The sequence below is a fragment of the Orcinus orca genome, chromosome 16 (genome assembly GCF_937001465.1).
Source record: "Orcinus orca chromosome 16, mOrcOrc1.1, whole genome shotgun sequence".
NCBI classification, from domain to species: Eukaryota; Metazoa; Chordata; class Mammalia; order Artiodactyla; family Delphinidae; genus Orcinus; species Orcinus orca.
The window spans coordinates 67148360-67266912 of NC_064574.1; the positions used below are offsets into that span (position 1 = coordinate 67148360).

A 118553-nucleotide genomic window follows, 5' to 3' on the forward strand; every position below is an offset into this window, starting at 1 on the left:
ATTATTTATTTATTTATTTTTGGCTGCGTTGCGTCTTCATTGCTGTGCACAGGCTTTCTCTAGTTGCGGTGAGTGGGGGCTACTCTTCGTTGCAATGCGCGGGCTTCTCATTGCGGTGGCTTCTCTTGTTGTGGAGCACAGGCTCTAGGCACCCGGGCTTCAGTAGTTGTGGCATGTGGTCTCAGTAGTTGCGGCTTGCAGGCTCAATAGTTGTGGCACATAGGCTTAGTTGCTCCACGGCATGTGGGATCTTCCCAGACCAGGGATTGAACCTGTTTCCCATACATTGGCAGGCAGATTCTCAACCACTGTGCCACCAGGGAAGTCCCAGATTTCACTGTTCTTATTTGCAATAACAGCTTTATTGAGATATAATTTACATATCATATAATTCACCTATTTAAAGTGTACAATTCAATAGATTTTGTCAATAGTATGTTCACAGAATTGGCAACCATCACCACAGTCTATTTTAGAATATTTTCAGCACCCTAACAAGAAACACTGTACCCACTGGAAGTGCTCCCTATTTCACCCCAACATGCCCCACTCCTCTCACTCCTCCTTCACTCCTCCTTCACTCCACTCTCATCCCCAGCCCTAGGCAATTACTAATCTATTTTCTGTCTCTATGGATTTGATTGTTCTGGACATTTCATATAAATGGAATGACACATTATGTGGTCTTTTATGACTAGCTTCTTCCACTTACCATGTTTTCACAGTTCATTCATATTGTAGCATGTATCCTGAATCTTATTTCATTGTATGCATATACCATGTTTTTATTCATTCATTGGTAGATGGACATTTGAATTGTTTCCTTTCTTTTTGCTATTATGAATAATGTTGCGATGAATATTCCTATACAAGTTTTGGTTTGAAGACCTGTTTTGGATTATTCTGGATGTATACCTGGGAGTGGAATTGCCGAGTTGTACGTTCATTCAATGTTTAACTTTCTGAGAAACTTCCAAGCTGTTCCCCAAAGTGGCTGCACTGTTTTGCATTCCTACCAACAGTGTATGAGGGTTCCAATTTCTCCACATTCTCTCCAACCCTGTTATTACCTGTCTTTTTTATTTTAGCCCTTGTAGGGAGTATAAAGTAAAATCTCATTGAGGGCTTGATTTGCATTTCTTTGGCAGCTAATGATATTGACTTCTTTTCATATATTTATTGGTCACATGTGTATCTTCTTTGGGGAACTATTTAAATTCTTTGCCCAGGACTTCCCTGGTGGTCCAGTAGTTAAGACTCCGTGCTTCCACTGCAGGGAGGATGGGTTCGATCCCTGGTCGGGGAACTAAGATCCCGCATGCCACGTTGTGTGGTCAATAAATAAATAAATAAAATAATTAATTAATTAATTATCTGCCCACTTTTAAATTGGGTTGTCTTTGTATTGTTGAGTTTTAAGAGTTCTTTATATATATTAGTACAAATTTCTTATCAGAAATACGATTTGCAAAAATTATCTCCCATTCTATAGGCTGTCTTTTCATTTTTTGATAGTGTCCTTCAAAGCACAAAAGTTCTTAATTCTGGTGATGTCAATTATCTATTTTTTTCCCTTCTGTTTGTGCTTTTGGTGTCAAGGTCACAAAGATTTACATCAACATTTTCTTCAAGAATTTAATAGTTTTAGCATTTAATTTTAGTCTTTGATCCATTTTGAATCAATTTTTATATATGGTGTGAGATAGAAGTTCAACTCCATTTTTTTTCATGTAATATCCAGCTGTCCCATCACTATTTGTTGAGAAGACTATTCTTTCTCTCATTGGGTTATCTTGACACACTTGTTAAAAATCAATTGACTGTAAATATGAGGGTCTATTTCTGGATTTTCAATCCTATTCTGTTGACCTATATGTCTATCCTTATTGCAGTACCACACTCTCTTGACTACTACATCTTTCTAATAGTAAGTTTTGAAATCAGGAAGTAAGACTCTTCCAACTTTTTCTTTTTCAAGATTTATTTTTGGCTATTCCAGGTCCCTTAAATTTCCATATGAATTTTAGCATCAGCTTGTCAATTTCTTCAACAAAGCCAGCTGTGGTTTTGATAGGGATTTCATTGAATCTGTAGGTCAATTTGGGAAGCATTGCCATCTTGACAATATTGTCTTCCAATCCATGAGTATGGGATGTCTTTCTATTTATTTAAATCTTCTTTAATTTCTTTCAATAATGTTTTGTAGTTTTAGTGTACAAGCCTTGCATCTCCTTTGTTAAGTTTATTCCTGAGTATTTTATTTTTTGATGCTATTGTAAATGCAATTGTTTTCTTAATTTCACTTCCAGATTGCTCATTACTAGTGTATAGAACAAGAATTAATTTCTGTGGATTGATCTCGCATCCTGCACACTTACTCAACTTATTAGTTCTAATTGTTTTTTAGTGGATTCCTTTAGAATTTTCTACATACAAGACCGTGTCATCTGCAAATAGAGATAATCTGAGTTCTTCCTTTCCAATCTGGATGCCTTTATTGCATTTTCTAGCCTAACTGCCCTGACTAGAACCTCCAGTATGATGTTGAATAGGAGTGATGAGAACAGACATCCTTCTTGTTCCTGATCTTAGGGAGAAATACTCAGTCTTTTACCACGAAGTATGATGTTAGCTGTGGGTTTTTCATAGATGCTCTTTATCAGGTTGAGGAAGTTTGCTTCCATTCCTAGGTTGTTATTTTTTTTATAATGAAAGGGTGTTGAATAGTGTCAAATGCCTTTCTTCAGCTATTGGGATGATCATGTGGCTTTTGTCCTTTATTCTATTCATATTGTGTATTAAATTAATTGACTTTGGGATGTTAAACCAACCTTGCATTGCTGGGATAAATCCCATTTGGTCATTGTGTGTAATCCTTTTTATATATTGCTAGACTTGGCCTAGTTTTTGTTGAGGATTTTTGCATTCATATTCATGAGATATTGGTCTGTACTTTCCTTTTCTTGTGAAGTCCTTATCTTGTTTGGGTATCAGGGTAATACTAGTCTCATAGAATGAGTTGAAAAGTGTTCCCTTTTCTTCAGTTTTTTGGAAGAGTTTAGTATCAATTCTTCTTTAACTATTTGGTAGAATTCACCAATGAAAATTTCTGGGCCTAGGCTTTTCTTGGTGGGTAATTTTGTTTCGTTTTACTAACTCAATCTCTTTACTTGTTAAAAGTCTATTCAGATGTTCTAGTACTTCCTGAGTCCGTTTTGGTGGTTTACATCTTCCTAAGAATTTGTCCATTTTGTCTAAGTCATCTAATTTGTTGGCTACAGTGTTCGTAGTATTCTCTTATAATCCTTTTTATTTCTGTAAGGTCAATAGTTATGTTGTAAGGAGAAAAAAAAACTGCTTCTTCTCTCAGATCTCTACTACTATTCTCAGTATTTCATGGCTGACACCCAAATGTGAGAGGGTTTTCTCCACACCAAGCAATTCCCCAAATTTCTGCAGACACCAACTAGATGCCCCACAGTTCAATAGCTCTGACACTGTCTACTGGGGTTAGCACAGACCCCACAGGCAAAGAACTCAGTCCAACAAGATTGTACACACACCCCCACTTCAGACACCAACTGCAAGTCCAGGTTGTTACTTGTGCTTCTGGCTGACTGGCTATAAGTCATAGGTTCCCATGACCTCCTCTCCTGGTCTGATAATTTGCTAGAATGGCTCACAGAACTCAGGAAACAGTTTATTTACTAAATTACCAGTTCATTATTAAAGGATACAACTCAGGACAGCCATATGGAAGAGATGCATAGGGCAAGCTATGTGGGAATGGGCAAGGAGCTACCATGTCCACTCCAAGCAAGCCAACCTCCCCGAACCTCTGTGTTCACCAACTGGAAAGCTCTCCAAACTCTGTACTTTAAGGATTTTTATGCAGGCATGATTGATTAAATCATTGGCCATTGGTGATTAACTCAACCTCCAGCCTGTCCCCCCTCCTCCCTGGAAGTTGGGGGTGGGACTGAAAGTTTCAACCCTCTAATCAGTTGGTTGGTTCCCCTGGCAACCAATTCCCCCCTCCCCCAACCCTTAAGAGCTTTCCCAAAGTCACCTCATCAACATAAACTCAGGTGTGATTGAAAGGGGAGTGTTAGGACTAAGAAAAGACATTGCTTTCATCTTTATCACTGTTATCACTTAGGAAATTCCAAAGGTTCCAGGAACTCTGTGCCAGGAACCTGATGATGACCAAATACATATTTCTTATTATAAATCACAAATGTCCTCTTTTTCATTCTTGATTTTAGTAATGTGAGTCTCCTTTTTTCTTGATCTTTTCGTAACTAAAGATTTGCCAATTTTATTGACCTATTCAAAGCACCAACTTTTTGTTTTGTTGATTTTTCCCTATTTTTCTATGCTCTATTTTATTAATTTCTACTCTAAACTTTATTGTTTCCTTCTGCTTGCTTTGGGTTTAGTTTGTTCTTTTTCCCATTTCGTTTTTTGTTGCTGTTGTTTTTTGGCTGCGCAGCATGTGGGATTTTAGCTCCCTGACCAGGGATCAAACTCACGCCCCCTCCATTGGAAGGGCGAAGCCTTAACCACAGGACCGCCAGGGAAGTTCCATCTTTTTCCCATTTCTTAGCGTGCAAGGGCATGTTATTGATTTGGGATATTTCTCTCTCTCTTTTTTTTTAATGTATGTGTTTACAGCTATATATTTTTCACTGTTTTAGCTGCTTCCCATAAGTTTTGGTATGTTGTATCTCCCTTTTAATTCACTTCAAAGTATTTTCTAACTCTCTGTGATTTTTTCTTTTACCCATTGGCTGTTTAGGAGTGTGTTGTTTAATTTCCACAGATTTGTGAATTCTCCAAATTTCTTTCTGTTGTTTTTACTCCATTGTAGTCAGAGAACATTCTTTGTATGATTTCAATACTATTAAATTTATTGTGGCTTGTTCTGTGGCATATCATAAGACCTATCTTGGAGAATGTCCCATGTGTGAACTTGAGAAGAATGAGTATTCTGCTGTTGCTGGGTAGAGTGTTCTATAGGTGTTTGTTAAGTCTAATTCATTTATAGTGTTGAAGTCTCCTTGTTGATCTTCTGCTTAGTTCTACTATCCATCATTGAAAATGGGCTATTAAAGTCTCCAACTATTACTGTTGAATTATCTATTTTTCCCTCAGTTTTATCCATTTCTCTTTTATGTATTTGGGGGCACTATTGTTAGGTGAATATATATAATTGTCATATCTTCTTTTTTTTTTTTTTTTTTTTTTTGCGGTACGCGGACCTCTCACTGTTGTGGCCTCTCCCATTGCAGAGCACAGGCTCCAGACGCGCAGGCTCAGCGGCTATGGCTCATGGGCCCAGCCGCTCCGCGGCACGTGGGATCTTCCCGGACCCGGGCACGAACCTGCGTCCCCTGCATTGGCAGGCGGACTCTCAACCACTGCGCCACCAGGGAAGCCCCCTGTCATATCTTCTTGATGTATCAATCCTTTTATCATTATAAAATGCCCCTCTCTTACCTGTTTTTTGTTTGAAAGTCTATTTTGTCTGGTATTAGTATAACCATTCAGCTTTCTTATGGTTGTTAGTTGCATGCTATTTCTTTTACATCTTTTTACTTCCAAACTACTTCTATCTTTGAGTCTAAAGGGTATCTTCTGTAAATAGCAAATAGTTAGATCTTGTTTTTAAATCCAGTCTGACAATCTTTGCCTTTTGATTAGATTGTTTAATTCATTCACATTTAATGTTATTATGTATATAGTTGGAACCAATGTTTTTTGAATACCAAGTCTTCCTTTTGTTCAGTTCCTTATTTTGAATTTTTCCATTTTGCTGGAGAGCTGCTTCCAGTAAATTTCTTATGGCTATATGTGGATGGTATCTTTTCTGAGATTTTGAACACCTAAAAATATTTGTCTTTTATTCTTATGCAAAAACAATAGTTTGAAAAGGTATAGAATTATGGGGTCACAATCACTTTTTCTCAGAACTCTGTAAATTTTGCCATTGCCTTCTAATACTCACTGTTGCAGGGGAACAATCTGATGCATCTTTTTTTTTTCCTGTCCTTTTTTAAAATTTATTGTATTTTGGGCTGTGTTAGGTCCTCATTGCTGTGTGCGGGCTTTCTTTTATAGTTGCAGTGAGCAGAGGCCACTCCTCTCTGTGGCGTGCGGGCCCCTCACTGCAGTGGCTTCTCTTTGTTGTGGAGCATGGGCTCTAGAGTGCAGGCTTCAGCAGTTGCGGCCCATGGGCTTAGTTGCTCTGTGGCATGTGGGATCCTCCCAGACCAGGGCTCTATCCCGTGTCCCCTGCACTGGCAGGTGGATTCTTAACCACTGTGCCACCAGGGAAGCCCTCCTGTCCTTTTTAATCATCACATTTTAACCTACCTAACTGACCTTAATATTTTTTTATACCTAGAATTTATAAAAATCCACAAAATATATCCATGTGTAGGCTCTTTTTTCCAGTTAATCCTGAGGATAAATCAGGAAACCCTTTTGACATAAAGATTTAAATATTCAGGTCAAGTAAATTTTCTTCTTTTCTTCAATTATTTCTTCTCTTCCATCTACTTCACTTTGTATTTCTGGCATTTCTTTTACATAAATATCGAGTCATTTGATCTAGTTTGACATTGTATTTTGTCGTTCAAGATTTTTGTTTCTTTGTCTTTTTTAACCAAATTCTAGAGGAGTTTCTTAATAAAGCCTTTTAATTAATTTATTTGATTGTGCTATTCCATTTTTTTCCATCATGCTTTGTAGCTCCAAAAATTCCTTTTGCTTCTCTAATACCTTTTCATAGTATCCTGCTTTTACTTATATCATTGCCATATCCTCCCAAGTCTCACTGCAGTAATATGGCTTCGCAACATGTCACTTGTTTTGAGTCCTCAGAGACTCACTCTGATGAATTTCTTCATGTGTTTAGAGAGTTTTCTCGGAAATGAGGTGAAGATAGTTCAATGTCAGTAGCTGAGGGAGCTTCATTAATAATTCCTCACGTTGATGAATTGTGAGACCAAAGGAGAAGGAAATTCTACATTAGAATGTCTGTTTATCTAATTGACCTCATTTGCAGAAAGTTGAGATAAACATACCCCTCTGTTTATGGCATATGACCATCTTCAGGCTGTGAAAATCCTTCTTCCCTTATTTTATTTATGCATTTATATAGTTATTCCCCTCATCCTAGAATTCTGAGTGTGCCAAAGTTAGTGCCAAAGGAAGCATATATTAGTTAGGGTACAGGCTATGCTGTTGAAACACAGACCTAACAATGCGAAACCTTAAATAAAATAATAGGCTTTTATTTTCTCTCACACAATAGTCCAGAGCTGCTGGATTGCACTGCCCTCCTGACACGTGGCTTCCATTTCTGCTCCAGGTGTTATCATTTTCAGCCAGAAAGAAGGGGGAAAGACAGGAAGTGCAGGGAAACCTGCTTCCTTTTAAAAGATGTGATCTGGACATTGTACATACCACTTCCTCTTACACTCTCCCAGCCAGAAGTTAGTCACATGGCCATACCTACCCTTAGGAGGCTGGGAAATGCAGCCTCTGGCAGCATAGAGAAGATGCGATAATGCAGGACAGTTATCAGTGTCTACTGCAGAGAACAAGACCATCAACGCAGAGAAATAAACTCACTTCTCAACGCCTCTTAGCACTTGCTTAAGTGTCAACAGAAGTTCATGGGCCAGAGCAGGAAACCGGATGGCCTCCCCAGCCCCAAACCATAGTGAATGATCTACCCCAGAGTATTTCTGAACGCTAGTCATTTTAGAGCCAACTTCACAATTTTTGCCATATTTATCATCTGTGTCCCATGCAAAATCATGTCGTAGCCTTTATACCCGAGGTGCACGCAGCTTCCCGATCTGTCATCATCACTCCTGCAGATGCTCCAGACTCCTTCATCATGTCCTCCCCTGGTTCACAAGGGATTTACTGCATCTGGGAACCACAAAAATACCCTGTCATCCAGGCTTCACCTTAGACCCATCAGATCAGAATCTTAGGTGAGGGTTCTAGACTTCAGACAAATTTTAAAACTCCCCGGGGGATTCTTATGTGCAATGAGGGAAGAGATCCACTGCCTTAACATTTAGGAATAATCCTAAATTTCCACAAAGAGCAGGAAAGCTTTCTTCCTTTTTATTTCTTAAGAAGAGAGAGGCTTCATATATACAATGGAATATTACTCAGCCATAAAAAGAAATGAAATTGAGTTATTTGTAGTGAGGTGGATGGACCTAGAGTCTGTCATAGAGAGTGAAGTAAGTCAGAAAGAGAAAAACAAATACCATATGCTAACACATATATATGGAATCTAAAAAAAGAAATTTTTTTTAAAGGTTCTGATGAACCTAGGGGCAGGACAGGAATAAAGATGCAGACATAGAGAATGGACTTGAGGGCACGGGGAGGGGGAAGGGTAAGCTGGGACAAAGTGAGAGAGTGGCATGGACATATAGACACTACCAAATGTAAAATAGCTAGTGGGAAGCAGCCGCATAGCACAGGGAGATCAGCTGAGTGCTTTGTGACCACCTAGAGGGGTGGGATAGGGAGGGTGGGAGGGAGACACAAGAGGGAGGGGATATGGGAATATATGTATACATATAGCTGATTCATTTTGTTATAGAGTAGAAACTAACACAACATTGTAAAGCAATTATATTCCAATAGAGATGTTTAAAAAAAATTAAAATTATGGTATACCCTCCCCACTACCAAAAAAAGAGAGTGCCTTGCTCAGCCCTGGCTTGGATGAGGGTAATTCATCTTATAAACCTAACATCACATTTAGGTTCATCCTAGGGGGATAAGGGAGGCAAGGGGGATTTTTTTTTTTTCAGTGGCTCAGGCAGACAGAAGAGGATGTATATTTTCCCACGGCCATTCAGCAGGTCAACAAGCTCCTAACTCCCTCCCCAAAGCTCCAGCCACGCGACCTTTCAACATGGCCTAAGCCTAGGTCACTGAGCTCTAGGGCCTTTCCTCATCCACCCCCCTGGATGAAGATCAGCGAAACCGATCGTTAACCTAATTAACACCAAGCACCAGACATTTTTCTAAGTACTTTACATATGTGACATTGAGGCATAAAAATGTTAAACAATTTGCCTAAGGCCAGAAAGTTAGGAAGTCAAAAGCTGATATGTGAACGCAGGTGGTCTGGCTCCAGAATCCATGATATTAAACTGCTACATTAGACCAACCCTGCTGCAGGAAGGAGGTGGCTACTCCCACCCCTGTGACCACAGGTCAGAAAGAAGCCAACTTGAGATTCAGAGTGAACAAACCTTTGCTGAGTATTTAAATGTGCGGGGAAACTTCCACTCCACTGCTTGTGGAGGTTCTGCAGCAGCAGAACCTTAAGTCTTCCCCTCTTCCTCTCCTTGCCCCCTCGCCCGCCTGTTCCCCAGTTTCTCCCACACTAGAGCATCTCTGGAGCGTCTCTGTCCCAGCCTGCTCTCTGACGACCCTCTGGGGGGGCTGCCTTCTCGTTCTCTAAGCCCAGGATGGTACAACCAAGACTGGTCAACTCGTCACCCAGCTCTGACCACAGCCCCTTCTGCTGCTCCCACTGGGGTGGGGAGGAGGGTCAGCACACTCCAGACACACGGCCTGAGCTACTGCACAGAGGCAGGCTCTCTGCCCTCAGGCTGAAGGGAGGGTCTGGCTGCTGAAGCCCCATGAGTCCAGACACGCAGGCTTGAGAGACGGCAGTCAGGGAACACAAGAGTGGTTGTTCAGTAGAAAGCACCACGCGTGTCGCCCCTGTTATTCCCTTTCTGCACTGTCACTCTGACAAGCTCTGACACAGGGGCATTAATTTTTCATGCCACCCTGCCGCAGACACACAGATTTGTTTGGAGCGACGACATACGAAATCCAAATGTGGCTGGAAGCCCAGGGCTCAGATGCTGAGACCACAGGTCACACATCCTGCTCCCGCCTCATCCACCTGTCCTGCGACACCTGCAGCCGCCGCTTTACATCTGCCACATCCCGTGGCGCCGAGGAACCAAAGGTGACTGGCGAGGAGAGGGAATACAATATTCTCAGTGGGTAGCAGGAAAGTTGATTAAGAAAAATTCACTCCCTCAGTGCGATTTCTGATCTCATGTTTATCTTCATTTGAACCATCCTGGGTAGATGTGTTTTAATTGCAAGCCACTTCCATTCTTTTTCCAGAAGCAGGCAGGGCATAAACTATAAAATAAATAAATGATTAAGGAACATCTAATTATTGTTATTAGTTTCTTACTTGAAGGTACTTCTAAGCTGCTTCTTATTAAAGTCATTCATCAAGGAGCCACTGTGCCCTTTCTGGAGGCGTTGCTCCCAGGACTGACACAAGGCTCGCTGTCTCACAAAACCCGCGCTGCTTAATAAACAAGAGAATATTGATGGCTGTGAATTCTTCCCTCAGCCTAAACTCCAGCTTGATGGATTGATGCTTCCTAAACATGGAGAATATTTCTCCGGCCATTCATCAGCCCCACCACAAATACAGGTGTCAGCACGAACAGACGTCAGCCTCTAACTGTCTCCCGCAGAGCAGACGTGGAGAAAAAGCCTGCATTCCCACAAAGGGATCTCATCAATTTTTCACGTGCTGCAGTCCCTTGAGTTATTAAATATTTATAACAATGTCACTATTTACCAAACAAGCTACCAGGCTGTGTCCGAGGCCCCCAGAGCCAGACTCCTTTGTGTACAGAGCAGGGACCACCCTCTGGCTCCCTTCTTCCTTTGGAGAACCTTCTTAGTAGAGGCCGTTGGGTTTGGCAGACAGATTTCTCTGCCTTCCTGCACCTCTGTAGGTTCTCCCTAGGCTTTGGTAGAGGTAATTGCGGGGCCGGAGGAGCATCACCCTGCTGGAGACCAAAGCATGAAGAAGCTAAGGTGTCGTGAGTGGGGACTCCCACAGGGGGCCCCCTTGCCATTTCGCCATCCTTGCCACGCTGACCTCACCTTTCCCCTGATCTGCTCCCCATGGCACTCTCTCTATCTGAGGCCACAGTCCAGAGCTCTAATGCTTCCAGGTAATAATGGCAGATTATGTCTCCAGGCAAGAGACAAAGAATTCATTGGCTCCACAGAGATTAACTGAGCACCTGCAGGTGTAGGGCGCTGCCTTGGGAGCTGGGGATGATGCAATGCGGCAGACATGGGGCTAGCTCCCCAGTACTCATCCCCCACAAGTTTCTTCTCCGCCAGAGCCCATCCTTCCAACCCCCAACACTGGCTGGAAATGCCAGTTACTCACTTCCTTTGCTTTCCTTGCAACTTGGTCACAGGCAGGTAACCAAGATCCTGGTCGATGGGATCTGAGGGGAGGTTTTCAGAGAGCAGGGGGTCGATCTGAGAAACATTCCCCACCTGGGCAGAGAAAGGCCCTGTCTTTTTCAACTGGATGTCGTCACTGAAGGCCAAATCCGAGGACACAGGCTAACCTGCTGAGAACGGCAGAGGGAAGAGCCTTGGTCCTGGCTGACTCTGTTGAGGCACTGAAAACCCTGCACCTGTCCTGTTTCTGGACTTCCTGTTAAGTGAGATTTTTAAGATGTCTTTCTTTCACCACTAGAATACCCCAGTAATAAAAAAATTGTTGCAGGCCAGATCCACTACTGGATGCTAAAATTAGTTGGCCAAAGGAGGAGAGACAATATTTGCATGATCTAACATTACCTCCCCAAGACATTTATTAAGTTCATAGGGAAAAATAGTAACTTTACAGTGGAGAAATCCAGAAGACACCACCTTAACCAAATGGCCAAGGTTTTAACATCACCAGTAATAAGACCTATCAATGTCACATTCTCCCTCTGATGCACTGCTTTTGGGATGTTCTTGCCGAAAAATGCAAAACCTCAATCTAACCATGACAAAGCATGAACTAAATCCAAACTGAGACACATTCTATATAATAACTGGTTCATACTCTTCAACACTGTCAAGTTCATAAAAGAGGGAGGGGCTGTCAATTTGGAGGACCTAAGGAGACATGTCACTTAAATGTAACGTGGGATCTGGGGTTGGTTTCTGGAACAGAAAAAAAGACATTAGTGGACAAACTGGTAAAATCCAGATAAACTCTGTAGTTTATAGTATTATACCAATGTTGAGTTTTAATCAGTATTATGGTCCTGCAGTATGCTGACATTAGGGGCAGCTGAGCAGAGTACATGGTAATCCTCTGAACTAGTTTTGCAACTTTTCTATAAGTATAAAATTATTTTTTTTAAGTTTCAAAAAATTAAGCCAAGGACACTCTCCTAAATTCTGTTTCCAAAAAGTAGCAATTTCCTTAATTCCTGAATTTGCTGTAGTAAAAAATTACTCAGAGATTACACACAAAACAGGACTTTATACAGTGTAGAAGGATTCCCCTTCTAGTAACTGCATTACTAAATGCAGTTGAATATGTTAATTATTAAATTCCCTTATTTAATATAGTGTAGGGTATTGGAGTAATAATGTAAAAAAAACACAGGTTTTGAAGTAGCAGGCCTAGGTTCATATCCAAGATGTACCACTAATGACTGGTGTGATTTTTAGGTAAGTTATTTTCTCTCTCTGCACCTCAGTATACATATGTATAACACTGAAATAGTGGAGCCTACTTTGTTTGGACATTTTGTTCCTTAGAGCTGAGAACACCCAAAATGACTTAAGTAACAGAGCAAAGACAGACAAAGACTCTGATCTCATGGTAACTATGTTTTGATGGGGCAGACTCATGATAAACTAGTGCTAGTGAATAAATAGAGTTTCATAGGTTTGTTTTATATATCTGTGACTATTTCTGTTTTGCGAATAAGTTCATTTGTACTATTTTTTTAGATTCCACATATAAGCAATATCCTATGATATTTATCTTTCTCTGACTTACTTCACTCAGTATGACAATATCTAGGTGCATCCCTGATTGCTGCAAGTGACATTATTTCATTCTTTTTAGGGGGTAAGGAGGGGGAGGGATAAATTGGGAGATGGGGATTGACACATACACACTACTATATATAAAATAGATAACTAATAAGGACCTACTATATAGCACAGGGAATTCCACTCAACACTCTGTAATGGCCTATATGGGAAAAGAATCTAAAAAAGAGTGGATATATGTACATGTATAACTGAATCACTTTGCTGTACACCTGAAACTAACACAACATTGTAAGTCAACTATACTCCAATAAAAATTTTTAAAAGAAAAGAATTTCAGAGACTGAGGAGTGTTATGAAAATACAACAGGGAAATGAAATAAATAATGACTGCAGAGCTCTATTTACAATAGCCAGGACAGGGAAGCAACCTAAGTGTCCATCAACAGATGAACAGATAAAGAAGACGTGGCACATATATACAATGGAATATTACTCAGCCATAAAAAGAAATGAAATTGAGTTATTTGTAGTGAGGTGGATGGACCTAAAGACTGTCATACAGAGTGAAGTAAGTCAGAAAGAGAAAAACAAATACCGTGTGTTAACACATATATATGGAATCTAAAAAAAAAAAAATGGTTCTGAAGAACCTAGGGGCAGGACAGGAATAAAGATGCAGACGTAGAGGGCTTCCCTGGTGGTGCAGTGGTTTAAGAGTCCGCCTGCCAGTGCAGGGGACACGGGTTCGAGCCCGGGTCCAGGAAGATCCCACATGTCGCAGAGCAACTAAGCCCATGTGCCACAACTACTGGGCCTGTGCTCTACAGCCCGCGAGCCACAACTACTGAAGCCTGCGTGCCACAACTACTGAAGCCCGCGTGCCTAGAGCCCGTGCTCTGCAACGGGGGAGGCCACTGCAATGAGAAGCCCACGCACCGCAATAAGGAGTAGCCCCCAATCACTGCAACTGCAGAAAGCCCGCCCACAGCAACGAGGACCCAACGCAGCCAAAAAAAAAAAAAAAATCTTTGGAAAAAAAAAGATGCAGACGTAGAGAATGGACCTGAGGACACGGGGAGGGGGAAGGGTAAGCCAGGACAAAGTGAGAGAGTGGCATGGACATATATACACTACCAAATGTAAAATAGATAGCTAGTGGGAAGCAGCCGCATGGCACAGGGAGATCAGCTCAGTGCTTTGTGACCACCTAGAGGGGTGGGATAGGGAGGGTGGGAGGGAGACGCAAGAGGGAGGGGATATGGGGATATATGTATACATATAGCTGATTCACTTTGTTATACAGCAGAAACTAACACAACATGGTAAAGCAATTATACTCCAATAAAGATGTATACTCCAATAAACAACAACAACAAAAAGTGACTGCAGAGCTGGGCAACGACTCTGGATACGGGGGTCCAGAGAGGACGTCCTGGGGTTCCATTTGAGATGAGAAAGGACTTGCCACATGAACATGCAGGGGAAGAGCATTCCGGGCAGAGGAAACAGCAAGTGCAAGGCCCTGTGGTCAAGACACTCAGGAGGCTTCTGTGCCTGCAGTGAAGGAGAGCGACATAAGATGGGGTTGGAGAAGTGGGCAGATTTATTTAAGAGGCTGATGCAGAAGCCCAGTCAAGATACTACAGAGCCTTGGACTTGACTCAGGTGTCATCAGTGGAAAGAAAGAAAAGTGGGCAGGACATAATTGGGGAAGTAGGCTTGGACAGGGCTTGCAAATGGATTAGATGTAAGGATGGGGGCTGAGAGGAAAAGCAGCGTCAAGGATGGATCCCTGGCTTCTGGACTGAGCGACTAGAGTGGATGGTGATGCCACTTACTGAGCCCTAGAAGGGGATGGAAAAATGGATCAGAAGCAATATTTAAAGAGTTAATGGCTGAAAACTTTCCCAAGACTGATTCATGAAGTGCAGGATAGAAACAAACAAAACAATAACCCCACACTAGGCCCATCATAATGAAACTGATGAAAAACAAAGAGAGGCATCTTCAAAGCATTTAGAAAAAATAAAACACCTTCAAAGGAACTGACTTATCAACAGAAATAATAAAAAGCAAAAGACCATGGAATGAAAATGAAAGAAAATAACTTGCAACCTAGAATTCTATTCCCAGTGAAAATACCCTTCAAAGGCAAAATAAAGACATTTCCAATCACCTAAAAACTAAGAGAATGCATCATTAGCACGGGCTTGAAAAAGAAACACTAAAGGGAATTCTTCAGGAAGAAGGATAATGATCACAGAAGAAATACTGAAATGCAGGAAGGAATGCAGAGCAATGGAAAGTAAATATCTTGTAAAAAAGTAAAAAACTCCATATGAATATTGACTTCTAACATTAATAATAATAATTTAGTTATGACATCTAACATTAATAATAATAATGTTAGTTACATGAGTTATATATACAGTCATCCCTCAGTATCATGGGAGACTGGTTCCAGGACCTCCCACACCCCGTGAAGACCCAAATCCAAGGATGCTCGAGTCCAAGGATGGCGTAGTACAGCTGGCCTCCATATCCACGGATTCTGCATACGTGGATTCAACCAACTGGGATATGGAACCTGCAGATAGGGAGGGCTGACTGTATATGTGTGTTAAATACACATAGAATTCGAATACACAACAAACAGCAAATGGCAGAAAGGGTAAAATGGAATTAAAGTGTTCTAAGACTCTGAAGGGGTAAAAATTACTAGTTTTTCTTAGACTCCTATAAATCAAGAATGCATGTTGAGATCACAAGGATAACCACTGAAAGAGGAGGAAAAGAATGAATAACAAACAGAGGTGAAAAACTGGAATTTAAAAAAACGACTGATCTAAAAGAAAGAGGAGAAAAGGAAATATAAAACAGGTGGGATAAATATTAAAGAAACAGTGAGATAGTATTATAGATGAAACTAAATACATTAGTGATTATATAAAATGTAAATAAACCAAGCACCCCAATTAAGCCTCCCAACGATCATATAGATACCATTAGACACACGGAACAGGTGAAGAATTTGAGGCACAGGGAAGTTAAGTAACCTGTCCAAGGTTGCCCGGCTAGGAAGTCATGGTACCAGGATTCGAACTTAGCAGCCTGCCCTCAGGGCCTCTGTCCACCTAACACTGCTTTAGGTCAGCCCTTCCACCGGGCTCTACCCAGATTCCTGCAACAAGTTCCTAACAGGGCTCACTGGTGCCACATCGTTGCCATGGTGACCATGCTACGTCACAAGCTGGATCTCATCTCTCTCCCAAATTAAAATCTCTTCCTGGATTCTCATTTACCTCAGGACAAATGTGTAAGGTCAAAAAAGGTCCTTCCAGATGAAGCCTCTGCCAACCTCCCTCTCCCTTCATCCACCAAGTCCTGCCTTCCTGCCCTACGTTCCAGGAAGATTGGACTCCTGAGGTTTCCAGAAAGTACAAGCAGTTTCCCCAGCCTGGAATGTATGAGTCATGCTCCAATGCCCCCTCCTCTGTAGAGCTCCCAGGAAGGTCAGGGTCAGCCCCCCCCCCCATCCCCTAAGCCCTTTCTCTGTGCCACACACTGTGCTGAATGCTTTACAGGAATCATTCCCATTTAACCCTCACAACTCCAAGATACAAGTACCATCATTCTTTATCTTCTAGATAGGAAGGCAGAAAGGCTAAGTGGATTACCCAAGCAAATCCATTAATCCAGTTAGTAAACATTTACTTAGTAACTACCGTGGGCCTGGCACTCTCCTAGGTGGTGGGAAGAGAGCAGCACGCTGAACAGACAGCCCTGCCCTCCTGTGAGCATATACACCATAGGTGTGTGGTATACATTGCATATATATTGTATAGATGCTGTGGCTGTTGGTACTAAGTGATATGAAGAAAATGAAGTAGGGAGGAGGGAGAGAATGTGAAGCTGGCTGCAGTGTTTTTTTAAAAGGTGGCCAGGGGAGGCCTGAGACGCTGACATCCGAGCAAAGGTACAGGAGAGAGAAGGGAATGAGCCATGGGGCATCTCAGAGACAAGGTTTCTGAGTAGAACAGCTGGAAGTGGCTGCCGGTGGGGTGGGAGATGCCTCGAGGGAGGAGCAGTGAGTGAAAGGCATGGGCAGCACACACTGAAATCCTCATTATCTACCAACCAACCTGACCCCTGACTAGACAGCGAGCCCCGCGGAGCATGGTCCTATCTCCAGACAGGAGGCATTGCTAAACGAAGAAACTTGGACTTTAATTCTTTAATAAGACAGTTAAAGGGGCACCTTCCCCAACACAACCTTCTATGGATTTGGAACCCTGAGGCCGGCGCTGACCATCCTTGGGCCACACTGCACCATTCTCCACCCTGCGCCTTCCCTTCCCCGCTCTCCGAAGGAATGTGACGCTGCGTCCCTATGTCTTGGGGACAGGATCTGTACACTCTGGGCCTCCATGAAATCTTCCTAAACAAAGGAAAGGTACAGAAGGAGAGCCTGCCAGCGTCAGGGAGGCCCGATTCTAACACTGGTTTCGCTCACATTGTCTTCCCACTTTCTGGAAGAAAAACTGAGTTGTTATAAATCCAAAGAGCAAATCAAATTAATGTCACACCCCTGCACGCTCTAAGAAACAGGGTGCAAGGCTGATGGGTTATGCGGCATCATGCAAAAACCTATCCCTCTGGGAGAGGAGAGCCCTGGTCCTCTGTGTGGCAAATGTTGGCAGGGGGTGAGAAACATGGCTAAGGCCAGGCCAAGTCAAGACTGAATTCCAGAGGGTTCTACAAGAGGAAGAGAGAGGGGACCTCTACCGGATGACCCCTGTGCAGACGCCTGAGACACAGAACAGAGCCACAAAATGAAACACCGCAACATCCACCTGGGAGAATCCAGGAGCCACCTGGGAAAGACAAAGAGGATCCTGGGCAAGACAGAGAGGATCCCGGGAAAGACAGAGAGGATCCTGGGGGTTGGGGGGCAAAGGGGCGGCAACAGGCTTCAAGTCACACCCTGTGGAGTGACAGTGGCCTGGAATCACTCGCAGGACCCAGGGCAAGGGGCTTTTTCAGGCCTTTGCTTCTTCCAGGAAGACCGACAGAGGGAAACGTGTGCAGGGAGATACTGCTCGTTCAAGTATTTGAAAATAATCTTCCAAACTCTAAGGAGACAGAGTGATCCTTCAATACCTGCCTAAAAATTAAATCTATGTATTTTACGGCACGTGAACACTTTCAGACATAAATGACGCCTCTCGAATGATCAGTGTACTACACGGTTACATTCTTGAACACAATATGAAGCACAGTTTTACTACTTAAAACTAGAGAGGTATATACTGCTGTACCTCGGGTTTTATGCATATGGTTCCCACTCATCCTTGGTTCAGAACAGCCTCCCTGCCCCAACCCTAAACCGTAACACTGTGCTGCAGGAAAATAAGATCTGTCCTGTGATCTGTATTCAATTTTTAGGAAAAATGATGGCTGGTGGTACTTATCAAAACTGAAACCCAGGCTCACTTTTAATGCTCCTCAACTCGTATTTAATAAGCACTTCCACAGAGGCTAAGAACTTGGAGGCTGGACTTCTTCTAAAATACCTTTGATAATGGTGATCTCTAGTGCCCCCAAGTGGTCATAAGTGATGTGACATCCTCAATAGGGATTCCCGTCCTGAGAGGTGGTAAATTTTTGCCACCTGGAAATTTTTATCAGAACAGGATGGTTGAAAACGAAGATATCAGGGGCAACAGAGGGCCCAGAAAAGAATGGTTCCTTTTATACTATTTCCTCCCATCATAAAAGTTTGGTAGAAGAGGGGAATAATACAAAGCCCATTGGAATTGAGTTAGAATGTGAGTTCTTGTCCAGTTCCATGGCCCAGGACAAATTGCATCTTGGAGAAAATGGCTATATTAATCCTTGGTTGTGAAAATTAAATAAGCACGGATGTGATTTTTTTGCTTTAAAATTTTACTTACAGAGTATCTGTATGTATCCTTCTGTAACTTGTTTTCACTTAACACTACAATTTTAAAGCATTTTGTATTCATCAGTGTAGTACAAGTATCTGCTTAATTTCCAAGGTTAATCAACACCAAAAATACAGAGGTTGGCAAGGGGGAGAAAGAGGAATATGGCTTGAAGAGGGCATCATGTAATAAATTTATTATATTTTGTTACATTTTCCACTTTTCTCTTAATTCCAACTGTATACTATATAATCAACTGCTGTTCCAGAAATAAAACGTTTTAAACATAAAAATATAAATTCTGCTTCTTAAAAGTGCATACACTTTGAATAATAAAACATACAAATAAATAACAGAAGTCAGTGACACATCCATGCACTTGTTCTAAAATAATTTAAAATGTATGATACATTTCGTTTCCAGCCTCAAGGAAAGACATCTTGCCTTCCATATTACTGTACAACTAAAGAAAATTATACACAAATCACTATGAATGGTGCATGAACACCACCAAAGCATTTTGTATACAGTGATATGACATGCAGCTTTTAAGACAACTATAGAAATTCCAGTGTAAAAACTTAAGAGTTCAATCAAGAAACTATTTTTGTAATGGGGCTTGAATTCAATTTTAACCAGTGGTGAGAGGCACAGTTGGTGAGCAAAACTATAGGGAACATAAATGCATATTTAAAAGGCCTACAAAGAGAACTTCAGCTTCAGAAACACTGCCTTCCCCATTTGGTATAATAACACCTCACCGTTTAGAATAGCACCTAGGAAATTTCATATTGCGTTTTCACCATTACAACAGGTATCACTGCTCCAGGCGGCCCTTCTAAAGGAGCATTTCCAACTAGATTTTTATTTATATATTATTCCTTGAAATGTTGAAAACACCAGGTAAATTCTTTTTTTTGTAGGCAGCAACATGCTCAACAGGAAGGAACCACCTGAGAAGCACAGCAGCTTATTTTGAAGATGTTGTAGTGCATTCAGCTCACCACAGATTAAAATTAAATTTCATTTGCCTCCACAGGTAACATGTACTGCCAAATTTTTGGATATTATTTGATTTTTTTAATTACATGAAAAAATACCGAGGGTTACCTGAAAAAAGACCCCAAATAAAATGCTTCACATTCATTTTTAAACTAAAAAAAAAAAATTCCTGAAACTACATTCTGGATAGTAGAGAGTGAGCTAAATAGGAAATTGGGCAGCAGCCTAGGGTTTGCTACTATAATTACTACAAGGTGACAATCGGTCTATCAAAATCAGGGACAGGTTTTTCAAAGCCATTGAAGGCTTTACTTCAGCATTTTCTAACTCAGAGTGACCGCCCTGCTCCCCCAAGGGTCTGGCCCTGCTGTGGCATCCGGGGGAAGGGCTCTGGGGAGGAGGCAAACCCATGGGGCACTCTGCCTGCTTCAGCAAACTAAGGACCACCGGTTCCCACCAGACGGCCAGTGCTGAGGCACACACAAAGCTCCAAGCTCCTCACATCAGAAAGGCCCCCCTGATTTCAAACAGGAGGTTGATCAGTAGCTCTCAATCCCTTTTTTTTTCTTTTCTCTCCAAAGCAACAGAGAAGTCTGAGTCACTCCTGAGTACTTCATACGGCAGTGATTCTCGCCATAGTTCTCAGCAAAGGAAGGGTGTATCACAGTGGTTCTCAATTCTGACTGCAAATTAGAAATATCTCGGAGCTTTCAATATAAATATGGTAATTCCTGGGACCTGCCCCTACACTAAGTATATCAAAAGCTTGGGAGTGGGACCCAGGCATTTTTAAAAGTTCCCTAGAAGAGTCTAGTGAACACTGGCTATCAGAATCTCAGACGAGTCATTCCGAAGAGGCTTGACAGAATCCTGGGGAGAGTACGCGTGAGAGATTTGAAAAAGCCTCCCCAGTCTGCTACGGATCTCCCTTCTCCCCCAAACTGGGAAACACGGGTCTTAGACGAATGTGAGATGGCTCTAGAACCTACCCCACTGTCAATGCTACTGTAAACTCCACAGCTTAGTCTCATTGTGACCAGCAGCTGGGAAGCTCCAAAGCTTTCCAGAACAGCTCAAGTCTCTACAAAAGTGTTTTAAAATTGTTAGCAGTTTTAGAAGCCACATTCTTCCCTTGTGACCACAATGGAACCCTAGAAGATATAAAAAATTAAGATCTATAGAAAATGGCAGGTTATTTTTAGAACAAAATACTTCAGGAAAGTCTTCAGGCTAAATACGGTATATAAACCAGTGAGTGTTCAACATACCCATTTCCACTCCTGCTTGCACAATACTTATTTTACATACAATTTTGCCAATGATCAAAAAAAAAAAGGAAAACCGGCAAAGAGAAACACGTGCAAAGCAAGATATCACATTCATGTTCTTTGATACTGATTAAGCCACATTTTAAAAATTACAAATTCAAAAATAGAGCTCCATAATCTAAGAATTGTGTGGTGTGGGTTTTTTTTTTCAAACTTATGTTGAGTGTTAAATAGTCTGTATTTTTTTTATTAGTTGCTTGCATAGGCAGTAAGAGCATGCTTTCTGGGTTAGATGGAGGCCATGCAAAATTATTTTCATTATTTGGGGGAAAAATGATTGGTCATGCTTAAAATGCAGCTGCAAAAAACACTTTGGGAGTTGATCAAAAGGCAGTATGAGACTGAGTGTTCATTTAAATAAAAGCATGGGATTCCCCCCCAAAATATGTAGTCAGGTTTAGCAACAACATACCCTTTGTGAAATTGCAGACAGACAGCCTGTACAGTAACAGCTATTTTCTGTGTTTATGTTTATGATATAGGCACTGGTTTGTCAGCAAGTTTTGCTCTTCTCAATTCCAAATAATACAAAGTTCAACACACCTCACAGAATACGTTTTATTGAAACTGTGCTTATGGTTTGCATACTATCTCAAAAATCCAACCCGGAGACACTAATTATCTTTGCATCCAATAATTATTATAACCTACACAGGAAACAGTATCTTCAGCTGTTCGGTAATTTGTCAGAATGAAATTTAACGTCGGATGTCAATCTACTTTTTAAAGCATGTTTATTTGAAAAAAAATGAGCTTTGTTCACAGCTCTTCTCTGTTCCTTTTTTCCTAAAGGCTGCCACCTGTTTCCTTCACGTTCTGCTCCTGTTTTTTCAGGACAGGTACTTTAGAGGGATGACAATTTCTCTCCCCACCCACCCCCCAAAATCCCCACATCCATCTCATACAAATGCGGACGACCGAATTCTAATGAAAACTGACTCTGTCATGGGTTTCCACATCCCTAAGTAGTAGAGACAGCACAGTCTGAAAAAGAGGACGTGACAATAAAATGTCTCCAAAGATGAAGAAGGCCACTTTTGGTTTCCAGAACAGAACAGACTTGCTCACGAGGCCCACAGGCTCAGCTGATCACCAGGATCCACTTGATCTTTCTGTCGGGAGGACTGTCGCTCCATCTAGGACATCACTGGCATCCCCTGGTTCATCAGCTGTGCTCCCAGGGCTCCTCAGCTACAGCAAACTCTCGAAGCTCTCAGCTTGCCTTTACAAGCAAAGCAGGCCCTCAACGAATGTTTGCAGAATGAATAAATGAATGAATGAATGACAAAAGAATGATTACAGAAGAGGTCAGAGCAGCCTCACAGACGTTAACAATATTTTACCATGTCACAAATACTCCCACATTTCTATTGGTCCAGAGGAGCATTACTTACTTTCAGTTAGGCTGCTTTTAGGATAAGAAAATACAAAAAAGGTGGGAGACGGTCTTGAGATGATATGAGCTTAACAGTTTCTTTGTGCTTCCACATTAGATAAGGGATTACAAAGGCAAGGTGTAGGGCTGTCCTACGGAATGATACAGACTCAGTGCACTCGATGTTTATAGGAAAAGAAATCAAGAATAAAGTTTTTTAAAAGCAAACAAACATTACAGATGCAACGCTACTGTTGGTGATTATTTTGTGCCTACCAGGAAATGACTACTCTAATCAGGCCCACCTGGTTGTCAACCAGGAACCCAGGTCTACCATCCTCAGCAGGTGATTTTTAACCCCAAAACACATACAAGCTCATTGTACCAAACATCACTGGGAAAAGAAAAAACAAAACACCAAGTCACTAACTCTACCAAAGAACTGAACTGAACCAAGTCATAATTTTCCCATAGGGTACTTCACACCACAAAGAGCACCTCCAAACTTTGGGGCAAAATATCCTTTTCTGTGGCTTAAAGGTTGTAACCTAATAATTAAGAATGAAGTTTTCATTGTTTACCAAGCACAGAAATATAATAGCCTAAAGATGCCTAAACAGTGTCATAATACTTCCTGATTTTTTTTCCATTTAAATCTGAAACAAGAACTAAACTCCATAGACATAAGTTTATAGATACGGAAAATTTATTTCTAGATCCCATGGAAATTTAATGGAGTTTGTAGAGTTGTGTTTTTTCTCTTAAAGACACTAGACATAACAGAAAATCCATTCCTGGAGGACTCAAAGAGTAAAAATACTTACCACTGTGAAAATTAAACTAGATTCTAATTAATGCTTAACTGTTTACAGCCCCCCAAAAAGTGTTAGTGTAGTCAAACTATGATTCTAAGACTGTTTCAGAGCTTCAGATAGGAGATTTCAAACGAGATTTACCTATTAAAGAAAGATGAGAGAGTCAGACAAACACTCAATTCCGGATATTGACAACCCCACATTTGGTGCATCTTTTTAGGAAATAAAAGTGATACAGGAAAACCCAAAGTGGCTATACATGGATCAGGCTGTCAATGTGCCGTTGGACGCAACAACAAGATCGAAGGCAGTCACAGCCCAGCAGGGGAGAGTAAGGCTGCTTTGGGAAACCAGACGTCTGTACGGTGAAATGAGGACACCAAGCAAAGTGGTGAGTCAGGATCGAGTGCAATGGGCGACAGGCTCACAGTAAGTGAATTTCATGGAGCACTAGTGTAACTCTCACAAGGCTGAACGTTTAGGTCTTAAAACACTGCAAGGGTCTAAAATTCCAGCGACCCTCAACATAAATGGCCTCCAGACCTGCAAGTTACCTGCTAATGCTCAAATTAGCAGCAAAATAAAGTTAAGTAACTTACTGGAAACATTTCCCAAGAGGTATTCATAGAAAAGAAAGAAAGAAAGAAAAAGACAGGGCAGTGCAGAATTCATAGCTATGCATGTAATATGTGTTATAGTCACTTCACACAGAGCAATACTGAAAAGGGAGATTATAAATGGATCTGTGCACAGAGTTCAGGAAGAACCTGAAGAGTCCATGACTTAAAAAAAAGTTAATATGTAAAAGCATATAAACTTAGCATGCTATATTTCATGGCAAAGTGACAAATGCTATTCAAAGAGAATTGGAACTATGACTCTCTTGACATTTAAAAAAAGTGAAAAAGAAAAAAAAAAGCACAAAATTCCAGAATACCTCCTAAAAGCCTGAAATTTTATATATATATATATATATATATATATATATATATATAATTTTGCTTATCTTTGGATTTCTGTGAGGTTCCCTTTTTTTGCTAAACAAGAAATGCAACTTGCACTGACAATGCCAGATGGAACATGCTCCATCCTGCTTGTGAGTTTCTGGGTAAGAGATTAAATCTTCAGCACAAAAAAGAAATAAATGAGTTCCTGAAAAACAGTCACAACTAAGACTGACAGGCAGGACCAGAAGTGTGCATATAACACTTTGTCACACATCGTTCTAACATACCATCACTAACCGCTGGCATTAGGCAACTTCTTTCCTCTTCAAATTACAAGATGAGGAAACAAAGGCATGCACACATGGTGCAGCGTGGAGCTTTCAACTTCTAACATGGAAAAAAGCAACACCAGAGAAGGAAAATGGCAGATTTATGCATTCAGTTTAGAATCCATTTTTTTTCTCCAGGACTCTTTCAAAGGTATTAACTGCTCTACTACACTTCAAAATCCCAATGACCTTAGCTCGCAAATTGACAAGGAAAAAAAAGAATTTAACTACTAGCGACTGGCTTTCCAGCTATCCAGTTTGCCACCTCTTAGGACATACCCCAAGGGTCAAGACAGCTTATGGTACAGACATCTTTGCAGATATGAAGGTGGTGAAGGACTTCATTTCTACCTCTAAAAACGTCTATCTGTGGCAGTAGGAGAAATGACAGCCACCCACAGGCCACCTTCTTCTTCGATCCTTTCACTGATGTGCGCACCCATCCTAGACTAGCTGAGTATATACCTGAGAAACATTAGTGTTAAAATATTGCCCTTTACAAAGACTGGTAGATGGGGCCAAAGTGCAGAAAGCGACAGTCTTCCCTCGGTTTGTTTCACTGTTAGTGTCACAGTTTTTAGAGCTTCCGGTGCCACACGACAATCCGCACGCAGTGAGGACAAATTCCGCTCAGATGAAACCCAAGTCAAATAATTCATCCTTCTACAGAGCACGCTAACGACAGCTTAACTGGGTCACAGGTTTCAATTCCCTAGTGTCCAACGAAAGTCATTAGAGTTCTCTAGAAAGAAATATGTACAGTTGCTAAAGGGACCGTCCAGGGTATCGTCTGCAATTATTCCAGTTAACTGGGTATCAATGCTTTGCCTATGGCTGTTATTTGGTTCAATGGCAGAATAAGGCGATGCTTTTAACAATTTGCAATTGAATTCTACACACACACACACACACACACACATACACACACACACACACACACACACACACACACGTACGTCAGGCACGTGACCCAAAAAATACAAAACAAAAGCATAGAGGGCTTTGGTGGGAGGGAAGGGGTTCTAAATAAATTAACATCTTTACAGATAAAACACTTGGATTGCAGAAATATCACTGAGGTTTTTGAGAAGCCCGTGCATTGGTTTGCATGCTAGAAGGTAACTTTTTTGAGGATTTCTCAGCAGACTGCCTGCAACCAGGAGACGAGGGCACTCCAGAATCTAGCTGGGAAGACTTGGATTTGCGAGCGGACAGCAGGGAATGTTTAGCAGAAGCAGGGTCCTTGGAGGCAAGCTGCTCTTTTCCAACTGCATTCACATTTGGCTGCTGGGAGCCTAGCGCCTGGGAGCCTTTCTCTGCCTTGTCATCCACTGCACTCTTAGAGACGGACTTGACTGAGCTCCCGCCCACCTTCTTGGACAACAAGGTTGTCTTGCCAAGATCCGTCGACCGCCGGGTTTCCTTCTGTCTCAAGGCTGACTTGAAGAAGGACAGCCCCTTGTCCTCCGACTTGCTGTCCCTCTTCAGACCGGCCTTCATGTTCATGCTGGGGGAGCGCAGGCTGGCCATGGAGGAGCTGCGGACGTGCTTTCCGTCCCCCCTGCCGTCCCCGGCTCTGGCCTGGCTCACGCGAGGCGAACTGGGTTTGGGGCTGGAGGTGACGCTGGCTCTGTCGGAAACCAGGCTCTGTCTGGAGCCCTCTCTGCTTAAGCTCCTGTCTGAAGTCCTGCTCTTCCCAGGAGGGAAGGGGCCCCTCGGGGCAGGGCCTGAGGCTTTTTTGGCGGATGAGGAGGAAGCACTGTCAGCGAGGGAAGGAGCTGACTTCTGCTTCTGGAGCGAAGGAGATGACACGGAGTCCTGGGACTTGGGGGAGGACTCCTTTTGGCGGGCAGGGGAGGAATGCCGTCCACTGGCCCTGGAAGAAGAATCGGCTTTGCTTCGGGAGCGGGAGGGCTTTACAGACACTTTTACAGGAACTGGAGAAGAAGGGGATGTACTGGAAAGAGATGATTCCTGGCTGGCCAAGACTGGTCTCCCCTTCCGCAAGCTTCTGTTTGGCTCAGGAGCGCCTCTGGAGCCGGGGGATCTGCTGGCTGTGCTCTCCGATTTCTTTGCGAGGGAGTCTGGCTGGCTTGGAGGTTTCACCTCTTTGACTGGAGAGCTGTCTACAGAATCGCTCTGATCCACATAAGCAATCTGGTTATTGTTATCAAATGGACCCGATATGGGGGGCAATGGATCCCCTTGTACTGAGCTTTTGCTCTGTGTGTCTACAACACTGGAGTTCAACTTGCGGGTGTCTGACTCGTCTTTGAACACACCTTCCATGACAGCCAGAGGGGCCCGACCCACAGCCTTGTGCTCCCGTCGACTGTGACTGTCGCTTGAGTCCTGGTAACTGCTGGACAGGTTCCTCAAGCTACCAAAGCAAGAGATGGAAACCTTGTCGTCCACTGCTTCCCCGATCTTCTCCAAGGTGGAGGCGGAGGTGTGAATCGGAGAGTCCCCTGAGAAGCGGGAAGGGGAACTGGAACGCATCTGCAGCTTAGCAGACAGGGACCAGGAAGGTCTGATGCAATTTTCATTGACGGCCAAGGGGCTGGTGACAGAAGATCTGGATGACAAGCTCTGGCGCTGGACGCTTCTCACGAACGGTCGAGTTGAGAAACCTCCTGAATGCAGCAAAGAGAGTGTCGTTAAGCTAAACCTACCAAATGTCCTTACTAGGACCTCCATCTAAGACGGCAGGAAATCAAGGGGTCTGGGGTCAAGGAGTAGTCATGTGATTTTAACTCTTCTGAGCCCAGTTCCTTTACCTTGAAATATGGGCATTCTAACTTGGGGATCAGCAAACCACCTTCCTGCTCGACATCAGGGGTCAGCAGACTTTTCCTCTAAAGGCCCAGACAGTAAATATTTTAGGCTTTGTGGGCCAGCTGCTCAACTCTGCCACCCTAGTGCGAAAGCAGCCGCAGGCAACACAAACAAATGGGCGTGGCTGTGTTCCAATAAAACTTTTTTTTTTTTTTTTACACAAATAAAGGCAGGGGCCATATTTGGCCTGTGGGCTATAGTCTGCTGACCCTTGTTGTAACTCACAGAGCTACTATGAGAATTAAATAAAATCTTAAAAGTCCTGTGCCCAGCAAGGCACCTGGCACTGCACAGCTGCTCAATAAATGTGAGCTACTTCATTTACAGCTTCTTCATCCTATTAAGAACACTGGGGCCCACAGCAGTGCAGTCCTTGCCCAAGATCACACAAACAGAGGCAGAGCTAACACCAGAACCGCAACCCCTTCCCCCCCAACTCAATGCCACAGGTAGGCTGGCCTGTAATCGTTGACTATGAAAGCAATCAGTGGAAAGCCTCCAAGGAAAATATTCATAATTAGAACACTATACTCCTATTTTAAGTGACTTAAAACTTCCACAGAAAATATTCTAAATTAAATTCTCCACACACTTGATGCTGTAGCTGTGGTATTAATAAAACTCTGTCTGGATGAGATCCTAAGAGATAGGCCCTGTTCTGTGGGCACCACCCAGCACCACTGCACGATGATGGTGCTGATATCGATTTCGCCAACTACACCGTTTAAAAACAGACCGGAGCCAAACCATATCTAGGCTTACTGTTAAAACAACAGTGAATTCTAGGTTTAAAGGCTGTGTTGAAAATAACCTCTAAATAATTAACAAGCCAAGGTTCACTGGTCAGTTTTTCATAAAATGTCAGGAGCTACAGACAGGAGCTTCACAGTTACAGCCCAAGACTCTTTTTCTACAAAAAAAGAAGCAACAGCCAGAAGCAGGGGTAGAGCTGGAGCTGCGACAGAGCTCTCATCTGGCCTTCCTCTTCCAGCCTCCTGAGCGCCACTAGGAGCGGCTACTGGACGTGATGGAACTGCTGACCACAGAATGAGGCTTGCTGGGGGATGAGTCACTGTCCTCGTTATAGAAGCTGAGCTCACTCTCCCCTGCTCGTCCCAGCTCTCAGGGCTCCGGCTGCCCGACCCTCCCCACACCACCTGGGGTCCCCGTGAGAACCGAGGGCTGTTCCGCAACTACTCAAGCGGCAGCTGAAGGCAAAACACTGGAGTTCAATTTTTATCGGATTTTCAAAGCTTTTATACTGTGACTATCTTCAAAATTCCTAAAAACTACCTTTATGCAAAGGCAACAGCTTTTGTTCTAGATGCTCTGCACCCACAAGGGCACACCACAGATCCCTCCAGGGGAGAGAGCGTGGTGGGAAGGCGAGAAGCTGAGCAGTCAGGAGCCTCCACACCAGGCCCCGCACACCAGGCAGCCCTCGGCAAACCACAACCTCGCTGAGTCCCCTCACAGCTGCTCTGAAGATTTCAAACAGCGCTTTGAAAAAAAACAGACATTACTGTACAGAGTTAAAGCCCCAGCCTCCACATGAGACCTTAAAAGTGGAAAACAACGGAGTGGAAGGAAGAAGTGCTAGGTCACAGAGGAAGAGCAAATGACCCTGTTATATAAAATGCTCCTCGACATGAGGGAGCCCGTGCTGTGTCCGTGAGTTGCCATTTTGGAAATCTGTCACCGAAACCCAGACCCACCATCATCTTCACTCCTTTCCCCAGTCATCTCCACAGACTCAGACAGCGAGGCTAGGGAGGTGCGTCTGGAGGAAGCTGCAGAGGTCACGCTGGCCTGCTTGCTCCCCGGGAGACGGCTCACCCAGTGTTCACACAAGGAGGAACTTGTGGAGCCTGCAGGAAAGGAAGTGGGCGCCGAGGTCAGGCCAGAATCCTGCCTGTGCCACACACGCCCTCACCAAGGGCTGCTGCCCAGGCGGCGGGGGACCTCACCGCCAGGTCAGCACCAACTCCCAGGCCCACGCTGTGCCCGCTCGAACGTCGCCTGTTGGGATGAAAAGGACAGACGCTCACACACGTTTGCAGTAATAAAATCCAAGTACAGGGATGGCTACTTCAGAACGCAAAGTCCGAGTCTTAGTGCTGGCAACAGAATGGAACAGATACAATCGTGCATATACTCATCTATTCTACAAACATTTATTAAGCACTACACCCCAGGCACTGTTCTAAGCACTTGCAGGAATACTTCTGACACAGAGGAAAAAAAAGCAAGCAGCAGTGTACTGTTATCTTCTAGGCCTGTGTGGTGGAATTTTTAAATCATTTTCACAATATTAATATATAAACACACACACGCATGCACATACAAGGCCACGTGCCATTGTGTCCTGTCTGTTCCAGGGAGGCCCTTAAATATATACTGGAGCAACAGAAACTGCTCTTGAAATGGAGAACATGAAGACTCATGACTTTCTAGAGTAGATCTCAAGAGGGTGTCATTTCTGAGACTATCTCAGACTCTGGAAAGCACTGAGGGGCGGCACTAGAGCCCTGGAGTTCCCACTTTCTGGGAACTAAGAGCAGCTACGGACAGACGGCTGTACTGGGTGGGGTTTGACTCCAGCAGGGCTCACTCTGCTTCAGTGATGCTTCCTTTTAGCGGCTTCCAACTTAGCCCTCGCACGCTTCAAGGGGAGCAGGGATTAATAACGGATCACACACTGCCATGTCCCAGTCCTCTGTCCTATTCTCTAAACTCCAACTCTGCATTAGGAAGCATTCGCCCCCCTGTTCGGATTGTGTGTGGCTGCACCGACGTCACGCGTGGGTACTGGTTCCTGCATTTACTAATAAGCACAACAGGCTAGATCCCGTCAAACTAAATCCAAGCCATCTAATATTTTTATAGCCTTCCCTAACAGAATAGGCCAACCTTAGTGGAAAAAAGAACGATTTCTAATGGTGCTTTACCCTTTACAAAAGGATTTAATGCACATTTGCCTCACAACGACCCCATGAGGCAGGTAGGATCAGTACACCCATATTACAGATGACACATATGTGGCTTGGGTGGGACATGCTCGAAGATAACCCGACCAAAATGTGGCAAAGCCAAGTCTTAGTTCTATTTCCAGTCCCTCGACTCTGAGAGCAGTGTGCTGCGCTGCTTCTTAGCTCCCTCACTCGTTTATTTACTCCGTAAGTAAACACCACGAGCGTGCTTTGAGCCAGGCTCCACTCCACCTCCACGGGAACTCCTGGTTCACAGCTGCTGGCACATTCCACCCCCATTTCCTTTAACTGCAACCATTCTGGTTTTCAGATTAAATGCAAACCTGAGAATTAATCTGATCCAACCAACAGCATCATGAGACCTCCTGGAGAAGTTCTCTGGACCATCAACTACAATTTTCTGCTCTCAAAACAAACCACCCAAGAGTAGAGTGGCCTTACCTGCCACCGAGCTGTTGGCCGACCATGACGGTATAGCTGTCCGCCTCTGGTAGAAGAGGATGTACGCCGTCTGCGTGCAGACCTCGTCTTCCGACAGCTGCTGCACGTCACTGTCGTCGAAGCAGTACCAGAGGCCGTCCACGGAGTTCTTGCAGTATGCTGCCAAAAAGAGCCCACCAGCGATCAGCACCAGGGCAGCCGCAACGGCCACTCCACTTGACCCACAGACACCATGCCTTTGGCTCATATAATTAATTCAAGAACTTTTTAAGGCTGCAGATAGTAATACAGAAAGAGGTAAGAAATCCAAATTCTAAATCACACTCAGGCAAAATGTTTCAAGAAATTCCAAACTATTCCAAAGGGATGAAATTCTATTTAATTTTAGAAAACACAATATACTTCTTTAAACCAGTGGATTTCAACCAGAGATGATTTTGCCCCAGGGGACACATTTTTGACTGTCACAACTGGGGGTGGGGGCGTGGGGACGGTAGGATGCTAGTGCAATCTAGTGGGTAGAGACCAGGGGCGCCACTACACGTCCCACCATGCGCGGGACAGTCCCCACAATACAGAATTACCCAGCAACAATGTTACTGTACCAGTATGCAGAAACCCTGTTTCAAGCATGTTGTAACAGTTTAGTGTTTCTTAAAGTCAGAAAACAACAGAACTAGAAATGATGATATTAATGAGAGCAGTAGCTAACATTTGTTTAGCACTTATTATGTGCATCTCATTTGATCCTACGAAATTTGTTCTATTATCATTGCCATTTTACAGAGGCTCGAAAAGATTAACCAGCTTGCCCAAGGTCATGCAGCTGGTGAAGGGCAGGGGCCAGCTCATTACAGGATTATCTAGTCCCTGAGCTTAAAGCCTTATCCCACCCTGCCTCCCTCAGAGGTAGCACAAATGATGCCTGCTGGAAGGCCCCTGGCAAACTGAGAACACTGGAGCTCATGAATGCATGCGGCCTTCCCTCCAGTCCAAACTCTAAGCTGAGATAAAAATAAAGAGCACTCAAGTACCAGCGAGGACACAGCTTAGCGTTCATGGAGACACACCATCCTGTGAATCATCAAGGAGTGTGATAAGCTTGATCCAGAAACGTACACTCTTACAATTCTTTCTAAAAAGACCCATTTATTGGGGTGAAAATAAACGAGTGCTGGAATATTTAGCTGAACGCTGGAACAGGCTCAGTAGGGCCCCGGGGGCAGGACACATAAGGCCCCGAGTGGCACCAGGAGTGACTCCCTCAACAGGCCACAACCACTTTGCTAAGTATGGACTCCGAGGAGACGAAAGGGACCCGGAAGAGGAAGGGCTATACTTCTGCTCTTCTTTTTCCCGAAAAAGAAGAGCAGAAGAAGAACCTTTGACTGTAGGGAGGAAAGTCGTCTGCAGCTGTGGACTCACTGGAAGCAGACGGCAGAGAAAGGGAGACACAAGCAGCAAATGCAGCTGGTAAAACAGCGACTGCTTGGTCAGTGGTGTCATCAGGCTTGCCGGATGAACGACCCAGCCGGTGAGGGGCTGCTATTCGGGAGCGGGAGTGGGAGGTCTGTAAGGGGGAACGCGCCCGAGAGGAGGTGACGGAGCAGCCTGTACCAGCTTCAGTCCGTTTCTCCTCAGGATGGTCTGTCCTCCGTCACGGTGTGGAAACTAAGGCAGCACAGGGACTCATGAATGGGTCAATGACGTATTTATAAAATAATTCTATGTGCTTTTCTTCCCAGCGCTATTTTCTGAAGTATTTCCTAGACCAGTGCTACTCAAATTGTGGCTCACAGACCGGTGCCAGTCCACGAGATAAGCACCACAACGAGGTAAGCATTTAAAAACATTCATAGCAATCTGATAATGTATGATACTTTTATTGTGTTTTTGCAAAAGTACTGGTTCATGGTTCATGAAGGATTGGACATTTTAAAAAAAGGTTTAAGAAATTTTTTAAAAGGTTCCTCATCACAGATGGTTTGAGAAGCACTGTTCTAGACTCCTTACACAAGTCAGCCATACATGTACCATGTAATTATAGTTAGAACCAGTGCAAAATAAAAGAACACATTAAAATAAACACTCCAAATGAAAGCTTAAAAACAAGATCTCTTTAACTCAACAATGCTGAGGTACTTAAAATGTTCTCATCAGAAAAGCAGCTGTATGGCCTAAGCACGGGAAAGGGATAACAACGCAGAAAACATCCGAGCCCCTCGTCGGTAACAGGCCCCAGGAGGCAGGCACGAGCACCTCTGCCTCCCTCACATGGTCGCCAGGTCTGAATAAGGTTACCCACCTAAGGTCACAGAGCTAGGAACACGTGTCTAGCTTCTAACCCATACTCCTCTCACTCATTTGTACTGCCTCCAAGGCAGTTATGGGTTTCTGGGCACTTTCCAGAGTCTATGCTATACAAAGAGCAACATGACAGGTGAAAATCTGGCACTGTCCGATTTTCCTCAACAATTTCTTGCTAGAAACCACACAACGTGCTCACCCGTATTTTCCTGAGAAACACTGTTACACACAGGAGATTCTCTACCAAAGCTGAAGCTACATGAACACCAACCAGTGACGCTGGCAAAGGCATTACTTCACCAGCTCATTAGTGAAATTAAATTCCCTCTAAGTCCCTTTCAATTCTCAGAGTCCCTGAGTATATAACTCTGTGACTCAGTATGGAAGAATGCAGATATGACCGGGAATGCCACAAAAGCAAAAATCCAACTAGACACACAACACTTATTATACAAGTGGCCCCCCAAAATATAAATATAACATAGGTAAGACACAAAATACAGTATTAAAATTTGGCTTAAACCAAAACACGAGGTAAAACATACTTAAGCATTTAATTAATATTAACTTTGTCTTCTACGGACTTTTCAATAGATCCTCTGTCCCCTTTTTCTCCTTCAAGTACTTCCGAGGGCAAGTAGAGGCCATCCAAACGGCTCCACTACGAGATACACTCCAGGTCGGGATCATTCCTCTCACAAGTGACTGCGGCCGGCAGCGTACTGAAAGAACTAGAACTAAACAGGTTTCGAGAACAAAAGATTGTTGTGTCCAGTCACACTCCACGTCCCCTGTCTCCTGAGGAAGAGCAGGTTGAGAGAGTAACTGTGCTGGGCCAAGGAGGGGGTCTGGGGCCCGAGAGGCTCCTTCACCATGTTGCAGGGGTCTCAGGGTTAACTGCCGGGGAACAGTCTCAGAGAGACTGAAACACCAACTGGCACGGCCTACCCTCCTCTACCTCCCCCTACCTTTATGAATCACTAGCACCCTGGGGTCTTGCTGCAGAAACCACTGAACTGCAGAAACAAAAAGTCCCAGAGAAGTGTTCATGCCAAATAGGCTGAGTGAGAAGGATGCAGAAATCTGAGTCCTGGCCACCTATACAGTAGGAGGACCCTCACATCAAGTCCCCCGACATACAGATGTCCAAGCAAGAAGCCCCCAAATCTACCTGCCTCCCCAGCATGCATGAATGCCCTTAACCCAATAATTCCATTTCTGAGACTCACTCTCAAGGAAATACAGAATTAAAGTACAGAAAAGGTGACTACACACAAATATGTCCATCAGTTATCTTCAAAGTTAAAAACCAGAAACAATATCTGTGTTCAACAATGGGGAATGGTTATATCACATTAGAGTTCCATCAACTGAATATTCTTTGGTCATTAAAAATAATATTTACAAAAATTAAGCGTCTGTTGGGACTTCCCTGGTGGCACAGTGGTTAAGAATCCGCCTGCCAATGCAGGGGATACAGGTTCAAGCCCTGGTCCGGGAAGATCCCACATGCCGCGGAGCAGCTAAGCCTGTTCGCCACAACTACTGAGCCTGCGCGCTAGAGCCCATGAGCCACAACTACTGAGCCCACATGCCACACTACTGAAGCCCGCACGCCTAGAGCCCATGCTCCGCAACAAGACAAGCCACTGCAATGAGAAGCTCGTGCACTGCAACAAAGAGTAGCCCCTGCTCGCCGCAACTAGAGAAAGCCCGTGCAGCAACGAAGACCCAACGCAGCCAAAAATAAAATAAATAAAAATAAAAACAAATAAATTTATTTAAAAAAAAAATTAAGCGTCTGCCCCATTAGCCCATAAGGGCCTCACGTGTAGGCAGCAGGTTACTAATCCCAATAGCTTCTCCTGACCCTCCAGGAGGAGGCTGCTCTGACCACTCTCTCCTCCAGCCCCTGCTCTGTTCACAGTTCAACAGAACCTAATACACATCCTGCTCTTTCATTTTAAGTGTACCTACACCGCCTCAACCACTTGATTACACTCTTGGAAGACAGAGGTCGAGATCTTTTCATTTCCAGTGTGACTCTGATGTGACACAGCCCAGTGCAAGCAGGACGTAGAGGAGGTGTTCCATAAAGGTTCACCTGAACAGAGCATTGGACATTTAAAAAAAAGGCCAATCAGGCCAATCACAACAGTATAAAATAATGGCCAGAACGTACAGAAAAACACTGGAAGGAAACACCACATATCAAAATGTCACCTACATACAATGGGATATTATCAGCCTTAAAAAGAGGAAATTCTGACAGACGATGCGAAGTGGGTGAATCTTGACTGCATTGTGCTAAGTGAAATAAGCCAGACACAAAAGGACAAATACTGTGTGATTCCACTTACATGAGGTACCTAGAGCAGTCAGATTCATAGAAAGAATGGTGGCTGCCAGGGGATGGGCAAGGAGTAAACAGGAAGTTACTGTTTAATGGATGCAGAGTTTCAATTTGGGAAGATGAAAGAAACTCTGGAGATGGACAGTGGTGATGGTTGTACAAAGATACGAACGTACTTAATGACACTGAACCGTATGCTTAAAAATGGTTAAAACGGTAAATTTTGTTGTGTATATTTTACCACAGTTTCTAAAAATGTTACCATTTTTTGAGCACTAATCTCATGGGTTATTTCTGAGTGATAATCTCGTGGGTTGATAGCACTGTTCCGTCTGTCTCTCTCTAGTCTCTAAATTTCATATGATGAGCACTATTGCTTTGACAAATGAAAAAGTAAATTTAACCATACAGCAAAAAGAAAACCCCTTCCAAGTCACTCTAAAGACACTATAAAAGTGGTTCACAACCACTCCAAATAAAAGAGATGTTAGGTCCTCAAGGAAGCAGAGCAAAACCTTAAACGGGGCATGCAGGTGAGGTCAAGAAAGCAAGTCCAGGGTGAGCCAGACGATGTCACCCATCTGCACACACCATTCCCTGCTTGGGTCAGAGCCCGACCAGACGATCTAACTCAGGGCAGAGAACCAAAGGATGAAAACTGCCCTCACGGTTGGCACACTGCCTGCTGGAAGAGAAAGCGAGGTTCTGAAGCAAAGCAACCCTGTCACAAGCAAAACATGTCGGGAGGAATTGTCAGCACAGGCGCCCGGCCTCTCGCGCTGCAGACCTGTGTAGTGCCCCCCTTGCATGGTGCCGTGATGATTGCACACAGCATACAGGTCATAGATGTAGTCCTCAGGGTCCCGCCCGAGTCCGTAGGGCCGTCTCCATGGAGACCAATGGGATGGCAAACTCCAGCTGCTCTGGCTTCTCTTAACCACATGAGGTGTCATGTCCAGGCCAGTCAGAGGGAACTTCACCATGTTCTGAAGTTTCATACGCTTGTCTCCTTCCTGTGGCAAGAAGAAAAACAAGTTCTGATGATATTTTCGTGCAAGCAGATGGTAGATCAGTTTAGCGTGAAAGGCAGACCCTATCAACTGATGTAGGGTTGAGTTACCTATCTGATGTTTCCAAAGACACATACAACACAGGGAAACAGATTAACAGTTTTATCTAACTGGAGGAACAGGTTTTAATATCACCAAAAATGGAACCAGCGATGATCTACATATAAGGGTTAATGAGCCTTCATTGCCTTACCTGATAAAGGGTTCATCCTGAAACCTCTGTCACGAAAGAGGCATGAAAAGTAATGGAATAACAACATATGTGAAGGGAAAGCACAGTGCTGGCACAGAACAGCCGTTCACAGAACAGGGACTCTTTCCTTCCCAACTCCTCCGACAAATTAACAGTTAACAGTGACTTAACTTAATATAGTCATTTAGTTGACAATCTTGGGCAATCTGTATTTCCCATTAAGCCCACTGGGAAATCCAACCATCAGTTGAGTAGATATTTACCGAATGTTTCCTGTGTCTATGGGAGCTTTAAAAAATTAATCGGGCACAGGTAATTCCCATCCCAAGGAACTATGGACCTACTAAGGGAAGAAAAATGTTCCTAAGAGAAAGGTAGGATGGGTCTTGCATGGTCAGGAAGGTCAGGCTAAAGAACCTAGACCTTGTTCTGCAGTCAAGGGAGAAGCACTGAGGCTTTGAGGGAGGAGGTGATGCCATCAGAGCTGTCACTAAGTAGTACCCAAAACATGGTAGAAAGGGAAGAGCAGTGTAGGTTACGAAACCAATGAAAAGACACTGCAACTGCAACCAGCTCGGAAGTATCAGAAGTTGGAACTGGCAGGATGACAGCAAGAATGGGGAGAAGGGGACACGTACAGGAGGCAGTGGAGAGGCACAACCAGGCCGAAGAGGTGACTGCCTAGGTGACAGGGAAAGAAGAGTCAAAGATGACACTGCAGTTTTGAGTTGGGGCGCTGGAAGGGTGATGATATGTCTTCAAAAGAAACAGAAAGCAAAGGAAGCCAGTCTGTGTGTATGGAAAGAGACAGAGAAGCTGGGTTCAAACCCTCAACTGGCTGTCCCCCTGAAAGATCCCAATGGAAGCGTACAGCTTGGACACTCAGGGCAAGTGCCCACTCCTCACTACTACAGGAGCTGGACCCCAAACCTGTGTGTGAAAGGCCACCCTGGGGACCATGTGCACGCCCCCGACACAGTCACTTCATCAGCCAGCCCCAGACATCTCTCAAGTCTATCCAGGTCTCTCCATCTCCACTGCCGCAACTCCACTGCGAGCCATCGGCCGGCCCCGCGCCCGCGGTGACTGCAAAGGCCTCCTTCAGGTCTCCCTGTCTTCATCCTTGAAGCCTCTAATTCTCCACACAGCAGCCTGAATGGCCTCTTCCAAGCACAAATTTGGTCATGTCGCTTCTCTGCTTCAGAATCCCACTCTGCCTACAAGGACTGCTTGGACGACCAGCCCCTGCCTGCTCTTCTACCTCAACGTACGCCTTTCTCCCCCCGACCCCCGGAGCTGCAGCCACACTGGCCTCAGCTTTCAGCCTCCTGCACACGCTCTGCACCCGCTGCTCCCTCAGCCACTATACATGTGCAGCCCCGCTCCCAGCTCACCCGGTACAGGGCTCCTCCTAATCTTTCAGATGCAAACTTTCTTACGCCAGGCTCAGACTCCTCCAGCGTTTACCTCTCATTTACCTCTCTTACAAGGGGGCTGCCCAGGACAACTCTAACCTTAGGAATAGAGAGCCTCTGTGGGGAAACTGACTCACAGAGCAACACAACTCAAAGCAGATTTTCTTTGTATATATTTATGACTCATCTCCACAACTGTACAACTGCTCCTTGGAAGCAGGACAACACCCGTTATTACTTTAGGCAGAAATAGAATTCTACCCACCCCCAAGAAAGGCGCTCAACTTTTTTTTTAATCCCAAAGTGCACTTACTTGAGCACAACATTTACAAATCTAAAGCAAATCCTCAGGAACAGAGTAAAATACCTGCAGTATGAACTACAATGGTGAGGATGTGAAGGGCCACAGGACGCGCAAACTGCTCCGGGAAAGAGCAGAACACATGGCTCCAAACGCAGGGGCAGATGTGTGTCTGCGACAACACAGGATCACAGGATCAAACAGGGACACCAAAGAACTCCCCGCCCAACAGCCCACCAGTAAGGGGCGTAAGAAACTTGGTCACAGCTTTTTTCCCTGTGACAGAGGGTTTCCTTACCTGTCGAAATCTCTTTAGATGTATAATGAGCACATCAGGCAGAGTCCAGAGGCTTAAGGTAATGCTCCCCTGCTGCAGCTGCTTACAGTGCGGGCAACGCCAGGCGTCATCTGGGGCAAGCTGAAAACAAGGAGCACGACTTCTGTTAAGAGCCGCTTCAGGCAAGACTTCGCTACAGGAGACGGCCAGACACTTCCCGGCCAGGGCGCGGCACAGCGCTGGATCTCCCCAAACTATGTCCGATGGGAGCCGACAGAAAAACACACTTAAGAGTGGCGCCTGGCTAGAGCTGGCACCCGAACATTTGCTGAACAGACTACCTCTCCAAAAGGAATGACCAACTAGGTAAATACTGCACAGAGATGTTAGATGCCACAGAAGCACCTCATGCTCAGCATACTCCCAAGCTCAACTCGTCGCCTATCAATACAGCTCCCTTTTCTCCTCCTCCTGTGTGTCCTACCCCAGCAAATACCACAACCACCCGTCAAGAGCAGAACACGAGGGGTTAACCCAAAGCCTCAAACCCTTCCCTCTTCCTCTGCTCCACGTCCATCCGAGGTAACACACTCTGCCATTCCTCACACCCGTCTCCTCCTCTCCATCCACCGTAATTCAAAGTCCTCACTCGCTCTTACCTGGACTTCCTCAAGTCTCTTAATTGTCCTCTCTCCCCCAAGCATCAAACTGCTCCAAGCAATCCTCCCCACCCTGCTACCAACAAGATCTTCCTCAACATCCATCTGAGACTCGAATCCACATGCGTCACCTCTGCAGGCAAGGGTTTCAGGATGACAGCACAAACAGAGCATGTCTGGTAAGAGAGATTTTTAAAAGCTCCTCTGGATTTCAGAAGATGCGTCAGATCTGGGACCATCAACACCATGAGGTAAGGGAAGCCACGGAAACAGATGGCAATGCCCACTCAGATGGAAGAGAAAGACGCCAAGGACAGAATCTTGCAGAAGGCCGATTTTTAAGGGAAACACAAAGGTCGAGAAACCACCAGAACCTGAGGCTGCAGAGTCAGAAAAATAGGCAAATCAGAAGCATTCCTTTTATGCACACCAAGAAAAGAGAGTGGCAAGAACAGGGTGGTTATCAGTACCATAGCCCACGGAGAGGTCAAATGCAGACTGAGCAGAGGCCACTGAACTGAGCAAACTATGGGCCCCGAGAACTTCGGAGAGCAATGTCAGAAACGCAAGTCAGACAGATGACAAGAGTTTGGAAGGGAGGAAAGGGAAAGACCTGAAATCACTAAATGGTAAAGTTACACAGAAAAGAAGAGAAAGACCAGCACAGTAGTTTGAAAGGGAAGCAAAAGTGAGGGAGTTATTTTTCCTGAGAGGGAGATCCTGTCATGTGTGTAGGAAAGATGGGGGGAGACAGAAGTCTGGGTGGATAGCAGTGAATCAGAAAGTTAGGCAGGCACAGCACAGGGAGATCAGCTCAGTCCTTTGTGACCACCTAGAGAGGTGGGGAGGGAGACGCAAGAGGGAAGAGATATGGGGATATATGTATATGCATAGCTGATTCACTTTGTTATAAAGCAGAAACTAACACACCATTGTAAAGCAATTATACTCCAATAAAGATGTTAAAAAAAAAAAAGAAAGAAAGTTAGGCGGGAGGAACCTAACTGTCATCTGGCATGTCCACATCTGTGCTAACACGCTGTCTACAGATGTGGCCATCAGCCCAGTGCTCGCGGTAAAGGAACAGGTTGTTGTTTATTTGTTTTTTAATTTCGAATACATCATAAACAGATACTCTTTGATAAGATACAGTAAGAATGTCAAGACAATGTCTGGCAGCTTTGACAGTTTCTACAACACTGCTCGACTTCTGTACTTATCTCGTTGTAAACTGCCACAAAGAGCGGCTAGGCCTGCAGAGCACCCTTGGAGCGTGGCCAGCCTCGCTAACTGCCCAGCAAGGAAGACGACTAGCCCCAGAGGCAGCTGTTCCACTTTCAGGCAGTCTGTTACAAAGTTCTTCCTCTTATTAAGACAAAATCACTCTCCCTGTAATTTCCAATCTCTAATTCTGCTTTTTAGATACAATTAAGTCCAACCCCTTATCCACAGGATGGCCCTCGAAGTATGTGAAAATAACTATCAGATCCTCACTTAAGGTCTCCTTCGTCAAGATATACTCAGCCGCGCCATCCCCTATCCACACTCTCTGCTTGTGCCCTGGGATGTCAGTCTCTTAACAGAACATTTAAGGTAATGAGAAGAGCAGTGCTATCACCATCTGAGTTCTGGACACTGTTTCTAAAGCATCCTTAGGTAGCCAACAGCGGCTGACACCCACATGACACTGCTGATCATATTGAGCTTGAAGACAACGTGACCCCAAAGTTATCGTCACACAGCCCACTGCTAAGTCTGACCTCCTCCTCTTCCATATCTGGACTGTTATTTTTGGACCCAGTGACTGAGCTCCCCAAGGAACACTCACTCATTCGTTCACTGTGGCATAGATTTGCTGAATGCCTTCCATGGGCCGGACACTGCTAGACATGCTGGGGTTATTTTACGACCAGGATGGATTCTCTCACCTGCTGTGCCCCAGCCACAGTGGCCTCATTTCTTTTCTCAACCTTCCTCTGTCTTGGTCCCTGCTATATTCCCAGTTCCTAGCACAGTACCTGGCACATAGTGTGTACTCAACAGACATGTATTGAATGAACAAAGCCCTATTAAAATGTATCTGGCTAGCTTGAAAGATCAGCGAGATGTTCTGTAGAATACCAATGTTATCATCTAGTAGATCTGCTCACCTTTAAGCTTTGTGACATTCTCAGACATCTCCCAAATCAATTTAAGAAAAAAAAAAGCTAAATAGGATAAGGTGCTACATACAGCATGTGATCAACCAGTTTCAAAGCCAATTATTTATATAAGCCCAAGATTGGAAAAATACGTCTAATGAAAAACTATTAAAGGAATTAGCTGTTAACTGCTTGGGGGAGAAAAGACTTAGAAGATGAAAACTATTTTCAAATATTTGAAGGACAAACAAGTAGAAGAAAATGAAGACCTGTCCTCTGTTCTTGACGACCTGAGAGTTCACCTGCTGGCTGTAGCAACCAGGGACATATTTCAGGTTAACGTCAGTCACCATCAGAGATACCCTAAGAGAAAATGGTGTCTCTGAAAAACAGCGGCTGGATAATCACCTATTTGAAATTAGGCAGAACTCAACCATTAGAAAAAAGAAATTTTAAAGCCCCCTCTGACCCTGAAATTGCATGATTCCCTATATGCAAGAGTGAGCAGTAAGAATCAGTAGCCAGAATTATGATCCTAAACATCAACTCAAAATCAGATGAACTCCAAGAGCTCTCGTCAAGGTTTCTCAAGGCGCCTGAACCTGGAGAGGTTTAAAAAGCACAAAGGCCTGTTGCACAGTGAACACCAAGAGTGCCTTAGTTCCTTGGTTTCAACTCTGTGCTAGAGCAATGTCTGTTCTTTTCCTCTACACTGAAAGCTTATTTATCCTTTGTAAAGTATTCAGAAAGTCAGCACATCATATTAGTTGTATTAAAGGGTATGAATGATCCAGAACATCCTTCCATAAATCTGCTTTATCATGAACTATAGTTGCATCTAACTGAAGATCTCTAGTATTAGTGGTGGTTTTGTAACCATGTGTTTGTTATAGCATCTTCATCTCAAAATAATAACAGAAGGATTTGAAGCTGCAAAGAAAAAGGCACTTCAGTTTTGGCAACTAGTCAAAATATGCAGAGATGAACAGTGAAAAAACACTTACAGACGTGGCCAGAACATCTCTACATACTAAAATTCATGCTAAACTTGCTGACGTTTTAACAGACGCTGTAGTGGACTCCATTTTGGCCATTAAAAAACAAGATGAACGTAGTGACCCCTTCATGGTTGAGATCACAGGGATGAAACATAAATCTGAAACCTATACAAGCTTAATCAGAGGTCTTGTTTTGGATCATGGGACATGGCATCCTGATATGAAAAAAAAAGTAGAAGATGCATACATCTTCATATGAAATGTGCCATTAGAATATGAAAAAACAGAAGTGAATTCTGGCTTTTTTTTTAATAAGCGTGCAGAAGAGAGAAATTAGTGAAGACTGAAAGAAAATTCGCTGAAGATGGAGTTACAAAAATAATAGAACTTTGAAAGAAAGTGTGGTGGTGATTCAGATAAAGGATTTGTTGTTATTAATCAAAAGGGAATTGACCCCTTTGCCTTAGATGCTCTTGCAAAAGAAGGACCTAAGAGAAATGTGGAAAGGCTGACGCTTGCTCGTGGTGGGGTAGCTCTAAATTCTATTGATGACCTAAACCCTGATTGTTTGGGAAATGCAGGACTTGTCTATGACTACACACTGGGAGAAGAGAAGTTTGACTTAATTGAGAAACGTAACGTCCATCACATTACTGGTCAAAGGACCAAATAAGTACACACTCATGCAAATCAAAGATGCAATCAAAGGTGGCTTGACAGCTGTTAAAAATGTTATTGATGATGGCTGTGTCATTCCAGGTACTGGTGCAGTGCAAGTGGCAATGGAAGAAGCCCTGATTAAATAAAAGCCCAGTCAGTGTAAAGGGCAGGGCCCAACTTGGGAGTTCAAGTATTTGCTAACGCAGTGCTCACTATTCACAAGGCTCTTGCTCAGAACTCTGGTTTGGACCTTCAGGAAACACTAGTTTGAGTCCAAGCAGAACATTCAGGTCAGCTTGTGGGTGTGGACCTGAACCCAGGTAAGCCAATGGGAGGCATATGGGAACACTACTATGTAAAGAAACAGCTTCTTCACTCCTGCACTGTAACTGCCACCAATATTCTCCTGGTTGGTGAGATCATGAAAGCTGGAATGTCTTCTCCGAAAGGAAGGCTGAACTGAAGCTTCCCTTGTATCACCTGAATCATGAAGACTCTCCAGAGTGATATGAAGAATATAGCTATAGAATTTTGCTCCAAGCTTCAAATGATTTTCAAAGGCATTTACTTTTCCCATATGAAAAAAGGACAGAATACTGGCACCTATTCAAATTCTGAAGTTCTGAAATTATATTTACAGTATTTTTTTAATTGCACTGCAGTGTACACACGTACAGCAGGCCATATTTATCCAATAACAGGATGTTTAGCTTTAGCTTCAGTTATATAAAAATATACGTTAGATAAACATGTTATCTACCTTGTTATTAAATATTCCTGTTGAAAAAAAAAAAAACACATAGGCAAGGGTCCTATCCACTATTTGTCCATCCATTCATTCAAATATTTACTGAGTACCTACGATCTGCAAACACTATGCTAAGTAGTCTAAAGCATTGTCCAAGAGAACTTTATGTCTATATCTACACTGTCCGATACGAGTCACTAGCCACATGTGTCTCCTGAGCCCTTGAAATGTGGCTAATGCAACTAAGGAACTGAATTTTTAATTTTAATTAATTTTAATTAAAATGGCACCTATGTTCTTAGTTCCAAAAAGTTGAGAACCACTGATCTAGTTACTAAGGAAAATAATTTAAAATCTCTAAATTGAAACAAAAATATAACTTTATCATTAACCATTAAAAAGTAAAAAGAAAAAAAAAAAAAGGAACTATACAAAGGTTCACATCTAGAGCATTTCGTTTAATCAAGGTTTTCCAGAAATTTAAACTACTTTTTGTTAAAATCCTAAGAGGAATAACACTAAGATGCACATCACATGTGCAAAACCTATGTAAATGCAAAAATCCTTGGGGAGTTTTCTGGTGCATAATTTGTTTCCCCACTGTCATCTTGCCCTGGGCCCTCCCTACTACCCTCACCACCCAACAAATGCTGCCCAACCCTTACCCGCTCCTCTTTGGTGTAGAGTTGGAAACACTGGGATAAAGTGCAAGTTTGAGGCTGATGGTGACGCTCCCTTTGCAGCCGGACACTTTCTGCATCAGGGATATACTCATCTTCGGTATTTACAAACAAGCTGCAATTGGGGGAGAAAAAGCATGTATTAGAGAATGTCTTGGAAAACTGATACAAAATACAATTAACAGCTTCACAACATGGCTGTAAATTCATAACCAAAAAGGTCAATATATAAGAAAGTAAAAGTGGCAATCCAACTTTTCTATGTTCCAAAATGTCGTGAGACGTTCTCTATCTATAACGTTATTTTCAAGAAATAACTTGGAATTGTTTTTTCTGGGATTGGGCACAAACTGTACTGATTAATCATATATTCTTGTCCTCTGTATCAAAGGGCATGCATTTGGCATAACTTGCTAGAGTTAATGGGTCTGTAATAAAAGAAGTAATTTGACCTACACAGTAGTTAATGAATATATAGCTTCTGTCTCATTAGCAGCAAACAAACGTTCTAAGGTTTTGGGATCCAGATGACAGAATGTGTAGGAGAGAAATAATAAATTACTTAAATAAAGGATCAGCAACACACTTGGATACTTAGCTAAAGAAAACAGAGGTTTGTGTTTCAGCTAATTTGAAAGATCAAAGGTATGCTATTATAGTGATAATTAAGACAATGACTCTACAAACACTAAGTGAAAAAAAATACTTACAAATCTTTTGTCTCCTTGTCCCATTCTACCACTAATTTCACATGAGCAGTGCCACCTGGTCCACAAGATTTTAGTGCCCTATAGGATGGGGAAGGAAGTCACATATTACTTTCTAAATAAATGATTTTAATTAAATATACATCCTATCTGAAATCTGAAATCATAGTGTGATTGCTGAAAATCTTCATCATCGTTCCCCATCAGAAAAGGTTTCTGACCATTATAAACTCTTATTTAATAACTTGATTACAACTGGACTGAAAAATCCTTAAATTAAAATATTCAATATGGAAATAAAGATATTGGAATAAATTTAGTACCACACTATAAGGTCATCCACAATAACTCTTAAGATGTTATGATCTTTCCAATTTTTGTCCAATATCTCACCAAATCAATAGAGACTGGACGGGACGATAGTCTCTCTGGGAACAAACTCTGCTCCTGCATCTCTCCACCTGCCCCCATAGGCCACTTGGTCCCTGGACCATGCCCACACCAATGTAAACTGTGCCTTCCTACAAGGCACCCCTCAAGTTTCACCTCACTTATTTCCCCTGAGCTCCTTGGCCCCTTCGCCATCTCCTGAGATACTCAGCATTAACAGTCAGTATTACCCATCAAATAGTTTTTAAGCTTTGCAATGTTTTGGATCATTATCTAATCTATTAACTCTAATCTCTAAAACCAAACAGTGAGTTGCTTTCAAACAGAACCATGTTGTATACTTTTTTGGAATCCTGAAATGCAGGGCACTACGATATTTGTTGAAAAAGTCATTATAATAAAAACAATAATGTGTTTTTATATTTATATGTATCCATATATGTATCGTGTGTCTATATACACATATCTCTATTACTTTATTAATAACAGAAATATGTAGAAGCACAGAGATAGCAGAGGGAGAAGATAATTCTAAGGGGGAGAGGAGGGACAGTGTGAAGAGAGGCTCAAAAGGAATGCATTATCAACAGAGGAAACTACACGTGCAAAGGCACACTTAAAACCATATTGTGCGTTCAAACAACCCTCAGTACTTTGATGCTGCTGAATGTTTAATAGAGTGGGGAGAAGAAAGAGGCCTGACAGAAGGGAAGTAGTCAGGGTTCAAACTGTGGAGAACTTCACATACTGTGGAAACTGGGCTTTATCTTTGAGGCCACGGGTTACCATTTAAGGATTTCAAGGAGGAAAGTGTTATGATTAGAATCCTACTTTGGAAAACTTTTATCTTGGTGAATATGAAAGTGCAATTCATCTGCGGTCCTGAGACCAATCAATTTACTTTCCTAACATCAGTACTCTAGGCTTTCCCGATTCCAAAAAAGATCATAAAACATATCCTACTCAAATATGAATCAAAATTAAAATAAGTGTTTACTTTCTACGTGAGCCAGGAGGACCCACCACACTTAATGTGGAAATTACATCAGACATCACTAGAAATTACACACAAACATATATGAAAGTCTAGAAGGTGATTTTTTTTTTTTTTTTTACCTTTCTACTGTTGGGTGGCACAGGGGCTGCTCCTCCTGGGGCAGCAAGTATGTTATTCCCACAACACTGACCACTCGCAAACTGAATGGACACACCTGCAACAAATGGCAAAGGTAAATCAGGCTGAGTTTCTCTTCGAGGGCATGTGGTTCACCGGGGCATTTCCAAAACAGATTAGAGCGAGAGCAAACTGTTTTGCAAAATGCTTCTCTACAACATTCTGGGAGGCTGTTGAGCCACTCTAATACACTTTAAGTATGATTGCCCCAAATGCAATTAACATATCAAATATGTTATGCACGACAAGTAATATGTTACTTTAGCTGAACATTAATATAAGTTTTCCACAGATACCTTAACAAAGAAATCATAATTTTGAAAATATACAGATAGTCTACAAAATCTCTCCAAGCCGATCATGTGCTAAACATTATTAGACAAACATTATAAAGGAACATCTGGCAGTGCATGGAAAACCGTGCAGTGGTCAGCTCCCTTCATAAAATGAGGGACAGTCCTCATTCTGGAAAACCTGAACACAGCAGATTTTACTACGCAGCTTTTCTCCAGGGCTCCCCAGCATTCCAGCTCAGGGTCTGGTCTTCCCTAAGGGCAAAGGTCTGAACTTCCAATCTCACTGTAATGACTTTCTTCACTGGGTGCACACATGCTATGCTGGAGTACCAAAAGGCTTACACACCTGAATGCCAACTGTGGGCCTCAAGAAATACTTCATCTTCTCCAAGATTTCCCTCTGCAGAAGGTCCCATGCTATTGTCTTCTCTAAGTGCAGCACAAAAGGTAGTCCAAATCTAGCACACATAAATATTATAATCACCTTAAAAGGTATGACAATTCCTTTAATACTGTAACTCCTTATTCATGACCTTTTTAAATGGAATCACAATACAATTAGTTTTAGGACAGTTCTCAAAATAAAACAAACAGGAAATTTAATACTCTCATAAGTAGATGAAACAGTCAGAAGGGAAACTGAGATTTCTAAATGGAATTTAAAAACTCATACACCAAAATGGCTTCTAATAGAGTATGGTGCCAGGTAATAAGATGACAGGATTAGTGTAGATGGGGAGGAAAGCAGGTGGGAGTGGACACAAGTCTAGCAAGCAGCACGGGTCAAACATATAAGGGGTTATTAGGTGCCAGAGGAAAAGACAGGGCTGGAAGGTCTAGCAGGCAGGCAGCCACATCCGGGTGGCCTGACAACAAGGAAGGCACTGGCAAGTGACTGACACTAAAAGTCAGCTCCTAGCCTAGGGCAGAAGTCACATGGCCCCTGCCAGGTTTCCTATCCAGTGCTGAGCTCACAGGTGTTAGAGAATCAGAGGCAGAGCCATGGTTCTCAGCAGTGGCTGCAGGCTGAAATCAGCGAGGGAACTTTAAAACACAATGATTCCCCCGAGATTCTGCTGCAATCCCTCTGGTCTGTGGCTGGAGCACTAAGGCTGTTTGAGGAGCTCCCCAGGTGATTCTAATATGCAGCCAACATGGAGGAGCACTGGCCTAGCCTTAACTCTCACCCAAGCCCCAGCCATTCAGACCTGCATGCTGTGCTCTGAATGCGTCCGACTCACACCGCCAACGTACAGCCAATTCCCTCAGTCTGGACTACCCTTCTCACTCTTCGTTTAAGCTATTTCCTACTCGTCCGCAGAAGGAGCCACTGGCACCCTGTTGATCTGTTCCCTGAGCTCGGCTGCGCTACAAATACTGCCTGCGTATTCTGCTGCCTCCACCAACAGACTGTGTTACCTGACAGCAGGAACTGTGACCGACTTATCTTCCTAGCCCAAACAGCCATACCTAGACAACAGTAGATGCTGAATGAATGAATGAACAAGTGAATAAACAAACAGATAAACCCTGACTCAGGCCAAAGCGGGGGTGCTAAGGTCACCAAGAAACCCGCTCCTAACAAGTACCAGTTTACTCACAGTAGTACTCAAGAGTGAGCTTACCTTCCTAAAGACAACTGTGACGCAAAATAAGTTACAAGCACGATGTGTAAATCAGTAGCCAGATTTTTCACGTGACAATGCCCTCACTTTTAAGAGACTAGCATCATGAAAGGGATTTCATAATTTCTTTATTTTATATAAATACGATGAGCTGCCTTTTCTTCTGTCCCTTAAACATGTCAAGCTCCTTCTAATCTCAGCAACTTTTTTTCTTTTCATTGGAGTATAGTTGATTTACAATGTTGTGTTAGTTTCAGGTGTACAGCAAAGTGAATCAGTTATACATATACATATATCCACTCTTTTTTAGATTCTTTTCCCACATAGGGGATTACAGAGTACTGAGTAGAATTCCCTGTGCTATACAAGTAGGTCCTCATTAGTTATCTATTTTATATATAGTAGTATGTATATGTCAATCCCAATCTCCCAATTTATCCCTTGCCCCCTTTCCCCCGGTAATATCCAGAGAAAACCATAATCCGAAAAGATACCTGCACCCCAATGTTCACAGCAGCACTATTTACAGGAATCAAGATGTGGAAGCACCCTAAACGTCCATCAGCAGAGGACTGGATAAAGATGTGGTACATATATACAATAGAATAGTACTCAGCCATAATCTCAGCATCTTTGTACTCGATGTCCCCTCTTCACGGGATCCCTTCCCAAGAGGCTCACACAGTTTGCACCTTCCCACTCGGCTCAGCCCAGCTGCTGCGTCCTCAGGGAGGCCCCCCTCGCCTCCCTCTCTAATACAGTTTTGCTAGAGACCCCACCAGCACATTCTATCACACCCGCATATTTTAACATCTTCAAAGTGACAACGACTGTCTGCAGTTAAATGTGTTTACTTGTCTTTAGTGGCTCTGTCCTAACTAGGATGCAAGCTCCATGAGAACACACAGATCCTGCTGTATCCCTAGTGTTCAGAATAGTGGCCAACACACTGTACAAACACTAAAGTAGCTGCTAATGAACATCATAAATATACAAATCAACACATTTTGCTCTTACATTATTTACCATTCTTAAATAAGAAACTTATTTCAAAGCAACATTTTAAAAAGTTAATATAAATGCTACTCTGACAAATATTAGAAACACAGTATCCTTCCTCCCTGAGACACATCCATATCTTGTTATTACTCAAGTTACATTACTATTGTGATAAAGTTACTTTAAAAGTAACTCCCATAAAGAAACTAACATAACATTGTAAAGCAAGTATACTCCAATAAAGATGTTTAGAAAAAAAAAAAAGAAAAGTAACTCCCATAAATTCTTACAGAAGGAAACAGATTTGAGAGAGATTTCTAACTCCCAAATGTCTGACTACATGCAGCTGAATGAATACTGGTGCCATTTGCCAAGCCAGGAAATACTGGAGGGTCAGGTTTATAGGGAAACACAATGAGTTCAGTTTGGAACACAAGACTGAGGTGCACGTGCCATCCAAGTAGATTTGTTAAGAATTAATAGAAGAAAAAATGCTGTAAAGAAAGTAGCTGGATATAGGTCTATAGGTCTAGATACCCAGGAGGATCTTGAGCTGAAAATATACAAGAGAAATGTGCCTTTAAAAACTACATGAGCTTGGGAGCCATTCTAACTCAGATCTTATCATCCTAATTTTATCTTCTCCCCCTCCCAACCCCTCAAATCAGTTCAATTTACACACATGCTCTTTCTAAATATCAGAATCAACAATTAACTACTAAAAGTAAGGATTTTTTTTTATCCCTACTTTTTAAAACATTTGAAAATATTAGATTTTTAAAGTCTCAATATTTATTGGAAAATAAGCTGGTCTTCACCTTTTCCCTTGCTGCCCAGTGCAGGCTCGGTTACACACTAACAGAACAATCTTGTCGCTTCCTGCTGTCGTGGGGGTTAAGTCCGCTCTCCCCTGCTTTGCTGCTGCTTGTGTAGAAGAAGACAGTCTATAATGATCCAAGCCAAATTTCAAGGGGTTTAGGTTGTTGTTTAAGTGGATTCCTAAAACAAAATGAAAACTTACTTTATCTCTTCAAAATTTTTTATTCTTTCATTACAAAAAATTTACCCATTAGAGAAATTAAGAAGTTGTCATTATGTTATTTAAGCTGCAATTGAAAAAAGGAACAAATGACCTACTTTGAGATTACTCATCTAGTCATAAGAAAATTTTTTGCATCCATTATTTCATTTAAACTCGCCTTACCTACCTACTACCTTAAAAACTGAAAATTAAAACTCTTCACTTCAATGAATATTAGTTTTAGAATGGCAAGTTTGCAGAGATGACCCACCAAGACAAACTTAAAGTGAGACCATACAAGCAGCAACCAAATAAAAAAATTTTAATAAAAAATAAAGACTAGTACATGTAGAATGATCTTCAATATTCCAATAGCAGCTTCTTTTCCCCACTTTAGACCCAGACTTATAAGAAACTCACAGCCATTACGGAACTTTAATACAATCAACTAGCCTGGATTGACCTACAATAAAGTGAACAAAAATATATGTTTGACAGGCACAGTGCTGGTTGCTAAAAACCAGGTCTTCAGACATGCCCCAAAGCAGAGCTATCTGTCAATCAGAGGTACTTAGCAATTCAGCACCTAGCACAAGGTCCTGCACTTAGTAGGTACTCAATAAATGCTTGACTAAATAATTGATCATTTCTTTAATCCTTCGGAAGTATAGCCTAAGGAAATGATACCCCAAACTGGAGAACAGAAGAAGCCCTCCACCACTACCACACCAAAGAAATAATAACAATATCACCAAAAGGGGAATAAAATAAAAGGTGGTTTACACAAAAGTATCCACAGCAAAACTCCAGCAATAACCTAAATATCCAGCAATAGGAGATTTGTTGAACCTATTAACATACAGAGTTAATACTCAAATAAATTCCAGATTAATTAGAGTTTAGAAACGAGAACACAGAAACTAGAAATAAGGAAGAACTGAATCTTCACCAAGCTATTAGAGGGAAGAAAACTTTTTAAGCTTAAATACCATAGAGAAATCACAAAAGAGCAGCAGATTTCACTTCACAACCACCTTAAACTTTGGTATGAGAAAAATAAATAGAAGTCTGAATCTGAGACAATTAACAGGCTCATTTCCCAGGTTCTTGGCAGAAGTAAGGCTGGGAAGACCAGTTCTGCTAAAAGTGATCAGGATTCCCAATGAGATGAGAGGATACCACTCAACTGCTCAGAAGTCAAGCTCCGCATTCATAGTCCAGGCCCGTCACTACCCACTGTGTGACCTGGGCCCGTGACCTAACCTCTCTAAGTCTCAGCTCCCTCACCGGTGACCTGGGGAAGACAGTAGCCTCATATGCACCAACAAAATACTGATGAGGCCTTTGTGAAGAACAGAGGCTTACGCATATTCACTAGTGGTATATTCTTCCAACAAAGGCGCTCTCTGGCTAGACTATATAACCTTGGACCTCACCAAATTCATTTATAAATAGAAACTCAGTGTTAACCGTAAGCAATTGGGGTATGAAGGGGGACTGGGGGAAATTTTCAGTTAAACAAACGTTAACTGGGCTCTCGCTGTGTATTACGAAGTACACTAAACTGCTAGGTGCAGAAAGATAAAGCAAAGTGTAGTCCCAACTGCAGAGAATTTCACAGTTTGGTAGGAAGGATAGAGAACAGAGCATTTCCATACAACGTGCCAGTGTCAGAGATGAGCAGAAGCTACACTGGAACACAGGAGAGCAGAAGTCAGTCAGCCAGTCTGGGGTGGGGGAAGTGAGGAAAGGTTTTCTGGACAAGGTGATGATGGGCTATTTTTTACTATAATGCAACTAAAATTAGAAAACAATTTAAACAAACAAAAGCATATGCCTGAAAACACAACAACTAGAAAATAAACAAAAAAGCTCCCAAGTCAAAGAATGACAACTGAAATAAGACTCAAAAAAATAATAATGTAAATATGAGTAGACCAGAGAAAACTGAATCCTAAGCTGGCAGTGCAGAAAGCCGACCAACCCAAAATACAGAATTACCAAAGGTTCAGAGACTAGAGGCACCAGAGACCTCTAGAAGTAGAGGTGAAGGAAAAGAGGAACTAAAATAAGAACTTTCAACAGGGGTACCAAGGCCATTCAATGAGGGAAGAATAATCTCTTCAACAATGGTGCTGGGACTACTGAATATTCACATGCAAAAGAATGGAGTTGAACTCCTACTTCACACCACACACAAAGATTAACTCAAAATGAATCAAAGACCCAAATGTAAGAGCTAAAACTATAAAACTCTTAGAAGAAAACACAGGTAAACCTCATGGCCTTGGATTTGGTGGTGGATTCTTGGATATGACTTCATAAAATTAAGAACTTCTGTGCATCAAAAAACACTACCAAGGAAGTAAAAAGATAGCCCACAGAATGAGAGAAAATATTTGCAAGTCATATATCTGATACAGGTCTAGTATCCAGCAGATATAAAGAACTCTTACAACTCAAAAACAAAAAGACAAGCAACACAATTTTGAAGTAGATAAAGGACTTGAATAGACATTTCTCTAAAGAAGATACACAAATGGCCAAAAACCACATGAAACGATGATCAACATGATCTGTCATTAGGAAAATGCAAATAAAAATCACAATGACATACCACTTTGCACCCACTAGGATGGCTATAATCAAAAAGACAGAAAATAACAAACATTGGCAAGAATGTGGAGAAATTATAACCCTCATATAGTGTTGGTGGGAATGAAAAATGATGCAGTTGCCATGGAATACAGTCTGGCAACTCCTCAGAAAGTTAAACATAGAATTACCATATGACCCAGGCACTTCCAATCCTAGGTACATACCTACAAAGGAACTGAATATAGGTATTCAAACAAATACTTGTACATGAATGGTCACAGCAGCAGTATTTCATAATAGCCAAAAGGTGGAAACAACTCAAATGTCCATCAACAGATGAATGGATAAACAAAATGTGGTATATACATATAATGGAATAATACTCAGCCATAAAAAGGAATGAAGGACTGGTATATGCTACAATGTGGATGAACCTTGAAACACTATGCTAAGTCAAAGAAACAAGTCACAAAAGGCCACTTATTATACGATTCCATTCATATCGAAGTCTAGACTAGGGAAATCTATAGAGACAGAAAGTAGAATAACGACTACTTAGGACTGGGTGGGATGGGGAGATTGGGAGGTGTCCTTAGGGGAGACAAAGTAGGAGCTAATGAGACGGGAGCTGGAGAAATGAATTTTTAGCAAAGCGAACAGTAGGGAATGTATAAAAGCATGTGGCATGTTCCAGAAATAAAAAGTAACTTGGATAGGGTACATGGGGAAGAAAATGGAATATAGTAGAGGCTGAAAAAAAGGCAAGGACCAAATCATGAGGGGCCATGCATTCTTCCCAGGTATTCAGATTTAATCGCAGACAAAAGGGAAGCACTGGTAAATCAATAAGCACGTAGCGTGGTCAGAACCGTACGTCAGAATAAGTCTGGTGGTGCTGTGAAGAAATAACTGAATGGGAGAAAGCCCAGGGATAAAGAAGTTACTAGAAAAGGCCAGTTGAGACTGGTCTGCACTGTGTCAGTCGCAGTAGAATGCAGAGGAAAAATTCAGTTGTGAATTTAAGTCAAAATCTGAGGGAGAAGTGTTTGGGTCCAGCTTGGGTGAAGAGAAGGATGGTGATGCCGCATTTCACAGAAGAAACGCAAGAGGAGCTAAGAAAGAAACGCTCAGTGTAAGATACCTGCAGGACTATAAATAGAGTTTCCAGTGGACAGCTGGAAGTCAGGGAATGGAACCAGAAGAAAAGTGGGGGCTAGTGGAGAGTTTAGCTCTAAAAATCACCAGTAGAAAATACTGGCAAGACTGGGTAGAGCAGCGGTTCTCAAACTTTCACATGCATCAGAATCACCTGTTAAAAACAGATTGCTGGGCTCTGCCCCCAGCGTTTCTGTTCAGCAGGTCTCGAGTGGCACCTAAGAATTTGCATTTCTAATCAGTTCCCAGGAGACACTGATGTTTTGACAACCACTGGAGTACAGCAAACAGAACAGAAGCCCTAGGATCTTGAAGAACACTAAGGCCAGGAACAAAGTTTTTCCCAAGAACTGCCTTCTGCCAGGGAAATATGTTACCTAAAATTTATACCATCATAAAAAGATGTGTTATGTGTATTTTACCACAATTAAAAAAAATTATACCATCATATAATCTAAGAGGGTAGACATTTGTTAGACCTGCAAACCCAGGTGGTATTATGGAAACAGATACTCATTTACCTCTTTGACTGAGAATTCCTTCAGGCCTAAATATTTCTGGAGTCTCAAAGGCAAAAATGCAGTCGCTTTCATGGACTGTTTCCAGGTCGTCTGTGTCACAAAAGGAACGATGGAACCCATCATAGTACATTTCTGTTAACACAATCTAAAAATGGGAAAAATGTAAATAGTTGGATAACTGGAAAGTCAATATGAATTGATCTCCCAATCCAGCTGTGAACGTCTCCAGACCAGCAGGACCGCAGTGATCTGAGGGCTTGGAAACACCTCATCAAGCCGATGTGATTTGCCTTTAATAGGAGAGTCTCGGAAGCACAGTATCTTCTATGATTGTATAACAACATACTCTGATTTCAGAGTGCTGTGGCACTAAATCCAGAGTTTCCTCTAAGTTTTGGTGAAGAGACTCAGCAGATACAGAGTCTAAGGCCCTTCTTTCACAGGGGGAAGAAACTAAAGAGAGATGGAGTGACTTGCCTAAGGTTATACAACTACTCAGCCTCGTAGCGAGGATAGAGTCCACATCTGACTCCGAGACTTTCTCCTACCATTAAATTTTCTTCTTTTCAGATTAAAAAATGTCAAATAATCATGGACATTTGTGTTGGAAAAAAAAATGAAATCAACTCAAATGTCCAACAAAAGGAACTAGCTAACTATACTATAGTTCTACTGGAATTATAAAGCGCTTCCAAAGAATGAGCTGCATATATTTGCACTAACGTGGAAAGATCTCCTAAGTAAATATTAAAAGTAGGGAAAGAAAAATGTGACTACACGGTTCCATTTTCATAAAATATTAATATAGTACATGCACAGGAAAAAATATTAATGAATATACAACACAGTATTAAAGTTAGTAACCCTTAGTTCTTAAGATACTTAGTACAAGATACTTTCACTTCTAAGTTAAGTTTCTGAAATGGTTGAGTATTTTGTAATGAAAGAAAAACAAAAGATGGGGAAAAAGACAATGGAGACATTTAGAGACCTCATTACGTGCTCAGCAGCACCCTCTAGTGAAAAAGCACTGGACTGAGCTTGAAGAAGTTCCAATTCTGGCCTGCCACCGCCAACCAGCCCTGTGATCTTGAACAAGTCACATGGTTTCTCTGGGCCTCCTTCAAATGAGGGGGTTGGACTGGACCCCTAAGGTCCCCTCTACTATCACAAACATACTATGAGTTGATGAGGTGAAAGGAGCTTGGTGGCATATTCCACAAACAGTCCAAGAAAAATATTTTTGGCCCTTTTTTCTTCTAATGATTTTAATGACCGTATTGTTTTCCTGAAGGTGAACATGCAAGTATAATTCACTTTCTCCAGCAAGCTGAGGTCAAAAACAAACTTGTAATTACATCACTCATTTAAACAATGCAAAAAGAGCCAGACAGCACTGGAAGATTTAAAGATACAGACAGATCTGCCTCGGACACACACAACTAAGCCTCCCTCTTTCTGTCTTTTCCCTCACCTTGAATTTAAAATAAATAAATAAGTAAATAAATCAATGAGCACCTCAAAGTAAGGAAAAATGTGAACATTTTATCAATCTGCCAGTACTTGGCCTATGAAAATATGAGATATTTGCTATATCAGGGCAACACTGCTGGTTGTTTTTGTTTTACTGTGGTAACTTCTCAAATGAGGTCACAGGAGGCCAAAGTACAAAACACCTTTATTAGTCACATGATTACACAGCAGCTTCCAGAAGTTATCTAGGGAAAGCTATTCAGCCACTGGATCATCTTTCCTTGGTAAATTTTAAATAGGGAATTTTTTTCCAAATAAAACCCCAACAGTGAATTGAGTAAAAGAGTATGCAAAAGTATGTCAAGTCACAAACAGGCCAAAATTATTTTCGGTCAATATAACTACTTATCAAAAATTTACCCAAAAAAGAAAGGGAGGAGATACAACTTTCCTTTCTCTTCTCTAAGCAAGGTAAGAGACTCTAGCCTAGCTTTAATCAGAAAATAAACCAAACTGAGCACCTATATGTACTGTACTAGAAATAGGCCCATTCTTATCACCATAATGGGAAGGGATTTTCAAGAGCCACTGGTTGAGTTTTCTAAGCCTCTCTGACCTTCAAATACCACAGGATGCTCTTCCTATTGCCCACATGAGCACCCACAGAATGATTTAAGAGGTGTTAACTAATTATACTTTATAAACAAAGCTGAAAGAAGGTCTTGGTGTAAAGTCATAGCTTTTCCTTTTAAATATATATATACAATTAAATGAAGCATGAGAAGTTTTTGTGTATATTTTTCTCCTTTGGATCCTAATTTTTCATTTTTTCCCTCAACACTAGAAACAACTGGTTTTAAATTTCTCTCCAACCATGTTTGGCTGAGAACTGTTACAAAATTCCAGAAGAAAAGAAAGCAACACTTTTGTGGCCCGTGTGTAATCGGTCTTAGCAAGCTTATTACCTGATCAGTGGGGATCTTTGTTTCCATAGACACTGCTTCCCGAAGTCTGGCGACAGTCCCAGACAGAGGCACGGCCACACCAATCCGCATGCAGTGAGAACATTTCCCTTGATACACTACAGTGACATACAGAGGCCTGTACAGATCAAAGTCAGATATTCTTATTAGTCACTTACTTCAACTAAAATATAGAAGCAGGACAATCCTGACCTGGAATCAACAAAACTAAAGCTAACCCACACCTTTAATTGGACCTAAGTAGAACTATCAAACAACAATCAAGAACTCTTTGGAAAAGTCAATATAGCATAATAATAAAGGCAACACAACAAAAATACAGCATATCAATACTTGGTTCTGTGCTTTGTATTTTCTTTATAACAGCGTAACTCCTAGAAATTTCAAGGAACAGTTCAAATAAAGCAGCTAATGAAAAGTGGAACGTAAGGTCTCTAGAGGCTCTAGAAGGCATTCAGCAACCTTCTCCGGCCCCAATACTATAGGTGGATGACCTATAGGCGGAACAGACTACAACCAAACCAACCAAAAAGACTTGCTTGCCCCATGCACCTGCTCACCCTGCAAACTCAGAAAGGCATTTATAAATTTTTATAAGGCCTTAACAATGCCTGTATTCAATTTATCACTAAGCCTATTACTTGTTTAAATATGCAAGAAGCCCCAACAGGAGCCTACAGAGGAAAAGGAACATATAGGAATATAGTCTTAATTTTATTAACTCTGTTCTTACCTTGTGTGGGGTAGTGGAATTGGCAAAGAAATGCAGAGGAAAGGATCAAAAGTGTTGCTCTGCTTCTGGCAATGAGGACATGTCAAAGAAGATCTGCAAAAATAAAAATGTAAGACACTCGCATTAAGATCACCTAGAACTACATAAGCACACAACATAAGGGAAATTTTAATTTGCTCGTACCTGTACTGGGCTTGAAAAAGTTCTTGTACGAAAGTGCTACAGACAGGAAAAGATGGTCCCTCGGGCATCATATCAGTCTCTGATGGTGGCTAAAAAAAAATAAAGTACAATTTCACAGACTAAAAGTGCCAGCTCTTGATTAAAGATGAGCCTAAAAATGTCACAGATGTCCTTGACCTCCTTTACAAGATCTGCATCAGATCCAGATGTTTCAGGGAAAGACATCTGCTAAAGGGACCAGAACACAGATGCCGGGGTGTGGGTCACATGGACTCATCGCCTCACAGGCTCTCCCAGACACAGTGCTTATCCGTCTCTCCACCCCATCCAGGCAGTCGGGCAGTCCTTCCCCAGAGCGCTCCAATCCCCCTCCAACTCTCAAAGGGCCCCCTCCAACCTCTTCCAGGAAGTAATCCCAACTATTCAGAAGTGCCCATTCCTCCCCTGCCTAAAGAGAATGTTTTGTCTGGCACGTATTACCTCTGCTGCTTATCTGGGCCTAATATTTCTACTTCACATTTTACTTAACCTTTTCATGTCCCTACCCCTTACAGTTACTGAGCATCAGCTACCACGTGCAGAGAGCAATGCAAAGGGCATTAAGATACAAAGATAATAAGACACAGTGCCTGACCTTGAGTACGTCTCAATCTGGTGGGAAAGTCAGCCGCAAGCATATAGTCATGAGAGTACAGAATGTTCAGGCACAAAGGACCTTGAATCAGAATACTTCAACAACTTACCAAAACTAGAAATTTAAAACTTGAGGTATATACAATGTTCATTGCAGCACTATTTACAATCGCCAGGACATGGAAGCAACCTAAATGTCCATCGACAGATGAATGAATACAGAAGATGTGGCACATACACACAATGGAATATTACTCAGCCATAAAAAGGAACAAAATTGAGTTATTTGTAAAGAGGTGGATGGACCTAGAGTCTGTCATACAGAGTGAAGTAAGTCAGAAAGAGAAAAACAAATACCGTATGCTAACGCATATATATGGAATCTAAAAAAGTGGTACTGATGAACCTAGTGGCAGGGCAGGAATAAAGATGCAGACATAGAGAACGGATTTGAGGACACGGTGGGGGGAAAGGGAAGCTGGGACGAAGTGAGAGAGTAGCACTGACATATATACACCACCAAATGTAAAATAGATACCTAGTGGGAAGCTGCCGCATAGCACAGGGAGATCAGCTAGTGCTTTGTGATGACCTAGAGAGGTGGGATGGGGAGGGTGGGAGGGAGGCTCAAGAAGGAGGGGATATGGGGGTATATGTATACGTATGGCTGATTCACTTTGTTGTACAGCAGAAACTAACACAACATTGTAAAGCAATTATACTCCAATAAAGATATAAAAAAATAATAAAAATAAAATTTGAGGTACAGAAAAGAATTATCAAAAATTTTTAAAGCTGAGAGGAGAACACTTTATTTGCATTATATAAATCATTTTACCCATCATACTAAGATTACATAAATAAAAATTGAGAATGAATCACTGTTTCTCAGTAAGTATATTCTAAGGGTTCAGTTCCTACACTCAAATCGAATCCTAACAGCAGAGACATCAATACATTTCCTTTTTGATTGTGTATTCACATTCCAATGATCTACAGACTATGTCTCATTGGAATAGAAAGCAAATTTCTGCTTTAAAAACAGTTTAGCGAGATGGAATCCGTTAATGTCAGTCTAAAGGTAGTCATACATGCAAATGTGTCCCCTCTCATGAGAGTGTAAGCTCCTATCTGACACTGCCAGCACAGTGGTAAACAGAGGAAACAGTCCCTAAGTATCCATGAATTTTATACTCACCCAGAGCTTAGTCAATTTTACTATATTAACAAACTGCAAACTGCAACAACTCCTCAGAGGAGGTTTGGAAGAAGAATCTATACTCACTCCTCACTAGGTTCACCGTTCACCGGTGGCCTGTGCTGCAGCCACTCACTGCTCCCTGACTGCCCTGAGGGCGCACTCTTACCTTCAGAGGAGGCTGGCCGCTCTGCTTCACAGCATGATTGAGGTCTTCATGAACTCGGTCCAAAAGCCACAGCAGAAACTCCTGGGCATCATGCTGGGAATTCCCCCGATATTGCAGTGCATTCTTTGACACAATACTCTACACAGGTAAATAAATCAGCATGAAGAGTTGTGAGTTCCTGGCTTTAAACAGAAACTATTCATAATCCCAAAGAGGAACGCAAGATCTCAAGGGTGTTAGAGAGTACTTCCTGGAAAGACAGCAAATATGAAAACAGATGCTCAATGTAAAAACCTCACCCATGTACCAAAAACTTTTAAATGCACCTACCCAACAATCCTACTTTTAGGAATATATGTAAAGGAAACCATCAACACAGCATGCCAAGACTTCTAAGATATTCATTCACTAATAGCAAAAAACTGGTAATAACTTGAACATCTTAAAAATGAGAATTGTTATAAGTATCAAATCATTATGTTGTTAACCTGAAACTAATGTTATATGTCAATTATAACTCAATTTTTTAAAAAGTAAAAGAAAAAAATGAGAATTGGTTAAATAAGTATCACAGTATTCGATTATAAACCAAAGTATAAAATAACTAAGTCTACGTAAGGTAAATGACTGAGTGAATAAATAAGTGGGAAGAGATAAATCTTCCTTAAAGAAGAATTCTGAATAATTTATGTCAATAATCCCCCCTCCGGGAGTTGGATCTTAACCCCCCAACCCCGCCCCACAACCCTGAATATAGACTGTGACAGTGACTTGCTTCCAAACTAGAGTATGCAAAGAGGGGTGGCCATGAATGGCTGTAGGTGAACTGGTTAATTAAAATTAAGGTTATGGGCTCTGGAGCATATAGCCTGAATTCAGATCTCTCTGTCCTACCACTATTTGTGAGGCCTGGCCTACTCTGCTCCAAAGTAAAAAGGATAATAATGGTTTAGTGTGATGGTCAAGTGAGAATGCATATAAAACATTTCACGTGTAAATGATATATAATAAGCACTCAAATTTTAGCTATGAATATTGGATTTGGAAGTAGGGAGAAAGGAGGGGAGACAACTGCACAAAGAGAGAGCAGTTAGGAGACAAATGAAACCATCAGGCAAGAAACAATAAGGGTCTAAACTAAGCCCGTGAGGGCAAATTTGAGAGAGATTTCAAAATTGGGGCAGTAGAATCAATAGGATTTGTGACCTAATGAATGTGGAAAGTGAGGATGGAGGCATTAATGTCTTTCAGGTGTCTTATCTGGATGATGGGCCACTGGTGGTTCCCTTCATCAAGACAAAATAAAAAAGGAAGAAGTCTGGAAAAGAGGATGATAAGTTCCCATTAGAATCCACTACATCTGAAGTTCTGTGGAACCTCCAAATGGAAGTACCTGGCAAACAACTAAGAAAAAAAAAACAGATCTGGCACTCAGCAGAAGAGTCTGCGCTCAGGACAAAGGTTTGGGGGTCAACAGATGGGTGGCACTTGAAATCACGAGTATGGCTAAGACTGCCCAGACAAGATCATGAGAGATCAAGCCAGAGGACAGAATCCAGAGGACTTCTATATTTAGGGGCCTAAAAGAAGACTAAGAAAAGGCCACCAAAGATGTGACAAGAAAATCAAGAGAATGGAGTCCCAAGAGTCACGAGAAGAGAGCTGCGAAGGAGAGAGCGATCAACTGTATTAAAAGTTGAAGAATGACACAGTGAGCCAAAGAACGAATAACTGTCCATTGTATTTACGAAGGAGAGAGTGATCAACTGTATTAAAAGTTGAAGAATGACACAGTGAGCCAAAGAACGAATAACTGTCCATTGTATTTTCCAATTAATGATAACAGAGATGAAAAGAAGGGGTACATTTTTAATTATGAAGAAGAACCATCACAACATGATGATCAATTAGATGTGAATAACAAAAAGATGATCTACAAAATTCGAAGTTAAGGAGGAAAAAATCAAAGCAATGCAAATGAGAATATACAAGTGTCACTGGCAAAACTCACTAACTGAACGAAGTGAACAAGGGAGAGAAAGGACCCTGGTAACAAACAAGATTTCAAGTGACCTGAAGGATACCACTTGGGTGCCACCTCAGAAACAGGTACACAAAAGGCGGAGTGAGTGTGGGGAAAAGTCTTCACTACACTACAGAACTTACCCCAGAGGTCAGACGCCACCCACATCACCAAATCTAATTTCTTCTTTCTCAGTCTTCACCTTTTTCATTCTCCCTGTAGCATTTTATATACTTGACATCTTACTCCATCTTGAAAAGGTTTGGCTTGCGGCCATGATTATGTTCTCATTTAGGAGAACCAAAACCAAAGCCACTGGCATGAAGAGCAAAAGAAAGTGAGCTACAGAAGACAGAGACCTCCTAGCAAAGAAAAATGAATCAGTAAAAAAAAAATCAGCAGCACTAGCAGGTAAACCTGTGGCTGATTCAGGATGGAAGAGAAAGAGATGACTGGTGACACTATATTGAGTGATATAAAGAAGAAATCGGGGATGACACCAAGGTTTTTAGTTTCGGACTTCGGTGCATAACGAAATCGGGAACTGAGGAAGAGACTAGGGACCGCAGAGCTTTGAACGTGTTGAGTTTGAGGTACCTACAGGATCTCAAGTGAGGTTAGGTCTGGTGCTCAGGAAAGAGATCTGAGCTGGAAAGTTAAATCAGAGCACATACACCTATGAGAAAAGGAGGCAGCTGGGGCAGAATCTTATAGAAGGGACAAGTCACAGAAAAGAAGCCCAAGAAGAAGATAAGAGGTAGCAGCCAGAAGAGAGTGGCATCACACAAGCTGACGGAGAAGAAATCTCCAAGGAGATGGAAACGACGTAAACCACCACAGAAAAGTCAAGTAAGACAAGCACAGAGACGGGTCCTTTGGAATTGCAAATTAAGAGATTGACTGCCTGTGCAATTTCAGTGACACTGATCAGAGAGGCTAAAGGAGAAGAAAAGGTACTGACACTGAATGGTTACAAGAAGACCACTCTTCACATACAAGAAGCTTGGTTATAAAAGGCAGGAAGAAAGATGCCGTAACTCTCTGGAAGGGGCACCTACAGGACAGAGGGACTTAGTGCTGAGGGAAGAAGCTAACAGAAAGGAGATACTTGAAGAAAGAGGATTCTTCAGTAAGGAGAGAAGGAAGGATTCAGAAAAGAGGTAGAGGAACTATCTTAAACAGGAGGTAAGAGAGAAGAGAAGGAGGTAAGGATAGTTATGGATTCAGAGAAGTTATAGACAGGAAGGCAGGGAAGCTTTGTTTGCTTTGTGGAGGAAGCAGAGGCCAATTGCCAAGAGGAAGTTTTAGGTTCAGCAAGGGTAAAGACAAATCTCATGGCATATAGTTGGGGCACACAAAATGCTAGAAGCATAACAAGCTTCTGTTCAGGACCCTCTCCCTTATTTACTCCCAACGGGGAGGGAGAGGTAGTTCTCAGTATATGTATCCTAAGAAACAAATTAGCGGAAATCAAATGCTTCCTTTTGTGTCAAAGCAGATATTTTATGCACGGTGGCCACCAGAGTGGAGACAACACTCAGTTCTTTATCAGGATTGCATTAAATCTGATTCATGCTTCCTGCCACTATCACGTCAACTCATCCAGCATTTATCCTCCAATCACTCTGTAAAAGGTGCTGTGCTGAAGCTGCTCAACAAGATTTTTGTTGGGCACGACTAAACAAGCAACAGGACTTCTACAACCCTCTGTAACTACGGCCAAAACTGCTCTGGGTCAACCCCGCCCTAAATCACTACATCTCAAACTAAATGAAATTTTAAAGGAAACCTCACTGAACATACACAACACAAAGGCTCCTTTTTCCCTTCACAACGGTGACTTCTTCCCACTGCAGAGACCCAAGGGACTATTTATTTTACTTCTTCCCCAGAGAAACCATAACACAGAATAACCTCATAACCATCCTTTAGCGTGTGTTACAGAAGGAAGAAACATAGTAGGAGTCCAGAAACCTGGGCTCGGTCTTCCCTGGTGGCGCAGTGGTTGGGAGTCTGCCTGCCGATGCAGGGGACATGGGTTCGTGCCCCGGTCCGGGAGGATCCCACATGCCACGGAGCGGCTGGGCCCGTGAGCCATGGCCGCTGGGCCTGCGCGTCCGGAGCCTGTGCTCCACAATGGGAGAGGCCACAACAGTGAGAGGACCGCGTACCGCAAAAAAAAAAAAAGAAACCTGGGCTCAAGCATGGCTCTGCCACATACGGATGGTTATCTTAGGTAACTCACCAAACCTGATTCCTGGTCATACAATGAAGCAGTTGAGCTGGACCACCACAGAGACCCTGGCATCCCGTATCTTCACCCAAGCTCTGCCCCTAGAGTCCCAGCAAGTGATTTGATTTTTCTTTTGGGCCATATCTGAACTGCTTTGGTTTGTCTTTTATGATTTTTTCTTCCTAATAAATCTTGGTTTATTTGATGTCCTAAAATTAATACTTCCGTATTTTTGCCGTTTTTTTAAAAGTTGATTATCACTAGAATATGTCATCTGTAAATATAAGCATTGCTACAATCTGAGAAACCATTTAAAATTAAATTTGATACTTCTATGAAAAATAGAGAAGAACCTTCTTAAAATTAACCTTACACATCTGTGTCTATTTTATAGAAATTGGGTATGATTCTGGTTTGTAAAAACATTAAACTGAATCTGTTGCTTTAAATCCTTTACATCCTATTACAAATAAATGTAACCATCATTCTAATTTTCCATTCAGGATGATCCCTAACATCTAGTTACTATAAAGTAAAAGTCAAACACATTTGTAGGGCCTTCAAGCCTCATAAAATTTCTTCTTACCCTTCAAATAAAACCTTAAGGACTAGAACTACAGAGAACTTTTTTTTTCCCTTAAAGGGGAAAAAAAATGAGTTGGAAGCATGGTCCAGAAAAGGAAAAGAATGAAGTCTATCCAACTGGAGCTATAAAACTAGACATGAGGTTCTTTCTTTCCACAGAGCCCTAGTACAGAAGCAGCAGAATCCTGGGCTCCAGCAAAAAGACAGTAATTGGTTCAAGATATCATTTACCTGACTCCAAGAAGATGACAAAGTAATGGCTATTGGTGATTGCCTCCCATGGGGAATGGACATGGCAGTACCGGCCTGACATGACTGATCAGGAGTTGGCTTACTCTTTTGGGGAAAAGGTGGCTTGCCAAAACTCATCAAACCAAATCATCACTCACTTTCCTTGATTCTATGCCAGAAGGAACATAGAATTTATTTTCAGTGATTCTGGGAAAGAACAGAAGAACTTGGGAGGACAATATATTTACATCTTAAGAGAAAGATGAAGTGTTTAAAAAAAAAAAAAAAAAAAAAAAAAACAGCTGGGTTCATAGATGGTATCTAAAAGTGAAACTTGGTTTCTGGACTGTGCTGGAAAGAACAGAATGATAAGCACTTGTCTTGAGAAAAGCTTCATCTCTTGTATTTGACTTTCTGGACACCTAAGCTGATGAAGAATAATTAACTAAAAACATCGTGGATGAAATTGGTACAGATGGATGAACACTGTAAAACCAGATATGACCCATAAAAAACAGTGATAAAGTGTCCATACAACAGAATTCCATGCCAGGGTACAGAACACAGCCACACTCAACGGGGCTCTCTGTGACCTTCATTCAGCCTTTCCTCCTTTTATTGTCACCTCTGGTGGGGAGGTCTGTTCACATAATAGTACATATGAGGCAGAGAGGCCCTCAGTACTAGCCAGCCGTGGCAACTATGGGCCCTTGAAAGAGACCGTAAGGCCTCCAGACTTTCACACACTTTCCCTACGCCTGGAATGCCCTCCACTCCCATCTCCCAAATGCACTGCCCCCGCCTCCTTCCTCAGCAAGATGGAGCTGGGACCCTGGTGGGAGAGGAGAAAGACAGAAGAGGAAGGAAGCAATGGGAAAGGAGTTTCCTTCCAGGATGGAAAGACAACTCGGGAAGAATAGTAGAGAACACCACACACAACCTGTTCATGTGTTCATGTCTGGCCACAGGGAAAAGTGAGTTATTCTGATACAGAGCTCCTTGATCCTTCCAGACAGAGAAATGAACAAAGGTTACCTCAAGTACAGGTGTCCCTTATATCCAAGTTCTCAAGATCCAAACTCAGGAACTAAAACAGATTTGGACAACAACGGATATTTGCAGTTATAAGATTAGTTTTCAGTATTAAACAAAACTTATATATACCACAAAGACTTGGTGGCAGGGACTCACCGCTGAAATAAAATATAGGAAAGGGTATATTCTTTTATAAAAGAAAAAACTGTAAAAAAAAGGATTGAAAAATGGCTACTGCATTTCAAGAAATTATAGCTGAGGGTGGAAGTATGGTCAAGAGCATTAGAGCCAGAATAAAAGGAAGAAATATAAAAAGAAATATACAAGTGGTTCAGCCAGATGCACAATGAGCAAAGATTTCTCAACAGATCATAAAGCTGTATCAGCAGAAAACATAGCAGCAAGAGACGACCTTTAAGTATTTAAACAGTGGTTGGAAGTTTCTGCTAGAAATGCAACAGAAACAGAAAGACTGGATTCTGAATACCTTGGTTTAAGTCTACTCTTTACTTAAGGTGTAGCTTTTCTGAGCTTCGGCTATCTTTTCTGCAAAATGGGGATGATAATACTTTTCTAAATTTATCATTGTGAGGCTTTAATGAGATCATAAAAGCATTTTAAACTCTAAACACCTGCCGTTATGTAAGTTTCAAAAGTCAAGTAAAAAGCAAGGAATCACCCTATGGTGTAGTATAATCCTGGAAAACACCAGAGAAAAAGAGAAGAAAGTATCTAAAGCATTGGCTCTTGACCCTTGGCTGCACATTAGAATCACCTGGGGAAATTTTTTTTTTTTAATAAAAACCATGTACGGCAGCAGCCCAGAGACGCTGATTTAATTAGGTCTATGGTGGGACCTGATCATCACGAGTTTTTTGTCAAATGTGGTTTTCTTTTTTCACAATTCTATTTCTAATGTGAAGCTGCGACCGAGAAAGAGCACATGCTACACTGGAAAAACGCTGACGTTTCAGTTCCAAAAGCATTAAAACTCATGGGAGGCTCTTTTGTCGTAACTGTAGTATATCAGTTATTCATTTTATTCAAATCACCAGAATATATAATCTTACATCTGTCTCCACCACTAGACAGTGATCAGGAATGTCTTATTCAATATTATTTCCCCCAAGCCTAGTGAATAAAATACTTGACACAAAGAATAACAATAAGTTAATATTTGAGTGCCTGTAATGTATCAGGCTTTATACTATGTTTATAGGTGTTATTTCCTATAAAATGAATCCCCAGAAATTCCCTAGGCTGTTAAGTATTAACATCGCTATTTACAGATAAAAAACCTTGGGCTCAGTAAAGTGAAGTAACTTGTCTATAGTTACCTCTATTCTTCAACCTCATCTGATTAAAATGGCCTTAAAATATTTTTGCCCATAATCATTTTGTTCAATAAATGATTTTTTCCCTTCGAGAACTCAGGATCCTGTTGGGCTTGAGGTTCTTCATTCTGAACGCCATTCTCAATGCAGACACAAAACATGTGTTGGAGACTGAACTACAGCTGCACCAAGCCTGAGGCTTCTGGGAGTTTATTTGCTTTTAAATAAATCCTTGTTAATCAGTTTTGTTATAATTTGCATTTTTTCCTATGACTGAAACATGGCCCAGAAAGAAAAATGCAGTTTATCTAATTGAAATGTTATTATTCGAGAAATAAGGAGAAATTCGGACTATGTCAGAAAATCAAGGTGCAGCATGTGAAGAACTATAACCTGCCTGAGTGTCCCAGGATGCTAGAGAAAGGAAACCAGAGAGAGTCGACCACCATCCCTCGGAGAGCTGCATCTGTCTCTCATCAACAAATGTAAAGGGGAGTGTTCACCTTATAATGGTCAAGCTGTTCCGCTGGTGGAGATGATTCTGATGCCGTCTATCCCTCCCAGAGCACTCTAACAGGCCAAGCCTAGCCAACTCCAAAGTCAGCTTGGGTCACCAAAATGTGTTTATGTATACAATCAAGTAACTCAAGAGTGTCTTCTTTTTAGTCTCCTTGACATTTTCCTACACAATCTAAGATTCTTCCCAACTATAGTAAAATAATGCTTTTTAAAAGCTTTTTTTTTTTTTTAAATGGGGAATTTTGGCTAACTACCAACACAATCAAAAAAGCGAACACCCAGCCCTGATGTGACTAAAAGGTCATCATACAGGAAGTGTAATAATCTTCAGCAGTTAAAACTCGAAACAGAAAAACTGGAAAAGCCATCTAAATATCTAAGAAATTATTATATATTCCTACCATGGAACAGTACAAATGTTTGAGAGTTTTAGAAAATTCAAAGAAATAAATACATAATAAAATTAAGTGGAAAGAAGATAACAAAACTACGTATGAACTTGATTTCAAACTTTTAAAAAACATTTTAAAAGACCTTTTTGGTTTTTATCCCTGTAAATATACACCAAAACATTAACAGTCATTATCTTAAAGTAGCATATTTTGGGTGAGTTTTCTTTTTCTTCTTTACACATTTCAGTATTTTCCACGTTTTCTAAAATGAATTTGTTGATAATGATAACCAAGTGGTACGTAAGCGTGATCTTATGATAGCATACCCTAGTATTTCTGACCAAGGAACCCAAATCTTATGCAAAGAAAACAGGGCTGACAAAAACAAACAAAAACAGACCTTATTTCTAGCTGAAGTTTTGGCCCCAAATCCCTGAGAGTCAGGATGCACTATGCTAAGAATTTTTTTCTCTGCTAGACAGACCTAGGGAGCCTTAAATCAAAGTTTTCTGCCTATATTAATCCTAAACCCAAAGCCCAAATCAACCTTTGGATCTTACCAACTGGGGGGAAAAGCAGCCAGCATCAAAGAAAAATTAGGGAAAGAGAAAGAAAAGAATTTATGCCTATAGCCACCCATTAGGGGCCTTTTTAAAAGGCCTCCCTGGCTTGCCGGGTGGGAGGGGGAAGCTTAACCCTAGTAAGAGAAAAAAAGAATAGCAGCATCGGCTTCTTGATCAAGTGGAGGGAAGAAGAGGGGGAACGTGGGCTTGGCTTATGAACTCAGCACATGGCTCTGCTCACCAGCACAGGGGCCAATGATGGTCCTGGCTGTGTCATTCCTCTCTGGGGTGGAAGGAAAGGGACCTACACGTCATCGGAGGTGAAAGAGGGTGGGAAAGACAAGGAGTGGGGTAGGCGTGAAGCCTTGAACTACTCCAAGGCCAAACGTGCATTTACTTCTTCCATAATCAGTGTGTTTACGTTCACTGGCAAAGTATACATCCTCTTGATTTTGAATATATTGGAATTTGATGATAAACAGATCTAAAATGTTTTTGACCAAATAGACAATTTTATAAAGGGATTCAAATTATTCTGGAAATAATCTTGCTTTGAATCAATATTCTGTTATTGCATTTTGATAACTAAAGCATCAATTAGTAATCAAGAGATGTTATTCATAAGCATATAGAGATACAGCAAGTTTCTCTATAAATTATGCATTCATATTGCCATAAACCCAGAGCACTCCAAATACATGTTAACTGGCTAAAGAAGCATTCAAGTCATGGGCCTGCTCATGGGCCTCACTCTTCTCCATACCCAGCACTGTGCATGTCTGACAGTTAAGCCAAGCGGACTAGTAAACTGCACACAGGTGTAGTCTCCAAATCAGTCCTGGCCTCCACCAGTTCTTTCGACCCTCACCACAAGAATCAGGTAGCAGGGACTTCCCCGGTGGCACAGTGGTTAGGAATCCGCCTATCAACACAGGGGACATGGGTTTGAGCCCTGGCCTAAGAAAATCCCACATGCCACAGAGCAACTAAGCCCATGTGCCACAACTACTGAGCCTGCACTCTAGAGCCTGCAAGCCACAACTACTGAGCCCGCGTGCCACAACTACTGAAGCCTGCGTGCCTAGAGCCTGAGCTCCACAAGAGAAGTCACCACTATGAGAAGCCTGCACACCACAACGAAGAGAGTAGCCCCCATTCATCGCAACTAGAGAAAGCCCGTGCCCAGCAACGAAGACCCAATGCAGCCCCAAAAAATCAATTTTTTTTTAATTGAAAAAAAAAGAATCAGGTAGCAGACAACTAGCATAGGTGCAAGCCTCCAGCTTATCCTGGCTCCAGGCTTTTCCTAGCAAAGTGCAACTTAGAACCTTCCCAAGTCTAGACCTGGTCTGACTGCCCCAATCTCAGCCAATGTTAGTTGGTACAGGTCTTGTTCATCTGCCTGTAGAATGTGAAAGCTAACTGGAAGGGTATGTGTGAAAACACAGAGAGCAAACAAGAGAAATCTGTGAAATCAAAACAGAGTAATTCCCTAAATTATCGAAATGTTACTCTCATATAGATATCCTCCCACTTTAAAGAACAGATGAAGCTGTCTTACCTCACTATCAACAAAAAAATGCAAATAAAACAATAAAATGCTCTTTTCCATTTATCAACTTAAGGTTTTCTTTTTTGCAACAGTGGGGTATGACAGACATTCTTACACTGCTAATGGCACAACCCTTCTGTAAAATAAACTAACTATGATTTAAGAACCTTCAAAATAGATAAACAATGACCAAGGAATTTCACTTCTAAATATCCAAAAGATATAGTCAAAATGAAAGATTTATGTAAAAAATATGTTCACTGCAACCAGAAACCATCCAAAAAAAGGTTTACAGTACCTTCATACAGTGATCTAAAGAGTTTTTGTGAAAAAAATGACTAATACAATATGAAAAGACAATCACATAATGCAAAACTGTATACACAGTTTGATCCCAATTATGTTAAAGCATACACAAAAAGGAAAAAATACATTTTCAATTTTCCTCATTCAACTTTTACATATTTTCCAAGTTTTCTACAATATTTTACATATTACTCTTATCCAAATAGATGTTACTCATAATGAATTTTGACAAAAGAAACCAGACACAAAAGATTCCTTACTGCAAATAAAAACCACAATGAGATACCACTCCACACCCACTAAGATGGCTATAACAGAAGACAGACAATAACAACTGCTGACAAGGATGTAGAGAAACTGGAACCCTCACACACAGCTGGTGGAAAAGGAAAACGGTGCAGCCGCTGTGGAAAACTGTTGGACAGTTGCTCAAAAAGTTAAACATGGAGTCACCATATGACCCTGCAATGTTACTCCTAGGTATACACCCAAGAGAAATAAAAACGTATTTCCACACAAAAATTTGTAGGTGAATGTTTACAGCAGCATTACTCATAACAGCCAAAAAGCAGAGACAATCCAAATGTCAATCAACAAATGAATGGATAAACAAAATATGGTATATTCATATAATGGAATATTTTTCAGCCATAAAGGGGAATGATACATGGTATGACATGATGAGCCTTGAAAAACATCATGCTAAGTGAAAGAAGCCAAATGCAAAAGGCCACGTGTTGTATGATTCCATTTATATGAAATGTTCAGAACAGGAAAACCTACAGAAACAGGAAGTAAATTAATGGACATCTGGCACTGGGAGGTTGGGGGCAATGAACAATGACTGCTAATGGATATGGGGCTTCTTTGGGGATAATAAAAATGTCTAAAATTGTGATGATGGAGGCACAACTCTGTGAATATACTAAAAACCACTGAATTACACACTTTAAATGTGTGAAGTATATGGTATGTAAATTGTATCCCAATAAAGCTCTCTTTAAAAAGAACATATACTTTTACTTCATTCATAATAAAACTCAAAAGCAAGCAAAACGAATCAATGGTGTTAGAAGCCAGGCAAGTGGTTACCTTCGGGTAGAAGGGAGAGGGTAGGGTTTGGGAGGGGGCAAAAGAGGAAGCTTCTGAAGTGCTAATGACAACCCATTTCTTGATCTGGGTGATATGATATCACATTAGGATTTAGTATTCATTGAGCTGTACACTAATGATGTTATGCATTTTTCTGTATGTAGGCCATACTTTATTTTGAAGCTCTTAAAAATTGACCTCAAAAAGGAAAACCCTAAAGTTTCTTAATTTAGCCAGACTCTCAGGCCCTAACTCAGCATATTTAGTCATATTTAGTCCAATTCTATTTATCTGGTTATTTAACTAGAAGCAGATTAGAAACTGCAAAATGCAGGAATGAGGAGGTAGGAGGTACAGGCTCCCAGGATAAAGTAAAACAGGATAAAGCAAGAGAAAACGAAGGAAGGACCTTGAGGGACGATTGTAGGGAGCAAGAAGGAGTATTACAAAAAGTAGAAATAAGAATTCAAACAATACAGCAAGCCAGGACCCTTCATTAAGTCCTACATAGTCCCACTAGCCCCAAAGAAACCTCCATAGTACAGAAGAAGAGTGCAATAGATCATGCTCATGATAAAGGCTCTAAATCAGCAAAGAGCGTAAAGTATGCCCGGGATTCCCTCCCTGAGAGAGTGAGTGTGTAAGATATGCTATATCAAGCCATCTATCAAAAAAAAAAGGTTAAACTTTTAAAGACTTGATATTTAAATAAATAATTATCTAGGAAATAACTTATATGAAAGACTTACTCCCTCGAAAAGCCAGATGAATGGGTTATTACTGTGTTACTCAAGAAAGATCATACAGGGGTTTCCCAAAGAAGCCATAAAAAAATAAACAAATAAATATTAACAAAAAAAAAGAAAGATCATACAATGACAACAAAATGGCACAGAATATATCATAGTGAGAGATACCCTCCTGGGGGACAGATGCCTCAGTGAGTCCTCTAGCACTGTTACACTGGAGATTTAAATACCACCCTTTCAAAAACAGTCTACAACTCAAGAGGTCAGCACACATGCATGAAAGGTGAGCTCAAAACAATTACAGTCACAAGGCCATACCCAGAGAAAATTTGGGGTGGAACACATTTATCTCTCTTCAGCACTTAGCTGTGGTGTAGGATCCTCCACATCTTCTTCCTACCAGGGTCCCTTTCCTAGGTTCTAGGCTTACTTTCACAGGCTGGGTTGGTGGGTTTTTCCTGCTAAAGTGTTTCCACCACTTAGGTGTAAAGGAACCAGTGGTTATTCAACACCACAGTCTGTGAGGCTGACATTACCACATGGCAATGAAAAGGAAAATAAGGAAACTGAGGCCCAGTGACCACCCCAAGATCTCAGCCATACCAGGATTCTAACTAAATTCAAAATGCATGGGTTCACAGATTTTCAAAAGGAAAGGAGCAGACCTGCACCCTGGCTGCCCCATCCTCCTCCCAGCACTATCCTCTGATGCTGACAACCTGAAGTCTGAGAGAGAATTGGGTATCACCAGGAAGTGGGTGGGGCAGTTACTACAGCCTAACCAGCTGCCTGATGTCACAACAGAGCCTCAGAGGGTAACGACCAACAGGCCTCCAACCTAGCTAACCCTTCCTCCTGCTGGATATAAGATAAAAAGCTGCCAATGCTCCTCTTTCTCTCCTGCCTGCAGGGAAATGAGGCTACCCTCCTTCCTTCCTGTCACTATTAAAATCCTGAAATCATTAACTAGTAGCTATTTCCCATGAGCTACTGCTTTTAAAGGAGTTTGTCTTTTCTTTAGCTATCCTACTTTATCATAACTTCAGTGGAATAAAGACTCTAAAATGAGGGAGATTTACCAAGCTGTCACTGCACTGTCAAAAAGGGACTCTTATTTTAGGGTAACATTAAAGAATGTTCCAAGTTAATGTATCTTTGTAATTGCTGGGACCACCCCTGGTCAGGAAAAAGGTTCTTTCTACTATGCGTTCTTCTCCAGCTATAGAGAGCTATGGACCTCAAAGAAAAGGTTGAATCTCCTTTCCTACAGTTTAAAAACAGCCTTTCTCTGCTCCCATCATTGCTCAAAGTAAAGCAGTTACAAAAGTGAGGTCCTGCTCATTCATTCACTCATGAACAAGCACACAAAGGACAGGACCAGATACTATGGGGAATAATGGGAATCAGAGAATTAAAGGTCTGTAGAAATGCCTCTGTTTCTTCATCTGTAAAACAGAAATAATAATATGTATATCTACCTTACAATGTTATAAGGAATACATAAAATAATCCACTGTGCAGGGCATACGGTAAGCACTCACATATTATCTATAGGAAAAAAGCAAGACGAAGAAAATCATGTACGTATGGTGTGCTACTATTTATCTGAATAAGAGGAAGATTATGAATACATGTATTTGCTTATATTAAAACAATGAAAGAATAAATCATAAAATTTAACGAGAAAGGGAATAGCATATAGGAATCAGAGACAGAAACTAGACTTCTTTGAACAGATCTTGTTTTGTAGATTTGACTTCAGGCAAATGAATTTTATTTTTTACATAATTATGCAACAAAGCTACATTTTAAAAAACGACTCTTCAAAACCAAAAGCAAAAAGAAACAAATCAATTTAACTGTATACCACATTGGTGACAAAGCCACACTGAGAACTATTCCAAGTGACTTTAAAACATAATAATATGACTATACAGTCCTAGTAGGACATATCCTATGGAGAAAAATAAATAAATGAATAAATAAATCTTAAACCTTTTTCAAATACTCATCCTGTTGGTGGTAGTACTGGATTATTCTGAGACTTATGAATGCACTGTGAGATAATGTAAATGAGAATTTACACTAGTGTTAAGAACAGGATTTTCAGCATGGAAGAAAGGAAAAACAGATGTAAGATCAATGAGGTTAAATAAAAACCCTGAAATCCTGAATGGAACTATCAATATGAATTCTTGATTTATTACACCTTTAAAACAAATCACACATTTCCTAGCTCTGCCTACTTAGACACAGAGAAACCAAGTACACCCCTAATGCCCAGACTGTGGTGTCTTAGTACCATCTGCCACCAAAAGGAACGAGGGCTCCTTGAAGAAATGACTGATTCCAGATCTGGAGCAGGAAACATATAAGATGAGCCTTGAAAATCTTAACTTCCTGCATTTTGGTTTGACATCACAGACTACTAGCAGTATTGTGTCAAAAGGACTTGGTAGCCAACTTGTCCCAATGGCCAAAAAAGGGACAAGTTGGGCATAATAAGGTTAATAACTGTAATTGACTGAAACACATCAAATATGCATTTAAATCCATTAATTCATACAGTTACAACAAAAAAAACTCACTAACTACATTTGGAAATCAAGTAATTATTTTGAAATCCAGAAAATAAAGGGAAAAAAACACCACGTATTTATTTTGCCTTTCTTCTCCAAATTTACTTTGGGATAACCAAACAACCGACAAGGGCGAGAGTCTCTATAGAAGTTCTCCAGCTAGTAAGTGAAAAGGAATGTTAAAAGTAAAACATCACCATTTTTCAACCCTTATTGAACTAACGGATCAAGGACTAACCACTGACGACTACTAACACTGCAAGAGACACGACCAGACCAGATAGGCTTCCTGATGGAAGTTTATAACACCTCCCACAAACTAGTTTTACCAAAAAAAAAAAAGAAGAAGAGGGCTTAAAAAAACCCTCAAACTTGAATCTCATTAAGCCTCTAGATCTAACTACCATTTTACAAGAAAAGCAAAGACAGAAAAACATTTTCATTGAAACTATGGGAATAAACAGACAAAATCAGACCATGGGAAGCTGCACAGCAGTGCTCTTCAAAGTATGATCCACAGGTAGGTGCCTGTCTGTGAACTTTTTTAACCAGTCCATGATGAGATAAGTACAGAAATCAGAGTAAGCATCAGTAACATTTAGAGCAAATTAACAGTAATTGTGTGTCTATTGAATCTAACCATTATTTTTAATGGGGCTGGTTTTATGCATGCCTTTTTTATTTTATTTTTCCGGAAAAGTTTAAATGCCAAGCTAAGAAATTTATACCACATTTTGTATATAAAAGAAAAAGTAAAGGCAATTTTTGAGAAGAGAAATAATGTAGTTACAGATAAGCTGTAAGACTACTCTGGCAGCAAGAAAAACTGCCAATAGGACAGAGTTGAGAAATGGGGAAGGGTACTCAGGCGGCCACAGACTTGGAATGAGCACCTTCCTCATCACCACCTTCCATTTCTGGAATACTTACCATGTGCAAGTTTCTGTACTAAACCCTTAATTATATCTTCTCCTTTAACCTCATAAAAACCATGCAAGGTTGGAGTTCTGGCTCTGCTACTTATCAAGTACTAGCACTGAAGCCCTATATCCTAATCGTTTAAATGGAATAGCAATGCTCCTTTCACGGGTTGTTGGGAAGATTAAATGAAAAAGTTGTATATGAATGTACAGTGTAAATGATCTGGCTCCAGGGACTTCCCTGGTGGTCCAATGGTTAAGAATCCACCTTTCAATGCAGGGGACACAGGCTCAATGCCTGGTCAGGGAACTAAGATCCCACATGCCACAGAGCAACTAAGCCTGCACACTCTAGAGCCCGCATGCCACAACTAGAGAGAATACCGCTCACCACAACGAAAGATCCCACATGTCACAACTAAGACCCGACGCAGCCAAATAAATTTTTTAAAAAGAAGGTTAAAAATAAATAAATGGGGCTTCCCTGGTAGCACAGTGGCCCCAGTCCGGGAGGATCCCACATGCCGCGGAGCGGCTGGGCCCGTGAGCCATGGCCGCTGGGCCTGTGCTCCGCAACGAGAGAGGCCACAATAGTGAGAGGCCCGCGTACCGCAATCAATCAATCAATCAATCAATCATCTGGCTCCACACAAATAAATGGTATTTGCATTACGATTATTATTATTTCTTAAATCTCCTGAGAATCAGACAGCTCTGCCTTGCTCTTAAAGATGAGAAGACCAAGAGTTAAAGTCAAGGAATTTAAAAAAAAACAGAAGAAGAATTTACTAAGCTGGTGATGAGCTTACAAAGGTTCCCGACAGTAGAAGCAACAAAGGCATTTCCTGACCAGTCCTATGCAATCTTCTAATGCGTGAACTGTTTGTTTGTGGACACACTGTTTGCTACCATCCAAGCTCAACAACTGGAGGGAAGAAGCAACAGATGTTGGGTGACTGGCCAATTCCTCTAGGAACTGCCACAGTCCGTGGCAGAAAACAATGATTTCTAAATAGAGAAAGATCACAATCAAATGAAAGACAAGATATCCCGATGTGCTCCACTGCAAAAATGTTGTTTGTTAAACATAAAAGGTCATTTGAGGAACATCCAATTAACAGAGCAAACAAGAATATTTTTGAAGGAAAAAGCTGCAGAGGACAGAATTTTAAATTACTCAGTTTTCAATGATTTCTTTTCCATGACTATATATAAAAGGCTTTTTTTGTGGAAACCATGAGGTCATTGTTTTCCTGAGTCTTCACTATAGGAAACAGCTGTGGGGAACTACACAAACAGAGAACACTGCCCTATTTAGCAGCCCCTCATTGTGACAAGTGTATAGATGGGGACAGGAAAAATGCACCAAACCACACACTAATAACAAAACAAAAGTGGCAGAGTCAAACTAAAAACTTCAAGCCACACAAAGGAAGATGTAAAACACCTAACTCAGGATAAGCATCTGTAACTCAGCACAAGCATCTTTATTACTACATCTGTATCAGTTTAAGAGAGATTTCCACATTTTGACCAGATCGGCACATTTCTACATGGCTCACCAAAAACTTAAAACGATTCACTTTACACAGTGCCTGCCTGACATATGAGAGACATTCAACAAATATAATAACAACAACAAACAAGTTTTCCTAGGGCTCTTATGTTCAAATACTATGTGAGCTCTCTAAAACTGAACTTATCCACTCACCTCCAGAATCGTTTTCCATTCTGTGCTTCCAGGCATGAAGAACACCATCCCAAGACACCCTGTTTCAAAACCTCGAAGTTATTTTCACCTCCTCATCTTATCCACCCTTCACGTAAAGCTGCCAAACACTGTCAACTCTGCTTCAAATGTACATTTTTTATATGTTCAAAAGTCAGAGGAAAGGAGCAGGAGACAAGGAAAGGGAAAGAAATAAACTGAATCCAGTCCAATCTATTATGGGGTGTGTAACTCTCCTTTACAATACTACCCAGGGCTCTGCTTCAACTTGTCCAAAGATAAAAATACTCAGGTGAGGCATCTCATTCCATTTTCAGACAACATGCTCAAAAAATTCTGTTACTGAGGCATGCCACCCATCTCCAGTTTCCCTCCTCCTCTTGCAAGGCTTAAAGCCTAAGCGTGATCACAGTCCTCAAGTGAGGTCTGACCCATGTGTACAAGAGAAGTGGCCCATCATCAGCACATCTACATTTACAACTGAGGCTGGTCTGCAAGCTGTCCTTCCTTGCTTGTGGCATCTTCAGTTCAGATGGACCAATACATTGTGCACCTCCAACAAACAATGCTGAATAAGACAGACTCACTGCCCTCGAGGGCCTCGCAGTGGAATGGAGGAGACAGACATGAACAGGTTTAGGAAACAGAATCCTTTTGCCTCGGAGAGGAAATTTTTCTACACTTTTGACAGTCATACAACATGGGGATTATCTGATCCTTGGAAAAATGTACGAATAAATCCATCCAATTCTGTAATCTTTGGGGGGAACAGGCAGTTCTTTTAATAACTCTTGCAATTTCTTCCTCACTTATCAGTCAACCAGGTTTTCTTACTGTAACATTATTATTAGTTTATGGTTTGTTTAAAGTTATGAATTTTATCAGTGACAGGCAGACATTCAGCAAAGATGGTTATCTGTCCCAAACTAATGTAGATATTTAACACTAAAATTCACACAGGATTGGTTTTTGAAACCTGACAAAATGATTCTAAAATTTGTCTGGAGAACTTTAAAAGAACAGCAAGATAGCTCATCTCTTACCCAAGGTACTGAGTACTTTTCTGCACTGGTTTTAATCAGAAGAAAATATTGCAGAAGAAAAATAAATGTTTCACAGTGGGGGGAAAAAAGAATAGCATGAGAAGAACAGGCAACAACAATGCCATGTGGTACCAATAAAAGTACTGATGAAACAGAACACACAATTCAGAAATAGACCATAAAATTCTAAATATGGAGAAGACTTTTACAAATAAGCAGTGTGATAACAAGGCTGGGTAACAATACCAGTTAACACTCACTTAGCACTGACGGTATGCCAGTCCCTTAGCCAAGTTTTTCTCTTCTTTTTAAAACAACCAAATGAGGTAGATATAGTCTTATCCCCATTTTACAAATGAGGAAACTAAGCCCAGAGAATTAAGTGCCCAAGGACCTATAGCTAATAAGTGCTGCAGCTAGGATTGGAACACAGGCTGTCTGGCTCCCCAGTCCAGGTTCTCAACCACTCAATGTACTATACAAGATGGGAAATCTCAAACCTTAAAATAAATCTCCACTTTACAGTTGCACTATACTAAACCAAACTCCAAACTATTGGAAAGAGAAATATTTTAGAACATAAAAGAAAAAACTAACAAAAAATAAAAGAGAAAAATTATCCTATATGAAAGCCTAACTTTTCAGCTATACATAACAAAAAAATAAGGCAAAGGTACAGGTTCAAAAACATTAAAACCTTCTGTAACACATAAAAGTTAACAAAACTAAAAGAGCAAGAGACTGAGAGAAGTATCTATATCAAATGTATCAAGACTTAATGAAGGTGTTACCTTACATCTACACTCTATAAAGAGCTATTATAAAGTTTTTTAAAAAAGAAAAGAACCTTCAAAATCCCAAGAGACACCATGACCAAGTAGGATTTATTTCTGGAATGAAAAGGGGTTCAACATATGAAAATCAATCAATGTAATATGCCACATTAATAGAATGAAAGAAAACTACCACACGATCATCTCAATTAATTCAGAAAAAGCACTTGACAAAATTCATCATTCTTTCATGATAAAGACACTCAACAAACTAGGAAAAGAAGAAAACTTCCTCAACATGACAAAGGCCATATCTGAAAAGCTCACAGCTAACATCATACTCAATGGTGAAACACTGAAAGCTTTTCCCCTAAGATGAAGAAACAAGACAAGGATGCCCATTTTCACCACTTCTATTCAACAGAATATTGGAATTTCTAGTCAGAACTAGGCGAGAAAGGGGAAGGGTGGGAGAATAAATTAAGAGTTTGGGATTAGCAAATACAAACTACTATATATAAAATAGATAAACAACAAGGTCCTTCTGTATAGCACAGAGGATTATATTCAATATCTTTTAATAAACTATAATGGAAAAGAATATATATATATATGAATATATATAACTGAATCACTTTGCTGTACACCAGAAACTAACACAACATTGTATACCGACTATGCTTTATCTAAAAAAAAAAAAAGGTATCCTAACTGGAAAGGAAGATGTAAAATTATCTCTGTTTGCAGATAATATGATCTTATATGTAGAAAACTCTGAGGACTCACACACAAAAAAAAACTGTTAGAGCTAACAGATGAATTCAGCAAAGTGCAGGATACAATATCAACACACAAAAACCAGTTCCATTTCTATACACTAGCAATGAACAATCCAAAAAAGGAAATTAAGAAAACAGTTCCATGTATAACATCAAAAAGAATAAAATACTTAGGAATAATCATTTAGCAAAGGAGGTGAAAAACCTGTACATTGAAAACTACAAAACTTAAGCGAAGGAAATTAAAGACAACATAAATATTAAAAAAGACATTCCATGTTCATGGATTGGAAGACAATATTGTTACAATGACAATTCTACCCAAAACAATCTACAGATTTCAGTGCAATCCCTATAAAAATCCCATTTTCTGAAGAAAGAAAAGCCTATTTTGAAAATCATATAGAATCTCCAGGAACTCCAAAGACAAAACCATCTTGAAAAAGAAGAACAAATTGGAAGGACTCAAACTTCTGATTTCAAAACTTACTACACAGCTACAGTAATCAAAACAGTGTGGTGCTGAAACAAAGACAGGCATATAGATCAATGGAATAGAATAAAGAGCCCAGAAATAAACCCACACATATACAGTCAATTGATTTTTGACAGGGGCACCAAAACCATTCAACAAAGAAAGCACAGTAGTCTTTTCAACGACAGTGCTGAGAAAACTAAATATCCACATGCAAAAGAAAGAAGTTGTAATCTTACCTTACACCATACATCAATACAAGAGTTAACTCAAAATGGATGAAAGACCTATATATAAGAGCTAAAACTATAAAATTTTTAGTAAAAAACGAAGATGGAAAACTTCATGACATTAAATTTGGCAATGATTTCTTGGATATGATACCAAAAGCACAGACAACAGAAGAAGAAAAATAGACAAACTGGACTTCATCACAGTTATCAAGAGAGTGAAACAACCACCCACGGAATGAGAGAAAATACTTGCTAATCATATATCTGATAAAGGATTAATATCCAGAATATATAAAGAACTCCTACAACTCAGCATCAACAACAACAAAAAAATCCAATTCAAAAATGAGGAAAGTATTTGGATAGACATTTCTCCAAAGAAGATATACAAATAGGCAATAAGCCTATTGCTTGAAAAGATAGTCCAAGACATCAGTTAAGTCATTAATGACTAATGATCATTAGTCATTAGAGAAATGCAAATCAAAACCACAATAACACTTCACACACGCTAGGATGGCTATTATTTGAAAACAAAAATGGAAAGTAACAAGTGCTGGCAAGGATGTGGAGAAACTGGAACCCTCATGCATTGCTGGTAGAAATGTACAATGGTGCAGCCACTGAGGAAAAGTTTGACAGTTTCTCAAAAAGTTAAACACAGAATTACTACATGACCCAAAAAAATTAAAAACAGGGACACAGGGCTTCCCTGGTGGCGCAGTGCTTGAGAGTCCACCTGCCGATGCAGGGGACACGGGTTCGTGCCCCGGTCCGGGAAGATCCCACATGCCGCGGAGCGGCTGGGCCCGTGAGCCATGGCCGCTGAGCCTGCGTGTCCGGAGCCTGTGCTCCGCAACGGGAGAGGCCACAACAGTGAGAGGCCCGCGTACCGCAAAAAAAAAAAAACAGGGACACACATAGATACTTGAATGCCTATGTTCATAGCATCATTATTCACAATAGCCAAAAAGCAGAAACAATGCAGTTGTCCATCAACAGATGAATGGATAAACAAAATGTAGTACATATGTATAAAGGAATATTATTCCGCCATCAAAAGAAATGAAATTCTGCAACATACTACAACACAGATGAATATTGAAAACATTATTCTAAATGACACAAACCAGACACAAAAGGATTTTGTGTATTGTACTGTGTAATTCTACTTATATGAGATACCTAGAATAGGCAAATTCATAGAGACAGAAAGTAGAACACTGGTTACCAGGGACTAGACGGGAGTGATTGCTTAATGCATACAGAGTTCCTGTTTGGGACGATGAAAAAGTTCTGGAAATGGACAGTGGTTGATGGTTGCACAACAGTGAAGGTACTTAATGCCACTGAGCTGTACTTAAAAGCAACTAAAAGGGTAAATTTTATGTCATGTGTATTTTGCCACAACAAAAAATTGGAAAAAATGACAATAGACAAATGAGCAAAGAATTAATATAAACTGACAATAACAAATTTAAATTATAAAATCCAACTCATTCCAATAATGGTTTGTGAGCATCCAACATGCACCATTCACTGGGCTGGGTGAAGTTTATGATCAAACTAGCAGCGCTGTAATTTCTGTAATGAGAAGTCAAAAAGATGTCCATAAGCTTCTGATGCTCTGAGAACATGTTTGGAAACTTATCCTAAATAAATAACATGACAAAACAAAAAGCTATACACATGATTCATGTTCATTATAATAAAAAAGAGTATGGGGGAAATTGCCCAATAAAAGAGGACTGGAGGGCTTTCCTGGTGGCGCAGTGGTTGAGAGTCCTCCTGCCGATGCAGCGGACGCGGGTTCGTGCCCCGGTCCGGTAAGATCCCACATGCCGCGGAGCAGCTGGGCCCGTGAGCCATGGCCACTTGAGCCTGCGCGTCCAGAGCCTGTGCTCCGCAACAGGAGAGGCCACAACAGTGAGAAGCCCGCGTACCGCAAAAAAAAAAAAAAAAAAGAGGACTGGATGATTAAATTATCACTTAGCAATATGATACCATATGTACATTAAACAGTATTATGAGTACTATTTAGAAACATGGAAAAATGTTTTATAAGTTGCATGAAAAAAAATTATAATACAAAATGGCCTGGCCAGGATAATAGCAACTACGTAAAATATGTATGTATGTGGACAAGTACAAAAATGTAAACTGATGGCACTTCAAGGCAATGTGTTCAGTACAGTGAGAGCATAAATGTTATCATCACACTGCCCTGAGTTCAAGTTGAAGCTCTGCCCCTGCAAATGTGTAAAGAACCAAACTAGATCAAATCAAAATAACAGATTTAGTGCTAGTTTATGTTGCTGGTTTGAAAGATATTTTTAAAAACTCAGAAGGGGAGTTTAATAACAAATAAAAATCTCTAGCCGAAACTCTAGCCTACACTACTGAATATTTTCCTCCATGAGTTACCATGGGACCTCAAATACAATATGCCTAAAGTGGAATTTAGCACCTCTGAAAAGTTTTATGCTGCCTCAGTTTCCCAAATGTAACCAGGGTCAAAGAGGCTAAGATATATTCTGTTCTCCCTGAACCCCCCAGTTCTGCCCCTGCCCTCTCTCATCATCACCTCCCCATCCTCAATGTCCCTGGCCTCTGAGTGATCATTCTTTGAAAAATAATAAAAGAAAAAGACAATGATACCACAAGCCTGTCTGAAATTCCTTGGTGCTGCCCTCACAAGATGCTATTCTCTGACATGGCACCCAAAGAACAAAGCCAGAGATCTAACCTCGCCCAAAGCATCACTCAGTGACCTCCTCCCCAACCCATCCACCACCCTGCCCTTCTGCTCCAACTACACTAGACCTTGAAATTTTCTGAATAAGCCAAGTTGTTTGAGGTTCTAAGCCTTTGCACTTGATGGGTTTTCTGCCCTGGAAAGGCCTTTCCCACCTCTCCCCTTATCCACCTAGAGGATTCCGACCAAATCCTTCCAGACTCCAGTCCCCCCCAACCCTCCCTTCCCTCCCTGGGGTCTACACAGCACTTCTATACATACCTCTATCACAGCACTCATCCTACCCTTCTGCAATTGTTTCTTAACCCCTGCCTTCCCTTCTAGGCCCTGCATTCCTTAAGGGCATGGACCATCTCAGTCATCCTGGCACAGCTCAGTGCCTCCCAACACAGGACCAGCACAAAAATGTGCTCGATAAATCTGTAGACTTAACGAATCATGACTACAATATATCAACCCGAATTTGATTCTTAATGGGTATATAGCATTTTTTAAAATTTATTTATCTATTTATTTATTTTATTTTTGGCTGCGTAGGGTCTTCGTTGCTGTGAGCGGGCGTTCTCTAGTTGCAGCAAGCGGGGGCTACTCTTTGTTGCAGTGCGTGGGCTTCTCGTTGCGGAGCACGGGCTCTAGACGCGCGGGCTTCAGTAGTTGTGGCGCACGGGCTTAGTTGCTCCACAGCATGTGGGATCTTCCCAGACCAGGGCTCGAACCCGTGTCCCCTGCATTGGCAGGCAGATTCTTAACCACTGCACCACCAGAGAAGCCCCTCTTACTGGGTATAAACTGACATTTCTGCAGCTCTACACTGTACTCAGGGCTAAGAGCAGGAAGTCAACCTAAATAAGCCAGGTTTCCTGACTCTGCTTTCCTGGTTTTCCGCCTATCTCTGCCCCTTTAACAAGTCCAAGAAGTCCCTCCCTCCTCCTATCCTCTTATTTTTAGTTTCCCCCAAGGGCTTGGCCTTCGGCTTCTGACTACACACTCAATGCTCCTGGATTCAATTATCACCTCTATGCAGCTGAATCCAAGTCTACACAGCTAGTTCTAAATCGCACCATATTTCCAACTATTAAGACTCTCCTTAGATATCCTATGACCCCCAACCCCACATGTTCAAATTATATTCATGATCTTCTCTGCCCTTAGTGCCCTTTTTGGACTGCTCCACCTCTGTCAGATATCCCCTTATTTTCTCCATCACCCAGGTCTGAAACCTCGGTGTTTCCTTTACCTCTCCATCTCTTGGAGTCTCTTTAATGATGGCACGATGTCCTCCAAAATGTCTCTTGGATTCACCCTTTCCTCCTCCTTTTCCTCATGTCACACCTGTGACTGCCCTTTCCACGCACTTACTTTCTCCTCCGATTCATTTTTGCTCACCATCAGAACCATTTTTCTAAAACATCTTTTTTCATCAAATCAGAGTCTGCACAGCTCAAAAAGCCTCAACTGAATCACTACTGATTGCAGCCTCAAGGCTAAATTGTTGTGACAGACTTTCAAGGGCACCCATAATCTGTCCCCTCTCACCTCCTCAGCCATCTACATTTATTTGCCCTTCTCTCCAAATCAGTGGTTCTCAACCAGGGGCAATCTTGCCCCCCAGGGGACATGTGGCAATGTCTGGAGACAGTTTTGATTATCATGACTGGGGTGGGTGCAGGGGAGTACTACCAGCACCTAGTGGGTAGAGGACAGGGACACTGCTCAATATCCTAATACACCAGGACAGCCCCCCACAGCAAAGACTCATCTAGCCAATAATGCCAGGTATGTCAACAGTGCCAAGGCTGAAAAAAACTTCTGCAAATCAATTGCACACAGCAGACAGCCCAGTGGCCTCCCTGACCCTAGACAATGTGCCATGGCTGTGCCTTTGCTCAGAATATTTCCCCAACAATATGGAATGGCATCTCTCTTTCCCTTAACTATCCAAGCCTCATTTATCTTCAAATCCCATTCCAAGCAATATGTCACAGTTTTTTTTTTGTTTTTTTTTTTTAAAAGAAGCTGTACTTGGGCCTCTCACTGTTGTGGCGTCTCCCATTGCGGAGCACAAGCTCCGGACGCGCAGGCTCAGCGGCCATGGCTCACGGGCCCAGCCGCTCCGCGGGATGCGGGATCTTCCCGGACCGGGGCACGAACCCACGTCCCCTGCATCGGCAGGCGGACGCCCAACCACTGCACCACCAGGGAAGCCCCAATATGTCACAGTTTTAAATACCACCTATAGACCAAGGAGTCCCATATCTTTATCTCTAGTCAGTCCCAATCTTCTGAACTCCAGACTTCCTTATCCAGCTGCCAACCAGATATCTCATGAGTGTCCTATTTAATACATCTGAAACTGAACTCCCGACCCCCCCAGAACTGCTGCTCCTCAAGTAAGTGCACAGCACCAGTAATCACTCTCTTGCTCAAAACAAACACCAGGGCGTTATTCTGGCTGCTCCCCTCTGCCTCAGGGCCTTCCCCAGAATCAATCCTTCAGCAAGTCCTGTCGAGTCTACCTCCAGATACATATCAAATCTATCCGCTTCTCCATCCCATCCACCACCTTCGCAAAACCTCCGAACTGGCCTCCCTGCTTCCAGTCTATAGTCACTATTCAGACTCAGAATGATCACTTCACATTTCAAGGAAATCATGCCAGAACTCTGCTTAAAACCTGCACCAGCTCCCCACTGCTCTTAGAATCAAATCTAAACCCCTAATCTTGGTCTACAAGGGGGTCCTACAGGACCCGCCTCTGCCTACCAGACCTCCTTTTCCAGCCTCATCTATCCCACACCCCTCCTAGCTCTCTAAGCCATGAAAAAGGCCTATCAGACTTTCAGATGGACCCCCAGCCCTGTCCCCTGCAGAGCCTTTTGAATACATTTTATCACTCCTGCCTGGCCACACCCATCATTCTCTCTCATACACCTTATCTTTTCCTTCTTAGCTCTAATAATTTTAAATTTCACATTTACCAGTGTGTGTTTGACATCTGCCTCCCCTGTAACAATAAAAGTTCCAAGAAGGAATGGATCACAGGACCTGGCACCATTTTTTTACATTACCATACCTTTTGGTTTACCCCATATACCCAAGGACTAGCACAGCACGTGGCATAGAGTTACGAGCTCCATAAATTCATAAATTTGTAGAAGCTTAACTGCCAACAATGAATGAATGAATCTTCTACTTGCACTTCAGCTCACAATGATTTCACCCTTCTCTGAACTCCCACTGAACTTTCCCAGTCAATACAATTTTTTTTAAATTTCCCTATAAAACTGGTAAGTTCTCTGAGGGCAAGAACTTTGTCCTATAATCGTCATACTTAATCCTCTATTCCCAACCCTCTCCCCTAAACTAGTCCCTTTATACACAATAATTGCTCAGTAAATGTGGTTTAAGTCAGCAATCATGAAAGTCCATAATTGTCCTGTGTATTTTTATTCCCCAACTAGTCCTCTTCAATGCTTTTCTTGCACTTTCTCATGAGTCCCCTTTACCACCTGATAAGAAGCTGCACACATCAGGTGGACATGTCTGGAAAGAGAGACATACACGTTTAAGAAGAGTGGAGAATAGGCATACCTAGAGGAACAAAACTGACCTCCGTGAAAGAAAATAAGTTTGAAAACTGAAGAATAGGGCAGTCACTTGAAAGAGGAAGCACGTGTCAGCAGCGAGGCCCTAGCATGCAGCATGGATGGGTCAGAGTCTTGTCCTACTCAGGCTTTTGCTGGGCAGTCTGGTGAGGTGCATCCACAGTGTAAATGCACGTTCCCTCTGACTCAGCAACGCCACAGCTAAGACCCACTCCTTAGAAAAGGAGACTTGATATATGTTGAAAATTTTATACAACCAAAACACCCATCAGTGGGCTTCTATACAACTGTTAAAAAGAATGAGGTGGACTTGGATGTATTAACAAAAAACAATGAAAGCTATGGCTACCCGTGATATATTTTCAAGTCCAGTATAGGGGCATAAGGGAAAGCAAGTTACAGAACTCTATGGAGAGTATAAGCCCATCAATGTAAAAGATGTGTTTATATATGCATTTAAATGGTCTGAAAGGATAATTTTTTAAGGAAGTCTTCCAAAAGTGCCTAAGTCTCAGGAGCAATAGCACATATATAAAGCTAGCTGCAGCTGACCTTATTTTCACTACGATTTAGCACCGCAAACTTAGAGGAAAAAAATGCTACATGTTTCAGCACGTCCACCCTCCCTGTTTATGTTTTATGTTGAGACCTGTCGCTTCAGTGGTTGTGCTAATAAGACGACCTCAGAACCAGGGCTCAGTGCATGCATCGGCATGCAGGGGGTGGTCAGAACTCTGGTTCTGCTCCCTCAGCCTCTAGCCAGCAGGTGAACCTTAGTTTCCGCATCCAGAAAGGCTGAGGATCACTCACATTTCACCCACATCTCCTTCCAAGTCTAAAATTTGATGATTCTCTCACCGCCCTTCTTCAAAGATGTGGAACTTCACTAAAACAGAACTGACAGCATTTGACAGACAAGAGAACAGACCAGGAGGACACATACTTTCTATTTAATACCATCACAAATCTGAATGTGACCGACATTATTTCATATTTTTTTTCCTATTTTTCAAATTAATTTGAGGGACACCCTAAAATCAGATCGCTTCTTGGGAACCACTGTGAAATGTCAACATACTAAACAGCTTCATACAAATGAGGAAAACTTTTATCATAGGTCTGCAGCATAAAATCAGAGCTCCCCAGCATGAGTCCATGACAAAGTAAGGTGTGAAACTGAGCCAGTGGAAGCCCCTGGTTGCTAGCTTGTCTGTCACTACTCATTTACACACATATACTCCCTTTGTAACCCAAGAACTCTCACTAATAAATAAGCACCACCAGGCACCAAAGTTCAAGGAAAAACATGTGGGAGAGAAAATTTGATTCATCAATTACTTTTTGTTTTCCTGCAAATTTGAAAGGAGTCCCCACATTTCTTTTATCAGTAGATCACTCTGTTCTAGTTGTTCTTTGGAAGCACAGTTTGAAAACTGCTGCTATAAAACCCATCTTTGTTACTTGAAAGATGACCTTCCGTCTTTCACTTGCTGCAAAAGGGCACTGAGTACTAGAAATCAGAAAGCATCTGTACGAACCTGGAGCACCCAAGCTAGCATCCTGTTAAAGTTAGGACAATAGGCTTATTTCCTCTTACAACAGCACACTGAGCATTCAGGTTTCAAAATGATTTACTTACTGTCATAGTTTTACTAAGACAGTGATCCAAGGATCCTGCCAGTAAAGTCCAACCTTTACTCTAGTGCTGCAGCAAACACAGAGAAGAAAAAGTAACAAGATAACCATTAAAGGCTGGGAAGGTAAGGAAAACTTGCACTAAGGAAGTTCAAAACATTCCTCCAACAGTTTCTTAACCTCAGCACTACTGACATTTGGGGCTGGGTTATCCTTTTTGAGGGATACTGTCCTGCATGTTGTATGACACTTAGCCCCAAACCTGGAGTCTCCCCACTAGTTGCCAGTAGCACCCCACCCCAGTTGTGATACCCAAGTATGTGTCTCCAGACATCACCAAATGTCCCCTGAAGTGAGGGGGTAGGGGAGGCAAAAGTGCCCTGGTTGACAACCGCTACTCTATCAGCAGGAGAAAAAGGACTGCACAAAAAAAGAAAAAGATATAAGTGGCAGCTAGAGAAGTTTCTTAAAGCTTACCAAGATTGGACCAGTCAACGTCTTTCATTCTGGAAAATGAAAATCCAACCATAACAACCATCTAGCTCATCCAAAACCAAAAATCCGTTTACCTGGCAAGCTCCTAAAGCTGAAATCAATGTGGTTAGAATCCGAATTGAAAATCTTACAAACAAAATTGTTAGGAACTTAAAGAAGTTTTAGGACGATAAAAGTACAGGCAAAGACATACTAAGTGCTTTCTGAGACCTCAAGGCAAATTATCTCAACATGGCAAAGTGGTTTTATCTCCTCTGCCAACTGGTAGTGGCTGTTCAACAGGCTGTTCAACAGGATTCTGAGGCTGAATGTGAGTTCAAGAAGAGCAGAGAAGAGTATCTGCCTCGAATATCAAATCACCAGCAGGTGAGGGGGGCGAGGTGACTGGTGAGCCCGCATCCTCTTGCCTGGTGCTTCTACTTCCTTTGTGCTTCACAGGCAGGCGCAGTGTCTTCCCCACGTGAGAGTGCCTGGCACGTGGTAGGCGAAGCACTTTGGTGGGCTGCCTACAAGGCAATCCCCTCCTTTACTCATCTCTTCTATTAAGGCAGGAAAACCCAAACACCACCTTCCTGCCTCCACGGCAGCCAGGGTGGTCAAGCGACATGATTATAGTTAATGAGATGTAAGTAGAAGCCTGTTGAGGGGGCTTCTGGAAGAACTTTTATTTCCCTAATGACTTCCTGGCTTGACTGGGTAGAAAACCCTGAGGTGACAAACATTAAGGACAAAAGGCCACTGATAGCTAAGGACAACAGAATGGAAACACAGAAATGGTCTGGGTCCTAGCTGGGCCCATAGAACCACTGCACCACCTTAGAACCACCTACCTCCAGACTTCTTACAGGTGAGCTAATTCAACATCTTTATTGCTTAAGGCACCATCATTAGGGCTTCTTCTTTCTGGTGCTGAACGCATTCCTAACTGACTGAATAAACCTTCAACAGAGGGAGGTGAATGAATGAATGCAAAGTGAAATCTACTAACGGTTCAGAAGATTACATTTTTTAAAAACAAGGCCTCAGGGTAGGGGTGGTGGTGTGATGAATTGGGAGATTGGGATTGACATATATACACTAATATGTATCAAATGAATAACTAATAAGAACCTGCTGTATAAAAAAATAAATAAAATAAAATTCAGGGAAAAAAAGGCCTCTAAGAACCTGTTCAACTTTGCCAAAGCATGCTTTTCTAGAATTATTGACCCAATTCTGTTACAGCTTTTTAATTGATAAAAAAGTAAACACAATCTCTTAAAAAGCAATGGAAATGTTCACATACAAAAATGCTGTAGAAATTGATTTTCACATTTTGGAAAAGAATGGAAAACCAAACTTAAAACACTAGGCTGTGACCTTGAAAAGTCTGCAACTGCTGTGGCTACCTGCAGGCACGTACAGGCAAAAAGAAAAAGACCGATAGTAGCTGGCTGGCTGCCATTCCCTCCTACTTTCTTATTTTGAGATCTCTGACATGAATCTCTTTTTTTCCAGTCCCTATCCCAGTCAAGTATTTCCATTCAAATTTCCAAGATCAAACAACAACCATTTTTTTCTTTTTGAGAAAAACAGGGTAGAACATAAATAAATATAAATAACATGTAAGTAAAATGTATTAAAAGGAGAGGAGTGGACCTTGGCAGTGTTGTTCCTCAGCAAGACAGTAGGTCCTCAACCAAGCTGATTCCCTTAGATAGCTGAACAATTTATATTTTAATCAAATCATTTACTCATACTTAAATAAGTGTATTTTAGAAAGAAACTTCATAGCACCAATGGAATGCCAGTACCATTTGCCATAAATAGAAGACAGGGCTTCCCTGGTGGTGCAGTGGTTAAGAATCCGCCTGCCAATGCAAAGGGTTCGAGCCCTGGTCCGGGAAGATCCCACATGCTGCGGAGCAATTAAGCCCATGAGCCACAACTACTGAGCCTGTGCTCTAGAGCCCGCACCTGCGAGCCACAACTACTGAGCCTGCGTGCCACAACTACTGAAGCCTGTGCAACTAGAGCCTGTGCTCCACAACAAGAGAAGCCCACGCACCGCAACAAAGAGTAGCCCCTACTCGCTGCAACTAGAGAAAGCCCGCACGCAGCAACGAAGACCCAACGCAGCCAAAAATAAATAAATTTATTTTAGAAAAGACAAATGTAAAGACAAATCCAATGAAGACATAACCTTATTAAATTCTAGCTACTGTTACCTATTCAGATCTCTAAACTTGAAGCTTATTCTCTATTTTAAAAAAAAAAAAGGGGGGGGCTTCCCTGGTGGCACAGTGGTTAAGAATTTGCCCGCCAATGCAAGGGACACGGGTTCGAGCCCTGGCCCGGGAAGATCCCACATGCCATGGAGCAACTAAGCCCGTGCGCCACAACTACGGAGCCTGCGCTCAAGAGCCCGCGAGCCACAACTACTGAGCCTGCGTGCCGCAACTACTGAAGCCTGTGCGCCTAGAGCCCATGCTCCACAACAAGAGAAGCCACTGCAATGGGAAGCCTGCGCACTGCAACAAAGAGTAGCCCCCGCTCGCCGCAACTAGAGAAAGCCCGCGCACAGCAGGGGCAACCCAACACAGCCAAAAAATACATAAATAAAATAAATAAACAAATAAAAAAAAAAAGGTGGGGGAGTGAGCAAGAGGTGTTAAAGACAAGCTAACCACCAAGCTGAGACTTTCTCTTGGGCATGATCAGGAGAGAAAGAGAACAGAAAAGGAATTAACTTTATTGTGTGATTTCATTCTATTTAGTTCTATTTATATCCACTTCCCACCTAAAAGTATCCCTATACAATCTCAAATCATCTTCCCCTTTTGCTTAGAGTAAGAGCTCATTTCCTTAGTACTACAGCCTACATTTATGATCCTACACCACCTGGCCCCAGCCCACCACTCACACTCCTCTCTCAGCTCTCACGCACTCACAAGGACCCAAGGCCACATCTAGCCCACTGCCTGTTTCTATACGGCCTGTGAGCTACGAATGATTTGGAGAGATGAATGCTTGTAATCAATTTGACAACAGGGAACATTAATTTTGAACTCCAATTAAGTTAAACTTTGTACTCTCCAAAAAAAGAGTCCCATGCTTCTCATTAGTAGACCTGTATTACAAAATATTGTACTCAATTATTATAACATTTTTATTTTAGGCAATAATAAATGTGTACAAATGTGTCTCTTCTTGTTATATACGTATCTACTTAATATCCTCGAGTTTGCATCTTGAACAGCAGAGCCTAAAACATTTGCTATGCAGCCCTTTACAGAAAGAGTTTGCCCATCCCGGAGCTACACTGCGGGTCAAGTACACCAGGCTCTTTCCCGTCTCAAGGTGTCCACACTTGCCTTACACCTGGGAACCGCTTTCCCCTGAGCTCCTCAAGGCTGGCCCTCCCTGTGGTTACTCAAGTCTCAGAACATCACCTCCTCCGAGAAGTCACCCTAACCCATGTAACGTACCCTACCAGCACAACAGTCATATCACCAGGTTTTACTTCCTTCAAACCACTGTCTGGTACCACCTCTTTAACTTGTTAAAGTTTTTAATACTAAAAATAATAATGGCAGCAAATACTCATAGCACTGCACACAATGGAAGCATTTTACATACCAGGTTGAACGCCATAAAAATGCCAATCTGTAAGTCAGAACGGTCAACAGTGGGTAACTTCATAGGGTTCAACCCAACATATCAACTTGTTAGCAGCTCACAACCACCTATGAGGTAGGTACCAGATGAGGAAATTGTGGCACAGAGAGGTAGAGTAACCTGCCCGAGGTCACACCGCTAGTAAGTGGCAGAACAAGGATTTGAACCCAAGCTCAACACTCCCACCTCCAAGAATGTAAGTTCCAGGATGGCAGACGGTCTTGCCCATTGTCCCATCCCTCTCCTGTGCCCATCAAAGGGCCCGCCACGTAGCAAGCCCTTACAAATGCCCGATGCATGAATGAGTGAATGACTGTTCCTCGCAATCAGCGCCATCTGCCCGGACTCGAGGCCCGCTCCTCTTTCCTTAGACAACCAGAGCATCAGTCCTCTGGCCGCGACGGAGGCGGAGAAGGAAGCTCTGGGCAGGCGGGTGCCCCAAGGGCTCACCTTGAAGTCGCGGCTGTGCTGCGGGGTGTACTCCAGGGTCCAGAGGGCCCGCACCAGGTGCGCCAGCTGCTCGGTGACCTCGCCCTGGCCCTGCGCGCCGCGCCCCGCGGGCTGCTCGGGGTCAGGCGAGGGCTCGGGCCGCCCCGCCCGGTACTGGCCGAGCGCCAGGTACTCGGCGAAGAGCTCGGTGTTGCTGAGGCACTGAAGCGTGGCGTTCATGAAGCACGTGTTGCCGTGGTTCCGGAGCCCCGCCACCCCGGGCACCGGCTCCGCGGCGCAGGCGGGCGGCGCGGGCGAGGCGGGCGGCGGCGGGCACGGCGGCGGCGTGGGCGCGGCCGTGGGCCCGGGCGGGAAGCAGCTGCGGAGGCCGCCGCGGTCCGGGGCGGCGCCCTCGGAGCTAAGGTGCGAGAGCGTGGACAGCGTCTTGAGGACGCGGCTCATGAAGCTACCCACCGAGCGCGCCGACGAGGGCGAGGAGGGCGCGGCCGGCCCGGGGCCCCCAGCGCCGCCGCCGCCGCCCGCGCGGCCGCTCCGGAACAGCCGCTTGCTGAAGGAGCGCTTCTCCTTCCCGCCCGCTGCCGCCGCCGGCGGCCCGGGCCCGGGCGCCGTTACCTTGGACATGGCGGTGGCCGCTGACGCTCATCACCGCGTCCGCCCGCCCGGCCCGCGTCCCCGCCACGGCCGCCGCCGCATCCCGCCGCGCCGCGCCGCGCCTCACCGGGACGGGGGGCTCGATGCCCTGCACACCTCAGAGCGCCGCGGAGCTAGCAAGCGAGCCGCGGCCGGCGGGGCGGGCGGGAGCGCGCGAGATCCGCCCAGCTGGGCCGCTCACGTGACCCGCCTCCCAGCTCCCCCGCCCCGCGCTGAAGCCGCCGCGGCCGCCATCTTGACTCCGGGAACGGAGCTGCCTCCCCAGCCAGACGCGATGACTAGCGGCTCCGGGCGCGGTACTGCTCCGTGAAGCCCGAGGGAGGCCATGTCTAGTGTGGTCAAGGTCCAGGCGCCGCGGGGTATCGCTGGGCTAGCGCTGGGCTAGCGCTGGGTAGTGGATGCCCCGGCGTAGGACTCCGTCTTGACGTATCTGATGGTGGAGGCCTTGGGAAAGTGCAGGAATCAGGACGCCCCCTTACCATACTTTGGAAGAGGTGATGGACATGGCCCTGACCGATCCTGGGCAAGCCAGCCCCGCCAGGCTCCCGAGGGACCCCGATGGTCGGCTTGCCCACTCGAACGCCATCGCAGAGCCTGGCACGTTTCGGCCAGGCTTGTCTTCCAGGCGGCACTTTGGGGTCGCGGTGAAACTATATTATCAGAATACCTTCCTTTTCAGACCCCCCTGAGCTCTACCATCATTCATTCATTCATTCAACAGTTACTGTTAGTGCCAAGCACTGTCCTAGACGCTGGGAGTAAGACGAAGTGTGAAACTAACAGGGTTTCTGCGTGCTCTCTTGTTAGTGGATGCTGGTAATAGCCGCCGTTACAAGCATTGCGTTAAGCATGCAATCTCTCCTTCAATCTTCCATTCAATTCCTTTGAGATTGGTAGACTCTTACCCATTTCAAACCCTAGTATGTTTCAAAGCCCCTAGACTTGCCTTCTAAACAAAAGGTCACAGACCCACAAATATCAGGTGGTCCTATCAGCGAATGAAGAATTCTGGTGTTTCAATCATACTATTATTACTTTAAGTGACTTAGTGTTGCGGAGAATATAAGGAATGGCAGGGACTCTGGCAAATTGCAAATCAACATCCTTCTAAAGGGGGTGGCTGCCACTCAGCTCCAGCCAATTGTTCCCATGCAGAAATGAGGGCTCAGATCATCTGATTCTTTACGAGAAGGTGGAAATCCTATTTTTAAATGTTGGTTCAATTAAAAAAGAAGAAAATAGTGCAAAAAAGTACATCTTTGTGCTGCCAAATCCACTGGTTTATGACCTCCTCTCTGTAGATTCTCCTCTTTGCTAACCCTTCGCCTGAGTCCTGGTTACTGCAGAACGGAGAAATCAGGGAAAGGAGAGCCTTTCCTCTTTTCAAAACATAAATCCCACCTTACACCGTATTTCAAAGTAAATGGCTTTTGCCTCTGACCTCCCACCCCGTAGTAAGCAGGACCCTTATGCTGACACCCAGTGGATTCTTTGCACTAGTCCCCAAATCACCTTGCAGACGTGTTTAAATTTTTTCAAATATGAAATTGTGACGGAGGAAGGGACAAGAAAAGGAAGAGCTTTTGGTGAAATTTCAAACAGTTTGACAACATTTTATCACAATATTCAGCCATTATGCTGAAAGTTGGTTTGTTTTCTTGCTTGCTTGTTTCTAGTATATGGGAAGGGTCTTGGGGCTGTGGTCTCTCTGTAGATTTCAATCTGACTTGGGAGTTAGCCCCCAAGGTTTGCTTCCCGATGCTGCCTTTATTTATTTATTTATTTATTTATTTATTTTAGCACTTCTCCATTTTGGACTCATGTCCATAGCACCAGTCACACTTGCTCAAAATCCTCAAAAGACTGTCAGCTCTTAAGGCAGAGATTAGGTCTCTTTTGCTGACCATAGATGCCCAGCACTGACCATGGCTCTAATAAATGTTTGGTTGAATGAATAAACTGTCTTAGAAGGAAACTGAGCATAGCAACAGCTTTTCACCCCTCACGTCTTATGCCCTGAGCCTATCTACAATTTCAGCCTCAGCTATAAACTGTGTAAGTCATTGCTGTGTGGCAGCCACCCACCACACCCGCACACACCCCTGCCACTTCAAAAGCCTGCTGTTTCTTTGCTTTTCTGCTTGAAGACTCTCCCTAATGCCAGGGAACTCAGTAGGTGGAGTGGAATTAATAAGCCCCCTCCCCTAAGCAGGGGCAACCTTCAACCAGTGGGAAGTATCAGCTGGTGGAAAAACATCCCAGCCTCCCGTCCTTTGGATGGACAACTGTGGGGTGCATCCAACAGAGTTCTTCACAGATTCTCCAGCAAGACTGAGCCCCAGTTGCCCTCCATAGTAACCAGTTCAATAATGCACCCTTTTCTAGATTTCTTTACTTCCCTGTCTCAGTCTTCTTACTCCCTCAGTCCTGCTTCCAGGATCACCTCCCAAACAGACTATCTGCACCCAGGTCTTTGTCTCAGGCTCTGATCTAAGGGGAACCCAAACTGAGACATTGAGTCACTTTAATTAGAACTGGGGAATTCAAACCCAGGACAGATCTGGGATTGGTTGAGATGGGGTTTTCTTTTAGCTGCTGCAAACAATCCTTGGCCTTCTCCACCAATGCACCTTGTCCACGTGACTGTCCTGACAGCTGCTTTCCAGAACATCATTCCTTCCTTTACATGCATGCCTGGAAGACAGTGGGTATTAACAAGAGTTCTTTTTTTTAAATTTTAAAATGCAGAGTGGTCAAAGACCAGTGGAAATTTACCACCCTGCTCTCGTCTTTATACTGGAGCCTTAGGCAAAATATGACCACATTGCCTGGGCCCTCCTTTCCATTTTCCTCGCTTGTCCGAGCCAGCTACTCAGCATCCCGTGGCTATCGTGTGCTTTGAAGAAATTAGGGCACCTTAGCACCTCCTTAGCACCACCACACAGCAGGGGCAAGCTATGGTTCACCACACCCCTTTGAACATTGCCCCCTCCCCTAGCCCAGTACCACCTGGTTGTCACTCCCACCTTTTCCCACCAGCATGTAGCTGAAATCCAAAATGTAGTTGCTATAGTTCAGCAGTAATTGGAGGCTGGTTTCCTTGGTCACCAAAGTCCAGTAAAATACGGTTCCCTCTGATGTTACTCACATGGGAGTGTCCTCCAATCACTGCTTCTAGTCCAGCATTATGGAATGTCTTGTTCTTCCCCCACACCCTCAGGCAATTTGATCCAGACCCATGAGCCTTTGCTCAAGATATATTCTCTAGGCCAGACACCTTTCCCTGGGCACTCCCCATCCTTAGAGTCTTATAAGTGTCACCTGCTCCAGGAGGTGTCCCTTCCGCAGGCTCTCTTGGCACCTCTCAGTCATGACACTAATTTTACCATATTGGAAGTCAGCTTACAATCTGTCACTTGCCCTAGGGTATAGACTTCAACCCAACAGATGCTCCTCTTACCCATTACTGGATAATTAGTAAGGTAGCCATTGTATAGCATATTGATTATTTGGCAGCAGTATAAACAACATCTGAAATCCTTAATAAGACATATGAACCCTCTTCCAAATCGGGCCCCTTTTACCATTCCACTCCAGGCTTATTGGTCCCCAAAAGGCTCCAAAGCCATCCTTTCCCAGCTTGACCAAAACAGGCTTGGAAAAGGATTCCTAGTTGGAGCGCTCAGATGGTCGTTCTTTAAGACCCACCCCAAACAACATTCTATAGTAAATCTTCCGCTCTCTATACCCACCCCTTACCCCCAAACTAGGGAAACGCAAATTAGAAACAACAGTGCAGTGAGTAGTGTCGTGATGTAAATTTGGTCCATCCCTGCAACTATCTCCTTAAGCTGACACCTTGGGCCAAAGCGTATGCAAATTTCATATTTTGACACCTATTGTGTCAAGCTCACCTCCAGAAAGGTTTTATCCTGTCAACGATGAATGGGGTGTGCACATTACCCAAACCCTAGACAGTACTGAGTTTTTCAGTCTTTTTCACATTGGCAAATACAATGAAAAAAAGATGGTGTATTAATGTACTTTTATCTGTAGGAGTGAAGTTGAACAACATGTTCTGGTCTTCTACCATCCAACATCTAAACAGACTTCCTTTTTGAAGAGGATACAAAATTAGGCAGGACAATTCAAACTCTATTATGAAAACTGAGCAGGGGATGGGGAGAAAGTATTTGCCTTCCCACCCCTGGAAGCTAGAGCCCAGGAAGATCACCTAAGAAAGACCAGTCAGATGCTCCCACCTGGACCTTGGCTCTGGGTGTATAGATACAAGCTTAGTTGGAGATAATTAGTGAATCTAGTGGCTCTATACTCAGCAGAAGGTCCAGTGGTGGCGGTGCCAGTGATGGTGGCAGTGAGTGTCCAGCTGGCTGCTCTAGTGGCAAGTTCTTACTGGTGTCTGCCTACCTGCGTTTCTGTCCAAGCCTGTTTCTCCAGCTCTGTTTATTCTGCGAGCTAACCTAATAGGCTTCCTATACATTTCTTTATTGCTGGAACTAACCAGTGTCAGTTTCCGTTGTTTGCAATCAAGAAAATGACTAGTAATGCCTTTTAGTTAGCAATTTGTATTTTTGCTGCTGTGATTTACCTGTACACATCATTTGCTTATTTTTTCTTTGGTGTGTTTCTTTTATAAATATTGATCAGTAAAAGTACTTTGTATATGAGTTATTCCTTGGTCTATGCAATTTCATTTGGTTATTTACCTTTCACCATATCTGCAGTATTTTTATATCAAATAGAGAATTTAAATTATTTTATATAGTCAGATTGATCAATTTTTTCTATAAAGATTTCTTTCTTTTTTTAATTTATTTATTTTTTTAACATGCTTAGGAACTCCAAGATCATAAGAATACTCATCTGGGCTTCCCTGGTGGCGCAGTGGTTAAGAATCTGCCTGCCAATTCAGGGGACACGGGTTCGAGCCCTGGTCCAGGAAGATCACACGTACCGTGGAGCAACTAAGCCTGTGAGCCACAACTACTGAGCCTGCGCTCTAGAGCCCAGGAGCCACAACTACTGAGCCCACGTGCCACAACTACTGAAGCCTGCACACCTAGAGCCCGTGCTCTGCAACAAGAGAAGCCACCTCAATGAGAAGCCTGTGCACCGCAACGAAGAGTAGCCCCCGCTCTCCTCAACTAGAGAAAGCCCGCGCGCAGCAACGAAGACCCAACTCAGCCAAAAAACAAATAAATAAATTTATATATTAAAAAAAAAAGAATACTCATCTCTTTTTTCATTTAGTGCTGTTATGGTTTCTATTTTTTTCTTTTTCTTACTGTTAATGTTGGTTCCACCTGGAATTTATTTTTGTGAAGGAAATGAGGTAAGGATCTTGCCTTTTTCCCCACTCACATGGCTAGCTAGTTGTCCCAGCACCTTTTTTTTTCTAATCTAACCTTTTTCCACTGCTTCAAAATACCACTTTTTATCACATACATTTAGGGTTTTTAAAAATTCTCTTCTCATTGATGTGTCTTTATATTCCATGATAATATATAGAATATATTGAAATGTTTGGTAGGGCAATGCCTCCTAGTATTTTATTGGCTGTTCACTTATTCTCTCAGATGAATTTAATTATTGGGGGGATTATTTATATAGATTACTTTAAGGACAATTGACATCATCATAATATTTATCTTCTTACCTGAGAATAAAGTATATCTTTTAAAAATTAGAAAAGGGCTCTCCACGTCCCTCAGAGTACTACAGTTTCCTTCCACCGGTTTGTGTAACATTAATAAGTTTGTTCCTGTTTTTTGCTATTATGAATGGGATATTTTTGTGCCGTTATATTTTCTGTTGTTTATCTCTAGGACAAAATTATTTTTGTAACCAACCACCTTGATGTACTTTAGTTGTTTCTCATAATTTTCAGTTAATTCTCTTGTGTTTTCCAGGAATTAATATCAATGCATGAAATAGTAACCTGGCCTCTTCCTTTAAAATATTTGTACCTCATTTTTTCCTTTCTCTTGTCTAATTGCCCTTCTAGAACTCTGTTAAGTAATAGCAGTGAGAGTGGGAAAGCCTGCACTGTTCCTGACATTATGCTTCACCATTAAGCATGCTGCTTACTTTTGGTTTGAGATATATATTATTTATTGCATTAAAGTAGTATCCATTTATTTCTACTTCAGAAAGTGTTATTATCAGAAATGGATCTCGAATCTTATCAAATGCTTCTGGGCACCAATAGAAATGAGCATATGCTTTTATATCCTTTGACCTGTATACTCATCGCAAGTTCTTGGTAGCAAACAATAAACTACTTTCAGCTAACTTAAACAGAAAGGGAGTTTATTGGAAGGATGGATATCAAACAGCTCACAGAACTGTCAGAAGAGCTTCAGAATCAGACTTGGGAAACCAAGGAAGACAGTACATAGTCAGGACCCTGCACCAGAAGATGCTGCCTTAAACATCGTACATGTCATCGTTGGCACCACTGGTGAAGCTAGACACACTGCTGCCACCAAAGCTGGCACCGCCGTTGAACAGTGGCAGCCATACTTCTGGACCCTTGGTTCTGCTATACCAGATGTTAATAATCTTGAATAATTTCTGGTTGCCTTGAACTTTTGCTATCATACCTTCAAAATTCTAAGCCCAAAGTGAAAGCATCCATTTGGTTGGGCTAAATCCTAGATCTGATTACTAGCTGCTGGGAATTAGGAAGAGAGAGGACCACATAGTGGGAGAAAGAGCTGCCTCCCATTCATCTTGAGATTCCCTCCAAAAGGAAGACTACTCAAAGCTGGGCAGCCAAAAATGACAAATGTCCACTGCAACCTGCTCATGTGACGTGGCTTGTTGATAGCGTTAAATGTATTGCTTTATCTACTTGATACCATTTCACATAGAATTTTAAATCTATTTTTATAAGAAAGCCAGCTTGCAGTCTGTGTGTGTGTGCACGCTACCCTCAGAAGATTTCAGCTTTACCAGATTTTTATAAGCAAGGGCCACCCCAGGAGACATAAGGGACATTATGCTTTTTAAAAGCGTCCCTATTTTCCTCAGGCTCTGGAACAATTTAAATAATGTGTTTTCAAAGGTTGTAAGAATTCTCCCATTTACTGTCTGGATCTGGTAGGGCAGGGAGTTCTTTGAAATAGTTTGTAATTTCCATCCATTAATATTGGTCTGTCTAGATGAATGGTTAAAGAAAATGTGGTACATATATATAGTGGGGTACTATTCAGCCATTAAAAAGAACGAAATAATGCCATTTGCAGCAACGTGGATAAAACTAGAGATTATCATACTAAGTGAAGTAAGTCAGAAAGAGAAGGACAAGTACCATATGATATCACTTACATGTGGAATCTAAAATATGATGCAAATGAACCTACCTATGAAACAGAAACAGAATCACGGACATAGAGAACAGGCAGGTGGTTGCCAAGGGAGAGGGGGTTGGGGGAGGGATGGAGTGGGAGGTTGGGATTTGCAGATGTAAGCTATTATATACAGAATGGATAAACAACAAGGTCCTACTGTAGAGCACAGGGAACTATATTCAACATACTTGGATAAACCATAATGAAAAGAATATTTTAAAAAAGAATATATATATATATATATATATATATATGACTGAATGACTTTGCTGTACAGAGGTAATTAAAACAACATAGTAAATCAAATATACTTCAATAAAAAGTTTTTTAATATTGGTCTGTCTAAATTTTCTCCTCTTGATTAATTTCAGTCATGTTATTTTGCTAGAAAATCACCCATGTTTTCCAATTTGCTAGCACAATCTTACAAGGATTATCTTAAGATTCTATTTTCTTTTTTTGACTCAGAACCATTGAAGTGAGTTAAATATATTCTTCCATTTGTGACTCTCTTATCATTAGGAAGATATAATGATATCTTCAGCAAGATATGGCAACGGCCTCCCCTCTCCCCCAGTCCTTCCTTCTTTGTAAGGACATTCACTAAGCTCCAGGATTGTGGCCAACACTGTTGGTGCCCCACCTAGATGCATGGAATCCTTTACCCTTTCTATGTGCCAGCCCTCCAGCTGTGTGCTTTGCTTTGAATGGCTGCACCTGTGACTCTCTTCCGACAGCTGTCTTTGGGCTACTGGCACTGCCTCATCTACACACACAGAGAGTGGAAGTGCTAGGGGCTTGTGTCTCCTGGGGTGGCCCTTGGCCAACGATGGTTACGTGCAAGAGTATGGAAGCCAGTTTCTCCACCTTCATCATCACAAATTTTGAGACATAACTTACAGTCAAGAGCTCCCTGCAGGATTAGGATGAAAGTTCCCTTTCCAAGACCCTGCTCCAAATTCCATCTTTGCTTGACAGCTTCCTTTTCCATTATCTGCTCCCCTCACCCCTTATGAGTTTCTTGTAAGAGCTCTTCCTTAAAAACCACTTACACATGAGTTCTCATCTTGGGGTCTGGTTCTGGGGAATTGGTCTAAAGCAAAGATGATTTAACTTAGTCCCTGCCCTCAAAGACTGACATACCATCCAATGAATTACACTGTAACACCTGGACATTGCCATAGAAATACAAATGAAATCTGGTGACAGTACAGAGAGGAAGTTAATACCTCAATGGGGAGGAGATAGTGAACACTGCATTTAGAAAGTGTTAGTCAATCTGGGTTTTTAAGGATGAATAGGAGTTGACTGGATAGGAAATGTAGTATGGAGATGAGGTGTTATAGGCAGAGATAAAATGGCCAAAAACTTACAATTACAAATAACATGTGGCTCCTATGTTTTTAAGAATTCAAAATGTAGTGAGTGAAGTTGGGAAGCCTAATGGCTCTCAGAGAAATTATAATGCAAGGGTAAAATAAGGGCTAGAATAAACAAGATGTTGTTCTTGCCTCAGAGGGTGAAGCTGGGTTTGGAAGAAAGAAAATAAGTTTTCTAGGCAAAGAAAGGAGTAAAGGAAATTTAAGAAGAGAAAATCACATGTGTAATGACACAGGACATGAAAAAGCTTCATATGTCAAGGAAGCGCAAGTTCAGCGTAGCTATATAGACTCATACATACATTATAAGCAAAGTATGTTCCTGTCATTCATTTCCTTGTGAAAGGAAAAGTCTCAGTGTGGTGCTAGTATGTTTTGTAAACCTCTCCACCACTTGCTAATCTCTTTCTTTCTCTCCTTTTTTAAACAAGTTCAGAGCCTTCAGCAGCAGGAGTAATGGCCTAGTTTGTAGTTCTTATTCCACATGCTCTTTGCGGACCTTGCTACTCCCCAGCAAGCCCATCAAAAGTAGAATCTACATCCCCTCCCTTTTGAAACTTGGTGAGCTTCTGTGACTGCCTTGACTAATAGAATTCAGCAAAAGTGAAACTATGTGACTCTGAGGCCATATCATAAAAGGTATATACCTTCCATTTGTCTCTCTCTCAGAATGTTCACCCTGGGAACCCAGCCACCATGCTGTGAGGAAGCCCAAGCCACACTGAGAGGGTCACATGGAAAGGGATCAAGCCTGAACCTCTGGGCCCTGGACCCTGACTGAGCTCCAGTTGACAACCAGCACCAACTTGCCGGCCATGCAAGTGAGTAGTCTTGGAAGAGGGTCCCCCAGCCTTCAGTCAATCCACCCCAGTGATGTCCATGGAGCAAGGACAAGCCTTCCCTGACAAGCCCTGCCCAGACTGCAGATTCACAGGCAAAATAAATTGTTGTATAGTTTTAACCCATTAAGTTGTGGGGTAATTTGTTATGATTAGATAACGGAACAAGTATCTAGATAGATTTTAATAATATTGTTTTGTTTTCCTCTATTCATTTTTACATTCACCCTCTATTTATAGCAACACTGATTCTTACTTGCTGCAATGATAGGAGGTTTTATTTTTAAATACATTTACCCCTTGAGTGTGGGCTAGACTTCATGACTTGCTTCCAAAGAACAAAGTGTGGGAAGGGGGAAATAGTAAATTTGTGATGGAGCAGACACTCCCTAAACCAAGTGATGATGAAGGCTGACGTCACTCAGAGATAAGTCATGTTGATATCAAGTGATATCACTAACACTAACGCTTTGTGTTAGTCAGGGTTCTAGAGAGAAACAGATCCAGTAGGTAAGATGTGTGTGTGTGTGTGTGTGTGTGTGTGTGTGAGAGAGAGAGAGAGAGAGAAAGAGAGAGAAAATAAAAGAATAAAAAGATATAAAGAGAGATTAAGAAAGGAGAATACAGCCAATGAAAGATTGTGTAAATCAAAGTTCTATCAAAACAGAAGCCACTCTGTGTGCTTTGATTAGGAAGGGGAAATGTAGGGCTCACCCCACCAATGTAAAGCTGGGGAAAGCAGGGCAGGCCGGTCACTGTCACCAGTCTCACCCCGCAGCACCAAAGCGAGAGAATCTCCGGAGCAACCTGGCAGCTCTGTGCCTACCAAGGGCAGGGCCAGGTATAGGGTGAGACTAGTGAGGCAGTCACCTTCGATACAGACTTTAAGAGGATACCAAAACACTCATGCGCTAGGGGGTCTCCAGAGAGACAGAACTAACAGAGTAGATGTGTATATATGTATTATAGGACTTGCCTCACATGGTTGTAAAGGCTGAGAAGTCCTGCAATCTGCTGTCTGTGAGCCAGAGAACCAGGAAGGCTGGTGGTATAATTCATTCTGACTCCGAAGACCTGAGAATGGGGCCAATGGTGTAACTCCCAGTCTGAGTCTGAAGGCCCAAGAACCAGGGTGATGATGTCCAAGGGCAGGAGAAGACGAATGGCCCAGCTCAAGCAAAAAAAATCAAATTTACCCTTTCTCCGCCTTTTTGTTCTATTCAGGTCTTCAGTGGAGTGGGTGATGCCCAGCTGCACTTGTGAGGGTGGATCTTCTGTACTCAGTCTACTCATTCAAATGCTTATCTCCTCCAGAAACACCCTCACAGACACACCTAGAAATCATGTTTTACCAGCTATCCGGGCATCTCTTAGCCCAGTCAAGTTGACACTTAAAATTAACCATCACAACTCACTTATCAAAATAAAGAATATTTTAACACAATATTTTTTTTAAAAGCAAACAATGCAAAAAAAAATCTATGGTGAAAAAAATGCCAGAATTTTAAAACAGAATTTTTTAATTAAAAAAAAATTTAATTTAAAAAATTTAAACAGAAAACAGTCTGATCGTGCATTTGCACGACCCTACCTTGCTCACCTCACCCTAATCCCAGCCCAGCTCAGTAGCTCTGGGAGAACCTATGGTCTTCCCAGCTAATGGTAGAATTAAAAGGAGTGATTTATAGTCCTTGACTGGGAGATACTGAGAACTTCAGGTTTACTGTCTGCTCACCCACCTGCCCACAATAGCTACCAGAGAATAACAATTTCTCTTTTATCTTCTGAATTCTTTGTGGGTACCTCTCATTAGCAAACACTAAGAAAGAGATTCTTGGAAATGTACTTCTAGGCTTCTTCCCTGTGACACAGAGGGAACTATAAAAGAGAGGTAATGCTGTCAAGTTAATAACAGGTAATCCAACAGAGAGATGTCAAGACTGTTTCAAAAGTTGGAAATCAGGTAAAGATATTACCAGAACTGAGAAATATGAATATCAAATAGTCACAGAGAGGAGGAAAACAACAAGCAAACTAAGTTGTTGAATCTCTAAAAGCTCAGTGTTATGGGTTGAGTTGTAGCCTGCCTCTCCCCTCAAATTCCTGTGGTGAAGTCCTAACCCCAGTACTTCAGAATGTGACTGTATTTGGAGATAGGATCTTTAAAAAAGGTAATTAAGTTAAAACGAGGTCATTAGGGTGGGCCCTAGTCCAATACAGCTGATATCCTTGTAAGAAGAGGAGATTAGGACAGAGACACACACAAAGGGAAGACCATGTGAAGACACAGAGAGAAAACAGCCATCTTCCAAGGAGAGAGGCCTCAGAAGAAAACAACACTGCCAACACCTTGATCTCAGACTTCCAGCATCCAGAAATGTGAGAAAATAAAAGTCTGTTGTTCAAGCCCTCCAATCTGTGGTAGTTTTTTATCCCAGCCCTAGCAAACTAATACAGTCAGGAATTAGAAGCATCAGATGCAGTAAAAGATGGGGTAAAGCATGGGTCTTAAAATAGGGAGCCTGGTTGAAAGTCTATATATTTAGACGCTTAGGTACCCTCACTTATCACACACATCCAAGGCAAAGATGCTTCTAGCTCCAACATCCAACATGAAGTATATTCGACAAAGACATTAAACTAGAAAGTTTCCAACTTCGGAGAGTTTCCAAATTTAAAGCCCTAGTAAAGGACAGGCAAGAGGAACTATTCTGAAAAGTAGGGAACCAAGTAAGAGACTAACACCTAAAGATCGCGAAACCATCCCTGACCCAACCCACTTTTGCCATTTGGTCCCAGCTGGTACAGAGGACCATCAGCAGGAAATTGGCATTCTTTTCTAGAGAAAAGGGGCTCTGAAAAAGGTCTGCACAGGGCTTCCCTGGTAGCGCAGTGGTTGGGAGTCCTCCTGCCGATGCAGGGGAAGCAGGTTCGTGCCCCGGTCCAGGAGGATCCCGCATGCCTCGGAGAGGCTGGGCCCGTGAGCCGTGGCCGCTGAGCCTGCGCATCCGGAGCCTGTGCCCCGCAACGGGAGAGGCCACAACAGTGAGAGACCCGCGTACCGCAAGAAAAAAAAAAAAAAGGTCTGCACACAGTGACATTTGGGAGTCTGACACAAATGGCTGGATTCCTTCTGAACATTGAGGCCCTCTGAGTTGAAAAGTCACACCTAGTGAAGTAAGTCAGAAAGAGGAAAACAAATATCGTATATTAATGCATATATGTGGAATCTAGAAAAATGGTACAGATGAACCTATTTGCAAAGCAGAAACACAGAGACACAGGTGTAGAGAACAAACATATGGACACCAAGGGGGGAAAGTGGGGAGGATGAATTGGGAGATTGAGATTGACATATATACAATACTACGTATAAAACTGTTAACTAATGAGAACCTGCTGTATAGCACAGGGAACTCTACTTAGTGCTCTGTGGTGACCTAAATGGGAAGGAGATCCAAAAACAAGGGGATATATGTATACATATAGCTGATTCACTTTGCCGTACAGCAGAAACTAACACAACATTGTAAAGCAACTATACCCCAATTAAAAAAAAAGAAAAGTCACACCTCATATACACAGCTTTTTAATGCTCACTGTTAAAGATAAATAACTCAGGATCATCAGACATTTAAGTAAGACATTTTCCTTCCTTTGGAGGAAATTGAGACAAAGCAGAGAGCTAAAAGAAAGTTTTTAAAAATTGTACTTAACATGTTCAAAGAGATAAGAAAAGATATTGCATCTATAAAGCAATAACATGATTTTTTAAAAATAAGAATATAAATGACTTTTGGGAATTAAAGTTTTTTTACATTTTTTTTTTTTTTTTTTTTGCTGTATGCAGGCCTCTCACTGTTGTGGCCTCTCCCGTTGTGGAGCATAGGCTCCGGACGCACAGGCTCTGCGGCCATGGCTCACGGGCCCAGCCACTCCGCGGCATGTGGGATCCTCCCGGACTGGGGCACGAACCCACGTCCTCTGCATCAGCAGGCGGACTCTCAACCAGTGCGCCACCAGGGAAGCCCGGAATTAAAGTTTTGATAGAAGAAATTTTAAATTGAACAAAAGAGTTGGAAGATAAAGTTGCAGAAATCTCCTAGAAAGTAGAACTGTAACCAAGCAAGACCCTATGGGGCCTTCCCGGGACACACTCCTCCTCATATCCTCTACTTTAGCTCCTCTTTGAAGTACCTAGATAATAGTTTCTGATGCACATTTCCAGAGTCATTTTACAGTTGCTAAAAACCCCACCAAATGGAAGATGTTAACTGCTTGATGACCATGAACACATAGCCTCCTGGAGTCTAAGGACTGATAGTGTTAACCCCTGTGACACCACCTGTTATTTCACCATCAGAGAATTGTGCCCGAGCTGATCACAGACCCTGGGGTGCCACTCCTTCACCTGTCCTTTAAAATGCTTGCTGAAACCCTTTGGGGAGTTCGGGGTTTTGGGGGGTATGAGCCACCCATTCTCCTTGCATGGCCCTGCAATAAACCTTTCTCTGCTCCAAACTCTGACGTTTCAGTATTGTTTGACCTCACTGTGAGTTGGGCACAGAAACTTGCATTCGGTAACAGAATTAAAAAGAAAACAGATGCGAAAGAGGAAAGAAAAGATAATGAGAAACAATTAATTGAAGTTCAATACTCAACTGACAGTAATTCTACCAAGAGAGCAGTAATTTCCAGCAGGCAGTAATAGAAGAAAATGTCCAGGACTGAAGAACATGAGCGTCTAGATTAAAAGTATACAGCAGGGCTTCCCTGGTGGTGCAGTGGTTGAGAGTCCGCCTGCCGATGCAGGGGACACGGGTTCGTGCCCCGGTCCGGGAGGATCCCACATGTCGCGGAGCGGCTGGGCCCGTGAGCCATGTCCGCTGAGCCTGCTCGTCCGGAGCCTGTGCTCTGCAACGGGAGAGGCCACAACAGTGAGAGGCCCGCGTACCGCAGTAAAAATAAATAAATAAATAATAAATAATAAATAATAAAGTATACAGCACATTGTATTTGAAAAAGATCCCCACCAAGGCATGTAATTGGGAAATTTAGAATCCCAAGAACAAAAATATCATAAAAACTTTCATAGTGAAAAAATAGGACACAGTCACAAAAAGAAAAAGGGAAAAAAAGTGGAAATCAGAATCTCATCAGACTTTCAAAAGCAAAATGAGAAGCTAAACACAATGAAGTAATGCCTTCAAAATAATGAGGGATTATTTCTAATCTATAATTCTATTCCCAGACAAACTATACTTGAATCAAGTGTGAGGATGGAACAAAGGTAATGCCTCAGAAAATATACTTCCCATGACTTTTTTGTCAGGGCTATTAGAAAACATAGTCAACAAAAATGAGGGGTTAAACCATTAAGACTGACAGAAAACCCAACACAAGGAGAGACTAAAGAAAATTCCAGAATGCTAGTGAACAACCAGCTCAGGAGGAGTAAGATTACAGAAGACTCTGGGAAAGATGTGGAAAAAAGGGAAACTTGATGTGTCTGACTACATAAAAAATTTTTTTCAAGTGAAATTTTGCAATTCTGTTGGAGAGTTTAGAAAGAGTTAGAGACAGTGACATAGAAAACTAAGCAAACAAAAACAAGAAGCCGCAACTCCAAGGAAAACACAAAAGTTGACCAAGGGAGGAAATTAGTCAGAGTACATGACACAGAGCAGTATGGAGTAATATTTACATAAGTCAAATAACATGAAACACTGAATTAAATAAAAACTGTCCCTTAGCCATATTGAGAGGTTGGTAAGGGTACATGGTGCTATGAAGGTGCTGAATCCTTTTCTGCACTGTGGTTGTCAGTGCTAGTTGCCCACCTAACATCTATTCTCCCCTTATGATTTAACAACAGAACTCTGATTTTTGTTTGGGGCAGCAATGAACCCGGTTTAAAAATTCCATTTTTACCTCCCCTGTATCTAGGAGTAGCCAGACAGAGTTCTAGTCCCTGACGTCTCTGTAGAGATTTCTTGGAAAGTTTTTCTTTCCCAGTCTAGGTGCTAACCTTTCCACCTTATCACTTGCTTCTTCCTCCCAGGAAAGATATTCCAGACCAAGGGATGAAGAGGTCAGCTTGTGACCCTGAGATGCAAAGGACGGTGGAGCAAAAGAAAACAGGAGACTGGACCTTGACATCCTTGAGCAGCTGCATTAACTTCTAGCATCTGGTAACACAAGCAGAAAATGAAATTAAAAATGAAATCATTTATGACAACGCCAAAACCCATTGAATATCTGGGAATAAATCTGACGAGAAACATAAGACCTCTACACTAAAAACTATGAAATATTGCTGAAAGAAATTAAGCAAACCCAAATAAATGAAAGGATATACCATATTCATGGTTAGAAGACTCAGTATTGTAAAGACAATATTGTAATGCCAGTTCTCATAAAATTGGTCTATAGATTCAATACGTTCCCTATCAAAATCACAGCAAGCTTTTTTGGTAGAATCTGACAAGCTAATTCTAAACTTTATAAGAACATGCAAAAGACCTAGAATAACCAACATAATCTTGAGGAATGAGGACTTACACTACCAGACATCAAGACTATATAATTATCTTATCTGTATTACTTTGTTGTTATCTGCTCTTATCATTTCCTTCCTTCTACTTTCTTTGGGTTTCATTTTGCTGTTCTTGTTCTAGCTTCTTGAGATGGTAGCTTAGAGGGTCAATTTTCAAATATTCTTTAAAATTTGTTTAACTTTTTATTTTGAAATAATACAGGACTCACGAGGACTTGCAAAACTAGTACATAGAGTTCCTTGAACCCTTCAGCCAACTTCTACGTATGATGATGTCTTATATAACTAATGTGCAATATCAAAGCCAGGGAACTGACATTAGTACAACATCGTTGAATGACTACAATTATTTAGTTTTCACCAGTTTCAAATGTACTCATTTGTATATGTGAGAGGAGGGAATTCTGTGCAGTTTAGTCCCATGGATAGATTTATGTGACCACACTACAGTCAAGATACAGAACTGGTCTATCACCACAAAGCAACTCCCTCCTGCTGCCCCTCTCTATTCCCACTCACCCTCTCTTACCCTCATCCCTGTCCCTTAGCAACCATCAATCTGTCCTCCATCTCCATAGTTTTGTCAATTTGAGAAGTTATATAAATGGAATCCTCTAGAGTATGACCTTTTGAAATTAGCTATTAGCACTTTACATAATGCCCTTGAGATCCACCCATGTTGTTACATTTATCCACATTCATTCTTTTTATTGCTGAGTGGTATTCCACTGCATGAATGCATCAGTTTGTTTAACCATTCACTTACTGAAGAACTTCTGAGTTATTCCCAGTTTTTGACTTTTACAAATAAAGCTGTTATGAACATTCACATAAAGATATTTGTCTGAATATAAGTTTTCGTGTCTGGGGAAAATGCCCGAGGATGTGATATGATTGCTAAGTTTTATAGTAAGTGCGTGTTTGGTTTTTCGGTTTGGTTTGGTTTGTTTGGTTTGGGTTGGGGTTTTTTTCGGGTTTGGTCTTATAAGGAACAGCTAAACTGCTTTCCAGAGTACCAGTTTACATTCCCACCAGCAAGGTAGGAGAGATCCAGTTTCTCTGCATCCTTGCCAAGAAATATTCTTTTAAAATATGTGCATTCAAGTTATAAATTTCCATCTGAGCACTGCTTTAGTTGTGTTCTCTACACTCATTGTTTAAGCCACTGTGAATCAGGGCTTCTAATACTTGGAGCAGAATGAAATCTTAGTCAGTTGTGTCCTTTACAACTCCAGGGGGTCACCATTAACATCATGGTATAGAGTTTTGTGAAACAAAATTTGAAAGCTTCTATTAGGTATCTTGAATTCAGTTAGGGGGAATAAACCTAATTTAAATAGAGTGGTCATGAAAGACTTGTTGGAAAGGTGACTTTTGAGAAAGGATCTGGAGGAGATCTTGAGCTAGGCAAAAATTAGGAAGAAGGGCATTCCAGGCAGAGGGTAGCCCAAAAGCCTGGGTTGGGACTTCCCTAGTGGTCCAGTGGTTAAGACTCCACGCTCCCAATGCAGGGAGACCGGTTTTGATCCCTGGTCAGGGTACTAGATCCCGCATGCCACAACAAAGACCAGTGCAGCCAAATAAATAAATAAATTTTTTTAAAAAAACCATAAAACATGCCTGGGTTGTTTGAGAAAAAGTGATGAGGCCAGTGTGGAGGTGAGTAAATAATGGGCAAGTAGTAGGATATGAGGTTAGTGTGGTAACTGGTTTAATGGCACTAAATCATGTAGGGCTCCAGGACAGACTGTATGGTAGGCCATAAAGCAGGCCTCAGTACATTTAAAAGGATTGAAATCATACATCATATGTTCTCCGACCACAATTGAGTGAAATTAGAAATCAGTAACAGAAAGAAATGTGGGAAATTCACAAATATGTGGAAATGAAACAAGATACTTCTAAATAACCAATGGTCAAACAAGAAAGCACAAGGGAAATTAGAAAATACTTTGACATGAGTGAAAATGAAGACACAACATTGCAAAGTTTATGGGATGTAGCTCAAGAAGTTCTTAGAAGGAAATTCATAGCCTTAAATACCTATATTAAAAAAGAAGAAAGATATCAAATCAATAACCTAATTTTCCACACAGAAAACGAAGAGCAAATTAAATCATGGAGGACCATATAGGATTTGGGTTCTATAACTTCTGAGTACCTTTTGTATCCTGTTAATTTTACATGTCAAGTTGACTGGGCTAAGGGATGCCCACATAGCTGGTAAAACGCTATTTCTGAGTGCTTCTGTGAAGGTTTCTGAGAGATTCGCATTTGGAACACTACTGAGCAAAGAAGATCATCCTCACTAGTGTAGGCAGGCATCATCTAATCTTTCCAAGTAGAAGGAAAAGGTAGAGGAGGAGCAAATTTTCTCTCTCTCTTCTTGAGCCGGGATGTCCATCTTTTCTGCCTTTTTGTTTGAGCTCTCATGCTATATTTTTACAGCCTATTTAGTGCCATTCTCTCATATTTTTGTGCCTTTTTTTGGTGGTTTTGCTGTTTAAAACGGCCCTCAATTGTAGTGCTTATGTGCTGTCCAGTGTTCCCATGCACAAGAAGGCTGTGATGTGCCTTTCAGAGAAAATATGTGCATTAGATAAGCTTCGTCAGTGCCTGAGTCATCATGCCATTGGTCGTTCAATGCTGATGAACCAACAGTAAGGTATTTTTAAACAGAAACGCACATTCTAAAAGTTATGTATTTATCAGTTGATGAATACGTTGTGACCAGAGGCTCGCAGGAAACTAACTCTCTATTTCTCCTAAGAGAAATGGTTCAGTATTCACTAATTCGGTGTTTGTGTGACTTCATAGAACATAACTACTGCAAGAGTAAATATCAGGGATCGACTGTACATTTTTAGTTCTAAAGGCAATCTGAGTGTGACATCTCTTATCTGTCACTGTGCTGATTGAACAACCTGGCTGGAGGAGGTCACCTTCACTCTTTCATCCTTCCTGTAGTATCCATCTCAAATCTTCTAGTGGCATTTTGTGGGAGAGGAACATACCATTAGAGACCTCCTGCGAAATGGGAGAACCCACAACGGCATCCATGGCTGCTGTCCACGGTGCTGATCATCTAAAGAGACATTCCTGCAAGAGAAGGAGCATCAGAAAAATCATGAAATTCACACAAGTGAACCTACGGATCCTGTTCCCTGTTCCCCAGTGATCAAAGACAGTAGGTTTCCAAAACTGGTCAGTGAGCATGCATGAAGACAGAGTCTTGATCTCATCCTTGTAACATCAAGTTAACATCCCCAAGAACAGAGGGATATTATTCTAGAGCCACAGGAATCCTGGAAAGAGCCATACTTGGGAACAAGCTTACTTATTACCCCTGGGTTCCCACACTTAGCCAATCCTGTGCCACTGAGTCCTAAGCCCTATTATCAGTTTAACCAAACCTTTTAAACCCCTTTAGATCTCCTCTGACTCTCCAGAAGGTTTAAGATTTCCTGGTATTGATATTTCTCATGACCGGCTTCCTGAGTCCCTGAACCTTGATCCTCTAAAACCCAGAGTCTCTACAGACTCCACCTTACAGAAAGTTTCAAAAAGCAGAAAAAGATTTTAGATAAATTGATACAACATAGAAGCCAAGAGAAGAGAGTGTTTCACTGAGACAACTATCAATTGCAAGTGCCAACGAAGGCAAAATTGGGGAAATTATGGAAGATTAGCTGTTTTGCAACCCAGAATTCACTTGGATTTTGCTTTGGAGGAAACGACCCTTTTCTCACTCTCACATCATGTGTTTTGGGTAAAGGTGATTCCAAACCTAAGCATGTGATCCAAACCTGAGCCAATCAGCACATTCTTTATTTTAATCACAGCTTTCAGTTAGAGGTTAGGACATGCTTCAAGCAAGGTAATAAAGCCTGCTTAGGATCATTCAGAACTAATCGTACAATCTATGCTGGAGCTACCAGTCCTGCTGGACTCAGTTTTGTACATTTAAGGGCTGGAGCTAATGCAGCCATCTTATGATTGCACTGGACAGAGAATGGCATGAACACTGAGAAAGTAGGGTCAAGACTTATAGGCAGAGAAAACAAGTCCTGGTGACATCTTTTGAATCCAGGTTTATGCTAAGTTGAAACCAAACTCCTCAGTACATGAGATAATTTGTTCCATTTTAAAACCTAAACTAGTTCAGAGTTGTTTGTTTCAGATACTTGCAAAATACAGAGCTCTACTTGGATTACAAATAATACTAGAAGTGGAGTGTTTTAGATGATGTATGCTAAAATGTGGAACTGTCAAAGGCCTAGCGGGTTGGATATAGGGCAGTGAAAACCCTTCTGACATAGCTAGGAGGTTGAGAAGACTTTTCACATGTTGGCAAAAATGCTGGTTAAATTCTCCTTAAGGGAAGGTTTTTATCAGCTGGCTTGGGAAGCATGCCCTTCCTGAACCAATGATGGCCAGAGAGAATATATTATGATTGGTGTCGAAGGGGGAGGGGGTTCCTCCCAGAATCACATGGCCATAAGTTAGGGGACGAGGATTTCCCAAAGGAAAACATAGGTTCTGTCGCCAGTAGAAAGTGGAACGGATTCCATGTAGGCAGGAGAAACAGATTCCATCAAGAACTCTCCTGTGATAGTTGTCTTGTGTGCTTTCCATAAGTTCCCGTCATCATAGGTAATCTGTGCATGTCTCTTGAGCCTTAAAAAATCTGATTAACAAAAGAATGTTTCTTACACTAGATAATGATGCTAACTTTTGTTAGAAGCATGTGTGCCTCTTGGAGAAAAATGTGTCCTAGAAGATGAATGTAACCAAATTTACATTTCTTTAATATTACAACAATTAATGCTATTGCTCTAAGCTAAGTCTATATGCAGAAATAGTATCCAGGTCATTGGGAGCTTGGGTCAGATTAAGAAATAAGAATGATCTTCTATCATGCCACCACCTCTCATGTGCCTAGCAAGTTGTGGAAGATGGCCCTCACTGGTGTCATCTGGCATAGAAAAATGTTCCCCAGAAAGTCTGTAGATCCTGCGTCTGGGACTGGATATGGAATACCCTTACTTTAAGGAGTGGAAGATGGCATCACCCTCTCCAAGCAGATTGTTGGTTGGGGCTCTCTTGATTTCTAGTGAGAGAAACTGAACTCAGAATGTCTTAAGCACAATAGCAAATGTATTGGCTCACATGACTGAAAAATCCAGGAGGTATACCCAGCCTCAGGTAGTGCTGGGTCCAGAGACTCACATTTTATCATCAGGGCTGGAACACTCTCCATCTCTCAGCTCTCCTTTTCTCCCAGGTCCCATGTGATTCTCCCAACAGTTCTTAGATTACACAATTCTTTCTGCTGTTAGCGCCAACAGTAAAAGAAGTTCTCCTTTTCAATCTTTCAGAAAATGTCCTGGGTGGGCCTGACTCTCATTGGATTGAATTGGGGCCCATGCCTACTCCTGAGCAAAACACTGTGACCTGAATGATAAGATAAGCGGATTGGCTAGACCTAGAGCCAGAGGTGTGATCAACCCAGCTTGAACCACAGTTTCAAGTACTAGGAAAGGAGGATGAATTGGTCTCCAAAGGATATTCAGGGTGTCTCCAGAATAAGAGGAAATAAGTGTTGATAAAAAAAGAAAGAAAGAAAGAAAACAGATGACCACTATACCAGTGTTTCGGGCAAGCAAATCTATGAAATCTGTGCATTTAGGGGACAGTGTAAATCTTATCTAATATTGTCTTTTCCTAAATGGCCTAGAAGTAGTGCTATTAACACAAAAGGATGTGTTGGTTCACTTCATTTTAAGGTTTCTTCTTCACTTATAGCCACATTCTCTGAGAATTGCCCATCCACCCATAGCGGTGGACATGTACTGCCATGTTTAATCCTACCCTCATGGTGCTAGCCAATTGGACCAGGCATGAAGACAACAGATCCCAAAAATCTTGCTCATCTGCATACTAGTGGTTAATCAAATTCTTCTTGGTCTCCGCTGATACTGAGAAGGGGTTTGAGAACTCAAGAAAGCCCACAGAATCCTCCTCCTGAGAGATCCAGACGTTCCTGGTTCCCGCTCTCCTGAGGCCTTATTTGTGTTTCTTCAGATCCTGTTAAAAAGACTTCTGCCTGCATCCATTTAATAATTTTTTTGGTTTTGCTTATGCTAATTTGAGTCTATTTCTGTTAACTGAAACCAAGTGACTTTACCAAGACTAATTCCAGCCACAAGCTTCCAGTAGCATTGAGGAAGGAATAGCTGATTTTGAGTGTGATTTTAATGTTCTCTGAACTTGGCCCCTGTGGTTGCATTTCCCAGGCTCTAAGCTCTTTCTGCTAAGCCTGTCACTAGTCCCAGTAGTCCTGAAATGTTTGGGTCTTTCAAAGTTCCTGTTTGAGTGAAGTAGTACCAGTTATCATTTGCCATAGCAATGTTGCACGTTGAACACCTGGAATCAGCTGTGGTGTAAGCGTGGCAATCCTCCTGATCTTAACTGGGCCTGCCATACAAGAAAATAACATAGGAAGGCAGGTAGGAGGCATTTGGAATGATAGGAAATATTGTGATTTTATTTTATTTTTTAAAAGTCTTTATTGAATTTGTTACAATATTGCTTCTGTTTTTATGTTTTGGTTTTTTGGCCCCGAGGCATGGGGGACCTTAGCTCCCCGACCAGGATTAAACCCGCACCCACTGCATTGGAAGGCGGATTCTTTACCCCTGGACCACTAGGGAAGTCCAAACATTGTGATTTTAAATAGGGTAACCAGGGAAGTTCCAACTGATAGAAAAACAATAACTCAAAGACTTGAAGGAGGCAAGGGGATAATCCATGGAAATATCTAAGTGACTGTGTGTGTGTGTGTGTGTGTGTGTGTGTGTGTGTGTGTGGAGAGAGAGAGAGCAGTTCAGATAGCAAACCCTGAAGCAGGAGTGTCGGTCTTATACAAGAAACCACATGGAGTTCAATTAGGAAGAAGCAGAATGAGCCAGAGTAAGGGTGGTAAGAGATAAGGGAAGGGTGATAACAGGGGTCAGGTCATGGAGGACTTTGTAGGTGACATGAAGGCTTTGGTTTTTACTCTGAATGAAGTAAAAAACCATTGAACGGGTTTAAACAGAAGGGTGACATGATCTGACTAATTGAATAGCATCCCTTTGGGTAGTGAATTGACAACAGGCTGTAGAGGACAGACTCAGTGAGACTAGTTAGGAGGCTATGGCAATGGTCCAGGTGAGAGAAATGATGGATTGGAGCACAGTGGTGGCCCCAGAGGTGATGAGAAGTAGATTGTAGATATATTTCATAAATATGGACATGATGCTTCCAAAGGGAAAAGAAGTTGCCTATGGTCTAATGATGACAGAGATGGTTCAGAGACAACACCACCCTGTACCAAAGACGATTTTTACAACTTTGATCAACTACGCCTTATGCAAGCACCTTGATAGAAGGCTTGTTGCCCCATGGCCT

General features: G+C 42.1%; 1 protein-coding gene, 1 non-coding gene and 1 pseudogene across 7 annotated transcripts; 2 read left to right on the forward strand and 1 right to left on the reverse strand.

Annotated features, from left to right (window-relative positions):
• Window positions 1–19008: 19008 nt before the first annotated feature.
• USP31 (ubiquitin specific peptidase 31) lies at window positions 19009–95114 on the reverse strand. 6 transcript variants are annotated; one of them, XM_033425965.2, is made up of 17 exons: window positions 94304–95114; window positions 60562–60699; window positions 58562–58650; window positions 58379–58471; window positions 57628–57763; window positions 55190–55334; window positions 50713–50893; window positions 47617–47728; window positions 46917–47011; window positions 45414–45491; window positions 44689–44818; window positions 38839–38958; window positions 36349–36574; window positions 30902–31060; window positions 29186–29338; window positions 28764–28970; window positions 19009–27268 (listed from the first exon to the last, which is right to left on the reverse strand). In XM_033425965.2, exons 1-17 carry the CDS (start codon window positions 94922–94924, stop codon window positions 25707–25709), a joined length of 4245 nt encoding a protein of 1414 aa, XP_033281856.1. In that variant the 5' UTR covers window positions 94925–95114; the 3' UTR covers window positions 19009–25706. The 6 variants fall into 6 exon arrangements, with proteins under 6 accessions (XP_033281856.1, XP_033281859.1, XP_049555261.1 ...); XM_033425968.2 differs by lacking the exon at window positions 94304–95114 and adding an exon at window positions 78386–78588; XM_049699304.1 differs by lacking the exon at window positions 94304–95114 and adding an exon at window positions 64559–64916.
• On the forward strand, window positions 39695–43738 carry LOC105747940 (T-complex protein 1 subunit zeta-like; annotated as a pseudogene).
• Window positions 42250–42378, forward strand: LOC117201027 (small nucleolar RNA SNORA22). The gene has a single exon (XR_004482923.1). It is a non-coding gene; the product is annotated as a small nucleolar RNA SNORA22 (small nucleolar RNA).
• Window positions 95115–118553: the final 23439 nt, after the last annotated feature.

What these genes read in the sequence shown, in the direction of transcription:
- USP31 (XM_033425965.2), bottom strand. Translation starts at nt 94,924, where the DNA reads ATGTCCAAGGTAACGGCGCCCGGGCCCGGGCCGCCGGCGGCGGCAGCG. An exon ending in AGCACAGCCGCGACTTCAAG is followed by an intron (nt 60,700 to 94,303) that starts GTGAGCCCTTGG and finishes TTACCTGTGTAG; the next exon opens with AGTATTGTGTCAAAGAATGC. An exon ending in ATCTAAAGAGATTTCGACAG is followed by an intron (nt 36,575 to 38,838) that starts GTAAGGAAACCC and finishes TTCTTGCCACAG; the next exon opens with GAAGGAGACAAGCGTATGAA.